At 40.1% G+C, this 144,179-nt stretch overlaps 4 protein-coding genes across 8 annotated transcripts; 1 reads left to right on the top strand and 3 right to left on the bottom strand.

The window, feature by feature from the left end:
- Positions 1–77,757: 77,757 nt before the first annotated feature.
- suclg1 (succinate-CoA ligase GDP/ADP-forming subunit alph) lies at positions 77,758–92,418 on the bottom strand. Its single transcript, XM_061245740.1, has 10 exons — positions 92,164–92,418; positions 91,890–91,961; positions 89,592–89,692; positions 85,245–85,361; positions 84,707–84,919; positions 84,351–84,408; positions 83,714–83,797; positions 83,044–83,195; positions 80,700–80,888; positions 77,758–77,992 (listed from the first exon to the last, which is right to left on the bottom strand). Exons 2-10 carry the CDS (start codon positions 91,921–91,923, stop codon positions 77,966–77,968), a joined length of 975 nt encoding a protein of 324 aa, XP_061101724.1. The 5' UTR covers positions 91,924–91,961; positions 92,164–92,418; the 3' UTR covers positions 77,758–77,965.
- A 694-nt stretch (positions 92,419–93,112) lies between these two features.
- On the top strand, positions 93,113–99,287 carry cisd2 (CDGSH iron sulfur domain 2). The gene is made up of 3 exons (XM_061245742.1): positions 93,113–93,343; positions 97,355–97,569; positions 98,134–99,287. The coding sequence occupies exons 1-3, from the start codon at positions 93,241–93,243 to the stop codon at positions 98,221–98,223; spliced, it is 408 nt and encodes a 135-aa protein (XP_061101726.1). The 5' UTR covers positions 93,113–93,240; the 3' UTR covers positions 98,224–99,287.
- A 908-nt stretch (positions 99,288–100,195) lies between these two features.
- Positions 100,196–114,718, bottom strand: si:dkey-162b23.4 (sodium/hydrogen exchanger 9B2). Of its 5 annotated transcripts, none has more exons than XM_061245735.1 (13): positions 114,393–114,718; positions 111,916–112,036; positions 110,205–110,394; positions 109,474–109,644; positions 106,400–106,542; positions 105,823–105,950; positions 105,261–105,436; positions 104,065–104,171; positions 103,545–103,694; positions 103,102–103,210; positions 102,584–102,720; positions 102,286–102,487; positions 100,196–101,355 (listed from the first exon to the last, which is right to left on the bottom strand). In XM_061245735.1, exons 2-13 carry the CDS (start codon positions 111,985–111,987, stop codon positions 101,291–101,293), a joined length of 1,650 nt encoding a protein of 549 aa, XP_061101719.1. In that variant the 5' UTR covers positions 111,988–112,036; positions 114,393–114,718; the 3' UTR covers positions 100,196–101,290. The 5 variants fall into 5 exon arrangements, with proteins under 5 accessions (XP_061101719.1, XP_061101718.1, XP_061101720.1 ...); XM_061245734.1 differs by lacking the exon at positions 114,393–114,718 and adding an exon at positions 112,587–113,683; XM_061245736.1 differs by lacking the exon at positions 114,393–114,718 and adding an exon at positions 112,848–113,683.
- Positions 114,719–114,966: 248 nt separating this feature from the next.
- bdh2 (3-hydroxybutyrate dehydrogenase, type 2) lies at positions 114,967–124,410 on the bottom strand. The gene is made up of 10 exons (XM_061245741.1): positions 124,342–124,410; positions 122,754–122,840; positions 122,325–122,403; positions 121,084–121,180; positions 120,400–120,508; positions 119,821–119,881; positions 119,203–119,316; positions 118,593–118,651; positions 118,133–118,225; positions 114,967–115,776 (listed from the first exon to the last, which is right to left on the bottom strand). Exons 2-10 carry the CDS (start codon positions 122,823–122,825, stop codon positions 115,723–115,725), a joined length of 738 nt encoding a protein of 245 aa, XP_061101725.1. The 5' UTR covers positions 122,826–122,840; positions 124,342–124,410; the 3' UTR covers positions 114,967–115,722.
- Positions 124,411–144,179: the final 19,769 nt, after the last annotated feature.

The following is a 144,179-nucleotide window of genomic DNA, read 5'->3' as shown; positions in this document are numbered from 1 at the left end:
TTGCAAGATCAGTGTCCACAAATGCTATATATTGGTTCTAAAAAAGTTTGGCTGATTTACTCACTCCCCCACACTCACATGTGTTGTACAATGAACTGTATGTAATCTTGAATATATTTACAGCCCACAGTATTTTTTGTTGAACCTCACCAATGTGCAATTACTTTACAAACTAAAAATGTGTGTATGCGTTTCAGTTTTCATCCATACAGAACTGTCTTTAACACTTAGATTGTTCTATTTTTCCAAATTTCTTTCCCCATTATTTCTCTCTCCTCTCCTTTTAATACATTGAATTCCAATATTAATCTTTCGATGTCCTTGCTTCCAGAGAGCAGCTTCTTGGACTCTAGCCAAGCCAAGTCTTGGCATGGTCCTATCCAATTTGGTACCCCGCTAAGATAGATATGTTTACTTTTCTTTCAGCTGACAGCACTTTGCCTCAAATAAATCGGCATTGAAACAAAACTTTTTTTCCCTCCAGAGGAGCACCTTTTGAAATAGCTGTCTGAGTACTCTGAAGTGAGCTATTATAGTTTGGCAAAAACTAGTTTTGCACTTTGTTTATTAACAGATATCGAACAAGCTTTGAACCTGAGTCCAGTTAAGAGATTCTATATGTGCCTAATAGTAACAAGATATTTGACTGCCATTTTACACTGACAACAGTGCGCAAACAACACAAATATATTTTGTAAATCTTATCAGCAACTGAAGAAAAACGTAAAACTGTTCAGAACAAAATAAGTTGCCAAAAATGTATTTTTATGAATTCTTTCTGAAATAAAACTTAATGAAAACCATATTTGCCCTCAAAGTTATCTTAAAGCAACACTGCTTAAATGACTATGCCATGAATGAAGGTTGTTCAGAAATTTCTGGAACTCACATTAATATACACCAATTTTAGGAAATGTGATATTTATTTCAGATCAGTTTATTCTGAGTCATAATAAACCATCTCAATCGCATACGGCAATATCAGCATACTGTAAAAAGTGACATCAAATCAAATAGGCTAACCAACAATAGGCAAAACCTAATCCATAGCTATAGTGACATTAGCAAAGCTCTTGTGGCTGAACATCAACGGTAAACGAAAGTCACCACTTGCATTGTCCGTAGCCTTTGATCTTTGCTGGATATAAAATTATTTTCCTGCTGCTCGCTTTCATCTAACAGCACATTTTGTTATGTCAAAAGCGGTACTTTACTTGTAAGCTTCTCTTTAGCAACAGCAGTTATGATCAGTCCCTTGTCTGCTTTTAATATAATTTACATTTTATTTCTCAGTTAATAGTGCTACTCATTTGCATTTTGCAGTCATAATGTTATACTTCAGATTCCAAACCCTGTTCGGTTCACCAGACTTTGTTTTTCTGAGTTTCAGATCTCTGATGTTTTACTGTAAATGAAATGCAGATCACACAACCTTTTATTTATTTATTTATTTTTATTTATATATTTATTCATTTATTTGTTTGTTTCTTTGTTCGAAATTACTGTTTTTTTTTACTATTTCTTCTCCACCTCGAACAGCACATTTCCAGCAACTCCTCTCTGGTCCAACATGTTAGAAAAATGCCAGTCATACTGCTGTAAACATTGTAGGCTTTTGCAGAGGATGTTCTTGCTGAGGAAACAGCTGACCCCCAGTGTTGTTGTTGTTAATGTGGTTGTTGCTGCTACTGCTGTGGAAACAAACACCCATCAGGAGCTTGTGTACTGGTCTAAAACACCCTGCTAGGTTTTTATAGTGTCGTAGGTCAGATTTCACCAGAATGATAAATGAAAGTCACTGTGCCTGAAAACCTGAAACATCCAGCTACATACCACTCTATGCTATTTTAAAGCCTACCAAACAGCATGGCCAGACTGCACTTGCTATTTGGTGAAATGTGCAGATGAAGTAAGTGGTTGTGAACTCTTGTTCATAGATGTGTACCGCTGTGATGTGTCAAACCGATTTCATACAGCACTAGTATGTTGAAGGGTCAGGTTGGCAGGTCCTGCTGTGGCACAAAGAAACAGTTTTTCTACATTATATAGGGTGGGTTTCTGTGTTGTAACTAATGCCCCTGACCTTTGAGACTGTCGTGAAAGGCTGTTATTAGCTTGAACAGTGCAAAGAAGGGTAAATCCAGGAGGTTATAACAATGTGACAGTGGGGCTGGGAGATGGATGAGGAAGAATGTATTAGCAGTTCAGCATGCACGTTCCCTGTGTGTGTAGATTACATTCAATTAATGGCATTTGGCAGACACTCTTATCCAGAGTGACGTAGCAGTTGATTCGACTAAGCAGTAGGGTTAAGGGCCTTGCTCAAGGGCCCGACGGCTGTGTGGATCTTATTGTGGCTATGCCAGGGATCGAACCACTGACCTTGCGGGTCCCAGTCATGTACCCTAACCACCACGCTACAGGCCGCCCTAGCGGAGACGATTTTCAGCATGTGTGTTCCCTGCATGTTCACTCTGCTGTGGTGTGTGAACGGGAAAGTGTGTATTAGCAGAGTTCAGCATGCACGTTCCCTCCATGTTCACTCTGCTGTGGTGTGTGAACGGGAAAGTGTGTATTAGCAGAGTTCAGCATGCACGTTCCCTGCATGTTCACTCTGCTGTGGAGTGGGAACGTGAAAGTGTGTATTAGCAGAGTTCAGCATGCACGTTCCCTGCATGTTGCTGTGGTGTGGTGTGTGAACGGGAAAGTGTGTATTAGCAGAGTTCAGCATGCACGTTCCCTGCATGTTGCTGTGGTGTGGTGTGTGAATGGGAAAGTGTGTATTAGCAGAGTTCAGCATGCACGTTCCCTGCATGTTCACGCTGCTGTGGTGTGTGAACGGGAAAGTGTGTATTAGCAGAGTTCAGCATGCACGTTCCCTGCATGTTCACTCTGCTGTGGTGTGTGAACAGGAAAGTGTGTATTAGCAGAGTTCAGCATGCACATTCCCTGCATGTTGCTGTGGTGTGGGAACAGGAAAGAGGCTTTGAGCGCTCACTCTCACTGTGTGGGATCTAAATCACTGACCTTCTGATAGCAGCAGGTTTGTTACTGACTGAACATTGTGTTGCATCTTTTGACCAGCAGCTTAAGCAATAAGTCATCATTATCAGCAGATGCCACCCCCCTACACACTTTGGTCCCAGGTAACTTGCACCCACTCACATTGGACAGCTCACTCTTGATTTGGACAGGATTTCCTTTGAGAGTTATTTAAATATAAAAAATAGTTATGTATTTTGTTCAAATTTCTGAGAGATGAAACTGTATTGGCTTACTGTACACCAGCCCTATATAATCTGTGTTGTGACCTTCAGCTGTTTATGCACTCCTGTGCATTATTTGGAGGTCATGCACGGCTGAAATAATTAAAATGTGTTCAATCATGTGCTCAATTAAAAAGCTTGGTTTGGGATTATCCATTGAAAAGCTTAGTCAGGGGTGGGATATTCAATGAAAGCACTCCCAGATAGTCCATTTCAAATCGGCTAGTTCTGGCCCACATCCACCTTCAAAACACAGCCCAGTTCCTACAGGATCTGGCCCTGTTGCCAGATGCGAACAGAATTCGTGATGGCAAGTTGCCAGATTCAGGCTGGCCAGTCCTTGATTGCTTCTGTGCAGTGAATGTTGACCAATGAAGATACAAAACAAGGAGCTGTCTTAATAGTTTTTCTTATTATTATTTTTAAAATGTGTTGTTTTTGGTTGTGTTTGTGTATAAAGTACGTTCACTTTATTTATTATTGACTATTATTTAGAACTGATTCCTTATTTACTACTGTGTACAATTAATTTCATCCTAAGTCTCTCGATTGGCAAACTTGTAAGATAAGATAAAATAAGATAATATATTTAATCCTTTCCTCTCACTTGGAAATTATTTTGTCATTAAAAATATCCCCTGACAGTTTTCTGTCACGCCTCTGTGTCATAGTTCATTTCCTGGTTTCTCAGTTTCTATGCGTTTTCTGTGTTTGAATTCCATTTCACGTTTTCCCATTTCCCCTATTACAAGTCCACGCCCCCGGCACCTGATATGTCCTTACCTGTTTCTGGAGTTCCTGTCTCCGAGTTCTGTCTCCATACAGCCCTGCTCCAGTCCTCCTGCCCCTCTGTTCTGTCTCCATCCAGCCCTGCTCCAGTCCTCCTGCCCCTCTGTTCTGTCTCCATCCAGGCCTGCTCCAGTCCTCCTGCCCCTCTCTTCTGTCTCCATCCAGCCCTGCTCCAGTCCTCCTGCCCCTCTGTTCTGTCTCCATCCAGCCCTGCTCCAGTCCTCCTGCCCCTCTGTTCTGTCTCCATCCAGCCCTGCTCCAGTCCTCCTGCCCCTCTGTTCTGTCTCCATCCAGCCCTGCTCCAGTCCTCCTGCCCCTCTGTTCTGTCTCCATCCAGCCCTGCTCCAGTCCTCCTGCCCCTCTGTTCTGTCTCCATCCAGCCCTGCTCCAGTCCTCCTGCCCCTCTGTTCTGTCTCCATCCAGGCCTGCTCCAGTCCTCCTGCCCCTCTGTTCTGTCTCCATCCAGGCCTGCTCCAGTCCTCCTGCCCCTCTGTTCTGTCTCCATCCAGCCCTGCTCCAGTGCTCCTGCCACCCTGACCTGCCTCCGTCCAGCCCTGCTCCAACTGTGCCTGTTCTTGGACATCACCCTGCCTTATCTTCATTGTTCCGGTTGCTTGGACTTTGACCCTTTGCCTGGACCACGTTTCTGCCTACTCTGTATTGCTCTGCTTGCTGGACATTCAGTTCCCTAACAGTTTTCACTTCTTTCTGCTCAGTTTTATGAATATAGTCCATCTTGACATGCATTAATTCATTCATTATCCTAACCCACTTATTCTGAACAGGGTCGCAGGGGGGCTGGAGCCTATCCCAGACACGGGGAGAACATGCAAACTCCACACAGAGAGGCCCCAGCCGACGGGGATTCGAACCCAGGATCACCTTGCTGTGAGGCTGCAGTGCTACCCACTGCACCATCCGTGCCGCCCCCCATCTTGACATGCATTATTTAATTTCTGATTCCGTTTTTACCACTTTCATTCAATTGCCTGAGATGGCAATAACAAATGGCCTAGTCTTGCCTCATGTGCTTTGCAAGCATCCATTCACATCACACATTTGCTTGATGGTAAGAACAAATTACTTGTTGTTATCTTGTTAAAATGTAATAATGCACTGCAGGCATGCAGTGAGATAAACAAAAATATTACCAGATGCATCAGAGCTTTCTAAGTAATATGCTCGGTGATTCTCATCCTGTGGCTAAAAAAATGCTTTATCTGTGTGAAATAAAGAAGGTGCATACAGTAAAGGTGTGGTCATGTAGACAAAGTATATCCAAGGTTTTGCACTGAGCTGTGGTTCTCGATGAACTGTCCCCTACTGATAACATCATGGCAGTCTGTTGGGCATGATGACAGTTCGTGTAGGTACAACATCTGTAGAATCTGTCTCTTCCACACCACCAGCCCAAACCAGCAATTACTCCAGGCAATGATCATCTACCACCAGAATTACTTAACTCCCTCCCCACTTCCAGGTCTCTTCTGGCCTGTCACTGGTAGACTGAGCTTCTCACTGCAGTCAAAATAGTAGAAACCCTGCAAATATTGTGATGCAGACAACACCATGGCTCCCCTGATCCTTAACCTTTTTCTCTTTCTTTCTTCAGAAAAAATAAATGAATAAAATAAGTTAGCATTACACTCATTTATTATTAATACTTTATCAGCAGACAGCTGTGGTCAGTCATGTGTGCATCACCGACTGTTAACTTTGTGTCCTTGTGTTGCTTGGAGTGAGTGCCCTCTTTCAGTGTAGCAGCCACAGGGCTAATCCCAAATGTGTCTCTGCTTTTGTGAGTATTAGCCTGCCCTCCTAAATAAGGAATGCTGAAATCCTTGGAGGCAATGCTTCCACTGCTCAAAACAAAGGCGTGAAACAGTAGAAAAGTATAAAAGCTGAACATTTCAAAGTTATGTCCAGAATACAGTTATTTTGTACTGTACGTCTATGGGTTACATTATATTTTATTATATATGACTTCAAGCTTGTGGGACTTTTACATTTGTGTGCCTGAATTTTAAATGAAGTGACTTTTTGGAGGGGAAGCAAGGAACAGGATCCCACAAACCAATGCAATGCAAAACATTGCAAACTCAGATTGGCCTAACACACCACAGTAGTAATGAATAGCCAATAATGCTGAATTTATTAATCAACAGTTTCAATAGTTCGTTGATTTTTTACAATGTCAATGTCTCCCTATTCATTTTGAAAATAGCTACTGTAGCCAATATAATAGGAAAGATCGATGCAGAAAAGCTATTCTCAGGTAAAGCTCTTGGTAGTGATGAGGACTCAAAATGATCTTAAAGTGCAGACTAGAGCGGCCTTTTATATGTCTCCTTTGGCCCTCACCCCTCACCCCTCACACAAAGTCATCTCTCACTGAGGATTTAAGGGCTTAAGAGATAACTTTAGAAACCTGCTCTGGTTCTCTGTGATGGTACAGTCTCCAAGACCTGTCACCTTCACTTGGCTTTATCAGCTTCAGCTTTACAGTGTCAGCGGATGGGGATCGGGGTGAAACCAGTGTTTATGACTAGACTTGCCTCCATGGACAGAAAGATTAAGGATGCTCTGATTTTCTTTGAAAGGATTATTTTGGAAAAAGCAGGCTGTCTGAAATTATCAATATTGATGTGCTCGGTCAAAGTTTTCTCATCAATATGAAACTGTCGCTTTCAACTACCCATTAAAATCTCTTGGAAGTAAATGAACTCTGTATTGGATTTTAAAGTAATGAAAATGAATGGCTCGCCTGTTTGTTTGGTTTTGGGGGAAAACAAGTTTCAGACTCATTGGAATTCTAGCCTTTTGTGTATTTAAAACCACTTTTCATCAAGGTTGTAATTAAAAATATTTTACACGGTGTGCTCTATTATATGCACAGATCAGGCAAGGGGAAAACCCCAAACTGTAACATTGCTTCAATGTCATTTGTGAAATGAAATGAAGAATTTAATCATATACTGTTGGCAAATTTAACAGAAACCAGGCACAGCGATGGCATAACTAGGAGCAGGTGTGCGATGCGCTGTAATGTGCCATTTAAATTTTCAGTCAGCATGTAGATGCTTGAGTGATACCGGTGAAATTGCCTTGTAGATGAATTGCATATTAGTGCAACAGCACTCAAAAGGTTGAAAAGTAGAATATTATTTTGTGTAAACATCACACATTATGTGAGATACGTCCAGAATACAGCCCTTCTCTGAATAACATTATGTTATTTGAAATTATTTGAAATGCGTTTTATCCTTTGGAGTTACAACAGCACTCATCCAACAGAAAATATGACCATCCATTTTCAGACAAAGCTTGCCTGTGTTTTCAATTAAGAAATAGAGGGTTGAGGGCAAAAAACTGTATTTAACACAAAACTAAATTCAAATTAGACTTTCCCTTGGTATTGAATTGCAATGTCAAAAATATGGCTTCAGGGAGGTTCATCCTGCTAAAACACCAGGACCACATCCAAAACAGCCTCCTAACTACTGTCTACTAAATATACTGTTTAATGCATATATAATATTATGCAATATGATCCCGAATAGTGGCCATGTCGAGAACACAATTGATCTGATAAACTCTCATATTGAATAACATTCTGTCACAAGTCCTAGCTTTTAGACCTACAGATGCATGCATTATAAGATTATAATTCTCTTCCAGTAGGGCAACGAAAGAACAGCAGCAGCAGTTCTTGGACTCTACCACATTCGTGTGTGCGGTCTGTGCTTCCAAAAGACAAAAAAGGAGGCTGGTTAAGGGAACCTGGACAGCATTTTTTCTTTCACTACATGATTGTGGTATGCATGGGAGAACACATCATACAAACACTCTCTCCAAAGCTCCACCGGCCTTCCACCATTATACCTTCCACCAGAAGTCCCTCACCCTCCCCCTCCTGAGGTCAGTTCTCTGTGTTATCATGGATAGTGGCTTAAGTGAAGTGAAGAGAATACAATAGTGAAGGAGAGGGAGTGGGATCGAGGAGCAATTATAACCGGTAAATAACTAACAACTGACAAACTAATTTAGAAGGTCAACAGGGTTCTCCGAAGTTGTCCAAAGGTGTTTGGCTTGGTCTCAGAGCAGTCTCAGAGGCAGTTTACTTGAGCTCAATGGTTTATATTTAGCAATGTCATCTGATAATTAAGCAAAAACATACATCATGTCATGTGGGAACAGCTCAGTATGATCAAATAGCAGTTTGATCATACATTTTTCATACTTTCATACATTGCCATTTTTTACTTGAATTAGCATGGAACACAAACTGAAAGCTCAAAGATGGTATGAAAAGCTGCGTATAAAAAAATATGCATGTGGGCCTTTAAACATGTTTAATTAACAAGAAAAAGATTGCATTACGGCAGCTCTGACTGAGCCTTGTACCAAATGAGTGTTGTGACGGAAGTACACAGCAACTCTCCATGATTTTACTCCCATTTGGAAATTTGCCTAAAACTCTGAAATCACTTCAAATATTATCTCATGTAAGGTCAGCATTACTTGCCTACTGTCGGATATATAAATTGAGCACACTGGATGAGAAAGTTGTTAAGTAGGTGAAATGTTCTCTAAATGTGGTAATGATATACACTCAGTGAGCACTTTATTCTGTAGATCTGTACACCTGCTTGTTAATGCAAATATTTAACAGCCAATCATGTGGCAGCAACTAAATGCATAGAAGCATCCACAAATGGTCAAGACCAAATGTCAGAATGGGGAAGAAATGTGATCTAACTGACTTTGACCATGGAATGATTGTTGGTGCCAGACAGGGTGGTTTGAGGATCTCCAGAAACTGATGATCTCCTGGGATTGTCATGCGCAACAGTCTCTAGACTTTGTAGAGAATGGTGCGTAAAAAAGAAAAGAAAAAAAAAACATCCAGTGAGCAGCAGTTCTGCAGGCAAGCAGTTGGCTAGGTAAGCAGTGTTTTGACAGTTAACTTTGGTCACTTTTGCTCTGTTTGTTTGTTTCTTGTTAAAAAAAAAAAAAAAAAAAAAAAAAAATTGGCCCTCGTCCTTATCTTTGTTGTACAGGTAGCAGTTCAAATTGTACTTCCCTCTAGGGTCTTTCAGCGAACTTATCCCTGGTTATGGATATGCACTTTGTTGTACGTCGCTCTGGATAAGAGCGTCTGCCAAATGCCAATAATGTAATGTAATGTAAAAAAACACATTGTTAATTGGAGAGGTCAGAGGAAAAGGGCCAGACTGGACAGAAAGGTGAGAGTAACTCAAATAACCACACATTACAACAGTGGTATGCAGAAGAGCATCTCTGAACACACAATGCTTCAAACCTCTAAGTGGATAGGATACAGCAGTAGAAGACCAATAAGTAAAAAATAAATAAAAAAACCTAATAAAGTGCTCACTGAGTGTATGCACCTATTTCCAGTATAAGACATGACTGTGACCATAGTTTCTCCCAACCTGCCTCTCTCATCCTGTCACCTAATCATCCCCTGATTTATTTGGCTGAAAGATCTCTCACTCTTCACCTCAGCAGATGCGTGGTGAGCATTCGGTGCCATATAAATGCAAGGAATTCATATTATTATAGACATAAGGCAGATTTATGCCATTTAAAAGAGGTGTATGTATGGTGACTCTCTCACTCTGGGCTCTGGGCTTTTGTCAAGCACCAGGCCACAGTACATTAGGAAGACTTCCAGACAAGCCCTGAAGGAGGGCAGTGACTGAGCCATAGTGACTCTGACACAGAGCCAACACTCTGCTGAATCAATGTTTTGCTTTTTGTTTGAAATTGCTTGCAAATTTTTTCCGCAGCAAAGATGGAAATCTAGCATGAAAAGCATGGCATGCCCATAGACATTATGCAAACATGGATATGAATTATTATACTGATTATGCAAAACTCATTCAGTACAAAACTGGGGAAGGGACATTCTATGGTAAATCAGTATAGCAGTATTTGGAAGAGATTTGAGATTCTCAGCCTCTCATGCTGTACAGTACGTATATATAATGAGACATAAGTGGTTTACCTTGCAATTACTGTTTAACTGGAACATCTTGTGGTAGTTTAATTTTACAGGTTCTGAGGAAGTAATGCAATGTTTTTAAGCTTCATATCAAAACACTGTAGACTACTGAAGCGCAAAACTTGGTTACATGTTTACAGTGTGATTGTTATTTATTGCAAGTCGTTCCCATTTTGTTCAAGAATATTGGATAAATTGGTGTAAGATCCAAATAGATTCTCAAAAAATTCTTAGCCGACTAGATGACTATGACAGAAGTCCAAACTCCCAACGCAGCATTGATTTGATCACGTACTGGTGCTACACCATCCACAGTACCAAGCATTCTCCAAATCAATGACTTGTAAAAGGCTTATTTACTGTTTCCTGGTACCTACAGCAGGTTTATGCTCTTTTAAGCAGCCCTAGGCGACTCTGGGCAGGATTTAACAGGCAATGTTCCAATAATTCACTGGGAAGCATCTTGTACAGAAGCACTGTGTCTCATATATTGCTGTAGACACTTGATAAGATGTTTACAATATTTCAACGTATTCAAGACATTGCTCTTTCAGCATTTTATCCATTTTTATCAAGGATGAGAATTTAATAGGTCTGAATTTGCATGTTTTTTTATACGGAAGTATATGCAATAAGATAACATTTGTATGCTGATTTATGGATTTGATACAGCTGCATTTGGCATTACTAAGGTATAAGTATGCAATTTCCTGTTTCCATGTCTAGCTTATTTTATTTAAATGTCATTTTAGCAGGTCGGGTCATCATTTTAAGATTTAAGTGGTTTCTTTAGAGAGGTGAACTGCCAGTGAATGATATGTTCTGCCACACAGTAATAAGTCAGGAAGCTCTATCCTGGTTACAAGTGTGTTACAAGACTCGCTGGAGAATAATTGGATGGCTACAATCATGTAAGCCCTTCAATCAATGAGCAATTAAATCCTCTGTTAGGTGATGGGCAGGTGACAGGTGGACGACTGAAAGGCTTGGGTTCACTCTCACTGCTAATGGAAAACTCTTCCTGCCTGCACTGCAAGACATGAACACCAAGTAGTTCTCAACAAAGCTTTGAGTTGAGTTGTTTCACTTTTTTTCTGGCTGAAATAAGTCTGATGCATTACATATTGATTACTGGTAGAAGAGACTCAAACTATACCCAGCAAGGACAAATTAATTGTAACTTGTAGCCATAGGTTTATTGCGAATACCAATCATGTAGCAGTGTTTTTAAAACATTGTTATTACAACCACTATATGCACACAATTGTGTTTGTGGCTCAATACATTGAAAAAACACACAGCTTTCAACATTTCACAACCTACAGTAAACCTTGACAGGTAGGGTTTGCTACATGGTACATTGTGCCAAATCATTGCTTTCATTTTGCTAAATTAATTATGGGGCAAACAGGGCACCATTGTCTTTTTGAATGTTTGTTCTCTTGATTGAGACTCTTTCACAAAAATAATGTGTTGATAACCTCCAAAACATTTTTTTAATGTTGTCCGCTGAGTATAGCTCACATTTAACAAATTAAACATGTTTTCACTAAAGAATATGTGTTATGCAATCTGCTTAAATGTGATTCTCAGAAGTCACATTGGAAAAACTGTCTTCTAACTCCACCCCACTAACTACAACCACACAATGACATCACAAAGGAGCATCATCTCTGCTTATGGTAAAGGTATGAAAAGCATGCAAGCAATAAGATAAATTGCTTAAATAAGTGGAATGAATTTCCAGAACATTCTGGATAGCAGGGTAGTAATCTGCAATGAAAAAAAGCTGTGCTGTGTTCTGACCTGCTCTGAGCAGCTAGAGCCCTGATCAGCAGCAGCTAGACTTCAGGAAGATGAATAAATCAACCACAAAATCGTGTGTGTGTGTGTGTATGTGTGTGAGAGAGAGAGAGATAGAAGAGAGAGAAAGAGAGAGAGAGAAGAGAGAGAGAAAGAGAGAGATAGATAGAAGAGAGAGAGAAAGAGAGAGAGAGAGAGACAGCAAGATAAGAAAATAAAGCCTGAGCCATGAGCTCGGGCATTTCAGTTTGAAATACTTCCAACAACAAACGGCAGGCACGCATTTTAGCCTGTGTCCTCTACAACAGGGTCAAATTAACCACACATTTCCATGTCATGCTCCTCGGACCAAAAAAAAAAAAAAGAAGCGATAATACACTGTAGGATGCGGCAGGCAGAAAGGATGGCAGATTCCTGTCAGATCATTAGTGTGTGTTCAGCAAACACTCTGGCTCTGCCAGATGAGGCAACTCAAAGATGGATGGCCCTCGCCATAGATGAGCAGCTCCACCTAGTGGCAACCAGGCAGGGGAAGCCAAAGCACCCGCCTGACGTCCGACCAAGCAGTGCAATTCCAGAAGCATATTTAATGTGCATCATGCCTTGGGAGACAAAAAGGGAGACTTGCTTATCAACGGAAGGGGATGTTCCAAGCTGCACATCTTCAGAACTACAGCCTTCCTCAGTACTGTGCTGTATAGATCAATTTAAACAAATCTCTCTGTAATTATATGCCTTTTATAATATGTACAGGTAATAAGCAATTTGAGATCCAGAGTGTCCCAGAAAGAAATAAAAAGTAGCTCAAATTAAGTCAACGCAAAAATAAATAACATTGCGTATCTATATGAATTAACTTGAATTAACTATGAAAAAAACAATGTAAATTTTAGATATACTCATGAATGTATCTTGATCTTTACTGAGGCAATTGAAGTTTGTGTTCTTGATAAAGTAACCATTATTATGTAGAAACCCAGGAGTCCATGTAACTACACTTTTGTACAAGTGTACAAGTTGCACAAGTCAGAAATGAGTACACCAGTCTCTTAGCAACCATGGCTTGCCAAACGAGCAACGACATTGCTAGCATTGTCATGCACTATGCTTCAGTTCAGGCTCCAATGGATAAGGTATGGATATTGAATGCTGATGTCTATCAAATGGCTGCCGGTGTAGGGAAACATCAGAATTCAATGCATAGGCTGCTGTAAAAACTAGAAGTGCCGGTAACCATATGTGCTTATATTGAACAGTTGATTATCGGGTGATCCCAAAATTGTGTTGAGATTTCTTTGGGTGATTGTGCCACGGTCACATTCACTTCAAACGATCCTCCCTTTGGTATAGTAGTTAATCTGAACAGCAGGCAACTGTTAAGAGACCGTGAGCAGGCAAAGCGCAGTCTGTTTCATACAGCACATTTTGATTGGGTTCAGTAATGCTGATGCAAATAGACTCAGCAGGATGTAACTTTAAGTGACCTGTCAGTCAGGAAAACATAATAAAATGTAATTAACAAAAGCGCATAGCACGCATGGACTGTGCAAATGATAAGCGATCTTTCCAGGTGACAAACAACCTTAAAAAATTGTTTTTGTTTAGAAAAGTTAAAAAACTTGTTTAATGCTTGAATGAAGAAATAGAGAACCTGAACCCTGCATCCTACCTTATTTGTGAGGGAACTGTACAGGATACTTTTATACCACATACAGTATTTGACTAGATTTGGACGCGTGTGTGTGTGTGTGTGTGTGTGTGTGCTGAATAAATGTCTTACTCAATGCATTGAGGTTAGAATGATGTTTTGCAATAAACTATATTCTATTCTGTAGCAGCAATAAAGGTTCAAAAGCAATCTTTCCCGTTAGATGACTTCATGTCAAGGTGCTTATTTCCTGATTCCCTAATTAGCAGGTTCGGGACTTCTATTACTCAGGTGATTATGTGAAGATAACACAGCATTTTCAAAGATGCTGTATTTGTGTATCTGCGTGAATGTGAGTGTACGTGAATCCATGGAGAGTGAAAAAGTGACTGGTGGCTGACCGTGATGCATTTTATGTGCCAATACAGTCGTTGCAGAAATTTAGGCACCCTTGGTTTAAATGTCTGTTGCAATTAATCTGTACATAATCGAAAGCAAACCTGAACTCTAAATGGTACAGAGGTAAACATGAGACCTTTCTGCTAATTGTAAAGCAAGATTGCTTTTTACTTATACATGACATAAAAAAGGAAAAGGGCCCTGTGCAAAAGTTTGGGAAGCATTTTGGATTATTCTTTGTTACTTTAAAAAAAATATGATTACTAAGATCCAGACCCAGTTAGGCCTTCAATGAGTCAGGTGAGAATTCCAGGGCTGGACTTTTTATCCTTAAGTAATGCCATGTCTTCTAAAGTATCCAACTCCAGTGGCTGTCCTGTCTGGTGTTAACAACCATTGGTCCCTCTAAACAGTTGTCCAAGGATTTCAGAATGAAGATGGTTCATTTCCACCAAGAAGGAGAAGGCTACAAAAACTCTCCCAATGTTTCAACTACCTATTTCCACTGTCAGAAACAGTATTAGAAAATGGAACATAAATGTAACAGCTGAAGTCAAGGAAAGGTCTGGAAGACCAAGAAAGATTTCAAATAGAATGGCCCGAGACCTGGTGAAAAATGCAGTAACCCATCACTGCTAACGAGCTGCAAAAAAAGAGTTGCAAACACAGGTCTATCTGTTCACAGGACAACAATACAATGTACTTTAAAGAATTGCCAGAAAGAAGCCTTTCCAATGACCTCAACACAAAATCATCTGAAGCATGTAAAAGAAAACATTGAGAAGCCTGAAGCCTTTTGGAACAATGTGCATTGGACTGACAAAACTAAAACTTAACTTTTTGGCCACCACCAAAGAAGGCATGTTTGGAGTAAAAAAAATGAAGCCTTTGTAAAGAAGAACGCCTTGCCAACTGTTAAGCATGGAGGTGGATCCATTATGCTTTGGGGTTGTGTGGCAGCTGGGGGCACAGGAAATATTGTGCAAGTGGAAGAAAGAATGCATTCCACCAAATATGAAGAAATTCTAGAGGCTAATGCCTGAAGGTCAGTCCAGATATTGAAGTTGAAGAAAGATTGGGTATTCCAGCAAAACAATGATCCAAAGCATACCTCAAAATCAAGCATGAAGTACCTCCAGGAAAGACGGATGAAGGTTTTGGAATGGTCACCGCAGTCCCCAGACTTGAATATTATTGAAAATCTGGGGAGATAAACATGCTATACATGCAAGGAGGCTGAAGAATATTTCTGAGCTAGAGGTGTTCTGCGAGGAAGAATAAGGAAAAAATCCAAAAGCGAGAATTGAAAAACTCCTAGCTGGCTTCAGGGAGTGTTGACAAGCTGTAATATTCCCCCGAGGAGGAGTTACAGAGACATACTAACTGTCAGGGTTCTCAAACCTTTGCACAGGACTTTTTTTGTAACTGTAAAAAATTCATAAAAAGTCATCTTGCTTTAGAATTTTAAGAAATGTGTCATGTTTAACTTTGTACCATTTAGAAGTGCAGTTAGCTTCTGTTCACTTATATATTAATTGTAAAAGGCTTTTTGACCAGGGGTGCCCTTTGCACACCAGTGTATTTCAATGTGCATTTTATTTCAGACATTCCACCTCTGAATACAGCATTTTAAAAACTGAGATGAGGGCTAAGGTTTGGCACCCAACCAAATGCACTAGCTGGGTTCAATGGATGCCAATCCAACCCAAAATAAAAACAGTTCAGGGCATGATCATGTTCACAAATCACCCCTGTTGCTTGTATTTATAGCATGTCTTCATCTATTTTTAAATAGTTTTTATACTGTAATTACTCAACCCCTGATATCGGACAGCACATGAAAATGCCCAGTATTAAATAATCTCGATTTTTTTCAGATGCAGACCCTTTGATTTTTACTGGACTGAGATAAACTCTGTTTACTGAATGAAAAATGTATTTATTATAGGTGTGCTCTAAGGCGGTAATCTTCTTTGCATATAAAGGTATGGTGGAATGTTCTCCACCAAGTCAAGTGAGTGCGTGGCCAGACATCGCTTATCTTCCTTTTCCTTCCGCCATTGCGCTGGAGGGATGTGCAGCTGGTGCATGCAGACAGGAGTCACCTGGTCAATTAGAGGGGTTTCTCTGGTGAAACGAGGCAGGGAATATACTGCCAAACGAGTCCTCCATCCCTGGGCAACCCCGAGGGACTCCCAGGCTCAATCCAGGCTGGTACAGCTGGCATACCACCGGGCATGTCACTGCAGCAAGGGTCCCTGTTGTACTGGATCTGCCACCCGAAAGCGCTTCTTTATGCTATCTTTGTTGCATCTGCCTGTAGAGCAGATGGATTGGCCTTTGACACTGGAAATCTTTGTCTGTGGTCCAATTTTACATGAATGGAAACATTAGCCTGAGGTCCATTGCACTCCAGTGCACGTAAGCGAGAGGCAGGATAATGCTTTCCTATGGAGGAGCCTTTGTTTGTGTGGAAACATTAATCTCCAACAAATCACTTTCTTTCTCTTTTCAAGAGGGGGGCGAGAAGGATCTGGCAAATGCTGTTTTATGCTTCGTGTAAGATTTTTTTTGTACAACTGGGCTTTTTAATGATGGTAAGTAAAAGGGGGTAAAATGAGCATTGTATTCTCATGCAACAGCTCCCAGGTATATTGAAGGGGGGAGATAAAAAAACAGAAGGCAGCAGGGAGATGACTCATTCTCCATAAAATGTATCTTTTTCAAGCTGGCTGTGGCCTTTTTCTTCTACAAGCATTAAAGTGGTTTTAAGGAGAAACCTCTACTTTTAGGTGAAGGTAAATGACAGTAATGAGGCTATTTCTGAAGCCTTTTGTTCCACTGCAGCGTTTCCTTCCTCCCCGTTTTCTCAGAGAAAAAGCCTGGGAATATCGATGCCTCTGCCTTTCTCCAGTTTCCTTCTGTTCATACCTTTAAAAGTTATAGTGTCTCTCTCTCTCACACTCTCTTTTTTCCTTCTTTAAGAAGGAAATTATTCAGAGTTATTATTTTTTCTTTATTTTTGTAGACACTGAGAAACCAAAAGGAACATAAAACATATAAAGATTAGAATCTGAGAATCTTCTCAGAGTGGTGGCTCATTAACTGGTCATTCAGAGGTTGCAGGTTCAAACCTAGCTAGGGGCACTTCCCTTCTACCCTTGAGCATGGCACTTATCTTTAATTGCCCCAGTAAATATCCAGTGGAATAAATAGGAGCTAAAATGTAAGTGGTCTAATTTGCTGTGGATAAGGCTTGCCAGCTAAGCAAATAAATAATGCAATATATGCATATACTATTAACTGTCTGACTACATTGTGGAAGTGTTAACAACCAACTGGGCAGCGCCTTGCCAGGAGGCATGTCTGTTCTTGTCCAAATAGACCCGACAGCTACCACCTTTCAAGCCATTCTATTTCAATTCATCATCTTCACAAATGTGTTTGTCTCTCTGGTACAGCACTTTAGTGGTTTAGATCATATTTATCAGAAAGAAAATTCCACTTTGTCTTGGGAGATACTGCCTTAACATCAATGGTTCCACAAGGAATTGTTATGGTCTCCTTACTCTTCTCAGTTTAAATGTTATCCCCCTAAGCCAAATAATTAGACAACATAGTGTGAATTTCCACAGTTATGTAGATGATATACAATGTATTTGTACGTCCAGGTAACAGTACTTCTAGAAACTCCCTAAAGAGGTGCCTAACAAACATTAAACAAACATTAAACATTGTCTCTGAAGCACGAAATATCAGTGTTCAAGTCATAAAACTGAAGTCAGTAGTTTTCTTGTGCATATAAAAAATAATTTAAATAAGGCCCCTTCTCAGTCAGTAGAATGCTGAGTGATTAATGCACATATTCAACCAGCAAGCATGATTATTGCAATGCACTCATTTCTGATGTTCCAAAGCCAACAACTGAACAACTGCAACTGGTACAAAATGCTGCAGCAGGAATATAGACACAAAACAATGACAACACATATCACTGCTGTACTCTCAGCTGTGGACTGCTTGCTTGTGAGTTTTGGGATCAATTTTAATGTCCTTTTATTGGTATTTTAAAGAGCATAATGGCTTACCACCCAAATACATGAAGGATATGTTAATAAACTACCAGCCCAAACATCATTTGCAAAATCTTTCTCCGTGTGCGATGACTGAAGCTCAAGAGAGGCAGTGAGGCAACTGTGACCTTTTTGCTCCTAGTGTTTGGGCTTCTCTGCCAAAAGAAGAACCATCAATTGTTTAATATAAAACTAGTTACACACTCTTTAATACAACCTTTAGCCTTTACATTTTCCATCCATCCATCCGCTTATTCTGAACAGGGTCGCAGGGGGGCTGGAGCCTATCCCAGCATACATTGGGCGAAAGGCAGGAATACACCCTGGACAGGTCGAAAGTCCATCGCAGGGCACACACACCATTCACTCACACACTCATACCCACGGGCAATTTAGACTCTCCAATCAGCCTAACCTGCATGTCTTTGGACTGTGGGAGGAAACCGGAGTACCCGGAGGAAACCCACACGAACATGGGGAGAACATACAAACTCCACACAGAGAGGCCCCGGCCGACCAGGATTCAAACCCAGGACCTCCTTGCAGTAAGGTGGCTGTGCTACCCACTCACCATCCGTGTCGTTTTATTTATTTAATTTATGATGTCTATTTTTGGTTGTCTGTATTTTGAGTTTCTCTTTTTATTATTTCCTGAAGCAATCAATATAATACACATTATGAGATTGCTATTTCAATAGCAATGACTGTTACTCCCTTAATTACTTTGTCAAATTTGCTATATTGTTGAAAGATTGTGCTATATTCAAGGTTCGATGTACATAAAGTTGATCATCTTTTTAACACAAACACACACAAAAAACCTGTTTGATTTGATTACAATATACTGCAGTTTATTCAGTATACCTGTACACTGTAAGTATTTACTATTGCATTATGCATTAACTAAATGGGGGGAAGAAATTTGACTGTGGAATGATTGTTGGTGCCAGACAGGGTAATTTGAGTATCTCAGAAACTGCTGATCTCCTGGAATTTTCATGCACAGCAGTCTCTAGAGTTTGCAGAGAATGGTGCAAAAAATCAGTGGAAAAGGGCCAGACTGTTCAAAACTGACAGGAAGGTGACAGTAACGCAAATAACCACACATTACAACAGTGGTATGCAGAAAGCATCTCTGAACACTCTGAATCGCTTAATGGATAGGCTACAGCAGCAGAAGACCAATAATTCTGAAAAATGGCATGTGTGAGTGTATTTGTGATATTATTAAAGATTGAGTGTAAAGTGTAAAGATTGATATAATTTTTTTATTAAAATATTTTCTCTAATACTGTTATATTTTGGGCATTTTAGAAGGAATCACTCTCAAAGTGGACAAAAGGCTGGAGTTATGGCTGCAATGGCATCTTTGCAAGTGCTAGAGAGTTTACTGGCTAGGAAAGTAAGGAAAAGAATGATAATGACTCAACAATATCTCAGCCATTCCAGAAACCGGCAGGAGGGGCAAGTAAGAAGCACTGCCAAAACACATTTCAAATCCCACACTGAGCCTGTAACAAAGCATATAAGTGACCCTACAAACATGGGTCAAAGGTTTTGTGGCTTTATGAGACAAATTTTCCCCACAGCACATCACCAGGCCAAGATCGTCCCTACAGTGAAGCATGATTGATGCTTCTAAGCAGCAGGGACTGGGAGACTTGTCAGAACAATGCACAGGTAAATCCTAAAGGAAAACCTGCCTCGGTTTAAACATTTGGTTGAAAATTACATTTAAGCAGGAAAATGACCCCAAATCATAAGGCTGAAGGAACCCTGGAGCCGCTTAATAGCAGAAAGGGAATGTCCTTGAGTGGGCCAGTCTTGACTTTAATCCACTAGGAATTTGAAAAACGCAGTCTGACAGTCATCCACAACCTAGAACACAGTATGCATGAAATTGTCAAACAATAGCAATGCTGTAATAAAGCTGGGAGGTGCCACCAGTGCATATCTTAGTCTATCACTATGTGCAAAGGCTAATGTAAATAATTTGCATCAGACCATCAAAAAAATAAAAAAATGACTGTACAGTTAGTCTATAACTGACTGTGCTATATAAGCATTGGACTTAAGGTAAGACGGTAATGAATGCATCATGCAACAAAATACACATGCTCACGCGCACACACACACACACACACAGACGGACACACACACACACACACACGCACGCACACACACACATGCACACACACACACACACACACACACACACACATACACACACACACACACACACACACATATACCAAAACAGATGAATGCATAGAGCATACAGTACATGAAGAACTTAACAAAATAAACTTCACGAAAGAACATTGCATATTTTAGAAATTTTCAAGTGTTGGTCAAATCAAAACATATCTGTGCACTTTTTTTTCCATGATACACCTTCTTTTTTTTGACAGTTTTCTTAGGTACAGAGATGAGTCTGGCCACCGCGACTGGCCTTTAGCCAGAGGTTCATCAATCCATCCCATCCTGGGTTTTCCATCCATCCATCCATTATCTGAACCCGCTTATCCCGATCAGGGTCGCAGGGGGGCTGGAGCCTATCCCAGCATACATTGGGCGAAAGGCAGGAATACACCCTGGACAGGTCGCCAGTCCATCACAGGGCACACACACCATTCACTCACACACTCATACCTATGGGCAATTTAGACTCTCCAATCGGCCTAACCTGCATGTCTTTGGACTGTGGGAGGAAACCGGAGTACCCGGAGGAAACCCACGCAGACACGGGGAGAACATGCAAACTCCGCACAGAGAGGCCCCGGCCGACGGGGATTCGAACCCAGGACCTCCTTGCTGTGAGGCGGCAGTGCTACCCACTGCACCATCCGTGCTGCCCCATCCTGGGTTTTGGGGAAGGTAAATTATTTATGTTGTGTCCTGCATGTTTCTTTTCCAAAAACCAGAAACAAACAAAAACAGTTGGTTATAAATAAAAAATGTCCAAGAATGTGTGTTTTATTCCCCCAAAGTCTCCAATGTGTTTCAAATTTGCTGGACAGAGATCATTATTCAATAGGTGAAAAATATAACTGACACTAAAAACATTTTACTATATTTTACTATTGACTGTAAATACACTTAATTGACATTAAAAAGCATGTTGTGGCACACTGTGCAATTCCTACATGAAATGATACATCTGTTAATTGTGGTCTAACCACATCCAATATATTTAAAGGGCCAAAACCTATGGAAATGGTTTAAATGTGCAGTCAGCAAATTGGTACTTATGTGAACTATATACAGTATGTATGCTTCCCTAATCATTTGCAGTCTCTAAAGCTCTAAAGAGATTTTTTTTTTTTTTTTTTTTTTTTTTTTTTTAATTCCACGTCCGGCTGACATATTGCCGGTTTGATAACCATATTTCCAAACTAATGTCAAACATGGCACCTTTCCAACAAGGTATAATGTGTCATATTCTGGTGATAGACAGTTTAGGAATATTACTGCATTCGTATAGCAGAATGAATATACAAAAACCTGTAATTGTACTTGCTAACAGAGCTCTGCTTAACCTAATTTTGAAATAAAGTTCAATTTAAATTTGATGCAGATTAGTTTGAAAGCGTTAGGTTGAGTAATCCTTTTTTGAGAGCTTTTTGGACATCTGGGCATGCTTAATAAAACCATACTATCATATATGTGAATAGAACACACATTAAGGTAAACTTAAAATATGTTTTAATAGAAAAATAAGCTTTTCTGATCATTCATGTGTCTGGACAAAAGGATATGCAAATGTTTTGTGTTTGAAGACATCTGGGGACACTTGAGGACATCTGGGCACAGTTTTGGGAAAACTCATGTGAAATTTGAATGCCTGTTGATATTCTTTACCAAATTTTGTACACAGGTTGACATCAAGTTTGTGCACAAATATAAAGGTTTTTTTGCACAAAACAAATGTATGGAGAGATTGTATGTAGAATTACCACAAGTCCTTAGTGAAATACCCTCATAATTTGTATTACTTATATTAGCTAACAATCTAAAGTGGCCTACACATTGTGGCCAGTTGTAAAAGGTTTTCTAAAGCTGTATCTGCGTGTGTTGTCATTAGGATGTAGAGTGTCCTCTAGGAAGTTCACATAATTTCCAAACAAATAGTTAGAACTCAAGAAGACCTACAGTATCAGTGTCCCCAGTGGCCTCGTTGATGGAATCAAAGGCTTCAAAGCATAAACATGACAGATGCCGCTAATAGGCTGATAGGATGGTAATTAATCACTCTCTTTGATCTTGCATTTGGAAGGGCTCTCACAGGTTGCCCACTAAATCACAGATACTCTTCTCTGGCACTACATATTTGATCTCTTTGCTGTTCATTAGATTAATGGCATTTGGCAGACGCTCTTATCCAGAGCGAGGAACAACAAAGTGCATAGCCATAACCAGGGATCTACTCACCAAACTAATAAACCCATGCATGTTCTTAACTGCAGGATACTATCCAATTTAGAATGTACACTGGAAGATAAACTGTCAGCTTACTATGTTTCTGACATAAAATAGTATTTTACAATATGAGATTAGTTTTACAGAAATGTGTAGAAATGTGTAGTTGGCCTAATATTGAAACCATGACACTGTAGGGATTTATAGTTAGTGGACCAATATTTTAACCACTGACCGATAATATATTAGTCGTTTTTAACTCTGCTTAAACACAAGAATTAACAAGCTTATAAGATTCATAGTATAATATCTAATATAATATCTTCATAGCTGCTAAGGGGTGCATTTGCAAACTAGTCCATATAATAGTTAACAAGTTAGCTAGAAACTTTGTAAAAATACCTCAAGGTTGGTTAGTTAACCTTAGTGTCTAGTGTCTAGCTTAGTGTCTAGCTAATTTTGTTTCCCAAGTGTAACAGGTCATATTTGACATTACGTTACACACTTCCCTGACTTGATAAATGAATGCCTAAGTTTATGGCTAACAATTTACAATTTAATCAGGTGCCTTTCGCTAAAGGGCCACAAAAGTAGGCTAAAACCTCACTGGGCAGGACAAATTAAATTATGAAAGCCATATGCGTACTGTATTTGCTGAAGCAGGTACTTGCTGAATTGTAATAATTCTAGTTGATCTGTTCTGGTAATACTTTGCATTTAAATAAATTAATTCCACCTGGGCTTCTCAGGATGTTCATAATCTTGCCTTCCACATCCAAGTATTGGTAAATCTCCAAAATCACCCAAAAACCCTGTGCAGCATTTTTGAAAGCAATATTTTCAGACCAAGAGTATATGGCCTGATGCACTTTTTGTTGCAATATTATTTATTTATTTATTTACTTATCCTTTGCACAAATGAAAACAGGGGGACTCAAAAGCAGCTGTTTCTGTAAAATGGTAAAAACATATATGCATGTACATATCATGAAAAAGAAGCTGCTTTCTTATATTCATCTTTTGATCTCAAATTAAAATGTCTTACTTATGCAGCAAAAATATCACTTCATTCCCATTCCTTAGAAGGGCATTATTTTATGTATATATAAATTTGACCTTGGATTGTATATGACTTTAAATCTGTTTCAGCCCAAGATGAAAATAAAATAAAAAAGCATTGCAGTTGACAGCATTCACAATGACTGCATATGGAATGGTGTCTGACATTCCTAACCTCCCCATTTCAGGAACCATTTTCCATCAAAATTGTGCTATTATTTGTGAATATACCGTCTGGAACACAAATCAGATCCTGAAAAATTAACGGCTTTCATATAATTTGTGCATTCATTATTATTATTATTACTATTATTGCAAATGTAACAATGTCTAACATCAATGTTAGAGACAAATATGATTGTAGTGATGCAGTGTTGCCTACAAGTTTCCATTCATTCATTCATTCATTCATTATCCTAACCCGCTTATCCTGAACAGGGTCGCAGGGGGGCTGGAGCCTATCCCAGCATACATTGGGCGAAAGGCAGGAATACACCCAGGACAGGTTGCCAGTCCATCGTAGGGCACACACACCATTCACTCACACACTCACACCTATGGGCAATTTAGACTCTCCAATCAGCCTAACCTGCATGTCTTTGGACTGTGGGAGGAAACCGGAGTACCCGGAGGAAACCCACGCAAACACAGGGAGAACATGCAAACTCCGCACAGAGAGGCCCTGGCCGACAGGGATTTGAACCCAGGACCTCCTTGCTGTGAGGTGGCAGTGCTATCCACTGCACCATCCGTGCCGCCCTACAAGTTTCCATATTAAGATAAAATATCAACATAGACAAATGTCTATAATTTTAATGTTTTGTATTATATCAGGATATAATGTGTATATCTGCAAGAGGGAAATAATCTCCTGAAGCCAGGTTTCATCAAATGACTCAAATCCATATTCCAATTTATTTAATCACATTAATTTTCACAGACTTGCGATTTGAATAGTTTTCTCAGAACATTCCTTGAATTCTCACCAATTTGCAAATCAATGCACATTACTGTGCCGGTGAGCAGAGTGACAATATCACAGGAATTTGCAGCTCGGAGCATTCCCCATGGTTCCACCAAAAGACTGACAACTGCTATTTGTATTATGTTGTTATACTATGATTTGCATCAAACAGGAGAGTCTCTGCAAACTACTTTCAAATCTGAATTTTGTCTCATGTGGAGTTGCATATTTTATAGAGAGAAATCTTGACTAATAAAATACTAATATGTCTCTCTCATTCAGTCTTTGTACTTTGAACTCAACCTTTTTAAACATGAAGAATCTTTTGATAAGAAACTCACATTTCTGAATGTAAAATGTGCTGTCTGATTATTCCTCCTGGCGTGTTGGAAAGCCTCAGGTTGTCAGCTCCTCATCCACTCAGGGTAGCCATTGAAAGGATTCCAGCAGTGTTTTCAATTACTCTTGGCCAGGAGTCTTGGCTGTAGTTCTTCCCAGAACATCTGGTTAATTTGAGATTCTTGTTTAGAAATGTAAGAAAAGCTAATTCCATGCATCCAGTTCTTATACATTATTGCCACCACCAACAGAGATGATGGAGATTATGTTTTGGCCCATTCTGTCTGTCTGTTTTGGCCCGGTTTGTCTCTTCGCACTATATCTCCAGAAGTGATTTCCATTGGTCAGCTAGGTTATGGAGCACGGAAGAAGTGATTACATTTTCACACCTATTGGCCAGAGGGGGGCATGGCAAATCATAAATGTAGATTCTCACAGCACAGCTTTGTAGGGGCAAGGAAGAACTGATTACCTTTTCACTTTCATGTGGGGGGTGGGGGGGAGAAGGCATATAACTTCCAAAACTTCCTATCAGCTGGCAGTGTGGAGGACTCATTTTCAGCCACTGAACAAATATTATGCAGACTGTCCACACGGTGTTACAAGAACCAACTAACATGCTTAATTGTGACTAGAATTTAAAGAGGAATATCTCATTCCCTGTTTAAGATACAGTCATGGAAATGCATGCATCTCCTGATATGAATGGCAAGGAAAAATTAATGAACTTTTGGTGAATATCCAACTTGGTTCTGGCATATCTTCACAATTGCACAGTGTTGGTGGAGCTACGTGCTCTGAGTGTCACCAACTTAAAGCTTTGCAAAGTATTAATTTAAAGTAAAACTATTGGACACTTGTAAAGATACTTTGTTGTAATTCTAATTAAAAAGTGACCAAGATAAACAGCTAGCTATCTTGAGCATAATCCAGGCTCAAACATGTTGCTCATTATGAGCTGGTAGCAGGAGCCAGAACAACAGAATCAGTTGCCATATTTATATTCCTGGGGAATAATGAGAAATCCCTGGAAATCTCCATGCTCCCTATGCTTATCCATGAGTACCTGTGATAATAAGTTACATAATAATCTTTATTGATCATGATAAAAAAAACATTTACTGAGTAAAGATGCAGTACAGAGTAATAGACAGTACTACATGAATGAAACAAATGCTTATCTAAATGACTGTGCTGTATCAAATTACATGTTGGTTCTATAACATGCGTTGCTATGATAGTTTTGTCATATGTAGAATGCCAAATGTATTATTCTTCTTATTATGGTTGTGATGATGATGATAATGATGATGATTCTTCTGCGCATTATTGTTATTATTATTATTATTATTATTACTATTATTATTATTATTATTATTATTATTATTATTATTTGTAGTAGTAGTAGTAGTAGTAGTAGTAGTAGTAGTATTAGCAGAAGAAACAGCAGCAACAGCAGAAGAAGTAGTATCAGTGTTAGTAAGAGTATTAGAATGCTATGGGACAACATGTTCTAAGTGTAAATTATTTTTTTATTTCATTGCAAGACAAATATGAGAGAATGCAAGTCCTTTCCAACTCTCTCAGATCTGTATATGCATAGACTAGTTCAGCTATCATGTATTTTCAACCCTACAATGATGATGATGATGGTGATAATGAAGGTAATAATAATCTGTGTTATATAATAAGTGTCTAGAAATGCATTTTTCTGTAATTATGTAAATGAAATGTTAAATGGTTTCAAGTCATAGTTTGCAATCAACATTCAGCGCATCTCTGAATGTGATTCTGTCCAGTACTCTTCACTCAATGTAGAGTTCACTAATACGCATCTCACCAATGATTATGGACCCAGAAATCCATGCATCTTAAGGACAGTCCTACAAAATGGACCTCGTGTGTCATATTGACTGCTATAGGCAGATCGTGTCAATTAGTTACAACCATAACACTGCCTCTCACATCTAATACTGTACTAATACTGCATGGGTGTCATGTAGACATTTGTGCTAAATTCTGTATCTCCTCTACTAAGAAACATACCAGTGTATTATTTCCTTCCACTGGTGATCAAGTACTAGCTTAGTATTAGGATGTCAGTGTGCTATAGGCAAGTTACTTACACATTACTAAGTGGTAATTCTGCTCAATCTGTAGTTCTCTCAATCTGCCTTTTGATATCAAATTTGAAATCCATTTCACCAACTGAATTATTCAAACTGTCATCAGGGTAGAGAAGGAACCTTCACTCCTCCGTGTGTATAATCTGGATTTCTTGGAGCAGGAGTGATCCTCGGGCTGATATCAAGGGTCCACTCTTCCCAGACTAGACGATTGTATGTTTAAGATGCATGATAGGAACACATCTGCGTTTGCCTGGTGTTTGGGACTTGAAGGAGCCAAGAGAAAGAGGTTTCATTCCGCTTTGAATCCTGGCTCTATCACTTGCCGTTTATAGCTTCTCTCCTCCCCTGGTTATTCTGAAATAAGCTCAGGGAGAGAGAAGAGGCAAATGGCAGTGGTTACACTGCTTAAGTATGCATAGCTGTGATTACTAACAAGGCAGGGGAGGGTTTGTGATCTGATCACGGGGATGGATAAGATATAACTTATTTTCTTGGCAGGCGGAACAATTTATTTGAGATGGGTATTTCACTTTACTTCAATTTGATCATGGGAGTAATAGCGGCTCCTATCTCCAAACTAAACTGGCTGTCCAGTGCAATAGGTCCCCAGATGGAAAACAAAAGACACACAGCTACTTTTCTGGGTTTATTTCTTTCATGTATTTATTATGGAAGCTCATAAAGTTGTATTTTTAAGCAACACACCCTACAGCCCTACAGTATATCAGTATATCAGTATATATATTTCAATATTTCACAGACTCAGTAAATTGAATGATTACTCATCTGCGGCCATCAAAATTGGCTTGGGGTTTCTCTCCCATAATACCACTTGATATGTTTAAGACCGGCAAGGCACCATGTGATCTCAATAAAGAACTTTTCAGGACACTAGCTGAAGGAGGGGTATTTTAGATGTGTTTTCTTAAATTGTTTATTTATTCATTTATTATTTTGTAGAGAACAAGAGAGCCTCAGACAGTATGTGTGTGTGTGAGAGTGTGTGTGTGTGTGAGAGAGAGAGTGAGAGAGAGAGAGAGAGAGAGAGAGAGAGAGAGAGAGAGAGAGAGAGCCTGTGGTATGTGGTATTTTATTTTCTACTAGGAGTTATTAGCCACTGAGGTGGGTATAATGTAAATTAAGGGGACTGTTTTCTCAGAAATCCCTAAATTATTACGTTACAAGTACGATCTCAGGGGTCAGCAGAGTTCTTTGCAGTGTTCTAAATAAAAAGAAGGAATAAATAAAAAGCTTTTCCCTGGGGAGAAAATAGAGATGTATTGGACTTGACTACAAGCCGGTGGAATATAATCCTATAAGACTCTCTCCATTCCAGAGGGCTGATATTTAAACACAAAGACCCATGTCACCCATTCTCCCACCGGCTGCAGGCATTACACTTTTCTGCATGGCCCTCAGGGTGAGTCGGTCTGCTCTGCATGTTGTGCGGACACTGTTTACATCCCAGTGGCATTATAGGTATCATTCCATACCACTCAGAATGCAGGGACATATTGTCCATTCTCTGCATAAATGTGTCTGTTTCTGGCTTACGTCATGGGGGCTTTGCTGGCAAACGGGAGTGAAAAGCTTCAGGACCCGGCGGGCTCCTGATCCGGCCGTCACACTGGATTTCCAGAGCACGAGAGTAACACCTCCGTATGGGTGCCCTGCCCAAACCGCGGGGGAACCGGGGGATGCAGTCAGGTAATTGGAAGATGGAAATTGATTTATTACGGCTCTGAGGAAGACCGGCATGCCAGGAGACTGCGTTGTGCCGGGGGGCTTTGCCGCAGCAACATAAAACAGGCCTTTTGATAGTAATTGCTCTGAGGGTCTCAGCAGCTAAGATCTGAATGAAATTTATGCGCCCCTGTGGGCTCAACTTGAGTTTGCCACCATTACAGTTCCCTGTGTTCCGGAGAACACCCTGACCCCAACGTGTGCTTTGCATTCGATCCCACTGCTCCTGGAACTCCACTTAACAACGATCCTTAATTGCCAGCAGAGGGGGGGGACAGTGCTTCTGAAGTGTAAGATTTATTCCCAGAAATCATCTGCATTATACCACTCAATTTCCTATGTATGGTTTCAGTGTTTTTAGAAATGGAATTATGCCTGAGCACATGCATTGAATTAATCTGTTATTGCGTACAGTTAATCCTGACCCTTCTCTATCGAATGTTGCTTGTGGTTACATGTTATCAACACAATACTAATTCTGGACATTGCCCTATAATTTGAATTAATGTCCTATTAGACCGTACTTCATCCATAATGTATCCACAAACTGTGGAATGTGTAGCATAATACAACATAACTGCTCCACATGAATATCTAAAATGGATGTGTGCATGCATGTATGTGTGAGCCAGAGACTGCAAGGACAAAACAGTAGATTTCTGTTGGCGCTCTCAAGTGTAAATTAATGGTTTGCAATCAATGGGTTAATAGAGGCCTTTTATATAAAAGTTCACAATTTTCTCACTAAAATGGAATCATGTTCGGCCTTCTAATTATTGTAAAGACAAAATTCCAACACCAACCCAGCTAAGTATGCTTCTCTTTTGTTTGTCAAACTCTACGACCAATTAAAATAATTCAGTCACCTTGTTATTTTGCTCTTTTTGTTGCTAAGTAAAAACATGTATAAAAGAACAGTTGTATTACACCAGTCCATTATCATCCTATATTCCAGTTTTATGTTAAGGTGATTTAAGTGTGGGCATTTTATTAGGCAGTGTGTTTGACTACAGTGCAATTTGGAGGGGCACTTTAATGTAGCTCACCCAGCAGAGTCAATACTGCTGACAATGCTGGGGTGTATACACTGATGGCACCCTTCCAAATGTCTCCTGTGTGAATCCGGTTTTGGCTGCAAAGGGCACTTCTATATATCCTGGGAGCTCAGGGGCATTGATTTAAATTACTTTTATTTTTTGTTAGATTCCCTGAAGCATTTCTTAAGCAAACTTTGTTTTGAAGGTCTTATGAAATGTCTTAAGAAGAAAAAAAGGTTTCACCTTTTGTATGGTCAAAAAGGTTCTTTCAATGTTTTTTTTTTTTTTTTTTTTTTTACTGCTTTGGGAGGGCCAGATTTACGTACATGAAATTTGCAGCACAAAACGAGGGTGTGTTGGTGCGGTCGCAGTCTGCTTGAAATTGACATCTTTAACGTAGCCTAAAATTCTCTTAAACTTTACAGACGCACTTGCAATAGTAATCAAATAAGGATTTCACAGGTAGACCGTCTTCAGATAAAGAATCAACTTGTCGCCATACATGTCATAGTAGAACACAATTAAATCCGTATCTGATTGGTCAGGCACATTTTTCCGCATGCGACATTTCGCATTAAAACGGACTGATCCGTTTTTTTTTTTTTTCGCGCAGCGAATTTCGCCTTTTTTTTTCGCCAGACTCAATAGAACACGTGTTTGTTAATCTGCGAAATTCCGGGCGCAAATTCGCGCGAAAAATCCGCCTTGGTTTGGAAGGGCCACACCAACTTGATTTATACTTCTGCGTCGAGTCTACATGGAGGCTACGGCGTAGCCTACGCAAGCACCCTACACCGTTGAGAGCATTTATACTTGTGCGTTGGGGTGCCTGCGTCGCCCTGCAATTACACCGCCAAAACGAGTTTTCGTCGTCATTATATCCTATAATAATTTGCGACTAACTGTATTTATCGTACTTCCGTTAAATTAATGGCGGCTGAAAACAGCGGCGGAGTTCACAAAGAACTGTGAAAGAGCTTGTCCACAAGTGCAAGTTCACAACGAGACCGACATTTTATTTCAGTTATACTTCATAAACAACATGTTAATTGCTTAACACACTGAAATAACGTACGTAATGTTTAAGCCTCCGTGAATGTGTATTTGTGAAACGGATAGGTCCGGTCCTTTGTCTCTATTGGTCAGTTTGCGTTCCAGCCGTGCCAATATCCATGATATACGCACAGCTAAATGAAATGTTCACATATCTTTAAAAATTACATTATTGGCATTTGGCAGACGCTCTTATCCAGAGCAACGTACAGTTGATTAGACTAAGCAGGAGACAATCCTCCCCTGGAGCAATGCAGGATTAAGGGCCTTGCTCAAGGGCCCAACGGCTGTGCGGATCTTATTGTGGCTACACCGGGATTAGAACCACCGACCTTGCGTGTCCCAGTCATTTACCTTAACCACACTGCTACAGGTTGCCCTATTTTATTACTCCGCGTTTGTAGACGACTGTTATCTACTTTGTAACCGAAATTAACGTCATAATCATTTAGCCGCAAGTACCCTAACGTTATCAAAGTTGCGCACAATGAGTGATTTAAAAATGTTATTTGACCTTCTCGGGGATTTGGAAAGGAGTAGGAACGAAGAAAATAACTAACAACTAAAACGACGTCCTTGGATCGAAATACCACCAAGACCGCCGAACCCCAGCGAAGAAAATGATGACTCAGTCATAAAGACGCTATGAGTTATTTCAATAACTGCACGTTATCTGGCAGTATCTAGTGTGTCAGTGTCGTCAGGTGTAAGGTAAGCAAGCAAGCTTGCTAACGTTAGTACAGTGCAGTGGGAATACATTATTGCAAGTAGCTAACGTTAGTACCGTTGCTTAACGAGTGCAGTGGGGATACTAACCTTAGCAAAAACCGTTGCTTGGCAACCAATAAACTACTGTTCAGCGGAAGAATACAATTACCCTACATCACAGTTCCGTTAAAAACACATTCATTGAAAGTTTATTTAGTAAAACTTTGAAAGATAAATGTGGTAACCGTTGTATAACGGCACACCGCTTCGCGTCGTACCTAACCACCCCGCTAGCTGTGCCAAATATCCAGGATATACCACGGGTTCCATAACGCTTAAATATTCCATCCGTGGTGGCTATTATTGTTTGAATGAAATGCGAGATGCAACGTTGCAATGAACATGACAGTTGCCGGGATAGAATGAAAACGTCATGTGGGAGGTTCCAGTACATATTTTATTTCTCCAAGAAGTCGTAAGTATTTGTATGGCTGCGTGTTTGCCACAGAAGTCGCATTTTTTGACAATCCCTTTATTTTCCTGTTTATATTTCCGCGATTGTTTTGCAGGATAACTAATCAAATCAAATAGGCCTACACATTCTTTTTGCGACGGACAAAGGCGATTAAAGGCAGAATTTCAATGCATTTAGCCTACTCATATTTTTTACTAGGGCAACATTGTTTTTTAAACTTCAGACACTTGTTACTGTCACCATGGTTTTGCGTTATTTCTACGTTATTTCAGTCACTTTCCAATGCTTTGTAAGAGACGTTGGTTAATTAAATACATTATTTTGATACAACTACATTATTTAAATACAAATATGCTATGTGACAAAGACTCAGTCTTAATTATTGCTTGGCTGCAATCATTAATGAATATTTACTATTAATACATCTGTTTTACGATTTCTTGCCCTGGGAGTTGAAATAGTATGATTCTTGTTGCAAAGATTATTTCAGTGCATCTTCGGAGCCTACACCTCTCGGACTCTGGGAGTCTGGCTATCTTATTTTCAGGTTGTCCTACAAGCTGTACTAAAACTATAAGAATTTTTATGGATCTCTATGGGAAATGGGGGTGTTACTAGATTCAGCTGTAAATTGTGCTGATACAGTCTGGAACACATTTGTTGGCTCAATGACTTTAAGTTATCAAGGGTCCAAGTTATCAAATGAGCCGTAACCACCTTGCTGCTGCCAGATATGCTGTAGATACGGAAAGCATTGTTTCTCCAAACAATTATTTTTGTATTGGGGCAGCCTGTAGCGTAGTGGTTAAGGTAAATGACTGGGACACGTAAGGTTGATGGTTCAAATCCCGGTGTAGCCACAACAAGATCCGCACAGCCTTGAGCAAGGCCCTTAACCCTGCATTGCTCCAGGGTCTCCTGCTTAGTCTAATCAACTGTATGTCGCTCTGGATAAGAGTGTCTAATGCCAATAATGTAATGTAATGTATCTAATGCATATCTGGCAGCAGCACAGTGGTTTGAGGCTCAATTGATACCATGACAATTTAAGGCCATTTAGCCAACACATTTGTTGCATGCTAATTTACAGCTGAATCTAGTTCCACCCCCCAATTAGAGATCCATTCAAATACAAAGAGTTTTAGTATCGCTTGTAATACAATGTATTTGGAACTAGAAGGCTAGTGTTATAGAAATGTGGATGTTTTTAACGTTAGCTCATCAGTACAAACATTAACTTAATGTTCAGGAAACAAATGTTTGTTAAACATACAAGTTAGCTAGCCGACATTAGCTGTTGATATTCGCTTCTAAAAGTACAGGTGAAAAATGAATGACAATTCAGCCTTGCTTCAGCTACAGACAACGAGAGGCATATCAAAGCCACCAGGGCCATATCACTGGGCAGTGTCATGAATGCTAAATAACATCAATCACTCCCACAATGAGGCTTCATCAATAAAACTGAATTATGTGGTCTAATCTCGACAATCGTGAGTATACATGCAGGTATGCTGAAGAATGATTGGTTTCAGAAGTTGATGGATAATTTTGAAGAAATGCACACAGTAATTCTCTGTACTTAACAAGATATCTCATAACAATCCTGATTGTATCGCTTTGCCTCATTCTTCATAGGATTTCTGTTGTGTTAACAAAGATTCTGTGATGTTTTTACATATAATTAATTGGAAAAAAAAGAAAAGAAGATACATCTGAAAGGAATTAATTAAATGTGATTTTCCTGGATACTATTCTGCCCTCAATGCTCAGGAATTAATAGTTAAATAATAAAATGCAGTAACATTTGCTTAATATTGGGGGACAGAAAGTAAAAAAAAAAAAAATACTGTGCATTCCCATTGGACCCTGCCAAAATGTATTTATTACTGTCTTGTTATATTTTGATATACCATGTAGCTGTCCTTAAGGCCAGTACAATGATTAGTAGATGAGAAATTGCTATAGAGCTTATATTGCGATGAATGAAAGTGGCATGCAAATGTCAGAATTTCTGCAGACAGGGTGACACACCACACCAGTTAAGCCTGAGGCACTATTTCATATCACTAGCCCTGGAGATGGTAAAGAATTCAAGGCCATGTGGTGCCACCCACTCATCACTGATGTTGCCCTACATACAAACAAACTGGCTTGGCAGCCTCCAATTTATGGATAAACATGAAGGAGAATCAAGGAAAGTATGTTGCCACAAGGCAGGAATGAGTTGACCCGACAAAAAGTCACAGACTTCAATGAACCTCGCAGTTCATTATTTGGACAGAATGCCATAAAAGCTACAAGAAGAATGTTAAAATAAAAGTGTAGTAATTATGAAACTTATTGAAACTAATCTATCACTTTAAAAGATTCAGCACTTTTTTTTAACTTCTAATGTTACATAAGTTACACGTTGGTGCTTTGATGTATGACATTTTCAAATGTTTCAAGCATTAGTCCAGCTGTAGCTATTATTTATATGAATAATGGCTCTGGGTGTAGGAGGGCTCTTTTCAATTTCAGCGTCAAAACACTTGGCACAGCGTCAAGCCATTCAATTCCAATGGAGGGAGCGTTGAAGCAGCAATGCTAAGCCTGGCACAGGTTTGTATGAAGCAGGCATACACGTAGCAACACAGACAGCCATTTAACATAGCCTACATGGCAAACTGAGTTGTTGCAGCTTGTTCCTGTTTAACAAGGTAGCGGCTTACTGGATGGATGATGACAAGGTTTCAACAACTGCACTCGATTCTTCTCATGTGTAGTTGACACTTTACTTGGCGTTGAACATAGAGTTTGAAGCAGATCATGTGAAAGCAGCTTGAGTCCTTACTAATGATGACACACAAAATAACCTTTATTATGCTCACTGTATGGTTGTGGAGACATTCAGTGGTTTATGCAGAACGATTATTGATAAGTATTACAGTAACTTGTATTTTGGCTCTTTTAACCCATGTCTTTCTTCCTTGTAATCAATCTTGCTTATTATTCTGTTTACTGCCTTTCTTTTTATAAATTTAAAAAAGAGGTCCTCCAATGAGGGGGTAAAATTGAAACACATTCAATTTTACCAAGAGGAATTAAGACATGTATAAAAACAGAGAGGATTAAGTTGATGTAGTGACCATTCTGTCTCCTTAAGCAATGCTTTGTGTGACCCACCAAGCAATTCTCTGCACTGTTTTCTCATAGATAAAACCTAGCTCCTTAACATGCCATTTTGGCATTAGCAGTTTGCCAGCCAGTGTTGGTCCAGTCAGAGGAGTGGGTGGAAAAATAAAAAGATCCAGCACTTAAGATAATGACGCATATTCACAATAAGGTTATCCATGCCAAAACACTTTGCCAGTTCAGTAATATTTATACATTTAGAATTCAATTTGGAGGAAGGGAAAATCAACAAGTGAACTGAAACAGATACAATTCCTCTTTTCTGGGACAGCGTTTTTTCCTTTTCTCAGCCACTTAAAATTCAGTGCAATTGAAAATACAATACCTTTTTAAAGATCCATGATTTATTTATAATATTGTCCTTGCAATATATTTTTGTGAAAACATTTGTATTTTCTTCTTTTATTTTGATGATTAAAAAAGTTCCAGAGGGCTGTGAGATGAAATACCATCTGTTGCCTAGCAACAGCAGCAGGGCTAACATCCATGACAACACTGAAGACCGGTTAATGAGGACACGGAAGAACAAGCTTCATAGACCATGGTGACTAAAACACAAGATGGTGGGACATGAATGTTCTATAAAAGTTTTATTTGATTACATGATAATGATGAAAACATCTGTGTATAGACTGATGAAATTTTCAGTGATGTATTTTAGCAGGGTTAGACAACCTCTTAACACTGCTTACAGTGAGCATGCAGCATTTTTTTCATGCTGCTCATTGTCTTATTAATGGTTCTGTTCATATGATACCAATTCAGCAATGACATTAAGATGATAAAATACATTCAGAATGTATGACCAAGCATTGGGCAATGCACATCCATGCTCCTTAATTAGCGAGTCCACCATTTTAGCACACAGGAGATGCATTCACTGATTATCTTTTTTTTTGAGCCCCTACAAACTGTTGTGCAGAAATGTTGGTAAACTCAGTACTGTGCATTTTCTATTTATCTATTTATTTATTTATTTGTAATATTGCTAAAAGGTTTTTGAATCCTGCTGCTTCATTTGCAGTCTGGCAGGTTGTGACATCAACTGGACACAGGGAACTGAATCTCTGGAGGACTGCTGTCACACAATTTTATATTTAATTACCTAGTTAAAAGCAAGCAAGAACTCTCTGTTTCAACTGCCAAGCTAGTGTGGGCTTGAGTTGGCACTCTGTCCTGAAGCAGACTTTAAGCAGGAGAGCTACACAATCGCATTGCTGCAGGAGTGTGGCCGGTCAGTCCTGCTGGTTAGCCTGCAGACCCACACAGGGTTTGTTGGGACACCAAAGCAATTATACAATTATGACTCATTCGGCATTGTATAAACTGCAAAAAGTGGGGTTTGTGTAATATGTAATGTAAAATTTGACACATCTTAACAGTTTTACAGGGTTGTTTACACTGGTAAATGAGATTTAGGATAGTAAAACTGTACTGTATAAATAAAATTAGTTTGTATGCTGTGAATATTTAGTGGGATATCTTACATTAAAATACATTTCACATTTAAATTTCAGATCCATGAAATGGGCTTGGTGCAAATTCAGTAAAACTTTCCAAAGTTATATCCATGCAGGAAGTTCTTGGTTGAATGCATGTCTCCTTTGTTTACACGATATAGAAAATTGTACTGGGGGACATTAAGTTTTGTCATACATCTCTGAAATAGCATATTATATATGCCAATCAAGGAGGTTGTGTAGTAGCAGCTACAGATAAAGTGCATGTCTGCCTTTTTTTCCCACTACACAGTACAGTGGGGATGCAGGCCCATATAGCTGGAAGATGTCACAGCTTGCTATGTGCATTGCTAAACAACTCGGAACTCAGTTCAGCCAATCACTGGTCAGAGCTTAATGATATGTTCTCGAGAGGAAATGAAATAGCCATGCATTGTACACCCTCTGAAAAGGTCAGTAGTTTCCTTCCTACTTTTCAATTATTCTAAATGTCCCCACAGCACATCAGAAACAGACCATACATTTTCAGTAAACTGTATCTTCAAACTATTGGCAACATTTCACTGAACTGAAAAGTTTTAGAAACGTGATTGTGTTTACAATGTAATTGCCTAATTACTTTTGCTCCCCTAAAGTGGGGGGGACTATGTATAAAAATGGCTGTAATTCCTTCATGGATCACCCTATATGGATGTACATAACTTCAAATTAAAATGAAATAATGAATACTTTAACCTCATTGTTTCATTTTGAATCATAGACAAGAAGAATTATGTTACGGTCCCAAAACTTTTACATCTAAGAATATGTTGACTGAATTCATAGTCTTTTGTATATATTATAAATATTTCATAGTTGAATAATCGCGTGATGAAAATGATCACTGTAAGAAAGCCTCAATGTCTGTCAATCAGTTATCAAACAACAGCAGAGGTCAGCTTGATGTTACTGTGCAGCATCTCAACCTTGTGCTGTTATTTCAGATGTGTGCAGTATGAACAGCATACTCTCTGCAGAGCAGGTGTGCCATTGTTTGCTCTAAACAAACTCCAAATAATCTTTGTCACAAGCCACTGGCATTGTGAAAATCTCACAGCCAGACTCTGAGGCTTTTGGGTAAACTCACTGAAGATAAGGACTTCACCTTCACCAACTTATTTCCTTTTTATTTTCTAATTGTACTCAAACAGACGTTCACAAGCACAGCTTGGCTAGATGATTTTGATGTTAGCTGAATTATTGTTGGAGAAATTGGAGGTCTGAAATGTTTTTTCTTCACTCATGAAAAATAATTAGTTTCATCATTGAATGTCTCTTAATCTCTAATGAAATGTATAATTTAAGCCTGTACAGGAACCATAGCTTCCTCAGCAGGTGTTCCAGTTCACCGCCATGCTTCATTGTGCATTTAGTTTAGAAAAATCACATGAGCCCAACTCTGCATGGATCTCAGGTTTATACAAGTCTTAACACTCTTGGGGATCTGTCACTAATTTCTGCGAAATACCATTAGGGTTTACTGCATAAAGCAAAGTAATTCGATTTTAATATGGACTTAGCAAAGATCATTTTGGTATGAATCATCCCTTCTAAAGTATTCGTTTTAGTTTAATATTGTCAAATAATTACTGACAATAACAATGGGCAGGTGTCTGATTTCAAAGTTAGATAAGACAAATATTTGACAAAGACTAGCCCAGAGCTGTTGTCCGGCTGTGTGCTAAAGAGAGCCAATTCAATTAATGTAGAACATGGTTAGCTTTGGCCTTTGGCTGTAGATTATGGGTTCAAATTATTTGGTTATTAATATCGATCTCCATACCCCAGTCCACCTGCACACATAACATTTATTTCTTGGGTCGTTCTATCTTCCGGGTAGATAAGGTTGGGAATGTGAATAGCAGGCAGTATTTTCTGTGTAATGTAACCAAGGTACAAACACGTATTCAATGTTGGAATATAACAGTAATTTATGAAAACCGAACAAAATTGTTTTATTTATATGATGCTAGCTACTGTAACATTAATGGCGGCAACGGCAGTTATATCGAGAAATACCAATAGTGCACAACATGATTTTTTGCTTTATTCTAACTAGTATATAGCATTTTAACATTGTGCCAACCAACCCCGTGTTGGAGCTGGTAGTGGTAGTGGCCAAGCCGTGAGAATTTCTTACCGTGAAAAATCCGGACCTTTTTATATTCTCTGCAGGTGTGATAACTAAACTGGCCCATCGTAATTTTCGGTCGTGACGGTGGGAGCCGGCCTTTAGCTTGTATGATCGCTGGTTCGATTCTGCCTCGATAGGCTACATGTGATGAAACTTTCAAGTGTAGTCCAGTTTTTCTTTTTGTTAGAGATTCATTATCTAATATGATTTAAACGCTCCCCGTGACGATGGTATTATTTTCAGCAGGTTTATTTTTCCCATTTATGCGTTTGATTCATGCTGTGGCAGGATATAGCCTTGCATTTCCCCCCAAAACTAGGTAGGTACAGTATACGCAAATCTTTTATGTCCTACGTCTTTCGATTGGCACGATTGTCAGATAGAATGTACTGATGGAATTCAACTAATTAATTGTCCAGGAAATAAGACACTTTAAATTTGTTCACATTTATTTATTTTAACCTTCATTTAACCAAGGAAGACCAAGCGAGTAATGCTCTTTTCCAGCAGTGCTATGGGATACATAACAATGCGCAAATCATATCAGTACAAAAAAAGAAGAAACACAATGAGATGATAAAGGTAGGAAGAAGTTGACAATAACAGAAAGGAAAATGGAATGCATTACCTGAAACAAGAGCATGTATCCGGCAAGACCTCGTTTAAAATAATTATTGAACCCTCCCCGTTATTTCATTACGTTATTATTATCCAGTTTTTAGGTGTCGTGTATACGGTTCCAGCTATGAGCAGCGTAATTAAGCTGCTTTCCCCAGTTATGTATTCATAATACTGATCTGAACTAATGTAGCATGACCCTAAGAGCGACTAGGCTAAGTTAACTGATCTAAAACATTAGCCTGAAAAGCATTACACGCTTGCTTAAAAGTCCCCTGTATATAAACAGCGTGGACCGGTAATGGTATATAGTCGTCTCAATTTCCGCCGTATAAACGCATTTTTAAACTACACTCTTCACGGTAAAAAATTATCTAAGAACCTCGTGTGTCGAATGTGCTGCGACCAAAATGAAGATTTTTACTTGCATGCACATCTGCCGAAATGTAAACAGGTAAGGAATTCTCACGGTAAGAAGACATTTTATGACAACGTCACTTCATTCTGCGGCTTTATATTGTACACTGTATCCAGCACTGGAGTGGCCACCCGGAAGTATCTTAGTGACCTTTGTTTACAAACATTCTGATTTTATCTATACCACGGCTAACTTGTCCAAGCAATGTAATTATGGACAATTTATTTTTATTTTAGAAACAAATGTATTAATTGAAATGCAATGGGAATATCGACCCCTGCTTGTTGTACCACCCCAGAAGTTAATAAAGACTTAAATTTTGTGCATTCTCTGGTTGCGATTGGGTTCCTCAGCCCTGCGCCCTGATACCTTATTTCTGCAGTCATAAACACTTTCATCCTCAAATGTAATGTCCATCTCCATCTCTTCCTGCTTGTTTTATTTTTCTTGTCCATGATTTCCATTAGTGGGGAAAAAAAACGTAATCTTGATGGTGCAATCTCCAAGACTTCAAGTTCACACAACAAATGTCTATGCTCGTTCTTGTCAGTAGAATTCTGTTTGAAAGCACTTCTGTTTTCTAAGCATTTGTTTTATGGAATGACATTTTTGGCACTCTGGAGCTATAGAAATAGTAAACATATGGTTGTTTAAGTAGAATACAAAACACAGAAACCGTCACGACTGATGGAATAGAACTGCCTATAAAACTTGCTGCCAATTCTTTTAACTGCATTATGCCACTTCAACTGAAAGAGACATAATGCCATTGTAAGTATAAATGTGCTTCAGGTAGCTACACTAATTCAAAATATAGTCTCTTTTGTTTTCCTGACTGTTGTTAATGGAAATCTTAAGATTAACTGATGACACCAGCTTAAACAAAAAACCTCTTAGCTCTAAAGCAAGGGTGGAAATTTAACCACATACCTGAAATGGCATTTAATGTAATGATCTGGTTATCAAATTGGATAGGGTCTCATTAATGTGTCCATTAATTTATGTCATGATGATTTGTCTTCATCCCCCAGTGAAACTGGTGGCAGATGACTTTGAGTACAGCGGGGGTGTCCTTAGTGTGATTACACCCGTGGGCTAAAGCTATTCATGGTGGTATATCTGCTGTCACACTTTTGGATTTGTGTGTGGAATATTTCTGACTGAACCTCCAGCTAAATTATTCTACCATTGTGGTAGTCTGACAATGAAGTAAAGCTCACACAAGTTATTTTCTTTTTGTAACATACCATTATTATGTTTTATTCTTAAGAGAAATGGGGGCGATAAATTATCAGTCATTATCGCTAGTGTTACATGTAGCTTTCACAATGGCTGTAAACTTGTTTAACTTACAAAATGCCTTGGTAATAAAACAGCATTTATAATCAAATGAAGGTATATCAGCTAGAGAGAAATTGCTATCAAAAGCATATCATTGCTGAAAAAATGATACAGCACCCTGAAGGAAAGATACATTAAAAACTTTCAAACTGTAAACTCTGCAAATATGCCAGTCATAAAGCAAGCTACAGATGGAATATCAGGTTAACGCCAGCAGCTTGCAACGATAAAACAAAGCTTTGCAAATATGCTGCCCTGTACTATCTAGAGAGCCATTTATTATCTGAACAAGAGTAGCGTTATCTTCCCCATGTAATTTAAATTTTTGTATAAATATTTACTAAATTAAACACAGAGGACAGGCAGCGCACTGCGAGGGATTAAGAATGCATTATAATGCTTCTCTTTTCTTCAGATAAAAACACTGCAAAGGTAAAACCTCACTCATTTTAACTCTTCATGTATATACTGCGCCTTCAGCTAGTTGTTTGGTAATGAGCAATGCTGGAGCAAAGCTCTTGCTTGTTACCACCGTGCTAGTGAAGAAATACACGGGAGGTTTGTCTGATCAATCTGTAGCCCACACCCCCTTCTCTTTCTTTCATCTGTAAACCTGTGGGAGTAATTAAACCAAAGTCACTCTTTGATCAAGCAGTGCTGGGTACAATGTACAATATAAAATGCAAGGGTGGGGAGGTCGGGATGGGGGTGGGGAGAATCTACCATTTAATGATGTTAGCCCCCCTCTATAGCACTGTAATGCTGGCTGAAGATTTATACATGTTTTCAGGTGCAGAGGATAATGCATATTGTATTATGTTATATTCCACACTGCAAAGAGAACGCTACTGAGCCAGCACCAATGCAATGTACATCCTTGTGATTACAGACCAGACTAATATAAGTTTACAGGTTGTGTTCCTTGATGGAGCTAAAGATTGTCATTGACTTATGACATCCTGATTTAAAAGGGTGCAATGGTTAGCATGTCTGAGTGTGTTCATAGTAACAGTAATTGCTTGTATAGTTATAACCGCAAGGAAAAAAAAAACCCATCAGCTCTGAAATAGCAAAGAGCCAGCTTATGCACAGTGCAGATTTAGATACAGTGTGTTGAAGGAGAAATAAAGAAACAAACCCACAACCCAGCTGATAGGTTCATAAGGTTCATAAGGGTCTGCGCCATGTCTTAAGCAGCGTGCGTGTGATGTAGTAGCATACCCGGGCGTCAGCCATTGTCCATCTCCCCCCGAGAAGATTGCTGCTCCAGATATCTGCGGCTCTTCTGCCAAATTTTAGGAGATAAAGGAGCTGGAGCTCTGGGTCAGAGCAGAGGGGCACTTTACAGACACGGCTCTCCAGTGGTCGCTGAGGAGAGATATACTTCACATTAATTGTCTCGGTTAGCCGTGCCGACCCTTGGGCGGGGGCGCGGAAGGAGGAAAATGAGAAACGTGGATTTATGGCAGGGTTAGCAGTGCCTCTGTCTAGATTTCTGTTGGTTGGGAAAAGGTGGATGAAAGATGAGAAGCCCTGTCCACAGTGATTACCTCGTATCATCGTCTTTGAGCCCGACTGCAGCGCTGCCAATCAGTCAGGCACTGGGGGATGAAATCGTATTAGGCACACGTTACACTAGGACAACAATCAATGGCAGTCCTGATCAGGGTGGATCCAAGTTTGTGTATGACTGCAGAGAGCATCTCACTTCAAACGTTCAACTGGTCTGCCTCCCTCAACCATCTTCATACAATAAAAAAAGTTGTAAGCACTGTTTCTGTTCTTTTTTTATACTATGCAGTTAATTTTCCCTGAGTGTTGAGCACAAAAAAGTTCATTCTGGTCAGACTTATGAATTAATATTTAAGATTCTAATTATGCATATCAAGCACAGTGTTCTCTGTACACTCAGAAGCAGGGTGGAGAGTGTGGCAAGAAGCAAAGCTTGATGTGAACATACAATGTATCATTTTATTCATACTGTGTGTAGTTGACTTAAAAGGCATTTTATATTTCGCTTGACTGATTAAAATAAGGTATCGCCGTCTGTGTGCACAGCCTTTAAGAGCTTGTCAAGTCACAAAATCAATCTGATTATGTTGAAACAGGGAATGAAGGGTTTCCATAGCAACAGATACCAACAGCAAGCAATAGTGTGTATGTGTGTGTGTGTTTGTTTGAATGCATAAATATATATGTTTGCCTGTGTGGTTTTTCTTTGTGTCAGTGTTCATGTATGTGTGTCTGCACGTTTTAATCTTCTATGAGAAAAGGAAAATTATTTATTGATGTCAGTGTTATTTCACTGTAGTTTACAACTGAAACAAGATTTTTTTTTTATCAATAGTGGTTAGAGGTAAGAACTGCATATTTTCTGATTGGAAAAACAAGAAAACCAACATAATTATAATATAAGCACCCCACATAATTGGTAAGATCTTTCAATTATGTAGGTGTTCTGTCTGGAAAAAAACTAAACAAATGAAAACATCTTGAAAATAACAGATAATTGCTAAAAATGCACATCAGTTATTGTTTTTAAGACACTGCAAAAAGGCTGAGGGAATTATGGAAAGAAATAAATAAAGAAAGAAAGAAAGAAAGGGATCATTTTAGGTCAATGGCACATCAATCATGTGGTAAACAGCAGAATGCTATGTGCTATATTTTCACAGATATTTTTTGATGACCCCAATATACCTCTGTCACCTTGATTCCCTGCTGATTCACCATGTGATGGAAAAAAAAACAGACCAAGTTTTCAGCTTTTCAAATTGTACATCAGCACTATTTTATTACACTGAGGATTTTATGTTTTTTCTTTCTTTATTGCCCAGATTCCTGTTCAGTGCAAACAGTTTTGTACCCTTATGTGGGGAAAAAACACGGTTATTGGTCTGGGTATAGTCTTCTTCTTCAGAAGATGAAAATAAAATCTAGTTCTCATTTAGGGTCTAAATAAAAACAAATGGTATCCAAATCATTTCAAAATTAATAGGAACCAGCTGAATTGTGACTAGTCTCAGAACACCCTATAGGAGGTAATAAGAGATGACCGACCATGAATACAGTCTGAAAAGCATCCATCAGCTGTGCATGGTTATTCGTGAGAATTTGTAGGGAGATGCAGAATTGGTTTCATTGTTCATTGCCTTCTGTTACCAACTTGATGCATCATTTTACAAGACTTTCAATACCACCGTTGTATCTGTTGTTTGTCAGCCACATCAAGGAAGGTGCTAGAGGAGTTTGAAAAGACTAAATTGATTCTACAGGAGATGCATAACACACAACCAATGGTGTCCTGCAATGCACACTCCCTGCAATGGTGTCAGCAGTGTGATATGATTGGTGGAGCTGTTCATGGAGTAATACTTGCCAGGTCTGATGCCACATTTATGAAAGAGAGTTCTATAAAAGGACAAAAGAGTGGTGTTGGCAGGCATGGTCATGGCAGGCCCCACACAAACTGTGACACTGCCAGAACAAAACGTAGGAGCCAAGGCCTTTTAACAATGTGATGTAACTTCCTGTAGGATGGATTCAGGGCTGAATTCTAGTCTGACTCTCTCTGGCTTTAATCTTCCTCTTACCACAGAGTGGTCAAAAAACAAAACTTTTCGAATACATTAGCAGCAGAGTAGAAGCATAATGGTCGTATGGACAATACACAGTTTCGAGGAAGAGGAGAGATAATATTGAACCTTATTAAAGGTGTTAAATCTCATTACAGATGTGGTTGAGAGTGCTCATTACCATACTCACACTGCTGAAAAAGTAAGAGTCTTCAATGACAGGTGAAAGTGCCTCATCAACAGTTGTTTGTCAAAATCAGATTTTTCTGCAACACCATCAAAAGATCCTGAATGGTGTTGTGGCATTACACCTTCCCACTAGAATTGTATTTATTTATTTATTTATTTATTTATGTATCAGCTTTAGTCACCATGCATAATATCCCCTGTGATTTCCTGCAGATTTAATCCTCAGAACCTGTTTCTTTTAAATACCATACAGACAGTGTTCATCAAACCAAGATCACACACAAAGACAATGCAAATTAAATGACACATTACCTTTGCTTCTTATCCACAAATGGTACAGGCCACCTCCTGAATACATTCACATTAATTTGTACATACAGTAAGAGCTTTTTTTGAAATATGAATATTACTGACATTTGTAGGAGGGCTGTTAGCATTGCTTGTTGGGTCCTGGGTGTTGATTGACAGAAACAGAGATGTACTGTAAATTAATTAAATTAGAGATCATAATACAATATAAATGAATAAATTGCAATATTGATTTGATTGAACGGGCCTTGTGGAAGGGGATTGGGTGAGTTTCCATGCAGTCATGCAGTCAGTCAGCCATTAATTGCTGCAATTATATTTCTGTTCCTGACCGTGACGATTATCCCATGAACTTCCAATTAATACTGTATGTTTTATTGTCATTGCAGATGTGGTTATATTGTTGTTCTTGATAACACCCTGCCCGCTAATGCCACTCTGGATGATTATGGCATGTTGTGAGGTGAAGCCACAATTAATATCCAAAAAGCATGCAAGATACGCAGCAGTCTGAGGTGGGTTTTTTTCTCCAAAACCAACAGAACGAAGGAAACTCACAAAAAAACAACCAAAACATAGAGATATCCTTTTGTAGCAGCAGAGACAATAGGCATTCAGGGGTTCAAGCTGGTGGGGGTCCATAGAACGCATTGTGGCAATGTTCAGAAAGATACAATGCACTGTCCCTTTAGAACAGGCCTAGCAAAGACAATGTCCAACACCTGAGTTGATTTTGTATCAGTATGCCTGTGTGTATGGCTGCTACTGTCAGAGGCAGTTGGCCTCCCTGGCTGTGGCAGGGGCCAGGCACAGCTGACAGCAGCCAAAGAGGCTCCTCTTTCTCCCGTCCCAGCATCCCAGTGATCATTACACTAAGCAATGACCGACTGCTAAAGAGGACTGAGGGGTCCACCAAAGTGTGTCACAAACATGAGATATTTCTGCTGCCCTGGTAATAAGTGGTGATCTGTGCAAACATCTGACCTGCAAACAATGGTGGCATAGCTTCCTTCTCACAATTTTAATTGCCAATGTGTGGGTTTCTGAAACCTGGCCTTCTCAATGCAGCAGAATGTACATTGTGAAAATGACAAATGTATTTTTCACGAGACCATCATTTACATGGATGAGCAAAGTGTCCAGTATTTGTCCAGTATATGATCCAGGTGGCATGTGGATGGTAATAACCTTGAATCTGACTTGAAAATGAAAGGTCAGATCGGCCTTCTACAGATATACTTGAGTCTGGAATAACCCATAGATAAGGGGTCCTACATATGAATAAATCAAGAGGGGGTTGAGGGCTTTACTTTTTCTGTGTCTTACTTTGATATAATATATGTAATGGGGCCTCTTTTACAACACTTTTTTTGTCCTGAGCTCCCAACCCAAAAAAACTGATATTGCCTTTGAAAGATTGGGATGATGATATTTCAAGTTCTGAACAGAAGCTGTGAAAAATCTCATTTAAAAAAGCAAGGGGAAGCGGAGCCTTGTAAACAAAATTCTATTTCACATTGTTAAAAGGTAATTTGTCTCCACAGCGCAAGGCTGAGCCTTCATAAATAAAACAGTCAGTCTATCAGGTGAGTATTTTTGTGTTGCTTTCATTTTGGATTTTGTTTTCTTGCTGTTTTCCTCTCTCCATTGTGTCCCAATGTGTAAATCAAACTGGAGACAGTCTTTTAACAATCTACAAAATTCATTTCAAAAACACACCGTATTGCTTTGTCTCTAGGTGAAATTAATGTGTATGTTATATAATATGCAAATACGTATGCAATAACCCCTGTTTACTCTCAATTTTTATTTCATAAACCATTGCGCACACTGATTGGCATGGCAGATTCAAACTAAGAAGTCTACAGCTGTAAAAACATATCATTGTCCATTTGGCAAGACAGAAAAATTATTGTCAAATTTATGACATGCGTAACTGCTTCAGCTTATAATTGAGAACTGTATATCAGCATATACATTGACCCTACAGGGAATATGAATAAAGTTTTTGAACATGTATATGCTGGGTTTCTTCTTGTGTTTAAGAAGAGCTTATAGTGAAGGGGCAAACTCCACTCAACCACCAACAATGGTATGTTCTGCTGAAATTATCGGGCCATCTTTAACTTTGTGAGAACTGTGAGCACACTGAGCCAGCAGACTTAACATAGCATCTGTCCACAATAGACATTATCCAGCTGGCCTGGTAACTATTTATTTATTTTATTATGTTTTTATATTTTATACACTCAGTGAGCACTCTATTAGGCATTTACTGAACTTATTTTTTAGCTATATAAAATCTTCATCTGCTTAGAGGTTTGACATGTTGTGTGTTCATAGATGCTCTTCTGCATACCACTGGTAATGTGTGGTTATTTACATTACTGTCACCTTCCTGTCAGCTTCGACCTTCAAAGTTTTTTTACATTACATTTTACATTACATTACATCATGTAAAATTATTACATTTTTGCCCACAGAACTGCTGCTCACTGGATGTTTTTTTTTTGTTTTTTGTTTTTTTGCACTTTTCTCTGCAAACTCTAGACACTGTTGTGCGTGAAAATCCCAGGAGATCAGCAGGTCCTGATATATTCAAACTACCCTGTCTGGCACTGACATCCATTCCAGTCAAAGTCACTTTGATCACATTTCTTCCCCATTCTGACATTTGGTCTGAAAAAACAGCTGAACCTCTTGAGCATATCTGCATGCATTGATGCATTTAGTTGCTGCGACATGATGTTGAGGACTAACAAGCTGGTGTACAGATCTACCTAATAATGTTCTCAGTGAGTGTATAGCATTCATTAATTAATTTATCCAACACTCTAATGTTGGCTGTCTGGCCCAACAAATATCATCAATAATGGCCAAGAGGAGTTTGCTCTCTGGTTTGAAGAAAATATAACTTCCCATTAGGCTAAAATGCCAGTGTAAGCTGCTGACCATTTCTCACATGATTGGCTATCCATCTGTGTTTGTAACTACCATATTTAGCCACAGTTGGCTCTAGATTCAAGAACTATTTTTGGATCACATTTTTCAGGTTCCTATATGAACTTGGGTCTGAGAACTGCAGTATGTTCAACCATGTCCATAGAGTGGCACTGTCCAAAATGAAAACATAACATCTCACAGTTCTTCCAACTGTGTAACATGTGATTTGCCCAAAGAGATACTTAATTAGCTCATTTTGTAAAATAGAGCTATTGGAGTGAATGAGAGCTGACAGCAAGCCAGTTGCCACAGCAATTAGGAGACACAAGTGCCACTTCATGACAGACAGCCTCTAGTCAAACACACAAGAAAAGATGATACATAAAACATATTATATCAAAGTGTTTTGAGTGCATAATTGGGCCATTGTCATCAGAGAAACCAGAAAAGTATATTGAACTTCTCTAGGCCACTTTTGCACTTAATCTTGTTAAATATATATTTTTAATGCTGTTTTTTCAAGGGTTGAACATGTCTCCTTGTTCAGTGGTTGTGAAATTTGTCTGAGTACTGACATGAAGATTTCCTTTTTGGCCTGCCAAGTCACATGTGTACCATTTAAATATGCATAAGCCATAATTAAATACTGGGGAATGACATGAATCCGGTTGTATGTTTGGGGGGCTCAGTCAGGGCCAAATGACTAATCTCATCAGCACCATTACACTCTATCACCAGAGGATAGAGAGCAAAATGGCTCTTTGTTTGCTCGTGTATAAACCTGCATCTCACCAGCATCAGTGCATACCAAAAGCATCTTTGGGCTGTGTTTACAGTTCACTACAGGGCAAGAACCATTCACGGACAGTTACTAACTGGAAGGTTGTATGAACCAGTGAGATGTATTTATTTATTTATTTGCAGTCTCCGTCTCACCAAACCTCATAATCATGCTTTATTTTCCTCACCATTATGAACAATTGGTATACATGATATAATCAGAACCACTTTCATTTAATAGCGTGTTTCTCAGATACATTTTGATAAGCTGTGTTACAGTACTGTTTGCATGTTGCATTATATATATATATATATATATATATATATATATATATATATATATATATTATATTATATTCTGGTTATATTATAACCAGATGGAGTAGAGCAAGCCCTTTGGTGTCGGCTGTCTTTGTTTCCAGGACGCCTTAGGTGTTGTGTCTCTAAACATTGACTGGGCTACTATTAGTCAATATATAGCCAATAGTAAATCTCAGCAAGTATTTTAGCCTATTATATATATAGCCTTTATATTCAGACTTTAAAATCTTATTTATCTTATGTTTTTTTGTGAGACAGTTCGACTCATTTCAAGTTTTGCCAATGGGGTACAAAATGTTTACATGTCAAGCAAAAAGTAACTTAAAACAAGCTAATATTTTCTACTTGGCAGAAAAAATAAAACTTTCTGTCATTACAAGACCAAAACACTTGTTAGACTGACATTTTTGCAGTGTACTTGGCACGTCAAAGGTAAAGCAGCCACTCGAGGAATGCGAATCACAGCAATCTCCACTAAATAAAATTAAGTCCTGATTGCTTGATTCTCTGTCAATCAAGGGGTGATGTCAATGTTCAAAAATCAAGGATTGCCAGGTAAACAAACATAGGGCAGGTTTGTTTTGATCGAGGATGCTAGAAGGATCTCAAAGGATGAGGAATAGCTTATGATACAAAAACATGGTTTCAAGTTCAATGATCTTCTACAAGAGGTTTCTATAATGTTATATTGCAACTGTGAATGTAACTGTAATACATCAGAAGCCATCAGCACAACATTCAGGATGAAAAGGTTAGCAGGGAGAGTGAATGGCAGTTTCCATATCTAGAATTCAGATTCCGAGCGGCCAGTAGATAGGAAGCAGTCAGCCAATCCTCTCAGCTTCAGTGCAGCTGAACCATCTCAGAATGGAAGCATGCAGTGCCATGCAGAACAGCATATTACCATGCTGGACCCTGCTTTGCACCAGCAGTTACAAAGTCAAAGCTGCATCCCACGATGCTGCAGTTTGTGCTATAAGTCGCCTTAAACTCAAACAAATAGCCAGCAATTCACTTTATGATTCAATTGTTATTCAAAATCATCTGATATCATCCAAGCTTACTGCCACTTGCTGCATTACCATTCTAGTGTTATTATACAGTATAATTAGGCTGAATCCACTTGAATTTACCTCCAACAATTTGAATGTTAGCTCATTTAATCTTAAACAATTATTTATTCATGAGTTTCTTTTTGCAAATTGTTATTATATAAAATGTTCATATCACAACCACCAGAAAATAAATAAATGGCATTCAAATTAATTCATTTTTTAATTGCCATTTTTATGTTCTTGGAAGTTAGGTTCCACTCATTAAATGAGACCCAAACTTTCATAGTATATTACTTATAAATAATTGCTCTCAATTCATTATTTGATGCTGAGTGATAGGAATAATAAGGATATGAAATGTCAAAATATTGTTGTCTTGTTACTGTCCCGGATGGTATATGCTCAGATAATATCAGTGTCTCTGTTCATAAGAGAGGAGTAATATTGTAGCACAGCATTGAGCAAAAGAAGGACATAAAGGCACTTGTTGAGATTCACTGCTTATACATCAAACCGGCCAGCTTGAGACAACACAAGACAGAGCAAACATCTCTGAGCCAAGAGTGTTTGAACCATTAACATTTTCAGCAAGGTTATAAAGACCCCCAGCATATTTCAAAGACTGAGCGCAGTGACACTGTGTTCCACAGTGACGTTCGCTGTTGACACACAGGTGATTTAAAGAAGCGTTGCAAGTTAATGTTGTACTCATAGGTGATTCCAAGGAAACGATAATTCACAGAAGTCGTCCTAAATCACCTCCGTGCCACCATGCAAATTCAATTAGCGAGATTAACGGCAGTAATATCCATTTGATAGTGTTGATACCTTAGAGTTTGTTCCCTATCTCGTTTTTTGTGTGCAGCAAACAAGTATTGAGGCAACAATGGCTTGCATGTGATGGTTGAAATTTGACCGCAGTTCAAAATTAAGTGGCAAACTGTAAAACAGTTAGACCCTAGTGCTGACAGAATAAATTAAGGATGAAGATAGTTAATGTTTATTCATTTTCATTTTCACTTTACGTGACATTTAAACTGAAACATATTTTTATGGAGCAACTTAGCCTCATTATATTAGATTTTTTTTTATGACTTACTATACAGTATATTAGTCCATATCAATCCATCTAGCTTCTTAGGAGTGGCTATGCTATACCTTTAGTGTACCATCAAACATTTTAAACAGTTTGTAAATTCAGTCTGAAACATAGTTAAGTGTCATGCCTCAGCTCTCCACATTGCATGAGTGAGGCCATAAACCAAGAGGCTCTTTAAAGTGATGTATTTTAGGGGTGCAGTGGGGTGAGTGCTGGGGGCCAATGTAATGAAATGCTTCCCCCTATCAGGCAAAAAGCAGATGCATTCTCAGTTGGTACAGCAACTGACTAAATGTCTCAGTCCTTTGGGTTGGTTAAAATGCCGATGCAATATAGCAGATATCCAGAATTTAGGTTTCCTCCATTGAAATAACCATGGAGATAATCATACCATACCACTCCAGAGAGGCACGTCTTTAAGTCAGGTATCAGCCAGTGTTTCCAGACATTTTTGTAACAAAATATATATCTGTCGCAGTCACCAATCTTTCCATCAAGTAGCTTGTCCCCTAAATAACAATTTTTTGTTACTTTCAGTTAATCTTTGAATCCACTGTATACTGTATCTGACATTGCTCACTCTAAGTCCCTTTCATGTATACTTTTAACCCTCAAGTGACCAACTAACCCCAGACATACACTCACTGAGCACTCTATTAGGAGCACCTGTACACCTACTTATTCATGCGATTACCTCATCAGCCAATCATGTGACAGCAGTGCAATGCATAAAATCATGCGGTTACGGGTCAGGAGCTTCAGTTAATGTTCAACGATCAATGGGGAAAAAGGGTGATCTAAGTGACTTTGATCATGAAATGATTGTTGGTGCCAGACAGGCGGTTTTGAGCATCTCAGAAACTGCTGATCTCCTGGGATTTTCACGCACAACAGTCTCTAGAGAAAATGTTTTTGTTAAAAACAAAAAACATCCAGTGAGCAGCAGTTCAGTGCTTATTAATATATAGCAGGTACATAATTGTTGGACATAGGTATAAGCACACATTTTTGCTGTTATTATTATTACTATTATTATTATTATTATTATTATTATTATTAGCAGCAGCAGCAGTAGTAGTAGTAGTAGTACAAAATACTAATTCTGGATTGATGTGACTAACTTTCATGCTTAGCCTTATAGTCATTTAGTAATTGTGGTGTTTTAGCCTGATATATGTCATTAGTCATTGCTATGACCTCATCCTGCCAGTGCGAGGGTGGGACTAAGTCAGCCAGGATTCCTACATTAGCTGTTTTATAAAACAGTGTGTCCAGAACACTGGTTGTCTTCAGTGAGAGATATTGTATGCCACTCCTTTGATAAACAAGGTGCTAGTCTGAGTATGCTTCCACATGTCTGAGTGGAGGCGGCACGGATGGTGCAGTGGGTAGCACTGCCGCCTCACAGCAAGGAGGTCCTGGGTTCGAATCCCCGTCGGCCAGGGCCTCTCTGTGCGGAGTTTGCATGTTCTCCCCGTGTCTGCGTGGGTTTCCTCCAGGTACTCCGGTTTCCTCCCACAGTCCAAAGACATGCAGGTTAGGCTGATTGGAGAGTCTAAACTGCCCGTAGGTATGAGTGTGTGAGTGAATGGTGTGTGTGCCCTGGGATGGACTGGTGACCTGTCCAGGGTGTATTCCTGCCTTTCGCCCAATGTATGCTGGGATAGGCTCCAGCACCCCTGCGACCCTGTTCAGGATAAGCGGGTTAAGATAATGGATGGATGGATGTCTGAGTGGTACTGGGGTGACCTGCAGCACAAAAAAAGGAAAAATGAAACAAAAAGGCAGCCATCTTGTATCAGATGCTTAGACATCTGTGTGGCTGCTGAAAACTGGGTCACTTTGGCCTGTTTATCAAACCCAGAGATAAAAGCACTGTCAACAAAACAGTCTGCTAACCAATTCCATGAGGACACATGCTATATAAATGATCAAAAGTGGCCATGCTCTACCCCCGATTTGCTGCGAATTGCAGAGGCATTGCCCTCTTTACGTCAGTTGCTAAAATTGACTCAATTGTTTGGAATTTTTCCAATTGTCCCTTTCTTCGTTTCTCTCCACCCTCCAGCATATTGACGCAAAGATAAAAGATTTTCATCATTAGCAAGTTGTGTAATCAAGAAGAAATTCTACAGACAGTTGAGGCGGGCACCCCCTCTAATCTTCCAGTGACAGGCCATGAACCAGGACTGTGATTCTACCTCCCTGATTGTGGGGGCGCACCTGAAAGGTGTCAATCATGCGAACACTGTGCGTTCGATTAGATTGTCCCGGACGTCAATCACGGATTCAGAGTGGCATGGCGGCAGGATTAAGCTTCTGTTAAATTGGCTTCTCTGAGCAAAATGAGCAGAGGAGCAGTGAAATAAAGCTAGACTGGGGGCAGTGGGGAAGGAGGCAGTAGGATAATGTGGGCGCTGGAACCTACAGTGAAATTCCATGTTTAAGCTGAAGAATTACAGCCGTCCTCCCGTGAAATGGTAAACTTTACAGAATTAATTATTGAGGTGTACAGTAATTAAATGCACGGTGAAACTTTAAATCAACGAAATAAATTGCTTTTCATAATTGCATTACTTTTTTTTTCCACACTTTGCGGTACGTGCACATAAATTAGTCCCAGGAGATAAGAATTATGATGGGTAATGACGCATCTAGTAAAAAAACATTGATCAGAAAAGTTAATGTGCAAAACAAGCAGAAGTTCTCTACCAGAACATTATATTATCATAAATAGAAGTGATATATGATAATGCGTATCATTTCATATTTGCAATTCAGAAAATACAAACCACATATTTTAAGTTAAAATGTAGTGCAGAATATACACAGTCTGAAACATTGGTATAATGATCTCTATCCATATGGATTTACAAACATACTACATGAAGAAAATGAAAAGAAAATAAGAATTTAGCACAGTATGGCAATGAAAAAATCATACATATTGACACATACTGAATATAAATTCTCTTGATTTTGGAGGACACACACATACACACACAGAGAGAAACTGAAAAACGCATGCATACATGTGCTTGCACACCTATTTGATGACTTCATATATGACAAAATCATTATGTATGGCAGGTACATGATAATGATGAAAATGTCAGTGTCTTCTTGAAACCAATTTTTCAACAAGCCCTGAGTTTAAACACCCATTTTAAATTTAACAAAACTGGCCCTGGGTCAAAAACAATGGCAATAAACTCAGATCTGTGCTCATGAATTGATTCAGAATTGCAAATGAAGTCTGCAGGGGCACTCTGAGAACAGGGTTATCCACCTATAGCCTCCCAGGTGAGGAAAAAGCCCAAACTCTGGAGTACAAAAAAAATACATAAATCACACCCACTTACTCCTTGTTTAAACTCGGGACCATTCTGAGGGCTAACCGATGCATTGTAATACATCGTTCATTGCTTCTGACCCATTGTTTATGATATTGCCCCTTAATTCATTTAACCTTGAACTGATAAATATGAATTATATGCTGATTTCTTGAATAAGTGTCTCTAGTCCATCAATCTTCTCAAAGTTGTTATCCTGTGGTACCTTAATAAGAGCAGGGATGTTCATTGAAGGCCAAAAATGATCTGCAGATTACTGTAATTTTTTTTTCATTGGTAAATTATGTGAACGAGTCGTCATTCGACTGATAGTATCCCTCGTCCCCTTGTCCACTCTTGGTCCACCCTCTACGAAAGTATGATAACAACTGGAAGGCATCTGCTCCAAGACTGCAAATAACAGGTCCGCCCACGGGTTAAGCTCAGCCAACCATAGGTGATGTGTAAATTTTTAATTAAATCTATCTGTACCTACGTTATTAAGATAAGCTAGTTTGCTAATCTGTCGCTATTGGTTCAGTGGTTATGAAAACCAAACCACTACCTTCAATTTGCCACTGATGGAAGGAATTTAAGTACCTTAGCATTACCTGTGGTTATAATCCTGTGTTCATCAAAGACAAGGGAAATTTCCCAGTAGCCAATCAAAATTGAAAAGTTTGTGACAGAAGAAGTGGGGAAAGGTTTGGAAATAAACAGGTTTGCGATGGCTGAGCTGAATAAACGCCTTTCCTGGGCTATTTCATATAAGTCACTAGAACAATCTAGGATCATTTTATGTGTCTAGTGTCAAATAATCTGATAATTAGAGTTAAATCCGGCCTTACTCCATTTCATTAACATGAACTGCGATTTGATAAGTGAATCTAGTATTGGATCATCTCAGATAACTGTGTGCACCCACACTGCTATACAGATTAATTGCATGCCAAAGCCTGGATCATACTCCTTAAACAGACAAAGGGAGGTGGGGCTCTGCCCACAAGAAAATAGACAAAAGTAGGCTATGACGGAGTCCACAAAATTCCAAAAGGTATTTTACCTGCTGCTATTGAAAAAATTGTTACAGACAGACAAAATTCAATGGCCATGTTAATGTCCAATATTGGAGTGATATACAGTGACACGATAACACCGTTTGATGGTGGTGACACAATAAATCTGGTCTGTTTCAGCAGGGGAAACGATGTAAATATAAAAATTTTGTACAAGATACCATAGTCGACTGGTCTAATGATTATATTTTATGAAACAGTAAAGTTTGCCAATGCATTTTATTTCATATTGTGATGACAGGATTAATGTGGTCCTTTTAAAGCAGCGAATTTTCACTTTCAATGGATATGACAGGCTTATGATCTTTTTTTTCTACTTCATTTTAGAAACAGTGAAACTGTATGGTCTTGTATCGTGCAGGTAAGCTAGCTCTGGTCACTTTTTGGTCACTTCATAAAAGCATACTCTCATATATGCGAATAAAACACACGTGGAGGTTCATTTTCCTCACATTTTCTATCAAAAAATCTGTTTTAATAGAAAAATACGCTTTTCTGATCATTCATGTGTCTGGACAAAAATATATGCAGATGATTTGTATTTGGAGAGATTTGGGGACATTTACAGTTTTGGGAAAAGTCATGTGGAATTTGAATGCCTTTCAATATCTTTACCAAATTTAGTACACAAGTTTGTGCACAAATAAAAAGTTATTTATTTAAATGTATATTTTGTGTACATTGTATATACATGCTCTGACATATATTTGTTCTGTCTCACATTTCTGAATGATACAAGCCATACAACATTTGTGGAATTTGCCCTCTAGGGGGGAAAACTGTAAAGAAGCTCCAAGGATAGTGAATAAACTTGATCTCAAAATTTCTAATGTAAATTTTAAATTAATTTACTTTGAAAGTCCAACCTTCAATTGATCCCCCTCTGAATAGAAAAATTCACCAACAACAAATTCACCGACTATCTGACTACAGCCTGGATTAGTCTTGTTCTGATACTTCCTTAAAAGGTTTGATGAATCAAGCATCAGAGTCATCAACATGGCTAAAACTGACATACTGCACTTTCCAAACTGCCAGCTCATTTATTTAATTTTGGGACAAGCAAAAATGGTTGTTTATATAAGTCGGGGGAAAAAAAAAAGATTGGTGGAGTGGTTAATACGTTTTCCATCTTTTTTCATGTATGTTGTCTTGTTTTATTTTGGTTTTTGTAATGTCATTGGTAGATTGGGATTGTAAATAAAGGGGGGTTCTTTCTTTTTTATTTCTTTTTTTAAGTTCCTAATGGATAGCGTAATAGGTATAGTTATATAAAGATTATATGTATCATGGTATTTATTTTTGTTACAGTACAAATTGTTGTTTGTTAGGTTAGCTTTGCGCTTATTGATTATACATGGGCTTATGTGCCTTTAGTGATATACATTTTTTCTCTTCCTGAGAGTAACACTGGTATTCTCCACTATTGTACATTGTTTTGGATGTGTGTATCTCTAGAGTTATTATAATGCAATGCAATGTAATGACTGGGTATTGTGATGAGTCAATATTCTGTAGCTCATTTTCTACCTCCATATTCTCATCATTTTTATCTTACTGCAGTTGGCCATACATCCTGTTGGAAGATTGTCTCGAAACCAAGAATAAAATCGTTCTGAATAAGTGCTTTCTAATGGTATGTGTGAATTGACTACAAAACAGGCAAATGGTAGGCTAAATACAAATGATAGGCATTGCTTGCTCCTTTTGAAAGAGACCATTTGCTTAAAGGGGTGCTAAATGTTATCCTATGTGATTCTACTGGGAAAAAGCAGATGATTGGTGACAGTAACACAAATAACCACACATTACAACAGTGGTATGCAGAAGAGTACACACGTGTCAAACCTTTCAGTGGCTAGGCTACAGCAGCAGAATTTTGAATACATTAAAAAATAAGTCCAATAAATACCTAATAAAGTGCTCACTGAGTGTTTTCATTATCCAGTAAGTATTATTGTAATCCAAGCCTGCCTTTAAAGGGAAACTTGAATACAATGGTACACAATACATTCACTCTATTCTACAGATAATCTGTGGTTAGGAATGGTACTGTAATTTTCCTACACACTTAATGTAATGCCATCTGTGTTTCTCTTCAAAAGGACTGTCATTTACTTGCGAATTTGCCTTTCAGCAAGAATGACAGATTCCACGCCTTCTTCAGCCTTCATTTATTCCTTTCTTGAGTAAATGGATATCTGAGGTTCCAAACGCATTGTCATTGTTTCTTAAATGTAGCGTTGCTTTCCATTCATAATTATTTTAAAAGGGAGAAAAACATCAAAGGCCTTTCCCCTCAGAAGGCATCACCTCTTCAAAGTGCCACATCTCCAGTAGCTCGCCTCAGCGCTCACTGTAAACAAATAGAATCAAATGAATAGTTAAGGAGAAAGAAGCAGGAAGGAAATGACTATCATTAATATTCATTTCTTCTGCCTCTTTTATTAGCGGTGGCAGAATTTTCTAATAGACATAAATTTGTCAGGTTACTTAATGTAATTTGCCCATGGAAATGTAATTTCCCAAGGGGGGAGGACCTACCTGACTTCCCTGTGTGTGTGTGTGTGTGTGTGTGTGTGTGTGTGTAGAGAAGTACATGGACATGTAGAGAAGGGGGTGGGGTGTTTAAATATACACTCATTGAGCACTTTATTAGGTAGACCTGTACACTAGCTTGTTAATGAAAATACTTAATCAGCCAATCAGCAACTAAAGCATAAAAGCATGCAGACGTGGTCCAGAGGTTCAGCAGTTCTTCAGACCAAATGTCAGAATGGGGAAGAAATGTGATCTAAGTGACTTTGACCGTGAATTGATTGTTGGTGCCCGACAGGGTGGTATCCCAGTGAGCTAAAGACCAAGGTTCTCAGCCAAGGCCAAATAACTGCTATTACTGTTTCTCTATTAGTGATTTCAACCTGTGTAACTGATACCCATGAGTTTATTCTCTCTGAGCACCAGTACATCAGCTATCCCTCATCTATTCAAATGGTCTCTTTCACAATCTTCTCTCGGCCTGATTACTGATGCTGCATTGTTCCAACTGAAGTATTTCACTACATCTCTAACCATCATTTATTTTATGCTATCACTTTTTGTGCATTTCGTTTCTTCATGTAGCTGAGCATATCTGTGTTCTTACACTTGGAAAATGATTCATTTTTGCTGCTCTCTCTCTCTTTCCCTCTAAGATTTGCATTCAACGGCTAAACTCGAGCTTGCGAGCTGATTTATGATTTGTTTACTAATAATGCGCAAAAACATGTATCTGCCAAGCGAGCTGGCTACCGCTCCCCGAAGAGTCATCGTTATTTTTTGTATTTTTTGTGGTTGGCTTGCTTTTTTATGTATCATAAATACCATAGGAAAAAATAAGTAATGGGCAATGCTTGTTATGGAATAAATTGATAGAGTCTGCACATATTTGATTCAAATTATAATGTGCAGGAATTACATTATCTGAAATGTCAGACCTACCGTAATGCACTGTACAATGGCAAAGGCAAAGATCCTTCTGGGTCAGTCATGTCTCTGAACTCCAGTACATCAGGTGTTTATATAGGTCCACAAGGGATGAAAATGTATTCTGTCTGTGCAAAATGTACTTTATCGGAGTGGATTCAGCACACCATGTGGCCGTGCAGGCATGAAATATGTTCTCATGTTCCTATGACTCACTTGGTCTTCCTAATTCCTCTTGTGCAATACGGCATACACAAAGGCATATGCTGGAAAAAATATAACAATCGTAAACTATTAAAATATACATACAAAGGCTATTAAAATGAGAGCACCTAAAACTAGCTCTTGTAATTTCACCTTGTTTCAATCTTTCTTCATGAGTAATACTTGAGATTGTAGATAGAATGAGGTCAATCACCATGTAGTGTTGTTTATATCATTTATGCCTTTTTAGCAAACTTTTGTTGCAAGAACTCATACTGAAAAAAATCATGCTAAAGGGAATACTGAAAGTACATTACATGTTGGAAAGAACAGCACAGTGACAACTGAATGGCTATTGTATTCTTGCATAGGTTTGCATTTTTGAAGTTACGGGTTTAATTGAGATGGGCCTGTGTGGTTGTGTCACACACACACACACACACACACACTACAAATGCATAGGTCCATATACGTACCTATGCACACATAGCATGGGGCAGAATTTAAAACTACTTTTATGTGTGTTCTTGCTTCTGAAATATTAATGAATGGCAAAGCCTTTGCAGCATTTGATCTGCTTGGGCTCTGGAGTTAAATCTCTGTCACGGAGCAGAGAGCAAAAATAAATTGCTGGCAGTTGAGAAAGAATAACATTGTACCCGCCTGGGAGGAAATACTACTGGTGCACCCACCCATGGAGCTTAACTGGGATGGAATATGGGAAGACTGAGCATTGTGTTTATCTAATTTAATGCATTTTTACACATTTAATTCTCTTTTCTCAGCTATAATATAAATAGTGGAAAAATTTTGATCTACTGGTAATGGATTGTTCCGTCAGATTGTGTGATATGAATATTTTGAATGAGAATCTAGACACTGTCACATTGAAACAACGGCTTCACTTGATGAACAGCAGTGTTCAGCAGCAGAAACACAAACCGCACGGAAGCGCCCAGACCGGCGCAGCGACAGAAAGCAACCCGGGATGCCACGGGGTTGAGGGGCTATTTCAACAATTCTGCCACAGTCGCAGGCCTGAACCAAAAATGCGGCCATCTGGTTTACCCATCACAACACCCCCTCTTCTAAAATGGCCTCTGAGGAGGAGGGAGGGGTCGAAGGTGGCCTCTGTCTGCTATCGATTTCAGATAGGGTCAGAGGGGAGGCCACGAGTTGCGCAGAGAGGGATGGGAGCCATTTTAATGTCAGTCGAAAGTTCAAGCAGATCAATGACTCGACTAAATAAAACTCTTCTAACAATCTGCTGATGCAGTACTGAGTGGAATCCCTGTTATGCACTTCAAGATTTCCCCAAGGGTGTTGAGCTAGACTTCCTAAAACTCCAGTCCAGGAGGGCCATAGTGTTCGCTAGTTTTTGGGGTTCTCAGCACCAGTGGTTAATTATGGTAACGATTGGCTAAAGGATCCACACACCTTGTTCTCAAGTCCTTAATTGGCTTGATTGAAAGGAAAGCACAAAACCCGACAGACACTACAGCCCATTGGGAATTTAGTTAGACACCCCTGCCATAAAGCATGCACTCATGAGCACTGGTACATCGCATGCTATCTGTGTATCATCAATACACTAATGGCTATACAAAAATGGACTCTGAAGGGACTGAATGGGACATGTAATGTTATTTAATTTTCTACAAGTGAGATTATCAGCCAGCTGCATTACCATGTGAACATTTCTGCTATTACAAAGCATATGCTGAGAGTTATTACATGAAATATATGAATAGCATAACATTGTATTATGTATTGTTTTTTTTTTTTCGACTATGTGAATTACCACACACTATAGCCATACTATAGCCGTGGTATTGATGGTTGCCCCCCTTGCACTTGTGTTAAATAATTTTTGATCTTACAAAGATTGCTTATAAGTTCACCGTGGTGCAATTTAGGCCATGGAGACACTCACTCTACAAGCTTGATCAATGTGTCTGGCGTATGCTACCTGACTTGCGATTGCAAAGCAGTGTCAATGAAGGAGGCTCAGATGCATTAATTATAAACTGCTTAATCTGGCAAGTAGCTGAAGATGGGGAGTCAGAGGGGAGCACCGTGCCAGAGTGCCTCGGAGCAAGAGTTTATACACAAACATCTGCTCAGGTTCTGATACAAATGAGTCTTGGGCCAGCCTAATGCATACCCCCACACAAAATAGATGGCACACAGCAGAGAGGGTGCCCATTAGCTCTCTGGAAATCAATGCTCCTTTCTGTGGAGCATGCTGCGGCTGGATGTAAGGGAATTTAAGCAGCTGCGATCCACTGCCAGAGGACGAGACGAAGATTGGCAACCTCTCTCTGTGTGCTTGAGAGTTATCTCACAGGGAAAAAAAGGGCTTGGTCTTTTCTTTGAAAAACAAGAAAGATGGTTATGTTTGTGTCCATTAGCCTCTTGAAGTATATTTCAATGTCAAAGATGCATTGATGTAATTTTAGCATATAGATACCATTTTTGTTTGACTGTTTGTTTTTAGCCTTGTTACCAGCGTAGAGATTTAAAATAGCATTTAATAGCACTGCAGAGGTGTAATGTTTTGGCACAAATTGCTCTGTAATGACACAGTTCAAAGGACCTGAAAACAGAAATGCACACATTTGGAAGGAATCTGAAGAAGAGCCAAGTTCATTTTAAGAGAGAGAGAGAGAGAGAGAGAGAGAGAGAGAGAGAGAGAGAGAGAGAGAGAGAGAGAGAGAGAGAGAGAGAGAGAGAGAGAGAGAGAGAGAGAGAGAGAGAGAGAGAGAGAGAGAGAGAGAGAGAGAGAGAGAAATCTGGATCCATCAGCGCTATTGCTTCTCCAGTTACACATTGTGCAAATCAAGATGATTCGTCCTTGTCAAACAAAATAGCTCAGCTGACCGATGGCCCCTGAGGTGACATGAATGAACGAAGACTAAACCATGTTCTGGATCTATTTCATTATTTCATTTTGTCCTGCCTAATTCCTAATCTTACTTTTAATTTTGGGGCGCCAGAGTTTTTTTTCACTCTTTCGATTGATTAAAACACCTTTTTTTAAATTCCATTTAAGTGGTACCAATGTCATTTAAAATAGACAGTACAACCTTTTTGGCAAGGAAAGCACCATCTCAGGCCAGTTAGCCATAAAGTAATCTGAAACATGAATTTGTTAAATTACTTAATGACCAAGTTTCCTCTTTGAATCATTGTCTTCAAAAGCACAACAAAGCACAGGGCCATCTAGATGACAGGACATTGGAAGAGAAATCACTGCAGTTGCCAATTTGTAAAAGCAAAATTACCTTGGGATTTACACCTGAATTTTACAGACTTTCATTTTGTTTCATTGCGCGTCATTCCCAGATATACGTTGCTTCCTCTGGGGCTGTACTGTAGATGGCAGTAATTTATTGAGTAGTCTTATAGGGAAGGATGTTTCAATGTTAATTGCAAATCCATCTCTGTAAATTAGTGCTTTATATATAACAAAGAGGCCATTTATTTTTGTGTGATTTGTGCTTATAATTAGGCAAAATCACTTTTCAGTCAAAGACAAGAATAGAAATAGATTCCTTGCAATAATGGTTAACGCAAAATCTTCTAGAACTTTCATAGTAGTTTAAGGATATAATCACTTTACAGTATAGTTTACAGCACCTTTTTTAAAGATCCACAATTTTTTGTTTTTTGTGAGACCCCCAAACCTGAGAACCATCCTGATAAAATCAGATAAAACTCCTTGAAGCCTAGTAATTATTAGTGTTTTATTTTTTCATGCACTCTATATCTCTGGTAGACATGAAAACATTCATCAAGACTTCATGAAGCCAAAATATCTCACATGGTCCAGGTGTCAGACATTAATGTCATCATAAACCGTTGGGACACAATGGCAAAATATTTCTATTGTTCATTTGCTATCCTTAATTGTTTACTAGTCTATTTTATTTTGACTCAGCCTCAAAAGTTGATTACTTCGGTATCAGCATAATTAGAATTGTATTTTCCATCCAGCATGTTGAACCAAGATATTTGAACTAATATGCTTACCTACATCGTGCTTGTTCAGCTGCTGCATTTTAACCATGCTAGTCAATCAGACATTTAATTATCTTATCCTGATGTTTTATTCACAATGCCTACATGTTTTTTTTCATACATATTTCCTCATATATTTCTCATTTAACTGATTTTCTTGAAATGTGTCACAATATTACTGTGTGTTACTATGTGCTAATTACAGTTGATGGGCAATTTGTTTATCTTGCCTAAGCCACTTTGAATCCTATTTCTAAGCACCATGTATTGCGCCTGTCTAATTGTAACACCTGACTCCTGATTGTTTTAATTCAACCTGTCTCTGTATTAGTTGCTGTAAAGGACCTGTGTAGGGAATATGGCGAAGAAGATGGCACAGTTAAATGAATAAGATTCAGCAGCTGAAAAGATTGCTCATTCTACTCAAATGCAAATGTAATCCTTAGAAAAATCAGTTAAAAATGTTTTAGCAATTAGATGTTTAGCATACACTCTTTTCCGGAGCGGAATTGGAATTTTTCAACAATGTGTCTGCCTTGTCAAGATAGACTAAACCTTATTTCAGCCAGCAGTAATATAACACAAATACATGATCACTAGATACCACTGGTACGTTGGATTCTGCAACACACATATGGCAAAACCATTTTTCAATATATTAAGAGACATAAAATAAGATCAATTCCTGTTTTAGGGTGGTCATAGAGGATATACTGTATATAATATTTAGTATAATACTATTAGGAAGAATTAGAAAATGATTTATTATGAACATAAACCATCTTGAAACTTGGGTTCAAAGCATGTTTTGAGCATTCATTCACTTAGCCACGGTGGCCCTCTCATATAACTTTCCTCTTTCCCTCTTAGAAGCTTAGAGGTCCTGCTTCATTGATGCTATGAATATTGTCTCCAAATGCACCCCACTGCATAATATTTGTCCTTTTACTTATTGAGTTATTCATTGCATTTGACGTTGCATTCATCCCAAACTGCTGTATTGTTAATTTACTTTCTTGTCCAGTTTTGCTTTTTGTAGCATCTTAATGTGTGTTAATGCATCACATGTACACTGCATTACTAATAACATATTACATTCTACCTTTGAGTATATCCGTACTCAGTGCAGTGCTGAACAATACTGCAGCTGTGATGGGTGGTCCCCATGTTCATCTTTTCTGCATCAAAGACATTTGTTATTCCCCACTCCCAGTACACAGTATGCTATTTGTATGTACAAGTTTGTTTACAGATCCTCTGAGATACAGTTCCTCCAGACATAAGGGCTCTTATACCACTGGCCAATTTTAATAGACAATGACCTTGAAACCTCATGCAAGTTGTGAGTGAACTCATTAAGTAACTGATAATATGCAACTTCAAACATGTTTTTAAGCATATGCACATTTTGTGAATGTGCAGTATGTGCATGAGATCACCTGATGAAGTTACAGTTGGCGGATGATCTGTTAGAAAGACTTGATAGAGTCCAACAATCAGAATTTATTTTAAATGCATTTGTACGATTTTGTTGTAAAACATTCAATAAGTTTTCCAGATGGGATTGAATATTCAGAAAAGGCTTGGTCTTGAGGAGTATGCTTCCTCATCCCTAGAAAAGGCATGTAAGGACATTGTAGGACAGTAAACAAAAATGGCAACAAATCAATTATTTGAACTGAAACATTTTGGTACACAAGTCTCATTCTCTTTTGGTGTTGTTTTTTATGTCATATAGAATTTCCAAGTTATCCCAGTGTTGTTTGAAATTAGCTGATCATTGCTATTGATAGGTCAGTGTTAATATGCAAGAACATTTCTTCCCGGGGTCATTTCAACACTGAATTCACTATAAAATAAATCGAATATTTGCTAAATGCTGCATTGAATTCTATAAATTTAGCAATGTTAATGAACTTAAGCAATGTCTTAATGAATGATTAACTGACATTCATTAATACTAGACCAAACATCACCAATATATTTAAAATTAATGCTAATATTCCAAGGTTTCTAAGGATCCATAATGATATTTGTGGGTGTTAAAATATATTTAAGGCTGGTTGAATGAGTTAAGTGCAAGTGGGAAAGTAATATACATATGTAATGCATTGTAATGCATGGTTACATCTGAGAATAAAATCTCAGATATAATCTCAGATTTGAAGTTGAATATAAACGTTTTGTATTATTATTTATGTATTTACCTTTGCTGACAAGGATAGTCTGAAGTCCATAGTCATTCAGCGTACCATGGTATTACACTGTGTCACATGTGGATTGTCTATTTTGCTATTGAATAATAATTCACTAGAGAGAAGCACCAACAGAACATGTGCTACAATGCTACTTTTACTCTGGGATTAAAATGGAGGATACGTGTTAATATGTTGCCAGGATAATGTGCAAGATGAAGGTAGGTTAATAGTTTGTTAGAACTGAGAAAGCAAAAATAGAGAAATAAATGCAGGCAAATTTAACACAGAGAAACAAAACAGAACAAACTATACTGCAATTATCCTTCTTTTCAAGATTGCTTCAAGACATGAAAAGATTATAAATTAATGATCATGGCAACTTTAAACTTTAGAGTAAAGGTTTTTTTTTTCTTTTTCTTCTGTGATCTATTGCAACATTTCTTGAGCAACAAAAGAGCGAGAATAGTTTTGGCATTTTAGGCCTATGAATACAATAGATATAAACTTCCACTTGAAACTATTCGTAATGTGAAAAGTTGCTTATAAAGAACATGTGATGTTCATGACCCATTATGTTAAAACTAAATTTAAGTAATTACATATGCTAGGCAGGTATGCAGATCACATATAAGAGAAAATCAAGCTGAGATGCGAACTACTGTATATTAAGCCCCAGAATGTGTCTGACTGTGAGTAGGTACATAAAGATTCTGACAAATTACCCTGCCGTTGATTTGAGAGTTTAACTGGGAAGGCTGAATTTATATCTGCTAATTTGTATCTTTTTTATCGGCTCTATTGCACACAGAACCATGCCCACAAATCTGTCCATATTAATAACAAAATTACAGATAGGTCAGCCTGGTAAACAGGTGGAACTTGAGGACCAGTGTTTGGAGTCATGATTCAGCCCACTGTCTAATATTGTTATTGATATCGTTAACCCTATCAACTTTGACCCCTTCTCTGCAAAATGTTCCTGAGAACAGCATTTTTAGATAAGCATTATCAGCCTCTCATTTGAAAAGCAGGGCAATAAAACCCCAGCCTCCCCCTTGCCACTATCACAGTTTACAAGCCTGAGCTGGCCACAGACTCAACAATAAATGGCATATTCTGACAATACTTGATACCATTTATCGATGTCATATCATGTTCCAAGTTCTAATTTCAAAATAAAATTTGATTTTAAATATGATGCCAGTTGGTTAGAAAGCATTAGGGTGAGTAATCGTTTTTGGAGAGCTTTTTGGGCATGCTCTCATATATGTAAATAAAACACATGTGAAGGTTAGTTTTCTTTATATTTTTTTAATCAAAAATAGTTTTTATAGAAAAATAAGCTTTAATGATCATTCATGTGTCTGGACAAAAATATATACATATAAAGTAGTAGGTTGGTCCTTCACTTCTGTACACTGTATGTACATGCTCTGACATAAATATGTTCTGTCTCAAATTTTCTGAATGGTACAAGCCTCCTCTTTAATTTAAGTCTTGATCCATGTGTTTGTAGTAAATAGTTATTGAGACATTGACAATTTTATAGGATGAGTACAAAATAATGTGGAAATTGTTCTCTTGGGGAGCAAAGTGAAAAGGGCTAACAAAGTGCTACATAGTACACCATAAACATTGTTAGAAGCATGCATTTGTTATCACTACCAAATGGAGCTCCAAGGGTGTTACCATAACTGTCATAATGCTCATCGTTGTGTTTCACAACCTTATATCAGTTATAATGTGGTGAAAATGTTTATGCATATTTAGCATGAGGGTTATGTTATTTAATAGAGTTGATGAAGACATTATGAAATTAAAATGTAAGATTAAACATATAAGATTATATAGCTTTACCCCAGAAAGATTAAATAGCTCTACAAAGTATTTATTGATCTGGTTTAAGGCTTTTAAGGCTTATTTAAGGATGTTAAGATACCTGTGGATGTGGAATTATTGTTTATTTAAGGAGATGGTTACACGTACAATAAATGTTGAAAGTTTTCTTGCTAAACTGCAACTCATCAAAATGATAAAAAATTTACCTTAAACGAGAATGTAGAGCCTGCAAATGAAACTCACTGCAGCTAAATCCAACAAAATTAAGGTAATTCATACAGCACAAAGCTGTCATAAGACATTCATGAAACAGGCTGATGAAGCTACCATGAGACACAAGCATTGATTGTTCACAAGTGCACCTGCAACAATAGCAACAAAAACTATAGAAGGTTTTTCTTTTTTGAGCGAGAGAGACAGATCCTTGAGGTTACATGGGGTTATATGCTGCAGCAGAAACTTCCAGTCATAAAACAGCATAATGTCTAGAGTTATACTTTTTGTATATTGCCAATACAGTGAAGTAACTATGAATTCTCCCTTGATATCTCCTGCCTTCCTGAGGCAAAACTGCTTTTTTCTCTGTTCCATGGTTCTTTTGTTCAGCACTGTTTGTAACAGTGACAATTACAAATAGATGTGGAGTGGATTAACCAAAATCAAATTCATAATAAATAGGTATGGTGTAATTGATTGTCAGGGCCAGCTCTAGCCTTTCATGAGCACGAAACAGGAATTATTTTGTTGGCCCCACCACCCCAATATTATAAGTAATTTGTATATTTTAGAATCATGGCTCTAAGCAGCTGCTTATTTTGCTTATTGGGTTGAGGCAGCTCTGGTGTTAGGAGCCTGGGGTTTATGTGTAAAGGTCTTAAGCATGTATATTCCTAATTATTTCATTAGGCAGGCTCCACAAAAAACTGATTTTATTTTACTCTCTTTGTTCCTGCAAATACATGCCAATACTTGGCCCTCGCCATGCAAACAAAATCTCAAAGTTAAGACTTGTCTGGACGGTAGAATTTGATTGTTTTCTTCCGGCGAGTACACATTCATCACAATTTCTGCCGTTGATGTGATCTAGAGACTTGCAAGTGCGTGAGTGATGTCCCAGTAATATGAAGGGATACCAAACCGTTTATAATGAAAAGGCTCAAAGGCTTCGCAGATCTCCCCCAACTGCACCTCGCAGCGTAAAAGTCTCACGAGCTCTCACTGAGGCGATGATGAATGGAGTGCCTTTAATCAACAACTGTGCTCAAACTCCGGGATTATATTAGAACAGCAGACAAGAGGAAAGTAGAAATAAAGATAAATGATATCCTCTGGGTAGGATCAGGGTTGGCTTTTGGCGGTCATGGGCGTGTAGTCTGTATTAAAGCATCAACGCATTTCCCAAGACTAGCCAAGAGCTCCATTCTGTTCTGTCACATCAATAAATTCTGATCACAGAAAAAAAACTTAGTAGTATTAGTGCACATTTCACTATGATACTGCTTGGACAGTGACCATTTTACTAAGGTATTTTGGTGTGGGTGGCACGGATGGTGCAGTGGGTAGCACCGCCGCCTCACAGCAAGGAGGTCCTGGGTTCGAATCCCTGTCGGCCGGGGCCTCTCTGTGCGGAGTTTGCATGTTCTCTCCGTGTCTGCGTGGGTTTCCTCCGGGTACTCCGGTTTTCTCCCACAGTCCAAAGACATGCAGGTTAGGCTGATTGGAGAGTTTAAATTGCCTGTAGGTATGAGTGTGTGAGTGAATGGTGTGTGTGCCCTGCGATGGACTGGCGACCTGTCCAGGGTGTATTCCTGCCTTTCGCCCAATGTATGCTGGGATAGGCTCTAGCCCCCCTGGGACCCTGTTCAGGATAAGCGGGTTAGGATAATGAATGAATGATTTTGGTGTGTAACACTTTTTTAAATGCATTTTTTTATAGAAATGGGCTACTTTCTTATTTTAGCAAATACTATATATAACTAAGGTATGTGGATCAATCAATATTTAACCTCACCTTTATCCATAAAGAAAAAAATGTACCATGGCTGTTTCACAAATTTCTGAGGCATCACATATTTGGTACAGTACAGAAGTAGGCCAACCTGAGAATAAAGGCCTTCATTGAAGCACCCGGTGGCATTTGCAGGTTTGAAGGCCCTTGATTTTATTGGAAATCTTACTTTAATCAATATTCCTATGTGAGGAGCCCACATATTGCAGGGTTATGACACCATATCATATTTAACCTGAGGTGTCAAGTGCACGGAAATTGAATAAATAGAGCAGAACATCTTCCTTTGTAAATGTATGATGGTAGCTGAAGGGAAGTCCTTGTTCAAGCTATGTGTTGACAGGTACTGTCATAAATTACATGTACCGTAAAAAAATAACAAGCCTAAATGGGATGAATGGCCTGTTCTTGTTATCAAATATTCAAAAGCTTTTATGTCCTTATAAGTTGAATGAGCTGTCAGACCAGTTGGCACACAGCAGAAGGACTTGTCTGTTCCAAAGTGAAACGATAGAGGACTTGGCACGGTCAAAGAGAGGAGCATGTGAGTGAGGTCAGGGCTGAAAACAGCCCCAGCCGACACCTGGCGGAGATGCGGGGGATAAGTGCACGACCGCCCTGGCTCTCTGAGACTCCTCTCCACCCGGTCAATTCTGGGACAGCCTGTGAGACAGGCCAGTGTGAGAGCGATGGAGAAGTTCAGCAGGCCCCCGATGGCTTAAACCCAGGCAGGGCCCCCGACGGCTTAAACCCAGGCAGGGCCCCCGACGGCTTAAACCCAGGCAGGGCCCCCGACGGTTTAAACCCAGGCAGGGCCCCCGATGGCTTAAACCCAGGCAGGGCCCCCGATGGCTTAAACCCAGGCAGGGCCCCCGATGGCTTAAACCCAGGCAGGGCCGCAGGCCCCCGACGGCTTAAACCCAGGCAGGGCTGCCGGTTGGCCTGTATCCAACCCCACCATCCGCCCACAAAGCCTCAGGACGTGGTAGGAGAGTGCGGAGTGCAGGGATCACTGCCGGTCGGGAACGGCATGCAAGTTCCTTTCTCACGCCTTGTGTCTACAGAAAAATCATCTGTGAGATAAAAAAAGATATATATATTATTATTTCTTTTTTTATATTAAATAGTTGCTCTCTCATATCACTGGTCTGCTAACTGGTAGAAACACAAAAACACAGATTTTTTTATCCTAGATATTCAAACACAGACATACGAGAGCAAGCACAGTGAATACTCAACACCTTATTCAGCTTCACTACAACACCATATTCATCCCACGCAACGTTCCTTGCTTTTGGTTTTTAGTGTACCTTATTGTGTTTCGGCAAGTTGAACAAAGGCTGCGTTGCTTTGCTGAATAATTGCCAGTTTTGCGGGAACTGTGTATTTGAAGTGCTCCTCTGTGGCTCAGTATGCTGGCTGAGCACAGTTTTGCCTAGCTGGCATTTGGAGCAGGCTGGCCTGACCAGCGTTGTTCAGCCAGACTTCATAGTCTACACTGGGCGACAACGGCTTGCCTAATTAAGTAGGCTACACAGCCTATGATGATAGATAGGAGGCCTGAAGCTTGTTACCCTGTCAACTCACATGTAATATGATGCATTTACCGCAGGGATACTCATCACTGGTCCAGGAGACGCACAGGTCTGCTGGTTTATGTTGTAATTCGGTGCCTAATTGATCCATTAAAGTAGTAAACTTACCTCGGCCATTGTCTTGGGTATTTGATGGCTGGCGATTATCATGTGAAAATAAAAACCAGTCGACCATTTGGCCCTCCAGAAGCAGGGTTGAGCACCCTGGCCTAGCGTACAGTATGCTGACTAAGCACATGACCATAGTTCAAACCACCACCATGTGAAGCCTGGGAAGGGACTGCAGAGAGCTGGCAGTAACTTCTGAAAGGAGAGCTGTGCCACACCTCAAGCCTCACTGCTGGATCTGAAATGCCTTAAAGCCCTGCTGTAATGTTGCAAGTATTACCTCAAAATGAACAATGGTGATAAAAAGATTAACAACGGGCAGACAAAATGGCATTAATTAATTGATGATTAGAAGAGGACAACAGCATTTAATTATGATTTTCAGTAAATGTAATTAAGTCAAATTTGTCAACGTAATATTTCATTGATGGAATCAATCCAATTAATTAGACAAATTAGATTCAGGACAGGGAGGCTGTTGTACAGGTATGATAATGTATTCTTAACTGGCTTAATTAGGCAAATTAGATTCAATTAGAAGCAGTGCTACACACGAAGAGCTCCTCCTAGGCAGCTGTGGGAGGATGACTGGTAAGCCGCTTGTCAAGTAAAATGTTACCTGTGTGTGAAACAGGAGGTCGTCTCAGTGGGAGGCTTACTTTGTGCTTTGTGACTTTGTCATCACACAACTGAAAAATGGAACCTGTTTTAGACCAAAAATCAAGTTTAATTGGCTTTGAAAAAATACATAACTTTCTATGTTTTGCCACAGTCTCTATTAGCCTCTCAGTTCTGAACCAGTGGTCCAATTAAAACAATTCCACTTGATGCAAACTCAAAATTGTCTTTTCTTTTTGTATTTTACAAAAACCATTCTTCCACCAAGTGTCAGGAAGTATTATGCAGCCGGTAAATCAAATCACATTATCTCTGTCACTAGAGGATCAATGGGCAATCGTGGAATGGATTATTTATTTTATTTTTTTCAGTAATTTATGTTAACTATCCAACTAACATGCCGAGGCTCCTCAAAAATGTTCATTCACCTAGCAACAGGGTGTCTGCAGTTAGTGGGGCTCTATCACACAGCCCTCACAAGCTCATAATTAAAGTTCTCCCCATGGCTTGATAAAGGTCATTCACTGGCCAGAATTCCATAACCCGGTTACCTAGGAGACATGAACACTTGAGCTGATTTAGTCTTTTTTTTCTCTTTCTCTCTCAAAGAGCAAATGCATTGTATTGGTGGCAGAATCCAGTGAGGCCAAGAACAGAGAGGGCATTTTCTTCATCTTTCAGTATGAAATGCAGTAAACCTGCACAGAATGTAACCACTCTGATGGCATTTACTAATTGTCACAATTAATCACATTCCTTACCCCATAGAAATATCAGAGACTCTTCACCATTCTTTTTCACATAAAAGTCAGATAATTACACTAAATTATACAACTGCAGGCATGTGTGGGTGTGCGTCTGTGTACAGTTCCAAGAACACAATCCAGAAATTGTGGAAAAGCTCTGTTGTATGAAAGCAAGTACAGTTTTCTTAAACACCAACGTATGACCATTTGGACCACTTTAAATGATCACGCTCACACACATGAACGCATGCACACACAAATCAAGAGGAAAAAGCAGATGCATGCTTCTTTCTTACATGGTTCAATAAAGGATTTTCCACACCATTGCACACTCGAGTGGGCCAGTGTAGATACAGCCAAATGAAGCACAGGCAGACGGGCATGCTACCTTTATCGCTAGTCGTGACTGAATGAGTCTAAATGCATCTTCATGCAGCAGTGGGACAAAAGGTCTAGAGGAGAGCTGGGCTGATAACCAGGTGTGTGGTTTAAAATGGATGAGGAACTGCTTTGGTACCCTTGAACAAGATACTTTCCCATATGTGAGAGCCTCATACTACCCGAGTCTACTCGGATAAGGGCATCTCCACTGCAAGTAACAATGTATTGCACCAAAATGTGAAAGATGTTCTAGGATGTTTCAACGAATCTCAACGTTTTTTTCTACCCACTCAACTCATGCATACATGCAGTGAATCATGCAGCACAACCTTCACCCTCACCTCAGATCCAGTTAGTTCTGACAGGCATGTTATAATTGCTTTTTAAAATATATATTAGGGCGGTCGGCCTTATGACACCTTAATGCCGTAACCCCACTGTATAAATGAGCCACGTGCTGTCGCTTGTTACCCTTCCCATAATTCTCACCTTAAACCCCCTTTTCACCAGAGTGACATAACTTCTGGTTGGATTTCAAAGTTATTTTATTTTTACAACTTTATCTTGTCAATTGTGCAATAAACTCCATATGGATAGTTTTGTGGCAGTTTACTGTGAAACACAGAAATCACTGCACAGGGACGTTCAGATTTTATGTCAGTGGAGAGACTTTATTTCACATAGCAAGGTAATCCTTTTTTATCTATCCAGCAGAGCAAGTGGCACTAAATGCATTGGGACCGATCATTACGGCGTGCATGTCTTATTAATGTTGTGCCATCCGGACAGTGCACAGAGTCCCTCTAGGCAAACATCTTTAATGTAGTCGCCCACATATAATTATGTTTCCACAGCTGTCATTCACTCACTTCCTCCCAGTTAATACAGGTTATAGACATTCCAGCTGTGACCAAGGCTAGTGTGGGAAATTTAGTGATTACTTTTCCTACGTGCCTACCTCACTCAGTACACAGTCGCACGTCTCTTCTCATCAGGAGGAAATTGGGAGCAGCTCAAATCCCAGACTGCGCCGGCAGACGGCAGTCCATTTTCCCCACCCACGGCAGAGCTTACAAACGCCGTGGGACTTGCTTGGCTTGATTTTTGTGATCTCCGATTGAAAAACTGTACTGCACGTCCCCACAAGTTTTCTGCGGCCTGCCTTCAGAAATATCCGGCTTTGTGCGATGAATCAGAAACAGGCTTTGTCCTCCAGTCTACAATTCTTCCACTCGGCTCATTAAGACGGCTGGGTGCTATTGGTCTCCTTGGAGCTGCATGCTAGAAGTGTCTCATGCATATTTCAGAGGACACAGGACAATTTACATTACATTCAGTCAGTCAGCGCATGGCCTTGTCTAAAGACTGGCAAAAGTAAATGGAAAAGTTAAGCAATAAGCAGAGAGGACACAAGGTTATTGGCGTCCCAGCCTATAACTGGACCCATGTAGCTAATCACACTCAGTCCAACATCCATGGTTCATCTTTGCATCTAAAATGGAGGCGTGCAAATCTGTGGGAACCTCTAGGGATGCTTTTGTTTCCCCAGCACCTTTTTTAAGAGACTGACATTGCAGGACTGTTCACATGTGATACGTGGACAGTGCACAGCAGTGCTGAATACGTTCATCAGCTGGTACAGAATGACACCACTATGTACAGGACCCAGGAGTCAGAACTCTCTGTGCCAGGGGAATAGAGGTCACCTGGTCAAGATGACACACAATTGCATGTTATCAAGATAATGTCAGTCCTCTAGGTCATGACCCCATAGTGAAGGTGTCAGAGAATTTGGTTCCCATAGGGCAGCTGTATAAGCAGGAGTTTGTTGGCTCAGTGTGCTAATCAGCTATACACACCAATGCCTGATCACTCATAGATTAGACCACAGCAAAATGGTTTGCATTGGGATACACAAACAGTTTTCAGCTGTCACTCATACGCTTACCAAGATACAGAGCCAAAATGTCTGATTACGTGTGTGAGTGAGCGAGATAAATAATTAAGAGCAGAAGTTGGCATGAAACCGAGAAGCAGATGCGGCCCTCTATCACCATCCTGCTATAGTGCACTAGACAACCAACGCAATATATTCCTGTGAAAAGGAACGTACAAAACAGAAAGACGACAAAGCAACAGCTAGCTCCACGCATGCTAATATGTACGAGAAGCACTGCGTATGCCGCCATTTCAGGGAAAACAGGACAAGTCACAGAATCACATGAATCTCTGGAGCATAAGGAAGACACAGGCATCTTTTGCTGCCCCGGGTGTCAAACGCTTCTTCATTTGATTGATAAGATCCGCCTAATCAACTCTGTCAGGGTTACCTGGGAAACGTCTATGAGGCATCAAACACTCCGACCACCGATTAGAATCTTGAAGCCCGGCTCTGAATACAAGTGGGAGTGGGAAAAAAATAATCTGAAATGTCAGCACCATGCTCAAAATAGTATGCAGCAACATGAACAAGAAAGTGATTATTAGTGTTATATCATTGGTCGCTGGCAGCGAAATGCACACAAGTCCTGACCAACTCGATTACCTCCGTTTGAGAAAGGCTGGCTAAAGGCATCTACAGCAAGAACGGTACGACCGCAGAACAAAAGTGCACACGCCAAGAAGTCACAACAGAAATGCTTATCAGACGACATGGCCTACAAGGGGGAAAGAGCTGCCGGTTTCTGAGCAGGCAATATAGGGAGCTGAGAAAAATATTTAACTGTTTGTCCCACCTGGTTTAATTTTTCAGGAAAATATATTCTGTCAAGACTAGGTTTAAACTGCGTCTGTGAAACTGGCCCAGAAATCGAGACGAAAAGGCGCACATTTTTTTATTTTAAGTCTCACTCATGACTGAAGCGGAACACGCCTGTACAGAATAGGCGGTTCTCCCCCTTCTCTGCCGATTACGCAGAGGCTGGTGCACAGCGTAGATTCGGCAAGAGCGACTCTGCCCCATTAGCTATGCGCACAGATAAAGAGGAACGCGGCTTGGCCACCAAAAATACAGCCGGAGAATATCGGGCACCCTGAGCCCCCAAACAAATAACGCTTCAAATTCCACAGGCAATCTTTATTATGCTAATTCTCTAATGCAGATTAGAGGTAATTGCTAACAATGTGTACACAGAATAATCTCTCTAGGCTGACAATAACGGAAGCGCAGATAAGAGCGCGGAGGGGTCCAAGCAAAGGAGGCAGTTTTTACGGTCCATTACAGAGGTTAATCCCGCATTTATTTAAATAATTTATTTTGAAAGACACGGCCAATCAGTTACTTTGTTGCATTTCTTACCTCCTCTTTTAATATGCAATTCATTTGTAACTGCCCATTTAACTGGCCATATTGCAAAATCAGTCCAACATAAAGAAATGCGACATTCCTGTGACCGTGAACAAGGGCGACGTTAGGGAGGCCACACCTTTCTGAACTGGGATGACAGTGGCTGGAGCCTGAGAGAATCGTAGCTGGAGGGGAACGTTAAGAGCTCTTCATTATGATAACATGGTGCCTTCGGTCTAAGAGAGAGATGATGTAATTAATGAAGAAGGACTTCGGCTACAATTTAAAAATCATGGGCGATTGGCAGACAGTTGCTATTGAAAACACGCTATCAACCATATTTACACACGTATTCAGAAGTCACGAAGGTCAAAACAGTTCCACTGTCGAAAACAACGTTCAAACAGGCGAGGATACCAGGTCGAATACTTCCTTCGCTTGTAGTTTATTTTTCATATCACTGCAGTTTCAAACTTCTAAAGTACTACACGGGTTCATCTTCTTTCAATTGAACGGTTTTACATATTACGACAAAAATAACCCTTCGAGGACACGGACAGAGACAACCTTAAAATGCACCACATGTTCCTGCCGGTAAAAATACATTAATTAATTAAATTAACACATTTAGAAATTACAAAGACTGCAGGTAATAAATAAGCAAATGTATCAGTCATTTATTTTCTACCCAACATAATTCATGAAATTCTGACAGTAATGGACTCGGAACAGTTCCGGGAGCATTAAAAAAATGCTTTTGCGAAATGGAATTATAATTTTTATTCTTTATCAAGAAGAAATGTGAATGCCTGTCATTATGCAGGAGAAATGCAATTATAGATTGAAAGAAAAGGTCTCCAACAGTTTTTCTTTCACAGAGAATTAATAAGTGCATAGCGTACCTGAAAAACCTCACTAAAAGCTTTAACCGCACGACACACCTGACCCCATTTTGTACATTAAACAGTAATTTGTTCTTCAACAATTCCTTGCCCAAAACAAAAAGAGAGTCCATGACAAATACTAAGCAGCAGCCTAGATTCTAGAGCGCAGTAGCATATTCACAGCCTTGCTGGTTTTGGGGTTTATGGAAAACCAGCATAACATGGACATGTTATGCCCACTGCGTGAGGCAATCTTGCGAGACTGGTATTATTTCATTGTATTCAGATTATTTTGGACACATCAGAAATCTTACTATATGCATGTATATTTGCATTTACTGAGGTGCTCAAGGGATTGGCAAAGCTCTGCTCGGGATTTCATCATTTTAAGAAACCATCTTTATAAAGGCTATTTATCATGAAACAAAAATATATAAATACTTTGTTTAGTTGAGAACACAGGACTCCATGTAGCATGGTGATATAACCTATATAAGCAATGATAGCTTAACTTATTACCAGCAGCCATACCAGCCTGTATTGTTCTCATGTCAAGCTGGCAAAGCTACAAAATAAATTGTTTGCACAAATTAATTCAAAGAAATACTCAAGATTGGATGAATTTATTATTCCTCTGGCATACATTAAGGACATATTAAACATATTAAAACTGTAAGAGTATGAGTTACAGTGGACATGAAGAGATCTTGGTTTCTTCAGGCGCTGGCCCTCAAACAGAGGGCAATGAACACAAGATGATCCACTTGGAAGGATGTGTGTGTGAGGGAGGGGGTGCGGGGCTCTTCACACCACATTTACAGCATCTTCCTCTTCTCAAATTCCTGAAAAAAAGCACAGGAGAGACTGAAGTACTCCGTCGGTGTAAAACATACACTGAAAGTGGATTTAACAGCGGGCATTTTGCATTGTGAAGTGGGACAATAGAATTGCCTCAGGGGATTGCGCTGTAACTCTGGTTAAGGGCTCCAACAGAAAGTGGAACATTTACCTCTCATCAGAATTACATATATGGATCTTGACCTAGATGATGAACAGTTGGGTTTGTTCATTTAACCCAGGGGTGCACAACATGGGCCAATTTTGTGCCAACTTCTGGTCTCATTGTTATTCAATTGACACCATCATATCTTATCTGACGTGTGTACGAATACCAGCTACAGCTGCAAGTGTCTCCTAAAGACTTTACTGTGCTCAAGTACAGGCTTGAACCAGGTAATTAATAGAGCAAAAAACAAGGCAATTGGTTGGAACAAAAAGCAGCACACAGATTGGTCCTTGAGGAGGAAGAAGGCGAGTTGTGCACCCCTGATTTGAACCCTGCCACCACATTACATACATTTGTCCTCCCTGCAGTCTTTGCAACTAGATTCTGAAGACAAGTACACAAATTTGGGCATGTATAGAGACACGGAGAGAGACACACACACACACACACACACACAAACACACACACACACACACACACACACACACACCAGTAAAACTTCAAGATAGTCTCCTATTATCATAAAATTGACAAAACAGTTTAAAAAAGTATATTAACCAGTCTTCATGAAGGATGCAGGCAGTACAACAGTTCTGCTGAAAGAAATCAAACAAAAAACAAAAAAAAACAAAAAAAAAAAAACACTTTCCTGGATTAAATTTATTTTGGAGAATGCTCATTTATGCAAATGTCATTTATCTGGTCTTCGACAGCACTTGCATATAATTGCTCAATGCAGACTCACTTGTTGTCTGCTCATTTACTGCCCCCTGGTGGTGTAAATTGGAAACACCCATAGGAACAAATCCTAACGTAATGCATATCTGCATGACGGAACCGAACCTTTTCAACAGCAGCACAGCACATACTGCAGCCTTCATTAAACACAGGGCACGTGTTAAGCGCAGATAAACGCGCAGCGTCTCCACTGTTTGATGCTGCCTCTCTCAGAGTAAGCCTAAAAAGGAGCTGATATACGGTTGCCTGCAGGGCCCAAAACGGGCGGGACTCGAAGTAGCGACACACAAGCGAGTCTTCGAGACCCCGGTAATGGGTGAACCTACTCTGCGCTGACGATCGCCGGCACATTAAAAAAAAGGCAGGCTTTTCATCCAAACACCAGTCGGCGGTACGACATGAAAGCTTTATGAGGCCCTGTTCTGACGTGGCCCAGGTTGGACCTGCCGCAGACTCCAGCACTGCAGAGGCTGCCTTTAATCACCAACGGCTCGCGGGAGGGGCACCAGACAGAGAGAGAGGAGGAGGAGGGAAAGTGCATCAAAAGAGCAGCTTAAAAGACCTGTCGGAAAGATGGGGAGAAAAGGAGAGAAAGAGGTACAGTCCCAGAGTGAGGCTGAGTGACACAGCCGGTAAGAGAGCGAACAGCAGACAGACACGCCCGGGACACCCACGTGGAGAGGCGTAGGAACAGCGGACGCTCCGGGCTGCGTGCCAGCGCTGGAGAAGCCGGGAGATAAACAGAGACGCAGGGTACAGGGGCCCTGGAAGATTAACATCGGCTTGCTTTTTATCGCTTTCTGTAATAATTAAGGCTTTAAAAAAATCCACGGCGACGTGGGAGAATAAAATGTTCGCCGGAGTACGAAATGGCGAAATGGTGAGACGGGACTAATGCGAGCCTTCGGTTTTTATACAGCTTGTTAACGCTGCTCCATGCCGCGAACGAAAATAAAGAGTGGCCGTTTATAGCCGAGCAGCATTGCTTCATTGGCGGTTTTACCGTGCGTTCTTTATCACGGCTCAGTGTTAAAGCCGGGCTGCGGGCGGACGAGCCCTGACCCACGCAGGCAACCGCAGTGTGAAAATAAAGCTTAAAGACCCTCCACACCGCTGCCCGCATCCCATCCTGCACTGCGGTTTCGGTTCAGCCTGCACACCCAAACCCATGAGGCCCCAGCCATTTCCTGCTTTATGGACTTTTCTAGAAAGGCTGAACCCCTCCCCCCCGCACATCAACTCCCTCCGGTTAAAACCAAGATTGATTCTCCCTGCTCTCTTTCTCTTTTCACTTAATGCTTTTTGTTTTACAGTCCGCACCTGTTAGTATGAGAAATACGTGGTAAAATCTGTGAGCATTTTAGCTATGAAAATACTGGCCCTTGGAGTTGGCCATCGGCAGAAGGATTTCAGACGTGGCTAAAGCGCTGAGACATCATCATTCTCTAATTTTAATCATTTCAAAGGGTGCCTGCTGCATTCGGAATAGCTTTGCTCTAAACTAACATCAGTATGGATTCTACATTGCCAAGCTATATACTCAGGAGGGATAAAGGAGTTGTGTGGAGATGCGGATTTAAGGTTTTCAAAGCTCACCAGAACCCATTATGAGATTATAGAAAAGTTTGCTCATAAGAACGAAAAGAACAGCTTGCACGACTGACAATCCACCAAGCCTTTGTGTGGATTACAATTGAAATGCAGTGTCGAATGCATTTCTCTGTGCACCATTCTATGCACAGGTACTTAAGGCACTACCAAAGACAAAACCAGTTGGTAAACGACCCCCCTGCCCCAGTCCTCACCTTGAAAATGGTACTGCCCAACTGGGCAGGGGACATGCTGACCACCACCCCTGCTGACTGCAGGGCGGCGATCTTCTCTTTGGCTCCGCCCTTCCCTCCGGCGATGATGGCGCCAGCGTGGCCCATCCTCCGGCCCGGGGGGGCGGTGAGACCGGCGATGAAGGACACCACTGGCTTGGCCTTGGCACCCTGGAGACAAAGGGGCACTGTGATTGGGCGTTACACACTGGAGATCACACAGACACACTGTGATGGGCTTTACACACAGGAGATCACACAGACACACTGTGATTGGGCTTTACACACTGGAGATCACACAGACGCACTGTGATTGGGCTTTACAGACTGGAGATGACACAGACGCACTGTGATTGGCTGTTACACACTAGAGATCATTGATATAGCAGGCGTTCCAAAGCACCGTTCACTCTGGGTTTTAAAAGGAAGTGGAATCAACACTGCCAGTAAGGCAGAAGTGCTTTAAGACACACTATTATGACTCAAACCGCTGTATCAGCCATTTTGTTCTCAAGAGGTGATTAAAGCAAGTGAGATTCTCTCTAAAGATTACATTAATACATTAATAATGCGGGAGTGAGGGGGGGGGGGGGGGGCATGGTCTTAGAGTGTAATGCGAGCACTTCATTACGCAAAGGGTAATTAGTCATGTTTGCAGCCATTAGCCGACCAGCCATACCGACACCGGTGATGGATGGGGAAATTTAAGATCAGTTCTGCCAGGAAAACAATATTTCATTTCGCAAGATTACGTACGCGGTTATTTGGGGGAGAGGTGGGCCAGGCCCAAACTTCACGACATTTCACAATGACAAGTTAATAGCTGGCTGTCTGGACTTTTTTCCCATATTCCTTTACAATATTTTTCTCTCAGAATCTCCTCCCCTCCCTTTTAAGACTTAAAATTCTCCACAACAAAGTACTGGAATACATAATATATGCGCATGTACTGAAAACATCTTCAATTAAAGCTCACCCAATTTGTAGCACACATCTATAAACCATTGGGAATGGGTAAATTAGACAGACATGGAAAACAGTTTTTCCATTCTTTCAATAAGACATTACCAAGTGGTAATGCATCTGAAGACTGAATGAATCAGTCCTCTGTGAGTGCCCCTCCTTCAGAGGGATGTAGTCAGTGAGCGGGCGATACCAGTTGACCAGCTATGAGTTCCCCCATCGTGCCTTTTGAAAACACCAGCTACTGTACCCTCTGATAAATGCACGGCCCCTTTATGTGAATCTACCTAAACAGGTTGCTGCATACTTAAGAAATACATTCCCGCCATTTCAGAAGCACTCTTTGCATAAAGTGACACAAATGAGCATCGCACTGCTAATTACCAGAAGAGATTTATTAGATTAATTACGGAACAAGAATAGCAGCCTCTCCCACTCCTTTCCCCACCAGGGTACAGTAAGAGAGTGGATCTTAAAAAGGAAAGCCTGCTCAGGGCTGCTCCTTAATCAGGTAAGGTTAAGACAGCCAGAGTACAGACACTGGGCTGCCCTCCAAACAGCTGTGCCTGACCTACATCAAAACTACTACTGAGGATGGACTCTTTTTCCCCCGGAACATAAACAAGGCCTCAGAAAGCAAGGGACTTATTATAAGACAAACTGTTGTATTTATAGAAGGCAAAAGCCTTTGAAGATGCAAGAGACACTAGAACCCAACTGCCCCTGAAGATGTAGGGGACAGGATAACCCAACTGCCTCTGAAGATGTAGGGGACAGGACAACCCAACTGCCTCTGAAGCTGTAGGGGACAGGACAACCCAACTGCCTCTGAAGATGTAGGGGACAGGACAACCCAACTGCCTCTGAAGATGTAGGGGACAGGACAACCCAACTGCTTTTGTAGAATCAGCAGGCACAATAATCCAAATGCCTTTGAAGATGCAGGAGCCACTAACCGTATAACCCAGGGGAGTTTTATGGAAAAGCTGGCAGGTACACAGAAGTGAGAAAGGGGCGGGGGACATGCAAGTGAGGGCATGTTAGGTCACACACTCTTTGTGAAGAGCTATTGAAGGCTCAGCATGGAGTCTGCCCTTTCCCTCACAGTAATCACTGCGAGTGCGATTAAGAATGCACATGCATACAAGTTAGGGTGTGTGTATGTGTGTCTGTGAGTGAGTGCAAGTGCATGTGTTTATGGGTGTAAGAATGCAAGCGTGTGTGTATTTGCGAGTGCAAGGCAAGTGCATGTGTACGTGGGTGTGAGTAAGAATGCACAATGAGTGTACAATGGGTGGTCTTATAAGTTAGTTGGTGTGTGGTGTGTGTGTGTGTGTGTGCGTGCGTGTGCGTTCGCTCTTACAGAGTTGTGTTCTTTCAGGAACTCTGCAGCGTTCTCCTCTGCGTTCCCTCCGATCTCTCCAATCAGGATGATTCCTTCAGTCTTTGGGTCCTGTAGGAACACCTCCAGGCAGTCTATGAAGTTTGTCCCGTTGAACGGGTCACCACCGATCCCTGACAAACACACAGCAGTCATGGCCATGAGCGAGGGGCACCGGCACACAGTAGCATCGCCCCACTGAAACGCAGCACATAATATTCCCTTTTCAGGAAAACACAATGCGCCTATCCAACCAGGCCATAATTGTGGGAGACAGATCAAACTGCCAGAGGTCGAGTCTGTAGGAGTCCAACCCAAAGGTGAAAGGAAGACATTTCCACATTTCACCATTACACATCATGGATTCGCATATGCCAGTACAAGAAAATTTGAAAGACAAACAGAAAGTCTACTTCATTTCGTCCAAGGCCTTACCATGCTCTTTAAAAATTAATAAATAACATTATGCTATAAGCCATTTTAATTTTTGCATGGGTCATTACTTCTCCCCTTAGATATTTGTTTCCAGTTGGGTTCACTAAGTCCTTAATCAGTTCTTGGCAAATACTAGGCTCATGCTCGCATACCCCAATGCACTATGATTGTTTTTTGTTTTTTTCCCTTGAGTGAAAGGAGGATTCATTCCACTTACCCACACAGAGAGACTGTCCCAACCCCACTTGCGTAGTTTGGTGCACAGCTTCATAAGTCAGGGTACCAGACCTGGACACAATGCCTGCAGAAACACAAGCACGCCATTAAAGGTCCACTTGAAATGGCCGTGTTCACACACAGGATACACATACACCTCGAAACCAAGTTCGTCACATACACAAAGCTCAAAAGTACGATTGTAGTCTCTGCCTGAGGACTGCAATGGAGAGTTGCAGAGAGGAGAGCTAAGAACAAACATGACAGGAGAAACATACAAGTGATAGAAAATGAAGACCTTCAGAGGTGGAAAGGGAACACACTATAGTTTCCCCATTACAGGAGGTTTTAGGAGAACATGTGGACAGAAGACAAATCACAATACTAATGGTCCAAATGTTCCATTTCAAACGCCCGTCGTCTTGCTATTACACCAATTATCTGCATCTTTTCTTTCATCCCCACCTCCACGGGAAAAGCAGTGAATTAGTGTTTTACTTTTCAATTGTGAACTTTCCCCGTGCAGAGATCTAAGCTGAGTCTCCGTCGTTAACTTGGCTGGCAAGCTTGCGATTTCAAAAGAAGAAAAAACAAACAAGACACAAAACAAGATAAACGGCATTGTGCAAACAACTTACCGATTCTTCCTTTTTTGTGAATATGGCCTGGCATGATTCCAATCTTACATTCTCCTGGCTGCCAAAATATAATAAGAATATGATTAGACCATTTCAATAATACAAAAATAAAAACCCAGTAGTGACAAAACACACATTACATACACTGACTACAAAGAGGAGAGTAGAAGGAGAAGATGAGGGACACAGCAGGCACAGGCAGCCGGCAAGATTTCATCCCAACACACACATGCAATTCTCACATAAGGCCTCAGTGAAAGCAAAACCCTTGAGCATGGATGGGAAGGCCACAGGAGATTGGCGCAGGGGTAGAGGATGCTAGGGGAGAGCTGGAGGACCTCAGGGAGAGGGCTTACGTTGATGACGCCGGGGCAGTTGGGCCCGATGAGGCGGGTGGTGCCCTGCCGAAGCAGACGGTGCTTCACCTTCACCATGTCCTGCTGGGGGATGCCCTCCGTGATGCACACCACCAGCGGCATCTCCGCGTCCACGGCCTCCAAGATGGCCGCCGCCGCGAAGGGCGGGGGCACGTAGATGACCGAGGCTTCGGCCCCGGTGCCATCCTTTGCCTGCGGTGAAGAGGAAGAGAGGGGAGGTCAAGCAGGGCCACACATGATGCTGGGTAGAATGGAGCTCGGCAGTGAAGCCGCACAGGAGATAAATCATGAAGGCGGAAAAAAATATCCCATGCACAGAGTGAAGCTTACTGCCTGAACCCTGAACAACCTACCTGGGTGAGGCGTCATCGCTATCGTGCAGCAAATACATTTCATTTCATTTCAGTTAAACTTCAAAGCAGCAAACTTTGCCTTTAGCGATTCAGAACTCAGACAGCCGAGGAATCGCCAAATTAGAACACGGATAAAAGAAAGAGTGAGAGACGCCTCAGCGTACCTCCTTCACAGAGTTGAAGACGGGTAGGCCAAGGTGGGTCTTGCCTCCCTTGCCAGGAGAGACTCCTCCAACGAGCCGGGAGCCATAGTCCAGAGCCTGCTGACTGTGGAAGGTCCCCTGCCAGAGAGAGGGGGATGATGGATCAGGCAGGGAGGAACTGAGCTTGCGGGGTGCAGGGCTGTATTTAAAGCGGTGACCTTGGGATATTATTAAAGACAGCAGGCAGGCTGATGAGGGAAGCTGCCATCAGCCATTAATCACGCGCACACCGCTTAGTGCAGCGCAGTGATGTGAGGGACACACGCACGCGCCCGCTCCATCGGTCAGATGGGCGCTCGCTCACAAACACACCAAAACACAGGCTCACACGCGCCGACTTAGCTCTCACTCTCACTCTTACCAATAACACACGCACATGCCTGGTGTATTGCTCAGACGGGCTCACCAAAAAAATAAAAATTAAAAAAATATTTAAAAAAATAATAATAATGCAGGCTCACACACAGTCTTACAAAAGACACACTCGCACACAATTCCAGTCTTCCGTGCGGGAATAAAGGAGGTCAAGCAGGTTAGGATGGCAGGTTCACCACTTCCTCCACTCTCCCAAAGCCAGGTCTACTCACAAGCTCAAAGTTTCAAACGCTCCTCAGACGTTTCCACCATCACAAACTGTGGCGAAGGGTGAATGGGTGTTTGTTGCCATTATGTCAATAAACAGTCAACGTGCTGTGGCTATTCTCGTGAAGGCTAAAGGCCAGCTATCAGCCTGCTATCTGTCGGCGCCGGTAGGGCATAAACAGAGCAACGTGGCTGGGGGTGAAGTCCACCATTCGTGAAAACTCCATCCCACGAGTATTCAAACACCCTCCAGAGAATACCACTGCCACTGCACCTACAAGCTCACCTGAGTGGGAAACAAAGAACGTGCCAAAGAAATCATACGTTTGGCTGCGTTAGCGCCAACAGCTCTACAGGCCGATACACAGATGAGTGTAGCTTTGACAGTGGAGGGAGGAGCTGCATGCTAGCGACACCTTCATGCCTCTGTATGGCCATTATTAAAGGTGACGCTGAAATTTGTATAACCAGCGCGGAGGTATGAATCCTGGGTCAAAATCAACGGCACCAGAACCAATGCTGCGACTGCCTACGGGAGGGGAAAAAACAGCAGCACTGAGCCCGTTGGAACAGGCTACCGCAAACATTTTCCACCGTTGTTAAAACGCCACCTCGCCCACCTTCACTTTTAATGGCCGAAGATTAGCTTAGCACGCCCTCTGCTCCACTGAAGGCCTCGTCCATTTGGGCTCAATGCAGCGTGATGACATCGGCACCCACATTAATTTCTTTCTAATAACTATGACCGTACATTACAACTTGATATAATAGCCCATTAGTATAAAGATCAGGCCTTTCAGAAAGGGCCAGGGAGCAAAAACTGCCAAATGCATAAAACCCAATGGGTGAGAACGGTAATCTTGCTGGACACTGCAGAACTGAAACACATTTGCTCAACGTGTTCACCTGGACTGATGTAATGCATTACTAGCTTACTGTCTAGCTCGTTCCACTTGGCTGTCCATCATAATTTTGTTTTGGCTTTTCTTGCTGACCAGTGTCAGCTCTTCCAGTTGAACTACCTGTACTAGCCTGTCTACAGTGAAGGGGCACAGACCATGAGCTACACAATAATGTGCCAGAAAGTAAGGGGATAAGTCATGGAAGGAGAAAAAAAAATAAAAAATAAAAAACTTGCATTGTTGCTCATCTGTAGTGAAGAGCCAGCAGTAGAGAGGAGTAATATGGAGTCTCAACTTACTATTGGACTGTTGACAAGAGGCTGCCACACAGTGGGAAGTATAAAGTAGTAGTTGTGCGGTGGTACGGTTTATTCTGGGGACTTGTCCTAGCTCGACAGTGGAAACAAGGCATCTAAAACTGCTACAGTGCACTCATATGATACTAAAGATTGCAAACGAGCAATTACCTGGAAGAAAAGCATGTACTTTTGCTAACAAAATTCAAGATAACATAGTTATTCAAAATAATGTAATATTTTCCAAAATAGCTACTGAAGGCCAAATGTTCTCAGAATTGGTAATACTTTCTAATAAAGGTAATGTATCCTAATATGCTACTTCCAAGTGTACATCTATAGTGCATTTATGGGCAAAAAATTTATACCTGGGGTAAAAGGTTGAGATAGCTGTGCAAATATGAAAGGCATGCTAAATGATAACACCGCAGAAATAAAGCCTATACAAACCAGTTATTAAACCAGCTGACTTAGAGGGTTATCTGCTATTAGTGAAGATTTATTTTATTTATTGACTCAAAAACATATATAGAGGACAGAATAAATGCAGGAGGTCTGGTTACTATAGGCCAGGGGTCTCCAATCTTATCCAGAAAGGGCCGGTGTGTGTGCAGGTTGTTGTTTTAGCACAGGACTAAGACAGCTGATTCTACTCATCTAGGTCTTGATTAAAGACCACGATTAGTTCATTAGTACAATCAGGTGTGTTACTGCTGGGTTAAAACAAAAACCTGCACCCACGCCGGCCCTTTTAGGATAAGATTGGAGACCCCTGCTATAGGCCAACAATCATCAAATCTGGACCTCAAATCCAAATCCTGCCCTGGTTTTCCCCAGGTTAGCCAAACAATTAGAGCTACTGATTGGCCATAATGTCTTCACACCAGACTCCCAGGTAAAGGGAGGGTGGAAAACCAGCTGTTCTAAGACCACAAGGACTGTGATTTGATGATACCTGCTGTAGGCTGTCTGTGACAAGTGACTTTACGACCTTCAGGCTTTTGAATGAATAACAAAGGACACCACAGACTACATGAAAAAATTTATTTTATTATCCTTTCTTTGCGAAATCTGGACACTAGAGACGAAGACACAAATTGGACACCCTTAAAAGTGACGTGCAGTCTACGGCTTCACAAAACCACCACATGTTCGTACCACAGCTAGTTACTGCCATCTATCATTGGTAAAGGGAAAAGGAGCTTGCAAACTGCAAGTAGAACACCATTGAATGCTCAAACAAAAACAAGTAGGGATGGGCATTTTCTGTATTTTCATGTTTCGGTTAACTGCCAATATTAAATCGATTAACTGATTCAAAATCTATTTCTAGAACTCCCGTAGTAGGCTGTACAATCATGCTGCAATAGGCTGGACCACAGCCGAAACAATAAAAGTCAAGCACATTAGATATTACTACACAACAGGAGCGTTATTACAGGAAAAACGTGGGCCAAAAAATGACTTCGTGAATTTATGGTTGCACAAAAGACAGCATGTTTATAGCAGTGAATCGCCGGTAATATTACCAAACTCCAAATATTTTGAAGGCATGACACTGACAAGGAGCAATTGCATTAAAATGGCAACTCTAAACATCAATACCAAGATATTAAGCAATAGGCTACTCACCGAAAAACGGATATTGTAACTAGCACACTACCTGAAGCATGGCATCGAAAAAAGGAAGTTGTGGTTTTTTTGCTGGTTGCCCGTTTGCATGGCAATGTAACAAGCAACCATTTTCTCCACATTTATGACTAGACCACTATTGTTCAAGGACACTAGTTTTAATTCTATAATTGATTAAGTATTCAACTCCCAGCCACTGTCTGCAATGGAAACATCCCATCCAGTTTGGGTTTGAAAGCTGGAACATGAACCTGTCAAACACTTGAAGCATCAATTCTCATTGCAATTTTCCCCTTAAAACCCATCTCATGCTGTTTTCGTTTCATTTTGTTTTTAAGGTAATAAAAATACAAGTGACGTTTCTGATTCTAATCAGATCTAAGATGATCTAGGAACGTGAAAGTAACATGATAGACACCAGAAAGGTCGGATTTTATCTTCCCAGCTTTATCTTCACTGTAGTCTGTTCCTTCTCAACCAGTGCTGTAATGATCCTGCGCGATTCTGGCTCTAACAATTCCATGGGTTCAAGGAAGCCATTATTTAATTTCACAAAATGAAGAGACCATAGCAAAATTTCCCTCATCTAGAGATTTGAAATGGCGTAGCCTACTCCAGTGCATTTTGCAGTCGGTGGTACCGCAATCATGTTAATATACAAAATGTTTTTATGAACATTGAATTAATATATTATAGCTACCGCAAAATGCAGGATTTAATCACACAAAAAAAAAAGATAAATAAAAAACACGTTAACCAGTTAAGACGTTGGTCATTTCGGTCAAGGGTTCATTAATCTATTAACAATGCCCATCCCTAAAAACAAGTGGCACAAGATGAAGACACCACCAGAGACGACTTGGCCCAGAGCCGTTGTGAACAGTGACAATACGAACCTGCTTCCCGGTGAAGCCTTGGCAAATGACCTTAGTGTCCTTGTTGATGTAGAGGTTCTTTCGTGAGGCTGTATAACAATGCCGGACACTGCTCTGCTGTACTGAAATCAGAGAAAGCCAGAGTAAATCCTGGGCCCGGACTGCTACTCAAACCAATTACATTCACTCACAAGTGTTAAACATTGTTATACATTTTGTAGTAGTCACAGATCAAGTCAACACAGAGGCTAACAGAAAAGCCAGAACCCACTGCAAATTTCAGCAAAGGCAGGCAAGTAATATCAAGCAAAAATACATGCTAATAAATGGAGCTGGAGCATGAGAGTTTCTTCTTGTGTTTTGATTGGTCATATATCCGGAGAATCCTTTAGTAAAGGACAATAATCATAAAGCTGATCTGAGTGGTATACCCAAGGTGCTGCCATTAATTAGTTTCTAGAAAGGAGGATTTGTAAGGAGACCAACATTCCCTTGACCATTTGAAAATAAATCAACTGTCAATCCACTGGTTCCGGGCATTTACATACAAGAAAAGACATGTTCACTGCAGACAAGACTGAAGCTACACACCATAGTCCATGAAACCAGACAAATACGTAAAATACTTGAAGAATTATTTTAAACTGCTTTTCTAAAGTTGGCAACTGCTTGGTAGAAATCTGATAACGTTGGTTCTGTAAAATATCCATCTCATACAGTTTGTGGATATGTCCCCACGCAGATTCTGTTATTCGATTAAAGCTGGTGTCACAGGGTGTTTGGCCTCTGTGTACCGGATACTGGGATAAGTTTGCAGCAAAAACTTTGCAGTGAAAACTTTGCAAAGCAATCCGTTTTTCCCCTCCATTCATAGCAGGATAATGAGGATCGACAGCATTTCCATGCAAGAGAGGATTGAGTAGGATAAATCTGATAAAAATGAATAACTTAACCACATTATCTCCTGGATTAAATGCTTTAACTTTTTTCTTTTTTTTTAGGCCTTTTTCAGGTTTTATTGGACAGTATATAGTATAGAGAGACAGGAAGAACGGGAGCGAGAGAGAGGGGAAGACATGCGACAAATGTCGGACGGTCGGATTTGAACCGCCGACGTCGCGGCTCACAATGAGCATGCGGTCAGTGCTCTACAGGCTGCGCCGAGACACCCCTTAAATGCTTTTACTTAGCATATTATTGATAAAATAGGTAATTGTGATGAAACATTCAGCCAGGAATCTGTAGAGTCTTGCAGAATTCCAGTAAGTAAGCATGCTCCCCAAGTCAGTGGTACCAGACAATGGTGTAACTTGAAAGAAAAGGAAGTAAGAACACTAGAGTGTGTTGCAATTGCAATTAACAGATGGCAAATGCGCGAGGGAACTTCCAAAATGAAGAGAGCGGGGAGACAGATGTATGCAACTATATAGTAGCAATGATTTACATAGTTAAATACAAAGGTATTTGGACAGTGACACAATTTGTGTTGGTTTTGATCTTTATTGGATTGGAAATGAAAAAATCAATATGAGGCTAAAGTACAGACTGTCAGTTTTAATATGTCCCAATTGAATATGTGATTCACTGACTGAAGACATGACAGGGGGCAAAATGCCTCAAAAACACAGGAACCGCAATACAGGCCTGGCAAAACATGACCAGGGAAGATACCCACAGTCTGCTGATCTATGACACCATGCAGTCATTGAATGAAACAGATTTGCATCCAAGTACTGAATACATTTATTTTACATTTACTTTATTTTAAAATTATGCTAATCTCTTCAAGCAAGCTGCAATGCACTGCCCATGTATTAACGCGTTAATCATTGAACTTTAGGCTTGCCAACTAACTTAACACGATACCAATTAAATGTGCAGATATGTGGGCTTAATGTTAGCGAACGTTAACGGAATTAACAAACGTTTGAGAATGAAGTCATTAGCGTTAACTTAGCTACTTGGCTAGCAGAGTAACCTGGCACCTTACTCTAGCCAGCATTAGCTATGTTTGGCAGTCAACCAAATTGCCCTTAGTTTTGCAGTTAAACAATGCAAAAACGAAGCGGAATGTACCTGCAAGAAATTACATGGCAGGTCAAAGTTCACTGTGTGGCCTGGAATAGCCTAGCTAGCTTTCAAGTTATATCCCAAAGTCAGTACCGGTGGGCTTACTAGCAGTAGCAACACCGGTTGTGTTCAAGAAAACAACCGAAGTATGTAGAAATTAACAGCTTTATAACAAGACAACACGACCAGGCTAAGAACTAAATGAAGACGAGACTGCAATTTTAAATATAAATAAATAACCATACTCACAGAACAGCCGAGCAAACAGTCTACTGTGCGACATCTTCGGTCATTCACCAATGACACGGGAGAGCGAAGGGCCTAAACGTAAAATGGAATAGCTGTCTAAAAATATGCCCGATTAAGATGTTATGGGAAAGGGAAATATTTCATGTATGAAAATGAAAATAATGTGTGCTGTGTTTTAATGGATTCTTGATATATAATAACATTTTTAAACACGAAGACTTGATAGAAAAGAGAAAAGAAAAATAAATAAATGAAAGAGAGGGTTTAAGGCTACCTTGTTACCGCAGAGGTTCCTGGATGATGAAGTCTATCAGTTGGTCGCAGTTAATTGCAGTTGGATGATTCATGAAACTGATATTTCGAATATTTTCCCCTTCTAAATAGTCTATAGTGGGTAATAATAGTAGGTCTACAACACACGCACACACCTCTATATATACAAACACGTTTTGAAGCACATTTTAGAAACAGACATAGCTTCAAGAGTTTCTAAGTACGTCTTTTGCTTTCCACTAGAGGGAGGCATATAACTCCTAAATGCAGCTTTTTTGATAGCCTAGCCTACTGTAAATGTGCGCATCGTCATCAATATTAATTTCTTGAACAATGACTGTATAATAATAATACTAATAATAATAATAATAATAATAATAATAATGTTAGTAGGCGACTATGATAATAACAGATTAGTCCTCTTTAATACATTTAAATTAATACAGAGAAATAGGCTATGTGAAGGTAAATATTAATGTATACTATAATAATGAAACAAGCTGATATTGTAATATAGCAATACAGTATATATAATGACACAGGTCAGCATTGACTTTACAGTTAAGCTACGATAACGGACAAAACATTAGGAAATTGCCAAGATCAATAAATAAGGAAATTCATGAAAAAAATATTGCCAATTCAGATCCTTGACAAACAGGTAATGGAGATTCCGTGTTTAGCAGAACCCTCACCAACCTTAGAATTTAGCTTTATCCAATGACTTTTATATTAATATATAATTTGTTAAACATTTAAAATACTTATGATAGAATGTAAATTACAACACAGTATTAACCTCCGACAGTATGATACCTTGAACTACGAAACACTACCGGTATATCACTAATCGACACGGGCCAACCAGAGAGCACCAACTCTCCGAACTGTCATTGGCTAAATACTGGAGCATCACAGTACGTATACAGAGCAATTCACGGATACACCTACGCTAACTTCCAGTTCCCATAGTAAATGACCTGTGCGAAGTTGCACTTTTGACAACGCAAATACGTAGATGGACCCCAGGAAATATGTGACTTCGTTGAATTAAAACCATCTCACAGACACATTCAAGATGGTGTTAGAAAGCATTGCGAGGATTATTAAGATCCAGCTCCCAGCCTACCTCAAAAAGCTACCTTTACCAGAAACGATCGGAGGTTTTGCGAGTTTAACAGGTACGTGAATAATTATTTGGAGTAACAAGCCATTGCTTAAGTAACGTTAGGCTATCTGCATGCAAAGAGAACCACATGCATGCAGAGTAAATAACTGAACGAGTTGTTCTCATTAGCTAGCTAGCTAGATACAAAAGTACTATTGTTTTTGCAGCACTGTTTATGATCTAGAACAATGGCTAACCGGTTCGTCGTTCGCAAGTACAACCGCCATACATTAAACAATGAAGTCTGAAGTCAACGATTTGAATTTATATAGTTCAGAAACGACTTTAGTACCTTTGAGGGAACTTTATCGTTAGTCTATTCAGCGTTCACTATGATGATGATGATGATGATGATGTGGAGGACTGTTGACTGTGTCACAAGGTGAAATCTCAGATCTGAAATAACAAAATGTTTGTAAGGCCTTTATACAGTTCAAGAAGAACTACTTATGTATTTAATGGTGATCAAGAAAGGGCAGACCAGGCTTAACTAACTTTAACTGGCAAAAAACAGCTTACCGGGTTTTCACAAGACAGTGAAGGAATTTCACCTCTAAAATAAGAACATCTAAAATTAGGCGGCTAGTCCTCTGCTAACTTCATCGCAAACTGGAATTATTGAAAGCGAATACATAAGCCACCTGAATATGCAATTACTAGAACAGAGGCAGTTAAATGCGTTCCCATGTTAAATAAATTTGCTGTCCACATACAACTAACACTGATAACAGCTGAGAGTATTGCCCTCCCTCTTCAAATCATTCATATGATTTACCTTCATAACCCTTGATATAGCATATTCAGTTTAAAATACGCAACCAGTCATGAAACCAAGAAACGAAACAATGCAAATATGAGGCTTTAAAAAAACACATGAAATGATGCAGTAACTGTGCACTCAAAACATCCTAAAATATGATGGGCTTGAATGTGTCATAAAGCTTGGCTACACCAGGTCACACAATGGTTGAAAATAATGTGCTCTTAATGTGCCACACCCAGGCACTCTTCATTTCTCACCTTATTGCTGCACCACCCCTATATTAGCATGTGGGAGGTCACAATCTGTCAGCTGTGTTAATGGGCCTGTACATATGTGTATAACACTATATCAAATTATATTTGGGCAATATTAACATACAGTGGGCTCCAGAATTATTGGCACCCCTGACTGGCAATGCACATAATTAACTCAGCATGCTGAATATGTGGGAAAATATTGAACTTTATTCATGTTTCAATGGAACCAACCAAAATTAAACATTAATTTAATAAAAAATAGATTTCACCCAAATCAAGGTTACATAATTATTTGCAACCTCGGTTCAGTACTTGGTGCACCCACCTCAGGCAAGGATAACAGCATGGAGTCTTTACCTTTATTGCTTGAAAAGGTTAAGGAACACATTTTGGAGGGATTTTGGACCATTCCTTGGTGCAGATCCTTGCAAGATCCTTAACATTATTGGGCTTGTGCTTATCAACTACCTTATTTCAGGGAATAATGGCAATCATAGTACCAATCATTCTGGAGCCCACTGTATATAAATCAGCCCCCTCAATCTTAAAATAATATGTTGATATGTGTGCCCACCTAAAAGCATAACTGCAGGACTCTGAGATCACCTGACTGAACGGTGCAGGCTGGGAGGTATGGTCCATGGCAGTTTCACAGGATGCTGTGCACACATTCACTGTGTCTGTCACACAATGAGCATTGTTTCTTTCTTTAGCTCACTACAGTGTTGTCATGTGGTTCAGGACAAGTACCAAAGCCTGAATGTCTGGGTATCACATGGAAATCCTATGGACAGAGTCAGAGGGTGTGTACTGAGAGAAGGGCTCAATCTACATTAATTTCACCTTGTGGAAAAAAAGAAAACATCCATAGGAAAACCTAATGGTTGTAAACCATAGCCGGACTGAGAGTTATTGCTAATCTGCGGGACAAACATGGAGCTGCTGGAACATTTCTGAATGGATCCAATAGAGTACATCTGAGCTGTGGCCATTTACCATGTGCTTCTTAATTGTGAGGTGGGCCACACATAAACGGTAGTCAAAATCATAGAACACATTCCATCTATATGGAGAAATGGCCTGCTGAAGAAAAAAACCCATCATACTTCAAATAGTTTGCAAGTGTTGTGCAATTGTGTGATTCAGCAATTCATGATTTCTCCCTCCTCTTGGGGAGACCTCATGCTTGACCGTTCACATTACTGTGTAATTGACCCACTATAAATGATAAAAAATATAATTATACAGGCATAATGGGGCAAATGAGCATTGTTGTTTGTGTGGTTGTAAAACGGCACCGTTAACACGGAAAATGGTCTCATTATACTGTTCACTCTAGTTCCTATAGTTGTATGAAGTGCCCTGCTTTGGTACTTTTAGACTCTGACCTTACAGTCTACTGTTACTGGCTGCAGCTGTTTCTCATGTAAAGGATGTATACTGTCATTCTTAGGGTTCTATTTTAGTTCAGTTAGGCTTCTTTGTCATGTGCTCATTTGACTACCAAACATTTCACTCTTGATAAGAAGAACATGATGTTGCTTCCAGCACTAATCACCCCCCCCCCCCCCCCTTTTTTTAAGATGTGTAATGCGTAACAAATTGCAGTAAAAAGTCAACTTCCAGGAAAAGGATACTAAACTATTTGAAAGCGTTTCTGAGTCAATCATGTATGCATCATATTATAAAGTATGTGTATGCATGAAAGTACAGACTAATTTTTCATAAGATAGGCTACATTCTGTATTGTGTTTGGGAGGTATATTCTTAGAACATTGTATGTCTACCATATTCAGGTTGAAGCTGAACTGAGCATTGTAGTTTTGTACAGACTGCATTTTGTATTTTTGCATTTTCACGAGAGAACAGATGAGTTGGCTATGAAACCATTTGTGTGTGTCTTCTCAATGCAAAATATGCAAGACTATAGTAGGTTCTACACAAAACTACCTTTAAACAATAAAAATGTAATGTAAAAATGTTGTATACTATTCTCACAGTTTTCACTGCGACTAATACCAAACCTAACAACAGTTTGTGTCGGTTTCCTGATTTTATAACTAGGCCTGTGTTCAGAACTTCTCAAGTGAATGTAACGCTTTGTCACTGAGGAAACCAAGTAGGCTTGTGGTGGTAGAATTGTACAGTGCTGTGTACAGTGTAGTTCCCTACTAGAAAATAAATTCTGTTTTTTCCTATACACTGCAGACAATTGAGTTTGAAGTCAAAAGAGATGACATCAGAATTCAGCTTTTATTTTCAGGTATTTTTTATCCAGATTTGTTAAACAATTTAGAACATATCACCTTTTGTATCAGACCGCCAAATTTGTAGGTGAGCAAAGCTATTGGAACGTGACTGACAGGCGTTTCTTGTTGCATAGATGTGTCCTGTTAGATCAGTTAGTAATATACTAAATAAATAGTTCTGAATGTCTACTCTTGGTTTTAGCCTTGGGTTTTGCCTGTGAAGACTGCATTTGTGTTAGAAAAGGTAAACCAACATAAAGATCAGATGGCTGTCTTTGGGATGAGCAATTTTGAAGCTTAGAAAAGACGGGATCAATCAGACCTATTGCACAAGCATTGGGGATAGCTTGTACAACAACTTGGAATGTCCTAAAAAAGAAAGAAACCATTGGCGCAAAAAAGAGTACAAGACAAGCACCTTAAAAATGATGCTTGTTGTGCAATGACCATTGCCAAGTTTAATATCTTGTTATTAATTGCCCATAGGTTGAAAAAATAACAGCATTACCTGGTAAAATCGTCTTAGCAGCACTACCGTTAGCTAGAAATTCAGAACTCTTGACTCGTGTTCATCTTTTTATCTCAACCCCAGATGTATTCAGTGTATTGCATAAACAAAGGAATTTGCCTTGCTGTTCCAATACATTTGGAGGGGACTGTAGAGGAATGGATACCTTTAAACTATGGACATTTCCTGTTGCCAGTTTTTCATTTACGAGGAATTTGAGATTTGCATGCCATCTGTCTGTTTAAAGTTTCAGAGTGGCTCCGGCTGCTTCCCCTGTTGGGTATTCTGGCCCTCCTGGGCTACCTCACCATCCGGCCCTTCCTTCCCAAGAAGAAGAAACAGAAGGACAGCCTCATCAACCTAAAGATCCAAAAAGAGAACCCCAAAGTTGTCAACGAGATCGACATTGAGGACCTGAAAAGCACCAACGCCTGCTACTGCAGGTGCTGGCGATCCAAAACGGTGAGAAAGCAGGCAGGACGTTGGCACGGCGGGTATAGAGTCCCGGGCCCCAAGAATCAGCGCCCAGGGGCCTAGGGGCCTGTTCCACAAAGCAGTTAGCTGTATTCCTGCACAGAGTAAAACCTGGAACAGTTCTTTTTACTTCAGTCCGTGTTCCAGATGTGTGGGTGTCCGTGTTTTAGTCTGTGCAGTTATCCGGCTAATTCCTGCTTTGTGGAACAGGCCCTCTTCACTTCAGCAGTGAGATTTACCTCAGCTGCTCTGGGGAAAAATTAGCTGTAAATTAGCAGAGGCAAGTCCACTAGTCACGCAGCACTGCAGGTTGCACGCGGTACGCTTTTTATGAATGAAGAGTAATCCACAGCATGCTTGAGAATACCGTGTAATGACAAGGATGAATTAAACAGTAGTGAGCTGGCCTTCCCTGCCTTTTCAATTACAGTTTCTATCCATTTTAAAACAAATGTTAAACATGCATGTGGTGTATGTTGGGCAAAGAATTGGTGCTGTAAGCAGAACTAGCTTTATCAGCTGTTAAATATGCTTTTCTCTTTCCTGTTTCAGTTTCCTGTTTGTGATAAATCGCACATTAAGCACAACGAGCTGACGGGGGACAACGTGGGCCCGTTAATACTGAAGAAGAAAATTCTATAATCCCGCACTCCTGTTGGGCAGTCTATAGGTCTTTTAAAATGTGTCTATTGAGAGACGGGCCTCTTTTTTTACTGTTTTGTATCATTTAGCTGTTTCTGACACTTTAATTTTTTGATGAGGTGTGTGGCGGGGGGTTACCTTATAGAAAGGTAGCACAAATGTTGCCTGTGTTCCATGGTAGCTTCAGAAATACAACTCATTATCATATCAGGAGCACAAAACCTGAACAACTGGTAAAGCATGACTTTCATACTACAATGTGACTTAAATATTGTCCACATGTAGAGATGATCTGAATATCAATTCAGATGTTTATTATTTTTTTTTTTGTTGCTTCATTTCAACTTGACTATGACTTGAAACATGACAATGATGCTGTTAATTTTATTTAGCCTTCAACCGTTTTTCAGCTTTTGCCTCGCTTAGGATAGGAAGCTCATTTTCTATAGTTAAAACCAATTCTAGCATCTTAATTAAAAACAGTGGTTCAGTATCAAGCAACTTGGCAGGATTAAAAAGGCTAATCCTTTGCTTATCTTCTGCGAAGGGGACTTTACCTGTGTAGAACGCTTATTTGAGAGCATTAAGGGGCTGTAGGACCCAAAATGGCCTCGCAGACAGTCTTGTGTAGTTTTGAACAGCTGGGATCATATTCAGGGAACCAACTTTATAATAATATATATATTTTATTATTCCAGATTCAAGCTCAGTGAATCAGTACCAGCCTTTACCATCAATACCAGTCATCTCCCAAAGAAAAATTAAATGCATTTGAAGAATCACTTTCCATAGTTTTCATATCAATAAATAAGATGTGAAGAGGCTTACTGTTTGTATTGGCACCATGCTGAATGTCTTATTTTTACATAATTGGCAAACATTTACTGCCATTCTAATTTGATTGTTATTTTTACCCTTGGCAGATCAATCACGACACATTTTTCCCTGCAGTAGATTGTATTGTTTCTGTTTATTCAAAATGTTCGTTGGAAATAAATCCTTTTGGTTGTAATGTCTGGTATGTGAGTAGCTGTAATAAAGTTTCTGATGGTTTTTGTAACAAATATTAATGGGGGGGGGTTTCTTGGTGGCTTCGGTTAAAAGGATTGCTATTGGTTAAGAATAAAAAAAGGTATTTCGGTCTATAATTGGAACATAGTTTTACAGTACTGTATGTTATTTATTCAAAGGAGCAGTACTTTTGTGAAATACAGTACTGGGCAAACGTCTTAGGCACATTATCTAAAGCAAAGGTGCTTTAAAAAATAATGAAATGAAGAGTTTCTATATATTGGAAGAACAGTGAATGGTTAAAAATGGAAGTGAATGCTAGTTCTGCCCCTTCGCCTTAAAATCAGTTCTCAGGTATACTGTCCTGCACGGCTAGTAGTTATTGGAGAACTTGCCACAATTCTTCTGCAGACATAGGCTGTCTTGCTTGCTTCTGGCTCTCCAGGTACTCCCACGATTTTAATCCGAAAAGTGGTCTTACCTTTCATTTTAAAACCACCCACGGTACTGTCCACATGTTGATCAGTCTCTCCTGTTCGTTCATTACAAACATGAGTGCTAATGCCTCCACTAACAGGGTGCCCAGGCTGTTTGGCCATTGCTTGCTCTCTTCCTTTAGTTCAAACTAGTTTCTATAATTGCACCTGCCAATTAAGATAGTTAAGTCGTACTCATTCAGATTTGGATACTGTTGTCAAAACAATAGTAATTGGGCTGTTGGGTGACTCACTCCATTAACCTATTATGGACTAAGGCACCCTATAGAAAAGCCAAGGAATCACAAAAACTGTTCAGCTGACCATACCAAGAGAAGACCAATGGTCTGCTCAGTTCAGGGCTAATTCAGAAAACTCTTGATCTATAAATTGCACCCCTGTGTGCCCTTAGAGGATAGAGCATCTCTCTCTTTAAATGATTCCAACCACTTATTTAGTCACAATGCATTTATTTACTTTTTAAAGTAAAAAAAAAAAAACATTTTATGGAACACATTGTAATAAATAGTACATCTGTTCTTCTGAAAAACTAGTCTCCCTTCCACCAGCTGACCAATGTTGAAGCTGTTAAAAAAACATCTTTGGAAAAACAGTATAATTAAACACAGAAATCTGATTAAATTATATAAAAAAACAAGTTGGTATTTCACCATTATAGCTCAGCAATTATTTAAAAATTACTTTTTTACTTTTTTTTGTTTTTACAAGAAAGCATCTTAACCGTGGCTGGGGATTATGATGGGAGGCAGACTGTATGGATTCTGTATGCGGTTATCTTGGACAAAATAAATGGCCAAGGTCAAGACATCTTTGGCTCTCCTGATTTGACAGTAATCATAAATATGGTCCTCTTGAACTCTGGCCTTCAAGCTGCAAAAACACAGCCCTAGACTGACATTTAGAGGCATATTACAGCCATTACTTTCACTTTTCAGAGCAAGACATTGTCTAACACAACATTATTTTAAAATTACTAGACTTCTATGATTCATTATAATATAAAATACATATTTTCTGCAAAGTCTTAATTTATCAAAATATACACCTACATGATCATAAAAATGCAATAGAATACTGTACAGTACATACAGTACTCAAAATACACACCTATTATCAGTAGTCTAACTGTATTTCAACCCACTAGATGGCCAGCATCTCTCTTACTGCATGCGGATGTGTAAGCTCGCATAAACTGACCGCCTGAATGCCATCGCTCCATAAAAGCTCTAACTGACTCAATCTCTTTGGACTGTTGGTACTAATATTGGTTATTAGTACCAACAGTTGGAACTGAGGTAGGTAGGTGCTTGACTGAAGGTTGTCTAGTGTTGGTTTCACCTTGGGAACTGGAAACCCCCAACAGTAGTAAGTCACGTCTATAAATATGCACGGAGTCACTGGTGCTGGTGAGGTCTTACAGAAGGGGGGGGGGGGTGGAATTGTGAGGGGAGAGGGTTGGGGAAGCAGGGGTCCTGCTTCCTTCCCGGCGGTCAGTGCGTGTCACTTCCTCTTTTGGGCTGTACTCCCTTACCCCCCCCCTTCAGCAAGCTTGTGGGTCATCACATAGAGCTCTCGTACGTCATGGGTGTTTCGGGCAGATTCTGCGCTGCGTCTGCTTCCGTTCCTGTTTTTATTTTTTCACAGAGGAATAAGAACAGGGTTGTCAACCTCAAGTCCTACAAGGGGCCACAGTGTCTGCATGGTTTGTGGTAGCCAATTCAGGCCTTGAAAACTAGGTTCATGGACTCACTCCCTGAAATGCTGAAACACACCAAAAAACTGTAAACACTGTGGCCCTCCAGGACAGGACTAGCACCCCTGCGTTAGAAAGCAAAGAGCCACTTCACACAAACACGAGCATGGCCCTGCTGATAAAGCCACTTGTTAGAAGTGCAAGCCACGCCCAAGGCCCTACCCAAGCTTTGAATCTGGGCTCAGTCATAAGCCTCTTATATGGGGGGGTTTGCAGTGGCAGGATGTCTGGTTACTGTTGAATGTGCGCCCCCTAGCTGCTCAGCATTAGTACTAAAATACTTCAGCCTGCCTTCCCCCCCAGCCCCCACCACACCATGAGTCATGTTATCCCTTATCCTCAAGGTGATATTTGGCTATTCCAGTAGGAAAATTTAATGGCTGTACCTGCTTGGGTGTAAACCTGGACAACCAACAAGAGGGGCATTGTGCTCTCCTAGTGCGCAGCACAAAGCCGTAAACAAAGGCCGCCCAGGAACATGCAAACACTGACAGCTGGTGGCCACAGTCCGAAAACGAAGGGACTGTTTTGTAATAATGGCCTGCTAGGCGATGCAAATCAACACATTAATGCCACCTTATCCAGTGCATTCATGAGAGAACAGGAAATGTTTGGCTGTACTCTGGACTACTGTGCTACGGTTATGATAACGAGACAGGCTTTTCAATGGTAGATACTATGGGTCGGGAGCAGGGGATTCACAATACTTAAACAGCTACAATATGAAATGGGTAGGTATTTTTAAGAGGTCGGTAGAGTAACGGGGTATACATTTTTGGTCGGGCAGTAGGGGGGACTCACCCTCCGGGTGCGCTTTCCAGCTGGCGTGGTCTCTGGGCTTCTGCAGCAGGATTGGGCCGGTCAGGCCGATGACCAGGGCGCCGATGGGCGCGGTGATGAGGATGGCCAGGACGGCCACAGTGAGCACGTCCATGCCGTACTTCTCCAGCTCCGTCTCCTTCTTAGTGCGCGCCAGGTCCAGGGCTGTGGAGCCGATGGCCGCCTGCGCGCAGTGGAGAAACGAAACGCAGCGTGAGCCCAGGTAGAGCTTCACCAGAGCTTTCCGCTACAGTCAGCACCGTTAATGAGCCGCGCTTACCTGCACCGTGGCCTTGGGGACCCAGGCCAGGGCGATAAACACCCTCTCCCTGAAGTTGAAGCCGGCGCACATGACCATGAGGAAGGTGAAGAGGACTCGCACGGTCAACGCGATGCAGAGAGCGGCCACACCCAGTCCTGGAGAGAGAGAGAGAGAGAGATAAAGATAGGCATGAGAGTGTGCGGGTAAGAATGGTCATCTCTGAGAGAGTGCTTCAGGACAGCCAACCTGTACCACAGAAGCCACCTTCACCTTCATCAAATCAAGCTTGGGAAATTCCATGACATTTACATTTACATTTTAGTCATTTGGCAGACGCTTTTAATCCAAAGCGACTTACAAGTGCATAGGTTCTTCCACAAGCTAAAGCAACACATCCATAACCAGTAAAATACACATGAAGTGCTATACTAAACATACAGTCATCATAAGTGCAATGGGGGGGGGGGGGGTGTTTGACAGTTTGAAAAAATTCTCCTGTGTCGGCAGCTCTGTCTGCTGGAGGCTGAGGCCCTTACCCACAGTGAGGGGATCCAGCCTGGAGACTGTTATTTCTGCTCCAATCAGCCCAAAGAGCAGAGGCTGGAAGATCTCCCAGGCCCCGCCCACAACCTCCTCCACAGCAGCCTGTGGAGGGGAAAAGGAGTGTTGAGACATGTGCATGTTTTACAGCTACAGAAACCCATACAGACTAAGGCAGGGATCAGCAACTCAGTCCTCAACGGCCAAGAACAATTTTCCACTTTACCTGGGAAGACAGTTTGGCCAGTCAGTAACAATAATTACCTGGGAAACTGTACCAGGGCTGTCTTTCACGTTAAATTTTAATAATGATAACACAAGTGTGGTTTATTTTTGTTTCAAAAATGTTTGAATGTTTTGGTTTGCAAAAAAAGACAGTGAAGAGCCCCTGTGAAGACGCAGGAAGTGACATCATGAGTAAATTGGCGGGGAGGCTGACCTTGGAGTCCCCCCAGCCGACGCCCGCCAGGAACGCCAGCACCAGCGTGCACAGGCCGCCGGAGCCGGGGAAGCCTGCCAGGTTACTGCCAAACACGGCCAAGATACACAGGCCCAGGAGCAGGAAGGAGCGCTTTATCAGCAGGCTTTTCTGCAGTGGGACATGTACACACACACACGCACACGCACACAAACGTACACACAAACGTGCACACACACGCACACACACACACGCACACACACGCACACATACAACCGTGCGCACACACACGCGCACACAGACGAACGCGTGCACACGCACACACGTGCACACACGAACAGTCGCACACAAAAACACAGGTTTACATGCGCTCACAAGCACAGGCGTGCACACACACGCAAACAAACAATTAAGTGGCAACACAGACCTTGCAGGAACAGAAAAGTGAGAGTAAAACTTATTCTAACCAGGACACATTGGTACCAGTCATTAGTAGAATGGATAATCCAAACAGAATTCACAGTAATTCTCAAGTTCCTACCTGGTCTTGACTGGGGAAGAATCGGATGAAGAAACCGAGAATCAGCCCAGCAACTATACCCCCCACCACCTCGAGGACCCCTCTGAGCAGATTGTACCATGTGGATCCTGCGAGGGGGAAACCGGCTCAGTGGCTCACAATATGGTTCATTCCAATAATTTCATTGTTTAATCGGTTACAATATACCAGTGATTCCTGGAGATCTGCTGGGTTTTCACCCCAACCCAAACAAAGCACACCTCATTGGACAGCAAGAGATGTCATTGAGCTGCTAATTAGTAGAATAAGGTTTGCCAAATTAGAGGTAAAATTAACTGGTTAGATGTTACATTTCTTTGTGTCCTTCTTGCATCCCCTTGTGGGAGTAACACACAAAACTAGAAGTGCCTAAATGTATCCTGTACATTTTATGGCAATGCACTGACAAGGCAAATTTAGTCATTCATATTTGCAACACATAGTCAAATTTTTGGGAGATTTTATTTTTGATTCGGTTCACAGCCCTGCTTCAAAGTTTGACGACATGGAGTCAACCCCTTGTTTAGTCCTCTGTCTTCAGCTAAAATAACTAATATTGTCTTGCCAGGAACTGTGCCAAATGGTTTCGGGCAATAGGTTTGTAACCCCACCCATTACTTGTATGAACATATCTTCCTTGTATATCAGACCGTTTCAGTTCTCCAGTGCAACTCGTCGTAAAACAGTTAGATGAAATGAAACTGATATGGTTCTAGGAAAAACACCCCCAAAAAAAGTGGTTCCTCAAAACATGCTGTGCACTCAAACTCATATACACCATCTCCAATAGCTTGAAAATGTTTTCAGAATGAACTGCACACCATTTTATGTTCCACAAAATTATATTAGCACAGACGACCAATAGGGGGAGCTAGAGGTTCAATGCATGAAGCTTGCCTTGCAGTAATTTTTTTCTGAATTTTCTTATCCAATGATTTATGCTCGCACCTTAAAGTGACTCCAAAAATGAATAATGCATTTAGCAATAATTAAATATGTAAATATTCAGAAGCTGTGCATCATTTTTTCCTGCCTAAATAAAACATTATGGCTAAATAAAATGGTAGAATGGATCAGTACTTAGCGCATTTGTTCTAATTTTTCACATTAAAATCAGCGAGCAGTTTATACCATAAGGCAGGTGGGCTGAGCTGTGTAAAGGCCCCTGTCAGCAGTACCTGTGGCGAAGGCCACACCCATGCAGGTGGTGAAGCCTGTGATGGCCAGGACGTCGTCGAAGCTGCCAGCAGCCATGAGCAGCGTGGGGATGCCCTGCTCCACGCCATACCCCTCCTTCTGCAGGAGCAGCATGGACGGCACCACCACGGCGGGGGACACAGCACCCAGCACGAACCTGGAGACGGCGGGGTCAAAGGTCACATCCACGCCACCTCTACTACGCACCGGGCGGGACAGCGCAGGATGGGCTGCCCCTCTACAGCTGGGTTCCTCCCCAGATTTCTTCCCGTCAGGGAGTTTTTTCTCGCCACCCAGAGCTGTTTTTCTTCCCGCCCGGGAGTTTATTTTCCCTCACCGCTGGCTTCTTGGCAGTTCGGGCCTGGATTTCACTCAATTCTCCTCCTGTTACTCTGGGAAGCGTCTTTCTGACAGTTCCCAGTAAAAAGTGTCACACAAATAAACTGTACTTGATTTCAAAGGTCAAGGCTTAGAGACTCCTCCCAGGCTCCCACAGCCTTTCTCAGCAGGCCAGCTCTGACGAGGCTGTGAGTCGTTACTTACCCCAGAATGAAGCCCCAGATCCACGGCAGACCCATCAGAAAGTGCGAAGCCACTGCAACTGTGCAGGCCTCTATTGTGCAGGGCCCCACCGCCACCCGCAGACACACCATCTTTAGCTTCTTCAACGCCTAGGAGACACACAGCACCGTGATCCACGTTACAGACACGCATCCCGGGGGAAGGCCAGAGGCTGAAGCAGGAGTGACTGTTTGTTAGGGTCTTTGCTCACTGCATGTGACAGTGAGGACTTCATTAAGGTAAACAGCCATTTTCAGTATTATTTACCAAAGTAGATTCCCTCTCAGACAACTTACATAACACTAAGACACACATTCTATATGTTTTTAAACACATTAGCTACCCATATGAATATCTGCAGAGCCAATTGATGTGAAGTTCCTAGCTTAGATAACGAGGTTACAACACAGTAACCCCAAGGCCCTCTTGAACTTAAAGGACGCCACCTTAGGCTGCACCCTCACTGAAGGGTTCAACAGCAGTGTCCTTGGAGGGGTTTCAACGACGGCCTTGAGGTTGCTAGCGCCTGCTTATCTCTGCCGTGTTCTGGCTGACGCACCGAGCTGTCTAGTCCCAGCCCAGCCCTGGCCAGGATGATGGCCAGAGCGATGTTCCTCAGGGAAGCCGACCAGCGGAAGTTGATGTAGACGGCGTCTGTTACCACGGGGATGTTGCGCAGGGTGAATCCGGCCAGGAGCATTCCTGTGGGGAGGTGGTTTTAACATGGTCAGCACAAGGCCTTTGTACAGTCTCCTAGAAGGACACAGGTGACACAACCAGTATCTACTCAGACAAATATTCTGAACTCATGATTGTAGATTTAACCTAGTAACCCATTTATGTTTGATTTAAGGTTAAAGTTTTATTTGAAGCACATAATCTAAACAATTGCTCCATCCCATACTTCTCCCACATCAATTATCCTCCAGTTGTAAGAAAAGGTGATAAAAGTGACACTGAATACAACATTCATGAAATATTGCAATGGTAATATAAGGAATTTCAAAGAACTGCATTTGTATTCCATGAGCTATTTGCTTAGCAAACAATGTTGAACAATGTCAAATTCATTGGTTTAATATATTAAGCATGCTGTTGAACGACAAGACTTTTTGCTAAGGCAATTCAGGTCAAGTGCCTTTCTAAGTAATATAATGCAGAGGGATACATTCATGTCAGATGTGGGCGGGGGGGCCTTGTGTTAAGGTTCATGTAACAGCTGCAAACTAAATATTTAATAAATTATGAATTGCAAAGAAGTGAAATCATATTTCATGAACTTTGCGGACCAAACAATGTTGAACTGTGGTTAAGTTTCTTGACTTAATATATTAAGGATTTTGTTGTATGGCAAGATTTTTGCAGAGGCAATTCAGGTCAAGCGCCTTTCTAAATCGTACAATGGCTTAAAGCCTTAATGTCAGAAGTTTGATATAACGGCTGTGAAAATAGCTACCATGTTTACGAGCCCCTCGTTTCATCTTGAAATTCAGCTGATAAGGAACCTTACAGTATAAAGACTATTAGCGAGAAGCAGCGTTTTCTATTGACTAACCAGAGGCGACAGAGGCCAACATACAAGGACAAAGTGACTGAAGTCCTCTGGGGAGATTGTGCAAGATGTGTGCCCGCAGTGCCCGCAGTATATCTTAAGGGTCTTTATGACTCAACCAGACCAAAAGCTGTTTTCACAGCACTGATAAAAATGACCCACCCCAGCCCACCACAAACAGAATGTGGAGTCACTGAACGGTATGGAACCAGTTAACATTGAAAGTTCTCGCCGCTTCAATGAATGTAATGCCTTTAATTCTGCAACAAATCCTGAGAGAAATGTATCTTATTCTGGCACGTTCTTGCTCGACTTAATGCTGTATCCCTTGGTGACTAACAGTCAAAGCTGTTCACAACTACTGCAGGGTAAGACTTTGACCTAAACATGAAAAAATATGTACTTCTTTATTTCTACCGAAAATTCTCTAGGATATCAAAAGAACAAAAATAGAACATCCCTTAAACAGATTTTATCTCCAATGCTCTCTTGAAACAGGGAACTGACAAAAATACTGTTTACCTATTAGATGAGTTCTGATTCAGAACAGTGCCAAGACCTGTTTTGCCTGCGAGTAATCTCTCAGTAGAGTAATAAAACAGTCACCTTATTTGACACAGATTGTCAGCTCCCAATCTACCTTGATGTCTGGTCGATAAAGTCTAAAGTCTTTCTTCAAAAAAGAAGAAAAACAGGATCTAAATACTGGCCCAAACCAACAGCTAATATTTTAAAAGTATGCTCACATACAGGCCTATATTTAATTTGGATCTGTTGATCTGTTTTCTTCTTTGGTTCTGTATGGGCATCTTCAAGTGCTTTTACTTTGTTTTTCTGGTCAACACTTAATTTGAATTCTACTGTAAGGTCTATTCTGTCTTATGTTTTGAGACAATTCAATTACAACACTGCTACATTAAACAATATAGTGACAGAATGATCTATTTTGCATCTGCTTAAAAGAGAAAAACTAGTAAGCAGATTTCACTATCTCACAATGACCAAAACGTATGTTCCACCTTTCCTCTGAAACAACATTTTTTTAAAGGCCAGTAGACTTGAATTTACTTTAATAAATATGCCAAGCCAGACAATGTATCTTCCTTCAGCTCTACCTATCACTGCCATGACAACTAGATCCAACTGTGCATTTCTGGTGGCAACACCGGCACTTGATCTAAAAGGCAAAAATGTTAGTGCCATCCAGCCCTGGGCAAAAGGGCAACACACATGGGAAAATCAAACACAGGACTTCCAGCATGGATGCCAGCATCACCAGAGTAAGCAATGAGCCAGCAAAACCATACACTATCTGCGAGGGAGATAGGCTACTGAACACACACGGCACTGCTGCCAGTGATATGTTGGGCTCATTCAGCAATGGCACAGGGACTAAGAGAGGGTAATAAATAAATAAATAAATAAATAAAAGTAATAAATAAATAAATAAATAAATAAAAGTAATAAATATTATTTTATTACGTTACGTTATTTTAAATCCAAGGATGGTCTTCCAATGCCTAACACCGCAATGGTATTATTTTGTAATGGTGTGGAACTATGTGGAGTAATTAAACTGTTTAAAGACCCAAAAGGTGTCACCGGCAATATTTAGAGTACAAAATCCCTCTCTACGTGCACCTGGCGGTCGAGCTGCACGTTCACGCCTGTTTTCCGTTCTGGTTCCTCAGTGGTGGAATGACTTGCCTACCAGTCAGGACAGCAGAATCCCTCCCCCTATTTTGACGCGGACTCAAAACACACCTTTTCAAACTCTACCTTAGTCCTCCCTCCTGATTTCCCCCGCCCCCCCTTTCTGATATCCCTATCCTCCTTGTCCCAAAAAAAATAAATAAAAAATAATAATAATAATTGCACGTATGATGACTATATGTTTATAACAGCATTTCATGTGTTTTTTCCTAGTTATGGATGTGATGCTTTGACTTGTGGAAGAACCTATGCACTTGTAAGTCGCTTTGGATTAAAAGCGTCTGCCAAATGACTAAAATGTAAATGTAAAATATAACAGATCTGACATTTCGTAAATGTCTAGCAGATGTGATGCCAAATGTACAAACCCAGAAGTGGAGGGAAGGGTGGTAGCTTGGGTAATCGAATGCATGCCACAAGTTTGCCTCCAGCCACAGCACAGATGAACACCACTGTGATTCCGAACAGGTTCCCCCCCGGAAGACACTCCTTTTCTGTTATGGACCACACCACTCCAAACAGCACAGCAGCCATAGCCACTGAAAGAGAGATATGGAATCAGCAGGGAACAAACCTGTTGGTACTATTATTTAACACGTTGAATCAAACTATTCATATTAAATCACATGGACAGCATTGTTTGCGTTAATGTTCTACTCGGCCATCAACAAATCCACATTGATAAATGTTTCATTAATTAACCACATACAAAGCAAACAGTTTTCACATTTCTCCCCACACAGACCAAACCGTTCTTTTAGTCATCACCACATAGACTAACAACCAATGTTCCCCTTACTGAGCGCCACCAAAAAAAAATGATTTAATCACATTAGTCCTCTTTACACAAAATATGGTAGGTGTAAAATTAGGTCTATTTGAGGAAAATCCTTCTCAGAAAAATTCTTGAAAGTAGGCATAATAACCTCTCCAGCTGCATCACAGAGGTAATTTCCCACATCTATCTGAAGCATAATCTGGCGATAGAGTTAATTGAAGGGCTTATCTCTGACCTTTTCAGTGTACACTGGTTCCCTTTTGATGCAGTCATTATCTTTACATCACATTAAAGTGCTGCGGAGCCCTTCTGCGATGCTACCTTTGGTGACGAGGGAGGCCAGGAGCCCCCTGGGGGGGCAGGGGCAGGACTCGCACAGCCTGCCGCAGCATTTTCTGGGCTCGGTGTTGGTCCCCGCATCCCGCGCATTCCCCGAGATGAAGACCGTCTCCTCGGTCACGTCAGGGCTCTCTGACCGCTTCGCCACCACCTCCACACACTTCACGTCTGTCTGTGGTCCAAAGATACAACGTTTGGTCAAACTTTTACATGTAAAGCTATATAACATATGCACAATATCAAGAATATCCACTTATATTTACTGTATGCACAACGTGATAGTCACAATGGTAAAGACAACGTGAAAATGTAAGAGAGAAAATGTTAACAAAAAAATACAATGAAGTAAAAAACGGTTTTCCTATTCTGCCTACTAAAACCGACCAAAATGTGAGTGAGTGATTTAGTGCAAACTGTACAATGATTTACTTTGACCCTGCTTTTTCAAATGGTATGAAAAAAAGGTCCAACATAGAATTAAAAAAATACATGTTGTATCAAAGAGCTGCACTCAATTAAAAGCGAGGCAAAAGGAACTATTTTATTATGATGTTCTGACATTTAACAGTTCAGTTTTTCTAAATTTTAGCAGAACTTGACAGACAGAACTACTGGGCAAAAATGGAAGGCTCATTTCAATGCTACTATAGCCAACAATGTTGACTTTGTCCTTTCTTTCACACCTATGTTTAACGACTCTCCCTTAACTGTTGACAGAGGGATTAGTCATGCTAACTGAATAGCTTAAACAACAGTAGAGAGTAAGAGTTCAGAAGAGTTTAAAGGATGCTATGATTCTAGTGTAGTCCATAATGCGTGTAGTACTGATTACATATTTCAAGAATTCATATTTATGAATTTCTAAGACCACTTTAAGAGGAAGACGCTTTGGTGTAGTCAGAAAGGTAAAAAGCATATAAACTAATACTGCAGTTATGACAACTTTTCAAATTGATACCTTGAACTGAACCTTCATTCCCCACCCCTCCCATGTCTACCACCATATTCATTCTGGGATGGCTGAAAAGTGCTTAAGCCTCATGTATTTGTTAGTTAGTTTATTTATGCATTTATCTATTTATTGTGAGTCAGTTTTTATTACGGTTAACCCTTTGCTTTTGCTTTGCATCACAGACAGGTGAAAGACACCATGATATATATGGCCAACACGCTGAAATAAAAAGGTAATCTAGCAGAAGTTACAAAAATGTTATTATAAATTATAGGTTCTATATAGCTGTCCCTTGTTAAAATATGCAGCTTATTTTAAAATAAAATAGAAATTTACCAAGACGAGTTACAAAAAGGTTATAATATAGTATAGTTTCTGTCGCTTGTTAAAGTGTGAGGCTAATTTAGTATGAGAGGGCTAATATGAAATATTGATAAATTATCCATCAAATCAACTCTGTGGAGTGGTAGACTGTGGCTGATCCATTGAAATTGACATTTCAGCTTGAGTGTTTAAAAATGACTCCAGTTGTATAATGAAAAACATAATTCAAACACAAAAAAACATTTGAACAAATTAATCGATACACCTCAGGCAAATATAACTGCACCATTTGCTTACAGCTCCAGTCATTACAATAATTTATTGATATTAGAATTGTCTCCCCCCTCTCAACTAGTTTATTTACCAAACGTAAGGGACACCTTATTTTGTTGCTTCCATTAGCTTGGAATACTTTACCTCCGCGTGGTTATCAAGAGCTACCGGACCATCCTCCATCCGGGCGCATGGCTTGGACACCTCTCCGTCCATGGCATCCCCGAAAATCAGTCTCGGACAAATGTAATTCTGCAGGTGTTACCTGACAAGCGAACTGGCAATCACTGGAATGTTCCTATGCGAGGGTCAAGCCTTATCTCGTGCAAATTAAGACGTCAGTTATTTGAGTAGTCACCACCGTATTCGTTGTACATATAATTAGCATGATTAACTAAAAACCAACCTCCAGCTTACATGTAAATTCCTTGTGAAAAGCATGGCAATATAAAAAATCCCTCCTTCTATGGACTCCCATAGAAATGCCCAGGATGCTCCACCCATACCTCCTATTAGAATCCTCCATCTATTTTAGATGAACTTATATTTCAACTTCCCACGTAATGTTTTGTTTTATTTTCACAAGTTACTTCGAATTTTCTTATACAGTACTTTGGGTACTTTATACACGATTATCTTTATCTGTCCAAAAAATAATAATGGGCTAGCTACGTTAACAACGAATGATAGCTACCGTTAATACTAATAGTAACGATACAGTTGCACGTAGCTAGGGAAACAAAACCTTGTGTCGATTATTGTGTACAATGTGTTCCCTCAAACAAAAAGAACATAATGGTAGTAACGTTACACACCGTGGAAAGGGATCTATTCCATTATCGTTTTGTAACTTATAATCAGAACCAAAACTGGTCGTGAATCTTTAACGATATTATGTTGGTTGAAGAAAGCATAGCCAACTTAGTTGGATAACCTCAATCAGGCTATGCTAGCTATCCAATTCGGTACGAGCCCGTTGCGCGCCCTGATAACCCAAGTAGGATCACCGACGTGTTCAGTTGCTTAGCTCGATAGCTACAGCTAATCATATTTTGACAACGTAAAGCAACATATACCGAATCGCTGCAGTTAGCCTAGCCAGCTGCATGAGCTTGCTCCGCTAACATTTCTTCTTTTCCAACTTTTCCCTGATCTTTCTTCAACCGAGGTGATCAGCTTTAGAACTCGTATAAAGAATGACATTTCTTAGAAGACCTCCCCTTCCTGCATATTTAAATAGAATACGTAGCTCACTCGCATCTAGTATCACTCCTTAACAGGAACAACATTGGGACATGACAGGAGTGGCAAAACGCATGGACAGAACGCACATGGCTTGCAAAAACGCTAAGTATTGAAGCCCGACAACGATGCGGTGCTAAAAAGCAGCTGGTCAGAATTTAATTCCAACAATTCTAGCTACATCTGTCAATCCGTATGATCCCTGACAAACGTTTAGATGCGTTTGTTATTTAGCTACCCAGAAAGCACACATTTCTTCAGCAAGTATTAAAACCATAGCCTTAGTTTTAGCTAGCTAACTTATCGCAAGTAGTTACCAGACATGCCTCGAATTTCAGTGAAATTGACAGTTGACAACCCCCTTAACTTAACTTAAGTTAAGGCTTAAGTCATTTCAGAATCGGTGCCACATCGAGGTCAAGAGCAGTTTGCATCGTAATGTTGCACATATAACATTAACTAGAACGTTAGCCCTTCATTGTGCAGAGATGCGTTCGTTTGTCGGAAACACAAATAACTTAGCTAGTTATCTGGATGGCTAACTAACTAGCTAAATTATACTTTAGTCTAGTTGCATGTAAAATAACGTTAGTGGTGATGGCAATAGTTGTCCATATCTAGTCTAGGTGGGTAACGGGCAATTAAGATAAACATTAGCCCTGATGATGCATGGTTCGGTAAACAAAGTCACATTAGCTAGCCTAACAAACTATTTGAGCTAACATTCGCGTTAGCTGCCGTATTATTACGTTAGAGCTGGTGCTAGGGAGGCAATTTATCTGGCTAATCCCAATTTAGCTCTACCATCATTAGCTAACAACCGACCGATTGTAAATTACTGTGTAATGTTAGCTATTAGTATTACATAGCTAGCTAAATGGGACAAGCGCTTAATATAGAGCTAGTGCTAGCCACATATCCTTACCAGAAATACAATTAGCCAAATTACTACGTTAGAATAACTTAAATAAATAACTTTAGTGATCATACACTTTAAGAAAAAAAATTAAGATAAATACGTTAACTTACTGCTAGCTGATTACTACGGTTTTAGGTGGCAGTCTAGGCTACGATAGATGCGCTGGTTCGCTAACAGATTTAACGTTACGTTAGCTCTAGCAACAGCTAACTTAACCTGAAAACTGTGCATTAAGAGTTTTATTACGTTAGCCTAGCTAGGTAGTTAAACCAGAATTATCTAGCCACCTAACAGTAAATTATACTAAGCAACAGTTAGCTGACGCGTTAATGTTACACATTAACTAACGTTAGTCTATAGGTAAATCTTCTCGCTTCCAACCTTACGAAAATGTTTTGAGAAAATCGCATGTTATTTCTGTAAAATACAGTCCGACAAGAGAAACAATGAAAATACTCACTTAATTTATGATGAAATAATTGTCCCAACACATTCTTAATTAGCTAGCTATGAACTGGCCTTGAGCCGAGATAACGGATTTCACAGATGTCAAGTAGCAAGAGATTACCGATGGCCTACTATGAGTACCACGGCGTTGAAAGGCTAGAGCAAGGGTATTTAGAAGAGGGAGAGCAATTGACCACATTTCATGGCATACGCTGCCTAGCCTATGTTGCACTGACAGCATAATAACATGAAACGCACGTCAAGTTAATGCTTTACTTATCGAGAAGTAACATAATTATTATTCATAATACTAATGAATAATTAGTATGACGAAATATAATCTGGACACATACAAACTGCCGTCCAGAACGCCCACTCTGCATGTTCCTTCCTTATCTGAAGTCCACTTCGAGAGCCCCGCGGCAAAAAAACGATACCGATAAACCGAGCTGGATTATTATTTTACTTCTGCACAGATTGATAGCTAGCAAAACCCTGACACCGAAGGAAGCATGTTAAGAGTTAAGGTAAAGTTAGAGGTAAAGTACGTTTCCAGTGTGATTTGTCAATGACAGAATCAATTACTCTCATATGCGTTCCTTTTTAATGGGCTTTGTAAATATTTACATTTCCAATGCTTTGAAAACTATTCTTGAAGACATTTATGTAATGCAACAGACGACAATGGATTCTCTAATGAAGAGGAGTTTATTACAAATTATGTAAATGTTGGGTTAAACTTAATAAGATTGAATCAGACTGCAGTGCAAATAGGGAACAATAATCGACATTTTCACTCTGAAGTGTTAGACAGATCTGGCAGATTGTTCCAGTCTATTTATAGCTCTGGATGGAAAGGGTTAATCCGATCCTATTAAGGCAAAAATTAATTCTGTAAGGTCCTTATCTCTGGTGCCTTTGTTCTGTCAAGGCTCAAGCTAGCCCCTGCAGGTATATCCCAGTGGAAGACAACTCATCCATTTTATAAGATCACACAGGAGGCTACAGTTAACAACATTTATCCCTCAACAACATCTTATGTTAGTCAGACCTTGTACAACTTCTGAAGGGGCACTATAATAGTCATCTTTACAGTTTCAAATATTCTAAAATCAAAAACATACACTGAAATTGAAATATCTTAAAAATTCCAGTAAGTAAACTATTATTTTAAGGCATTGTGGCAAGATCAATTTCCAGATGATTATAGGCAAAAAGTAAATATATATATATCATATTTTTAATTATTTTAGAGAAAGAAAAAAGGCTGTCATGTAAGTGCTGAAATGTTACATTTAGAAGCTCCCATACAGCTGATGCCTTCTTGGGTCCAAAGTAAGACTTCAGAGCCTCCAGCCTCCATCAATGATGTGTTCCGTTCCAGTAACATAGGCAGACTACAAACGGGAACAATAAATATTTCTCAAAAAACTGCAATCTTTATCCCACAAAGATTAATATCCCACATGTGAGGGTGTCCAAGCCGAATTGTATAATGCATAAGTATTCACACACAAGAGAACAAGGTACTGTACAAAGGGGAGAAAACGGACTTATATTATGTAGAAACATGCACATATCCCAACAGTGTTTGGAACCAAATCTGCCAAAGTAACAGGATTCTCAATATTTATTATTGCTGCATTTTGAGGACCCCCTTGAAAACAAGATGCTACATCTCAAGGGGTTATTCCTCATAAAGAATTTCAATTAAAATGATGATTTTAAAAAGCATAATGCAACTGGAACACAGATTTTAAAAGTAGCCTGCGCATCACATCACATATGCTGATGTACTAAGTCATGGATACATGGTAATCACTGTAAGTGTAAACGGTAATTCACCTTAATCCCCATTAGCCAGAGTGCATCTCCACTCAAGCATACTTCAGCCCTCCAGGATTAAATCACTGTTTATCCTTTTGCCTTTAAAATGGCAAAATTCCTTACGATGGACTTTTTGAAAGCAGTCATTTGTGGCCACGTAATGTGATAGTGCTTTGGCTGTAAGCTCTAGCTTTGATTGCTGGAGACATTCATACCTAAGACCCGGTTTACTTCAACATGTCTAAGTGGTAATTCATCTACTCAAACATAACACTTGATTTGCCATATATATTAACTGACTTAACAGTTTAAACCAGGCACATGCTGCCACCAATTTGTGGTTATCACCCTATTTCAATAGTCAAGTAGTGGTTATTATACGTCAATTTTCTTTTCACATATAGTACTGTCAGCTTCAACGGTGTATTATGTATATATACACACCGATCAGCCACAACATTAAAACCACCTGCTGAAACCAGCTTTTTTCATGATTAAAACTGCTTTAAACTGTATAAACTCATCTATACACACTTAATATTTCATTATATGATGTGTACTTATATACGCAGATAATCATGAGTGAGCTCCATTTAAAAGTTGAATTTTTAAATGAAAATGTAAATCTTGTAACTCATTGTGGTACACAAAGGTATCACAGTGTACCACAAACGATTTAGCTAAACACGCATGATTTAACACGTAAAGAGATAAAAGGAACGTGTAGCTTCCCAAATTGCACTCCAGACAAGCAATTACCGAAACTCTGTATACGATGGCTTATTATCAAAGCGAAAAATACATACCTAGTTGTTAAACGATACCAGTTAGTTATTGGTAGCAACAAGCAAATTAGCTATTTTAGCTTGCCGAAATAACAAATATCCACCTGAGACACAACGCGTGTGCAACGATGCTTGCAACGCTCGCTACTATGTTCGTATTGCCTCGCGCTACCTATGGCTAATTTGCTTGTTGCTACCAATAGCAAACTGGTATTGTTTTATGACTAGATATGTAGTCTTCGCTTGGATAATAAGCAATGGTACACAGTTTCACTTGTCAGCTTGTCTCGAATGCAAATTTGGCAGCTACACGCGAACAATCTGAATAAGCCCCCTCGCCATTGGCTGTGCCAATTAGAACCATTTTTCAACCAATGAGCTTGAATTATTATGAATTATTATTATTATTATTGGCACTCTTATCCAGAGCGACGTACAGTTTATTAGACTAAGCAGGAGACAATCCTCCCCTGGAGCAATGCAGGGTTAAGGGCCTTGCTCAAGGGCCCAACAGCTGTGTGGATCTTATTGTGGCTACACCGGGGATCGAACCACCGACCTTGCGGGTCTCAGTCATGTACCTTAACCACTACGTTACAGGCCGCCCTATTACTGTAATTACTGTACAGCTGTGCAATGTTTTGGTACAAAGTGACGGCCCGTCAACAGTATATTTTGAAACCACAATTTAAGGACGATAAACTCAGGCAGAGGATGAGTCAACATGTCAGTGAGCCTTTTCCAATGATAGAGAGGGATTTACAATGGTCTTGTAACAGTGTTTTCACACAAAAATCTTGCCTATTGTACCTTTAACAGGTGCTCCAGGACCTGTATCATTTTGCATATTTAAAAAAAAGAAAGGCGACCCGCATTTCAAAATGCATAGGATCTATTCCTACATAAATTTCACCACATGCAGTACCATGTAATTCCAATGGAGGGTAGAAGGGTGAAATCAATGTAGGATTAGATTCCTTTTTTAATATTAATTTTAATTTTAAAATTAAACTTTTGAATGCTATTTAAAGCATTTTTACTTAATTAAGCAGGTGGTTTTAATGTTGTGGCTGGTCGTTGTGTGTGTGTGTGTGTGTGTGTGTGTGTGTGTCTATATATATATATATGTATATGTGCTCACCTCATCCGAGGCCAGGTACACACAGAGATGGGCCACTTCTTCAGCTGTGCACATCCTGCCTGTTTTCTGTCTGGCCAGGAAGTCTTTCAAGGCCTAAGGACAGATGTGGACCAATGAGGAGGAACCATTCAAGCATGTTACCACATAATACCCCACCTTTAAAGGACGGGCCTAACCCTTGACGCTTGACAACCCTGATTTTAAAAAAGTATGTCTTAAACAGTACCTTCTTCTTCAGTTACAATGTGTGAAATTATTAACATTATTAATATACAATATTAAAAGGAAGCACAAATCAGTGCCAAGTTTACACTCAATTTCTCAACCAAGAAACAAAGAGAGGACCAGACTAGTGTACTAGCATGACAGCAATAAGGTCAATAATGCTTCTAGCTGAGTACTTTGACCTACTTTGAGTATTCTAATGATAAAATGGAGTGACCATGACCAAAGGTAATACCTGTTCTGGGTCAGGTCTGGCCTGGATTCTGTCTCGCAGTGACGGAGTGTCCACAGTCCCTGTAAATGCACAGGAAACAACCATTTGAAGGTCTTCATAGTGCCTTACACTGAACACTGAGGTCACCATCACAACTGACGGTACAACAACTATAAGGGAAATATTTTTAATAAACTTTAATGTAAGTTATCATATCCCCTTGGATTCCTATTGATGTGTAAAAATGTATAAATGCCTCACTATCACACTTGTCTGTCCTGTTGGTGGTCTAGCAACAGATAATGATGTATGCATTCACAACAGTAAGCGGGTCATTCATACTATGCATTACTGGGAGTCATAAGTCTTCTGAATACGCTCTAGGAAACTATATTATTCTTCTGAATTCAAAGCAGGTTAGACGATTATTGTCCCCAAAAGTGTGTCTAAATGTCACACAAGCAGGGCTATAAGGCCAAAGTCAGTATTGGCCAAACTTGAGGATTTTTCCATAAGGTGATAACGTCTGCTGCATTGCTGTTTGACTTGGTGACGCACAGACAGTAAACAATGGCTAGGACGAATGAGTAAAGTGTGACTAAGCAGAAGAATCTGGAGGGGGCGTGATTACCTGGGCAGATGCAGTTGCAGCGAATTCCCTGCTCTATGAAGTCAGCAGCCACAGATTTGGTGAGTCCAATCACAGCAGCCTTTGAAGTGCTGTAGACACACCGTTGTGGCACACCTGAAGGATGGAAAGAGAAGCCAAGGTACAGTTTTACCTTAAGTAATAACACTATAACTACTGGGATTATTACTACCACTGAAATCTGATCAGGGTAACAGGCATGTATAGTACAATAAACCTAAACTTTGAAAACATTTCAAGACATTGAACAGTACAGCTTCCAAATGATGTGGTAAAATCGATACCTTATGAAATGTTACGAAATTGCGATGTTACAAAGGCAAAACTATTTTCAACCACACCAACTGTAAAAATCACGGACCTCAAATTACAGACCTGGAGATCTGCAATTTTTGTTGGGGCAGAAAATGTAGGTCTTGGAAACAACTAGTGTGGACTTAAGTGATGTACTTAAGTGCTGCAATGCCAGAGAACACTGCAGATGTCCAGAAATGGAGTTGCAGATCTCTGCATTAAATAAACTAACCTGAATACCAGTCCTGCTCAAATATTTATATTATAAAAATGACCTAAACAGCTTATGGTCCTAACTCACTTTACCTTTTATACTAGATGCCACAGATGCCATGTTAATGATATTCCCAGTCTTGCGAGCCAACATCTGAATATAAGACATGATGAATGTCAAACAAAGAATTCAGGAACATGAAGTCCTTACACTTAACAACCGCTTCAGTAGATGAAATCTAAACCAAATGACAGCAAAGGCATATCCACTCACAATTGATCATGGCCATTGGGAATTTGTTAAGTGGAGTTGTTTCCATAGTGATAGTTCAGGACCGCGCATTTAATGAAGGGTTTCATTTTTCCCCCTGGGGTAACGGCTAGAGGTATTGAGCTGCATTTACTCCTGAGTACAGGATAGACTGCATAAGTTTACTCTTTTGGTCAAAAACAGAGGAGCTGTTGTGATGTTCCCACATATGAGATGAGCTGCACTGCAGGGATGCATTGATAAGTTTTCTCCATTCTTAAAATGGAGTGTATTGCGTTTTCTTTCATGTTTATGAAATGAGCCACACTCTGGTCCATTTTCTGTGATGTAAATGCGTAGAGTCGTCTTGTGCATTTTCTCCCGTGGTTGAGATGACAGACTAAACCATGGGAATCGGTCACCTTGGGCAGAAATGCCTTGATCATCAGGTACATGCTGCGCACGTTGACGCTCATGGTGAAGTCCCAGTCCTTCTCATCACAGTCCAGGATTGTCCCATGATGAACAAAACTGTAAAGTACAAACGCTGTCAGTTCTAGGGCACTATGGTAGCCTCTCGTCCATAAAAGACTGCAATGAAATGTTCCAGGCCTTCTGAACTGCTTAGGACAGGGGTGCCCAATCTTATGCAGAGTATGCAGGTTCTTGCAACCAATCACTACACCAGCTGATTTCACTAATTAGTTCTCTAGTTAAAGGTGTTTTAGTGAAATCAACTGGTGTAGTGTTATAAAAACCAGCACACTCCCAGCCCTGGCTTAGGCAATATTTACAGTGCTCAAATTCAGGTCAAAGACTGATTTAACTGTTATCCATGCATCTTTGCCTTTTGGAAAAAAAAAGTTTAAAAACAGCCAGCCATGTTGGCGTCCAAATACTAGCATTACAAGGCCAAGGCAGAGTGTAAGTTGGCACATAACCATGGACACAACACAACTGTTCATGTAATACTCTGAAACATTTTATTGACATCATGCTGTGAAAATTTCAGATATGCTGTGTGCTATGAATGTTTTCCAGACAAACAAACTGAAAATGTAAGAACAGGCAGAGGTACACAATGTGCAGGCTTTTCATTTTTGTACCCTGCGACATTGAAGAGTACATCAACGTGGTCCAGCTCTTTGGCCAAGGCCTCAACTTGATCCCGTTTGGTCACGTCCACAACCTTGGTCTTAATACCTGAATAAAATGAAGGGTCAATTACAAAGCCTTGTAAAACAGTCATGAGACAAGATGGGAGGCCTTCAAGTGAAAAAGCTCAAAGTCATGCGAGGTGATTTGTTCCTGGATTAATTGGATTACTTTGGCGGCCTTAGGACGTGTACAGAAAGCTACAAAGGCCTGCACTGTGAAGTGTTTCCGGGAAGAAAAGCTGTTCTATATACACCGCTAATATCCTGTGAGCACTTACGAATGGGTCAGAAGGTACTTTGATTCGGAGCAGGTGTTATCTGCCTCTGTTTCAATTCACTTGTCTCCTAGATGCACAATGTACTGTAAGCCACAAAGCAGCAGGGTTGTTGCCATTTCAAGGCAGTTTAAATATGCAAATAAAATTGCATTATTATTAAGGAACAGAGTGTGATATGATCAACAACTTACCTCCACAGAAAACAAACGATCATGCCCAAGCAAAAGCAATCAGCAGAGATACTTCCTCATTATTCCTTCCTTATTTTAGCTACCATCAATGTATGTATAGCTTCTAATTAATACATGTGTGTGTTAAGTCATATAAGCCATGTTCAACACTTGTCAAATCTTCAAGGCCAAGGCTAAAAAGATGCCACAGAGCAATGACCATAAATAACTATAAACTATATTTCAAACTATGATTATGCCTTGTTTATCACAGCAATTGTTTTAAAATGATGAAAATTGGCCACAAGGTTGTTTTATTGGTTTTAAATTTCTTTTACATTTTAAAATTCTTTTTCCTTTTTAAAACACACTCAATAACTCAAAGTAATGATTTTAACAAAAGCAAACAGTCGACAAAACTAGACAACAATTGTAAATTAAATGAAACATAACTTTAAACAAAAGTGTGCAAACAAATGATTAAACAAATGAAAAACAAGTCTTTGGAAAATCATATCGAAACAAAAGGAAAGCAACAAAGTGGGTTTTTTAAGAAAGCCCAAAGCGGGCAAGAATACTTAAAAAAGGGTCCATCTTGCTCGGGTTCAGCAGGTGTTGAGCATCTCTTGCCCCTCTTGGGGGGGTGGACTATATAACCAGTTCTTTCCAGTGGTCCACCCCCCAAAAAATTGGCCACAAGGTGGCAGCAGTATTCAAACAGAAACAGCATTTGTAAACTTACTAGGATAGCTGTCCAGTTCTTTCAGCTTCTCACTATTGATATCAGTTGCGGTGACATGCGCTCCCTCTTTGGCAAATGCCTGTATAAACACAAACAATATTATTTCCACCATTGATTACCAACTTTTCTTCCTTTTTTTTTTTTTTTTTTTTTACTTCAGTAAGGCATGGCCCACACTATAAACCATTTAATTTAGGAAGGCTTTATTCAGTTTAATTTCATTCAAAATAAATAGGCGAGTATTTTTTCATCTCACGGCTGAGAATATGCTTTTATACAGCTCCAAGGAGGAGGAGGATTGGGTGAAAGTATATTCAAGCTTGACAATATGACAAACCTTCATACATATATATATATATATATATATATATATATATATGTTGGACAGTCTGCACTATACAGGTATTTGTTTCTAGTCGGATACATTACTATGGCTGCTGCGCGACCAATTCCCTGTGCGGCCGCTGACAGCACGATCACTTTCCCGTCCAGGCGACCCATGATGCACTGCAAACACTAAAGGTGAAGATATGGGGCACAAACATACGTTTAGTCAGTATTATCTTTTTTTCAACTGCAGTCATTCTCAACCTCGGTCCTGGAGTACCCCTGTGCATGCTGTTTTTCGTTACAACCACAACTGCAATCCAACCATTTCAACAAGGTGCTTTACATATTGGGGGGCAATAAAAGGGCGTTGCTTCAAAAGAGCATGCGTGCTCAGTCAACCTATCCCGTATAAATAAAGGTTAATACATAAATAATAAATAAAAAGTGGTACATTATTTCTAACTGCTCAAATTAAAGGCTGAGGTCAATCAGTGGGATCTTAATTGGTGTGGACACCTGGCCACCAAAACAAACCACCTGGGAGGTGGAGCAAATTATAAAGAAACCCTCGTTGTATGCAATTGTTTGTAACTTTTTGCAATAAGCACAATTATTCGCATGACATTGCAAAGCTATTTCTGGCATAATGTGGTTTAAGTTAAATCCCTCTAAACATGAAAATCAGCTAATTTAGAAAAAAACAGCTTGTTAAAAATATTGGATTACAATTGTGGTTGAAATGAAGCCCAGCATACACAGAGGTACTCCAGGACCGAGTTTCAGAATCACTGTTCTACGGTATTGTCTCAAACTGAAACAAAAGCGATGCTTAAAAACGAATACTCGTTTTCTTGCCCTTTTACATTTGGATACTTTGGTTCCATAGTGGTTGCACGGGAAATGGCGCACAGGAAATTCATTTAATTGATACAAATACACTGAATGAAGCCTGGGATTCCGGGTAAACCAAATACTGCGTTATTGCAACGATACTGGCTAACTATATTCTGTAAAATGTCTATATTCACCGACAGTCAGCAAAACGGTCGAACTAGGTTAAAGTTCCCTGCTTCAATAACTGCAACGTATTCGAACATGATCTTTAACTGAGCAAGCAAAAAGTTTAGACTTTGACCGATTGACTTTCTTCAGATCCTTTTTTCATTAAATAGACTGTACACTTCCTTTTCGTAGCCTATGCTGAAATATAACAATAAATGTGCGTACTGGAGGCAGTAGCCTATTTTGCATTATTTGTTGTTCATTCTAAATGGTTGTTAATTATGCATATCAGAGTTAGCAATGCGCTATCTAGCGAAATCCGTTTCACTGTATCCGTTGCACTGTAGGTAGGTTACCATAAAAAACGTAAAATGTTAGGCTACAGTACGCTGCATTAACTAACTTAGCGATATGTGGCATGCTAACGGTATACTAAATGCATACAAGTAGACAGACTGCAAACAAGTCCGAGAAAAAGCAGCAAGGAATTCAGATTCATATAGGCTAGCAATGTAGTAACTGCCAAGCTGCTCCTGTTTAGCAGCTGTTGCCTGATGTCAGGCCTGGCAGAAAAGCGGGGTATGAAAAGTTTAAATCATTAATTATGAATACTTCTGAACGAAACCTATTACCACTGGAATCAAAGATAGCTTGCAATGAAAGTTTCCAGGAAGTAGAAACTTACCGTTTGCACACACAAAAGAGCAGACAGGAAATCGAGAATCCCTGTCTCCGCCTATTGAATTATATCCGTTCCCACTTTATTGGATTCTTATTGGACAGGTTGCCCGAATCAAGAGTCCTATACGCTATATAAAAAAAACTGTTGTATGAGTCGACAAAAAGAAACGTGAAATCAGCAACTATGATTAAGATACATTTCTTAAAATGTGAAGAAGCATACCACTATGCACTACAGTCATATAATCTATAAATGCACTGTGTCGAATGTATCCAATATTTATACAGCATTGTAGCCTACCATAGCAGGATTAATTGATAAATTATGTAATATCCTATTTAATCCCTATATTTATGTGAAGAGACACAAGGCTTGATATGCTCAAGGCACTGTGCCACCATTCGATTTAACGCATTTAGCCTAGTCACTTTACCATTAATTTATGTATTAATTAATTTGCTTTGAAATGCAGGTAGAATGTGTTGTCTGCGGCGGAACCACAGACTGAGGAGAATAGATTTCGTTCTTCTACCAACCCAGAATACAACTTTGCTCTCAGGCAGAGCCAATCTTCATGACAAGGGATCCAATCAACCAGGAGGTGGAGCCAACCATCCAGAAAACAACAATTCTTTCAGAATTCTATTATACACATTTTTTTTTTTTCAATTTTAGATTTTAAAAATATGTTTTGTTTTAGTCTTTAACTGTATGTTTCTCTCTTGGATGTATGTGCTACATTTCAGCCTTTGGTCTCATAAGCTGCCAGTGTGACACTGTGATTGTGATTTTACTCTGAAAAGCTTAATTGTAACCAGTTTTATTGGTTATGATCTGGACCCATCACTGAGAAACATAAGTGGAGATTATTTTGCACATTCCTCAGTACTCTTTTTATTGAATGGACATATGTCTGGGATCAGTTTCCACTCAATATGTATCTTATACAAAGTGATGTGAGCCATATATTGACAATTGAATGACACATGCTCTAAATGTCAAGTTAGTATTAGCCAGTTGGAGCACAGTGCAGCGTGATGTGAGATCATACATACTATATACTATATACTTTTTTTTTTTTTTTTTTTTTTTGTTGTACCTAACTGAATGAAAAATATAAGTTATTTGCCTTGGAATTGAAAGCATGTTTTAAATCATTTAAATAATTTTAAAATAACATTGAAATAATAATCTCATTGCTTCAATTCCCTCTGCTCATGAAGGTAATCACAGTGATTTGGCATGCATTTTGAAATAAGGGCTCATGTCTAGATTTCTCTTGCTACATGGTATCACAGCTAGTTGTATTAAGATGAAATGAGCAAGAATATTCCATGTTAGATACGGTATCCTTGAAAATAAGACAAGTATATAATATTTGGTCTCAGTCTGCATTCAGGAAATCATTCAAATGTGCAAAGTTCAGTTTTTTTTATTTCTCCTTGCACCTCCCATGTAATCCAAGATTAGTCAGGCCATCTTCACAAGCAATGTGTTGCAGAGTTCAGAAATATCAGTGAGCATGTGCAGAATGTCTGCAGAAGCTGATGTCCCCCAGAAGCTTCAGTGAGAGTGTAATTAGTTCCCTCGGCTGGGGATCTAGGTCTTTAGCTCAACAAGCAAATCATACCACTTGCTCGACAGTGCAGCCAGCAAGGGTCATGGATATAAACCTTCAACAGACCTACCCCCGGTTACACCTGAGATGGTAGCCACAGCCCCTGAATTAATAAAAGCTGAGTGGATTTACTGTATAACACCGTTTTTTGTGACCTGTTTCGGTAATAGTGAAAAAAAAGAAATGTGCTTGAATCCTGAAGGAGAAACATCTGGGTCATGCTGAGAGATAACATAAATTGTCAGATAGCTGGGGAGATTATAGAAAAACATCTTGTGTAATCAATGCCTAACCATCTATCTCTGTACACAATAACACACGCATAAGGGAAACAGAAGAGTGCCACTTGATGCAAAATACCTAACTATGTACAATCCATGAACCTGAAGTAATATTTCATTTTCACAGAATGGTGTGGGAGGCATATACACATATCCTGTGTCATTATTGCAGAGCATCAGCCCATAGAGTCTCAGTGTAGGGGTCTGCAGTATTGCTGTAAAACGGAGTATGGCTGTAGTCATAGGTCTGTGCAGAGGGTGAACCACGTCTGTGCTGTCTGCAGACCAGGGGAGCACCTACAGGACAGTGTATCAGCAGAACATTATACTCCTTCAATCTGAAAATTTAATTTCTATTTAGATTACCTTTCTCTCCTTCTGTATCTTAATCATTCCCTTGGTGTTTCCTCTGCCCCTCTCACTCTTTCTCTATCTCTCCCTCTCTCTCGCTCTCTCTTTCTCCTTCTATTCATGTATCACTAAATCTAATCTGTTATTGCACAAGGTAGGAACTCTACACCTTTTTTTTAAAAGAAAAAGGTGCACAGAGAGTCACTGGCAGTTAATTGGATACAGTGTTTGCTGACAAGCTACTATGGGAGGCAGAAAGCTTTCCTTTATTTGATCTTTATACCTTTATACCCTTTATACGCATTTTCCTCAATATAAAAGAGTTCCAGCTTAAAAAATCTGCACCCTTTTTTAGCTTTTTTACATTGTAGATGTTCATTGTGGTGGTATTGCGACTGAGAACTTCACGTGCAATCAGTTACATTAGACATATAATGAATAATGGAATCAGATACTAGGGAGGGCTCCTTGAAAAAAAGTAACAGTGTTTCTTAATGAGATTCAAACCCAGAAAATAATTTAAGTTCATTAACAGTGTGCTCTGATGAGTGCATCACCTGCGGTCACTAATTGCATGCTAACTGCTCTCCGTGCCTGAGAACGAATGGGAAATAACGTATGCATGTGTTTGTGTGTGTGTACATGTGCGTTTGTGTGTGTGTGTGTGTGTGTGTGTGTATGTGTGAGTGTGCATGCATGCTTAAGTGCATTTGTGTGTGTTACAGTAAGAAAGCATCTCACTTGATACAGTTTTGAAAAAATAGTATTTTTAAATGGCTTACAACCTCTTTCTAATATGCCTTTTTATTGACAATGTATTTAGACAATTTTAGAAACCATTGCATAGCCAACACAGCTGAAGTTATAGATTAAACGCATTGGGAATATAAATGATCCCATCTAATACATTATTCAAATTGCTCTGCATATCTGCAGCCTGCTAGTCTTTATACACTGCTTATTGCTTAACTTTTATAGGAATTAATGAATTGCATAAATCACTGAATTTGGTTTGAAGAGACACAGAAAAGGGAATTATGGATACAATCCATAAAACACTGAGTCTATCCAATATAATTTATGTGGCACCCGTATTTTTTATTTTATAACTTGCAAAATGTAAAGCCCTGTAACATTTCCTGATTATATATGGGCCTTAAACATCTGCTGAGTGATATCATAGTTGTATATTGGAGACTACCGCTGCTGTTCTCCACTTCTGTAAGATGTTCTGGATAATATTGTCATTTTTTTGGATAGTAGAATAATCTGTGATACATTATGGATGCCATTTGGCCGATGCTTTTATCCAAAGTGACTTACAGTTGATTAGACTGGAGCAATGTGGGGCTAACAGCTGTGCGGCTCTTACCGTGGCTAGATCGGGGATCGAACCACTGACCTTGTGGGTCGCAGTCATGTACTTTAACTACTATGCTACAGACTGCTCGTACTGTAGCTCTGTAAGCATACAAATATGTGCCCCCATGCCTAATATAAAATGTCTACATCTTTTCTTTCCTTCACTTTTATTTGTGGAGAAGCTGGTTGAAATGAATGTGTACCTTCCTTTGAAAATACAGACAAACAGACACAAGACACACACAATGCGCACACACTATCTTATTAACTCAAGTATAATCATATGAATCATGATATTTTTTTTTACAGGCATGGGGCTGAATGGACATCAGCTGTGCTCAATTACTATCCCCTTTTCATTAACAAGCCCTGACAATGGACTTTTGTGCTTTAATTAAAACAAAACATGATATAATCAACTGAAAACTCCATTCACTACAGTATGTCCTTTATTTAAGTCATGAAGTCCAGAGGGAGCTTAGATAATAATTGTGTCATATCTCATTATTGGTGTGCTAAATTACATTTGACCTACACAATAGGCAAATAAAATGGTACAAGACTTCATTATCTTGTGGTAACTAACCAGACAAAAGCAGCTATATTCCTGACTTGGGTATGAATTTAATGGCATGGCATGTTTCTGTTTACCCCTGTTTCCTGATCACAGAGAATTAATATTAAATCAAGTTTTGTCGATCCAAGGAATAAATGCATACCCTTGCATTATATTAATCACAAAAAAAGTATATTTTAAGTGAAATGTTTGCATTTGCTGAATGCGTCAAAAGACAGGAAAGCTCTTGATGAGTAGTGCACTGTTAAGTGTATTGGCCATTTTGTATATGACCCCTCTGCCCTGAACTACCGGCCTGTCTCTCTTCTTCCCTTTCTCGCCAAAACTCTGGAACGGGCGGTCTGCTCCCAACTGTCCACTTATCTTCTCCAGAACAATCTCCATGACCCCAACCAGTCTGGCCACTCCACTGAGACCGCCCTGCTCGCGGTCACTGAGGCACTCCACTTTGCTAAAGCCAAATCCCTCTCCTTCGTCCTCATCTTCCTCGGCCTTTGATACAGTCAACCATGAGATTCTGCTCTCATCGCTGTCTGGGATGGGTGTCACAGGGTCGGCACTCGCTTGGTTTACCTCCTACCTGTCTGGTCGCCTACCAGGTGACTTGGAAGGGCTCAGTCTCTGACCCTCACCCCCTAGAAACTGGAGTCCCGCAGGGCTCAGTTCTTGGGCCTCTCCTCTTCTCGCTATACACCATGTCTCTTGGTTCTGTTATCTCTTCCCATGGCTTTTCTTATCATTCTTACGCTGATGACACCCAACTCTTCATTTCCTTCCCCCCCGACACCCAAGTTACCACACAGATCTCTGCCTGCTTGGCTGATATCTCTGTGTGGATGACTTCCCACCACCTGAAGCTCAACCTTGCCAAAACTGAGCTTCTCTACATCCCTGCTAAGTCCTCTCCGTCAATCGACCTCTCACTGACTGTTGAGGACTTTGTAGTTTCCTCCTCCCGTACGGCAAAGAATCTTGGGGTGACTCTTGATAACTGCCTCACCCTGGCTCCACAAGTATCCTCCACTGCCAGAACCTGCAGGTTCTTCCTGTATAATATACACCGCATCCGTCATCTCCTGACGGAGACAGCCACCCAGCTCCTAGTTCAGGCGCTCGTCATTTCCCGCCTGGATTACTGCAACTCCCTCCTAGCCGGTCTCCCAGCGTGCGCCATCAAGCCCCTCCAGCTGGTCCAGAATGCTGCAGCCCGCCTGATCACCAGTCAGCCCAGGTCGGCTCATGTCACCCCGCTCCTCATTGGCCTCCACTGGCTTCCTATTGCCGCACGCATCCGATTCAAGGCCCTAGTGTTGGCATTTCAGGCTGCTAAGGGGACTGCCCCACCTTACATACAATCCCTGATCACTCCCTACTCCCCAGCTAGACCACTCTGGTCTGCCAGCTCTGGTCGCCTTATGGTTCCCTCTCTACGTGCACCCGCCGGTCGAGCTGCACGTTCACGCCTGTTTTCCCTTCTGGTTCCTCAGTGGTGGAATGACTTGCCTACCACTGTCAAGACAGCAGAATCCCTCCCCCTATTTCAATGCAGACTCAAAACACACCTTTTCAAACTCTACCTTAGTCCTCCCTCCTGATTTCCCCCGCCCTCCCCCCTTTCTGATACCCCTATCCTTGTCTAACCCCCCCCCAAAAAAACCCCAATTTTTTTTTTATAAATTACACTTATGATGACTACTATATGTTTAGAACAGCATTCCATGTGTATTTTCCTAGTTCTGGATGTGATGCTTTGACTTGTGGTAGAACCTAAGCACTTGTAAGTTGCTTTGGATTAAAAGCGTCTGCCAAATGACAAAAATGTAAAATGTAAATGTAATGTAAAATGTATATTAAATGAGCCAATGTACATTTTCCACTTTTTTAAAGCATGCTTTATTTCCAACATGTCCAATGTGTCCTATTTAGGACCACATACAGTACTGTGCAAAAGTTTTAGGTTGGATATAATGCTGTAAAATAAGAATGCTTTCAAAAATATAAATGTTAATAGTTTATTTTTATCAATTAACAAAATGCATAAACAGAAGAAGTGAATGAACAGTAGAAAAATCAAAATCAAATCAATATTTGGTGTGACCACCCTTTGCCTTCAAAATAGCATCTTCTTGGTATACTTGCACACAGATTTTGAAGGAACTTGGCAGGTAGGTTGTTCCAAACATCTTGGAGAACTAGCCACAGTTCTTCTGTGGATTTAGGCAGCCTCAAATGCTTCTGTCTCTTCATGTAATCCCAGACAGACTCGATTATTGGCTGTATGTTTGGGGTCATTTCATTTTGTTGTTTCATTTTGTTTCAATTTGGGGCCAATCAGATGCCTCCCTGATGGTATTGCATGATAGATAAGCATCTGCCTGTACTTCTCAGCATTGAGGAGACCATTAATTCTGACCAAATCCCCAACTCCATTTGCAGAAATGCAGCCCCAAACTTGCAAGGAACCTCCACCATGCTTCACTGTTGCCTGCCGACAGTCATTCTTGTACCGTTCTCCAGACCTTCTGCGAACAAACTGCCTTCTGCTACAGCCAAATATTTCCCATTTTGACTCATCAGTCCAGATAACCTGCCGCCATTTTTCTGCACCCCAGTCCCTGTGTTTTCGTGGATAGTTGAGTCACTTGGCCTTGTTTCCATGTCGGAGGTATGGCTTTTTGGCCGCAATTCTTCCATGAAGACCACTTCTGACCAGATGTCTCCACACAGTAGATGAATGTATCTGGGTCCCACTGGTTTCTGCCAATTCTGACTTGATGGCACTGCTGGACATCTTCCGATTGCAAAGGGAAGTAAGCATGATGTGTCTTTCATCCTTGGCCAACCATTGCGTCTATGGTCCTCAACGTTGCCCGTTTCTTTGTGCTTCTTCAACAGAGCTTGGGCGGCACATCTGGAATCCCCTGTCTGCCTTGACATTTCTGGGAGAGATCTTGCTGATGCAGTATAATTACCTTGTGTCTTGTTGCCATGGTGTATGACTTCTGACATTAAACTGTCTTCAGCAACCTCACCTTGGAAAGAGGAAATAAATATCTGAATACTTACAATTAATTTTAAAATTCATGAATTAATACCCCAAACTTTTATTTTAATTTTTAAACAACTGTAACAACTCTCCCATGGTAACAAGCAACCCTGTCAACGGGGTCCATTGTTGCAATTTACAAGTTCTGTTTGAAGTCAAACTGTACCTTTCACATTCACAATCGAGTTTAATAAACATCATAAATAGTTGATAGACAGACTGAAGTTCGACATAACAGAAAAATATTGTCACTGATTGCTCTTAGCAATCAGGTAAAAGTGTCACAACGGACCCTGATCTCCGATGGAGTAGTTTATCTCGGAGTTCAAATCTATTTCATAAGAGTCTTATGTTCAGTGTAAATAACCTTGGTAGTAAATTCAGTGTAAGACTAAATGCACCCTGTCCTCATGTATCACAATAAATCCAGTGATACTACAGTCTATAGTATTTACCTGTATACAGGCAGCAGTTGCACAGACTATGCCTTATGCCTTAGGAAAGTACTCATAAGAAACAGCACACAGTTTTGCTATTCCATTTGCTAGTGCATTTAATGTATTTTTTATTATGCACCTCTAAAAATGTTTAGCAGCATATCAACCAAAAAGAAACAATATGTAGCAAAATAATGTCCTTTTGGAAAAACCATAATTTTCTGAAGTAATACATTTAGGTTATGCTTCTCAAGAGAATAAACTCTTTATAAACTAATTACAGTATACCCCAATAGTTTAGGTGAAATGGCCAGTCTGAGAAGTTTTGGATTAAAAAAGTAGCATTTAATATGTACCCTCCCGACTGGACTCACAATATATACTACATTTTACTCATCGTCACACTACACACAGTTTCTGTATTGTCCCCAAATGAATTTATTCAAGCAAAACATTCGGTTGTTTTGGAAATTGCAATAATAACAACAGAATTGGCCTTTACATTTACAATTGTATTGAGCCAGTATGATTAACATGATTAATTAAAATGAGAACAATCACATTCTCTGCGGTGAATCAGTGCTGCTTCATGAAAAACAATGGTTGTAAAGCAAAGGTATATTCTCTGTCTTATTTACATCTCATTGGTTGTCTTAGTTCTGTTTTTTCCACTGTGCATAAAGAGGAAATGACAAGAATGCAAAATAGAAACCTGTCAGTGTTTGTTAATAAATGGATAAATTGTTGCAATATAATGAATGCCAAAGCAGCCGTAGGTTAATTCACAGAAGCAAAGCTTGAGCCAATATGTTCCCATTGCTTTCATTTTCTTATGATTTCATTGCTTATAATTTCATTGATCTTGTTTTCAATTGTTTCTGTTTGCCTCTCCTCCAGGTGCAGCACATGCAGGCATACCTCCAGCTCCCTGTTTCTCTCATGTTCATTATTTATTGGTATGTTATGTTTGAGGCTATTGGTGTATAATTGAAATCGCACAGAGAACCCTGCCTGGTTTTAATGAAGTGTACAGCCTCATGGAGCTCAGACCAGATGTTCATCTCCTGGTTTACATAACCATGCATCCACAGTTGTGCATTTGCCCCATGCCAAGATCCAAAATGCTCTTATGAGTCGAGTAATTTGCGAATCGCGTTGAAGCATGGACTGGGGGAAGCACAGGTGATGCTGATGAGAAACAGCTTGAGGTAAGGGGCCCTTAGTACAGGCTCTCAGCAACAATGTGATACAACAAGCTTCCATTTTCAGTCTGTATTAGGCTCAGACTCCCATTTTACAAACTACAGGTAATCAGAATAACTTGCCCAGACCCAACCATGTCTGAATGCCAAAGTCAATGTGAACATAATTCAATAATTAGACTGGTATTCACTGGCTTACCAAACTAGGCTTCAAGCACAAGAATATTAATATGAATAATAATGGCTTGACTTTACAGTACATGGCACTTTTCTCAAACTCAAGGCACTTCATAGTGATGAGAGGAAATCTCATAAACCTCAATGGGTAGCAGCCACAGTAGCCATTTTGCACCAGAACTAGAACCAGAACCAGAACGCTCACCACCCATCAACTGATGTTTAATTTTGACCAATTAAATAACCAAGGGAACCTGCTGACTTCTTTTAAAACTTAGAATTTAGTCCAGGCTAGTGGTTATTTATGACCAGGAATAGATCCTAGATTGCCACATACCACTGTTTTCTGAACATTGGGATGACCATACGTATGTAGTCTGTAAAGTTTCATGTTGGATCATGTTGGAAAATCCAAAAAGATTTAAGTGATTTGGTTTTTGCAGAGCAAGACAACCAATCAAAACCTAACCAATAAATGTTTTTTAAATAGATCATTTTACAAATTTTACAATTGTAGACATACTAAACTCACATTTGATATTCCCTCATTCATATTTATCTTTAAGATGGAAAGACTGAAAATGATATTGACAGAAAGAATAATAGTTCTGTGATTTCCAATAAGCTCCATCAGAGGAGGACCACCTCTCAAGGTTTGATTGAATCTCAGTGGGGGACACTTCAGTGTTCTTGAATAACCAATTTGTTTTTTTTCCAAGCATCTCTGCAGGCCAGCCATAGTCACATAGCAACAAAGAGGTATAGGAGATGTTCCAGAATTGCATGAGGAAAATAAACTCTGGCTTCACGCACAGAGAGAAAGGATACAATGCTGTTATTTTTATTGAATGTGTTGGCCAAGTCAATGTCTCAAAAGAGAAAGTGAAAATAAACATATAGGTGACCAATCTCAAGGCTCTCTTATTTATCCACTTGAGTGGGGCTCTAACCCCTGCCCAACAAAGCAGTAGGTTAGACCAGCCTTCTACCATTGATCAAATGGCATACGATCTATGAATAGTCACTGGTAAAGAGGTACAATAAGGAAATAAGTATAAGTATAAGTACATTTATATGTATAAGTACATTTTGTCCAGTAAATGTATTTCCAATGAGGCCATTCAAGTGAAATTGCCACAGACTTTGGTATTAACTCAAGAAATCCAGACAAAAAATCTAAACATTAAAGTCCATATGTAAATAAAGTTATGTGTAATAAAGTGGAATGACATAGAAAAAAAGTATTGAACACACTAACTGAAATTAATTCAATACTTAATGGAGAAGCCTTTGTTTGTAATGACAGCTTCAAGGCGCTTTCTGTATGAAGTAACTAATCGCCCGCAGTATTCAGATGTGATTTTGGCCCATTCCTCTACACAGATTGTCTTTAAATCTTTAAGATTGCGGGGGGCCCTCTTGTGAATCTGAATCTTCAGATGTCTTCACAAATGTTCAATTGGGTTTAAGTCAGGTGATTGACTGGGCCATTCCAACAAGTTGATTTTCTTTCTCTGAAATCAATTGCGAGTTTCCTTTGCTGTATGCTTTGGATTGTTGTCCTGCTGGAAGGTCCACCCACGTCTCATCCTCAGCATCCTGGTGGATGGCAGCAGGTTCATCTCAAGAACCTCTCTGTACATGGCTCCATTCATTGTTCATTCAATGATATCTTGATGTCTGCCAGTACCACGAGAAGAGAAACAGCCCCACATCATGATACTTCCACCTCCAAACTTCACTGTTGGTATAGTGTTATTCGGGTGATGTGCAGTGCCATTTCTCCTCCAAACATGGTGTGTTGTGTGACAGTCAGAAAGTTCAATTTTGGTCTCATCTGACCAGAGTACATGCTCCCAGTAGTTCACTGGCTTGTCCAAATGTTGTTTGGCAAACTTTAAAAGAGCTTCAACATGTCTTTTTTTCAGTCGTGGAGTCTTGCAGGCTGAGTGTGCACAGAGGCCATGGCGGTGGAGTGCTTTGCCTACTGTCCTTTCTGTCACAGCTGTACCTGCTGCCTCCACGTCTTTCTGGAGCTCTTTCCTAGTGGTCCTTGGCTCTTTGGCTACTCTTCTAAGTATCCTTCTGACTCCCTGATCAGAAATCTTGTGAGGAGCTCCTGTGCGTGGCCGGTGCGTGGTGGAGTGATGTTGCTTCCACTTACGGATAATGCCCCCAATGGTGCTTACTGGAAGATTCAGAAGTTGTGAAATACGTCTGTAGCCAATTCCATTTTCATGTTTTGCAACAATCTGGTTGCGAAGGTCTCGAGAGAGCTCTTTACTTTTACCCATCATTAGATGTTTCTTGTGTGGCACCTTGGTAACAAAAAAAAAAAAACTTTTATAGCCCATCAATATATTCTAACCCAGCTGACATTAATTAGCACAGATTGGAGGGAGAGCTACCTCCTAATTAGTTATGGTTTTCAGCTGGTTCCTTGCCTTTCCTTGCTGTTGTGTACTGCTTTTTCTTAGTGTGTTCAATACTTTCTTCCTGTTTCATTCCACTTAATTACACATAACTTTATTTACATATAGACTTTAATGTTTTTTAATATTTTTTGAGTTAATACCAAAGTCTGGTGCAAATTTCACTTGAATAGGCTCATTGGAAATACATTTACTGGACAAAATGTTGATGTGTTCAATACTTATTTCCCCCATTGTATAGTTCATTCTGTATTGTTCACCTCATGGATGTGATCTTGCATAGCTTTTATGTAAGTAAAAGTTCCAAATATACACTCAGTGAAGACTTTATTAGGTAGGCCTGTACATCTGCTTGTCGATGCAAATCTTTAATCAGCCAATCATGTGGCAGCAACTAAATGCATCTAAAAAACAAGTCTAATAAATACCTATTAAAGTGCTCACTGAATTTGTATACATTATACATTATGTCCTTTTTTGTATGTTGAGTTAATATTTCATCCAAGAGTAAATTTGTCCCACCAATTGTAATTTGGACCATATCAACTATCTGATCTGATCAAATGTATTACATTACATTACATTATTGGCATTTGGCAGATGCTCTTATCCAGAGCGATGTACAGTTGATTAGACTGAGCAGAAGACAATAGTTAAATGCAAACACCACACAGAATGGCCCCAGTCAGGATTTGAACCATGGACGTTTTTGTTGTGAAGCGACAGTGTATTTCACTGCCGCGTCACCTAGCTCATGATACACGTCTCTCTAGGAAAAATCTCTATATACAAATCTATATATGGAACTATGGGGAGAGATAGGTAATGACACTGTAACATGTATTGGCCATTAGGTCAGGTCATGTTCATGTTTATAAATTATCTGGGTCCAATAGCTCAGAGTCATATTAATAAATTGAACTCCACACATTTAATCCCCTCATAGGAATAGATGAAAATGTTTAGACCAAAATGTTATGTCAATATTGCAATGCATTTATCAAATTTTGCTGATGCTTAATACATACCATAATAACCGCATGCAATGTAGTCTGAATCCATTCACAGATTTACCTTTACTGTCACTTGAACTCTTGGGCTTGGTGGTATAATACAGGAGCACTTTAAATAATAACTATAAACTATTCTGCATGATACTGTTCCCTGAAGGCATGCATATTACGACTGCAATAGGGCTTAACAAAACAAAATTTGCCTGTGAGCCTTTGGCATACTCAGGGATCTTGCTTGGAAGAAAAGAGAGTGCGTGTTATATACTCTCTCATCCTGCCTCGTGTTGAATCTCCCCTACTTTAAAAAAAATCCCCAAACTCAAAACTTTTCCAAACCTCAGTTCACCTAGTACCCAGTCTAATAAACTCCATACAGACAAGGATAGAAGGATTGAAAAAACCCAAAAGTTGACCCAATAGGGGCTTACACGTGTTTTATAGACCTGAAAGGAACACGTTTACCTTGAGCCTTCACTGTTGCCAAAGTCATCAGAGGACAACTCTTTTATCCACACTTCATAAGAGCAACCTGGACTCCCTGAAGTCTGTGTCTGTTTACACAGTTTAATTGATGATCACTGGAGCAATGTCATCATCTTTTGGCTTTTGGTCTGAGGGAGAAAAAAAGCATACTGATACGGAACATGAAGAGGCTTTGATTGTGTTCCCAGAGGTATCCAGCAGTGCTGGTCAGTGCACCAGACCACTTAGTGATCTGCACTCACCCCATGTAAAGGGAAAAAGACCAGTCATTCACAGTGTGCAGTGCTGCATTAAGCCCTGTTTCTGTAGAAATGCAATACACTGTACACATTAAAGAAGAGGGCTGAAAAGAATATGCAAGAAATATACACAGTGTATTCAAGATAGCAATCTTGTTTTGTTTTTTTCTCTCTTTTTAATGGGAAGGGGTATGAGTAGTTTTAGGTTCTCACCCAGATTGGACCTTTTTTTAATATAAACAGGGAATTTTGTCACGTTCCATGCCCTTGCCTATGTTCCTTGTTTCCTTGTTTCTCCATTTTCTATGTGTTTTGTGTGTTCATGGTCCTTGTTTTCCCTTTCTTCCCATTACGTGTCTCTGCCTTACACACCATACATGTATTTCCTTCCAATGGCAATTGTCTCACCTGTCATTTCATTGCTTTTAAGCCTACCTGTGTCCATATTTCGTTGCTTGGGGAGAAGGGTTATTGGCAAGAACAGTGTGAATGGTGGTTGGATTGGGGTTAGACTTTTAATTGTATGTTTCTGGAAATTGAAATTGGATCTTGGGTGAATTGACTTTATGACATGGAGTGTGAGGTGGTGGAAGGAGGAGAAAAGAACAGGAATGGAAAAAGGGAATTGAAAATACGAACACATGGCTGTTGCTTGCAGAAAAAGGGTGTACAGGTGTAGAATAAAGGATGTTCATAGGAAGGCTGCATGTTGGCTAAATATAAGGCTGTGTATTATCTCTGTGGAGGGAATTGTGATGTGGGAGAAAAGGAGTGTGAAAGGAGGAAGAGGGAGGTGGAAAAGACAAGAGCGCAGGAGAAAATAACACGTGCAGAGCCCACAAAGAGAGGGAAGAAGCGAAACATGTGAGGAAGGAACCGGATTGAGATGGGCTAGAGGGGAAAGATCTAGGGAGATATGGACGAGGAATCATGCATATGGAAAGGATATTCTGGCATATTGCGATGGTGATAAATTGTGCATGCAAGATCAAAAGAAAATCAGAAAGGATCAGGATTGTGGTGGATGCACTGAAGGAGATCTTTGGTATGACTGATGTGAAGGGAGATGATATTCAAGGGAATTTGGCGAAAGGGTTTGGAGAGCATCAGACACCAGGGATATTGGGAAATGATAAAGAATTGGGATACAGCAAAATAATAAAGAATTGGGATACAGTTAAGGGAGGGTTTATTGTTAGTTTTGTTATTTATTTGATTATATATTTGAAAATGATGTATACTTGATCCAGTGGGTGGTGGTAATGTACTTACGTTTGCCAGCCGCCATTACTGAAGAAGAAAGAAGTTTCTTTGTTTGTTCCCCTTAGTTCTAGTTTCTGCTTCTCTGTTTTGGTTACCTGTTCTTTTGCCCTGCTTGTGTTTTTTGTCTAGCCACCTACCTGCTCCTCCTACCCAGGATCTGACGCTCACTCACCCTGTGCCTCCTTCTCTGCTCCAGCACCCTTCTTCACCCTTCTCCAGTCCTGTGTTCTGACCCTCCGGCTTCGACCTTCACCAGTCCTCCTACGTCCACCTGCCTGATCCCCAGTACCCTGTTCGCTTCACTCTTGACCCGTTGCCTGGACTTTATTACCAACTCTGCATATTCCTGTATTGCCCTTGTTTGCTGTGCCCTGACACTTATTCTGTCAACCTGCATTAAAGCCTACGGTTTTCACTTCATCCTTGATTTTTTTACTGTCTAGCAAGGTGTTCTGATCTATCTCTGGGTTGAGGATTTTTGGATGCAGCATAGAGATTCCTCCAATATACAGCACAAAATAAAGCACTTTTGTTTGCCTGGTGTTTGAGAGATGGAAACATTGCAGGACAGAAGAGCTCTAACCTTCTCTTCAGTGAGCTGACATTCAAGCAGTGGGACTGCTACAGCCAAATGCACTACCTCGGAGAGCTCATTTTATCTTAGATGGAAATGAAACTTCTCTAAGGCTGTTCTCCCTTTCTGAGTGATTGAATAATGCTGAGCATAATGCAATGTCTACACCCAGACTGCTTTTCATTTTGGCTGCAATAACAGACTTGAAACCAGTCCGAATGTAGAAGTACATTCACTACCTATCTTTCTTTTTGTTTGGCAGTTGGGTACAGATGTTAAATTAACATATTTCCCCTCCTCATAAGCATATGAATATACAGTATATTTTCAGGAGCAAATAACTTCTGCAATGCTCCATTGTCACTCTGTCCTTATCTCTGTCTAATTCTACCTTTTGCTCTCTTTCAATCAGAATAAGTCATTCTGTAAATACATTGCTGACAAAAAGCATTTCTCTGAGAAAAAGCTCAGTGCATAACTTTGTGACATGCCCTGTCTTTAAGACACTGATGGAAATTACTCAATGGAAAATACATTGTCTGGTTTGTGACTTGGAGCATGTAGTCACATGACAGTTCAGAGGATGAGCACTGCAGCTGCGCGTCTGCTTTCAAACAAGGGAGCAGAGGGGGCACCACCTTCAGTCATGCCTGGACATAGATGTAAGCATCAGGACATAAACAGGACATAATAGGATTATGGTTTAACCCTGGTGGCTCCTGGTGGCATTTACAGGGGCAGTTGCAGGTTTGAATCCCAGGTCGGTAACTGTTGTGCAGTAAAATAATATTATTTGGTATCTATGAATGAGGCTGAATTAATGAACAAAACAATGAAATGATAGACTATCAAGGCTAACCTGGGCATGTTAAAAACACTGTGCCAGTAGTTCCTTGAAAGTCATCACTGGCCTTGGACCAGGCATTACATTTAACTTTACTTTCACTGGAAGATTTAATGGACTCCAGCATTTTCTTTCAATAAGAGGAGAAGAAGGAGGTCTCGCCCTCGCGAAGATGACAAAGGGACGAGCTGGTGCGCTTCACACCGAGACGGGCCCGTCATTAGTGATAGACTGCAGAAGAATCCCCACAATGCCTCAGACACCTGGAAGGATCACCGGCTTCCAGCACCTGAGATTAGAAGTGACATCCCCAAGGGTGGGAAGTCAGGATGATGGATTGGTCTTGCTTTCCCCTCCATAAGCAGGCCTCCGCCAAAGTACACAACTGAGCTCATCTGAGAAGGAATGCACTGAAAGCCGTGCCTGTCCACTCAAACATGCCGCCTAGACTGCTCTGTGACAGGACCTATAATGCAGATCCTAGGGCTAAGATCACAGGAACTGTACAACAGATAGCTCCTAGCTACTGCTGTGAATCGCAAAGACGCACAAGCTCCTCACAACACTGCGTTTCAGGAAGATGATATCATTGCACACAGGGCAAATCTTCAAGCAAACATGGCCATTTTTCTTTGAGCTCACCCCTCCATTTTCCCAACCGTTGACACAGTTTCCTCATGTCCTCACCTAAACGACCACTGGTCAGAGCTGATCCAAGACTGATGCATAAAGCAAAAGCCAGATCATACTCTGGGGAGCTTAAAGGTGCAGTAGACATTAATCAGAGATCCCCCAGCCTGTCCTTAGCAGCTGTGATAAGCTCACGACAAGTGTTCACTGAGATGCCCGTGATTGCCAAGGTAATTGCAGTCTTCTTGACTGATGGAGTGACAGGGACCGAGACATCTCAGTGACATCGCCTTGAAGTGCTGCTGAAGTGGAGCCCTGCTCTCTTTTTCCTTCTTACGAGAAATTAACTTTTCCGTGGCACGGCGCAGCGCAACGGGATGCGTCTCAGGAAATGGGGCTCTTCAGGCTGCGGGCGTCCGGGTCTGTTAAACGTTAAAGTGGTCACTTATGCTAAACGCACATCCCATTTTAGAGAGAAGCATAACAAGGAGTGATTACATGACTTTGCACTATTTACATGCACCCCTGTGTTATGGCGCAGCGGTTGAGAGGCCACTTTAAGAAGCTAGTCGTTATTCACCAACAGAACGCTAACTCGAGCCCTAACTGCTTTCCTACGTATTGTAGGGGCACATCTGTATGAAATGTTTAAGAGCTTCTCACTAGACTGCCTTACACTGTCAACAGTTTTACAAGGGGTCCCCTCTCTGATCGATGCCAGGCCACTGCATGTGATGGGTCAGTACCTTGTGTCCAGATGCAGCCTCTCTGGTTCATGAGCAAACCCTTCAGGTCTAAGGCTTGTCAAACATGTCTCCAGGTCTCCCCATGTTCCATCCTCCTCCAAGTCGAGTTAAAGTTGCAACTGGCAAATATTTGTTTTACTTTTAATACAGAAAGATGATAACCATGGATCACAAGAAAATAGCCATTGTGGAATGGGACTTGTAACCAGATGATGCAGGTGTTAATATCAATGGAAGATGGCTGTTCTACCATAGGAAAGTATCAAGCAATACCATCTCATAGCTTTATAGCTATTGTAGGTAGGTTGCCAAAGATAAGGCCATCTCTTTTTCAGTTTCAGTAAAAAGTGTTTTGCCACGTGTACTGCCAGATCACTATAGTTTGAGCATTAGTCTCGGCTATGTGACCAGCAGATAATGGCTAAAGGTCTGGAGTGATGGGGTACAATTGGTTTTATCCTGCAATGGGTAGTGTTCATCAGGGTTCCAATGATTACTGCAGATACACCTCTCCCAGGACCGACACTTGCTCTAATGTAGTACCATGTGGACTGTATTGAGTAAAGTCACTGGCTCACACTACAGTGTTCCTGGTGTTTTGGCGTGGTAATTTGAGAGACACAAGCAACAGTTTGAAATTGGTGAGAAAATAGAAACAAAATTAAAAAAGGTCTTTGGAAATATCTGTCTTTTTGGACTAGACTGTTTTTGAAGAGGAGATCTCTTGGCATAGTGGACACGTTGCAGTTCTGACAAAATGGCTGTTGGCATTTCCCAGGTGGGGAGATATCATGTGTCTGAGACGGACTGAAGTCTGCTTCATAAGTCAAGGTGAATCAGAGCATTAAAATCAACTGACATGGTAATCCTATGAGACAGCTTCAAACATATCCCCCTTTATCCCACATCCTGACCCTATGAACCAAGCATAAACGTATAGACGTGTAATATGTCTCTTCTATTCTTGAAACATGAAAATGCAAATTAAAATTAAAATGCAAATACAAAAATAAAAACTATCAAGGAACACACATTTTGAAGCTGACAAAGAGAAAAAAGTATAGTTTAATATGCATCCATATAGGACATAGAGTGGGTTTTAAAATTAAGCCAAAATTCATGTTACTGAAGATGTTTAGATTAGCTAATACCTTTTGTCTCTTTTGCAGTCATACACTCAGTGATCACTTTATTAGGTAGACCTGTACACCAGCTTGTTAATTCAAATATTTAATGTGTTTTTCAGACCAAATGTCAGAATGAGTAAGAAATATGATCCAAGTGACTTCCACCGTGGATTGATTGTTGGTGCCAGACAGGGTGGTTTGAGTATTTTCTAAACTGCTGATCTCCTGGGATTTTCAAGCACAAAAACTTGTTATTAATGAGAGAGATCAGAGGAGAAGGGTCAGACTGGTCAAAGTTGACAGAAAGGTAACAGTAATGCAAATAACCACACATTACAACAGTGGTATGCAGAAGAGCATTTCGGAAAATACGATGTGGGTGGCCTGAAGCGTGCGTAGTGGGTAAGGTATATGACTGGGACCCGCAAGGGCGGCGGTTCGATTCCCGGTGTAGCCACAATAAGATCCGCACAGCCGTTGGGCCCTTGAGCAAGGCCCTTAACCCTGCATTGCTCCAGGGGAGGATTGTCTCCTGCTTAGGCTAATCAACTGTATGTTGCTCTGGATAAGAGTGTATGCCAATAATGTAATGTAATGTAATGTAATGTGTCAATACCTTGAGAGGCTACAGCAGCAGAAGACCAATAAGTCCAAGAAATAAGTCTAATACATATCACATTGATTTAGAAAATACCACTAATCGAAATAAGCAAAATGCCCATATTCCTCAGTCAGTTCTAAAAGTGAGGACCTCTTTTACATTATTTAGCTTCAAAATAAAACCTTTTATTCATAGAACTGATAATATCATCTCATGAGCCTTTTTCATTCAATTCTGTGCTGAAAACTAAAATATAAAATTGTATTTTTAAATCATTATTTTGATGTTGAGTGTCACATCTTACAGTTCTAATTTTATTAATCTATTTAAAGACAGTGTAAATTTTGCTGATTGCTGTGACAGTTCATGGTGAGACATGACAGCCTTTCCTAACACCTTGCTGCAAAAGATAGAGATTTCTGTAGCATATGGCACTAGCACTTATGACTCACTGGTAAACTGAGACTGATGTAATGATGGAATCCTTTTACAGTATAACTTTTTCTGAAATAGCAATAATTCCAAATGTGCCATATTTATTATTGCACGTAATTCACTTGTCTGATATGGCCACATAACATGCTAAATAAAAGCATACTGTAAGAGTGAAAATGTATGTAGGTTATACTGTAGCTTAAGCCAGGACACAACCTTTATTATTGTTTTCTAGTTTCCACCTAGAGCATGGTGTGGTATCCATAGACAAGCATGCATTTATTTATTATGTTTATATAATATATTTGTGCAGATCTTCATACTTGGCACACACACACACACACACACAGAGCTGCAAGAGTTTACTTGTTTTGGGTTCCAAATCCACATATACTGCAGCACC

This window comes from Conger conger, chromosome 6 (assembly GCF_963514075.1).
Source record: "Conger conger chromosome 6, fConCon1.1, whole genome shotgun sequence".
Lineage (NCBI taxonomy): Eukaryota > Metazoa > Chordata > Actinopteri > Anguilliformes > Congridae > Conger > Conger conger.
This window is presented reverse-complemented; position numbering and strand designations above follow the sequence as displayed.

Excerpts from the sequence above, each read along its gene's own strand:
- bdh2 (XM_061245741.1), bottom strand. The coding sequence starts at position 122,825 with ATGGGTCGCCTGGACGGGAAAGTGATCGTGCTGTCAGCGGCCGCACAG. Across the intron at positions 120,509-121,083 it reads GTACTCTTCAATGTCGCAGG|TTTTGTTCATCATGGGACAA; the intron begins GTACAAAAATGA and ends TGTACTTTACAG. Across the intron at positions 115,777-118,132 it reads TGTACCTGGCCTCGGATGAG|TCTGCCTATGTTACTGGAAC; the intron begins GTGAGCACATAT and ends TCCCGTTTGTAG.
- si:dkey-162b23.4 (XM_061245735.1), bottom strand. The coding sequence starts at position 111,987 with ATGGACGGAGAGGTGTCCAAGCCATGCGCCCGGATGGAGGATGGTCCG. Across the intron at positions 106,543-109,473 it reads ACCCTTCCCTCCACTTCTGG|GAATGCTCCTGGCCGGATTC; the intron begins GTTTGTACATTT and ends ACCTCCCCACAG. Across the intron at positions 103,695-104,064 it reads TCTTCCCCAGTCAAGACCAG|AAAAGCCTGCTGATAAAGCG; the intron begins GTAGGAACTTGA and ends GTCCCACTGCAG.
- suclg1 (XM_061245740.1), bottom strand. The coding sequence starts at position 91,923 with ATGTCGCACAGTAGACTGTTTGCTCGGCTGTTCT. Across the intron at positions 84,920-85,244 it reads TCTTCAACTCTGTGAAGGAG|GCAAAGGATGGCACCGGGGC; the intron begins GTACGCTGAGGC and ends TCTTCACCGCAG. Across the intron at positions 83,196-83,713 it reads GGGACAGTCTCTCTGTGTGG|GGATCGGTGGTGACCCGTTC; the intron begins GTAAGTGGAATG and ends TGTGTTTGTCAG.
- cisd2 (XM_061245742.1), top strand. The coding sequence starts at position 93,241 with ATGGTGTTAGAAAGCATTGCGAGGATTATTAAGATCCAGCTCCCAGCC. Across the intron at positions 93,344-97,354 it reads AGGTTTTGCGAGTTTAACAG|TTTCAGAGTGGCTCCGGCTG; the intron begins GTACGTGAATAA and ends GTCTGTTTAAAG. Across the intron at positions 97,570-98,133 it reads GGTGCTGGCGATCCAAAACG|TTTCCTGTTTGTGATAAATC; the intron begins GTGAGAAAGCAG and ends TTCCTGTTTCAG.